Source organism: Phoenix dactylifera, chromosome 13, assembly GCF_009389715.1.
Source record: "Phoenix dactylifera cultivar Barhee BC4 chromosome 13, palm_55x_up_171113_PBpolish2nd_filt_p, whole genome shotgun sequence".
In the NCBI taxonomy this organism is placed as follows: Eukaryota; Viridiplantae; Streptophyta; class Magnoliopsida; order Arecales; family Arecaceae; genus Phoenix; species Phoenix dactylifera.
Window position 1 is genome coordinate 4,251,237 of NC_052404.1, and position 109,980 is coordinate 4,361,216.

Here is a 109,980-nt window from a genome sequence, read left to right on the forward strand (position 1 = left end):
CCATGACATGGTCATATTTTTGGCAAAGAAAGATAGGATCTTAAACCATGATCCCTAGGCCTGTATATAGAGAGAAAGATGGAGAATTGAGAAAATCTCAGCCTAGGTTCAATCGTTCTTGCATCTAAGGGCAAAGAGAAATCAATTTTTTTTAAAAAATTAATGAATAAATAAGGACAAATTAGGAAGAAAAGAAGAAAATGAGAAGAGGAAAAGAAGAGAGAGGCCAGTCTCAGTGGTAGAGTTGTGTGTGGCATGGGAGAGCCTTGTTCATGCTAGAGTGCATCTGGGTGCGCGACGAATCTCTTTTGAGGGCGATTCGGCGATAGTGATCGACTGGATCTAGAGCAGGTGAGCCAGGACAGATCTGCATCCTTTAGTCCGCGATATTTGTTGTCTTCTAGAGGAGTCTAATTCCTTCAGTATCAAGCATTTATTTTGAAAGGCAAATAGTGCGGCAGATTGGATCGCCTCCTTTGCAGCACATCACACTGGAGCAGTCACATGGGGGACATTGGAGCATGTGCCAGCGGCACTAGAGCGTATTTTGTACTATGATTATTACGGATATACTCACAACCGTATGTAGTGAGACGCCAGTGCACCAAAAAAGAAGAAGAAGAAGAAGAAGAGAGGAGGCCAGGGGCGGGTGCCGGGGAAGTGGCTGTCGATGCATGAGGTGGTGAGCAGCTCAAGGCCCTGGCAGAGACGTAATCTTTGAGGGGCTCTCAGTGGGTAATCCTTGCTTCGTGATCGATACTGAGAGGACACTCTCAAATCTGAATCCAAACAGCCTGATTTTGGATCCGTATTCGAGTTTTGTTTCAAGGTGTGCCAAAGATTGAAGACGAGATGCAGCTGCCTTGTATTGTAAAGGAATTCCGACCTTGAAGGAATTTTTGCAAGAAGGGAGTTCTCGGATGCAGGCACGAGTTGAAGTAGGAATCTGATAGAGGGTGGTGGGTGTGAGTCGTAGTTAAAAAGATCTACCATTATGCACAAAGTTAGCCTTGAACTTCTTTCTTCCACCTGTGAATTTGGATGTTAGAATTCCATAATTTTTCTTAGTTTTTATCTTTCCCATCTTTTTTTGAGGCATCTTTCAGAGGTTTACATGTCAAATAAAGGATACGTGAAATCTTTTCTGAAGATTGGCTACAGAATCTCAAAGCATTCACATTGAGATATTATTTAGCTATCTAAGCCAATGAACTCCATCTTCACTTTTTAGTTATAAATGTTGACTTAATTTGTCCAAACCTCACACACTGAAAAGATCAAGGACCGGAAATTTTTTCTTGAGGGCAAATTGCTTTACAGAGGAGTCCTGATTAGAATATAGTAGATAAGTAAGTCGGCAACCCCTGGTTCACTTCCTCGCATTAGCATGGGTAAATCTGATTCTTTTTTATGTCAGTATGTCTCTGTGAATGCTTGAGCAACTGAATGCTTTTTTTTTAATTTAAAGTAATGAACTGTTGACGATTTAAATGAACTCTTCTATATGGAGAACTCAATAGTTTCTAACTGTGAGAAGAACAATGAGATGGCAGTCAATGGAATGCCATTTGTTCAATTCATTATCATCTCATTAAATAAATATGACTAATAGACTGTGTTATGTTCTTAAAATTGATGCTCTACTTTCTTTGGAGTGCTTAGAGTTCACTTTGGTTTGACTCAATATAACAAGCACATAGCTCCAATTCAGAAAACAATCTGAGGTCCCTCTGTATATGGATTCATGTGAGAATATTTCTCAATTTTTCAATTCCTATAACGCCTCTAGCTAGATTTCTTTGTGAAAATATCATCCCCTTTCTTATACTCAAAATACTTTCTTATTCTTGGTCTGGAAGCACTATAGTTCTTTGCCAATCTGTTTAGCAATCCTAGTCACTCTCTTCCCTATCAAACTCTAATCCTAAATCCTCTTCTATTTTATGGTCTGACAACCTACGACCTTTAAAGAATCTTATCCTATAACATGAATAACATAGATTGAAACAATATAATTGAAAGGCACCAAAATAACTTCCCATCAAGATCGAAAAATGAGGGGACAACTATCCCCATTCCTGAAATCTTTTATGCATAAAATAAGTCAGATATTTGTCTGATGGGAACAGCTATTTTTCCCTCTAATGATTGCAAGATAAGTACCTGTAATGATTGCTTGAATAGTCCAGATATGAGAAAAATGTGAGGGTTACTTTTAGCCTCAAATAAGGGGATAAAACTATTTCATCCTCCCTCTGTAATAATATTTTTAACACCTCTGACAAGGGATAAAGGCCTTTGATCAGAACAGCAATAGTGTCCAAAAACTTATTCTATTTCGTAGGATAAACCTCAATAGCAGGACATTCGGACTTATCCCGCAAGTTGATGGAGATAGATATGCATTCACTTTATTGCCGTTGCTAGAGATAAGAGGACAATCACTTTGTTGCCAGACAAGTTATAGAAGTTCAGCAGTACCAAACACTGATCACCCTTATTTGATCCATTAAGGGTTATGTGTATTAATGAAATTAAGTTTCCATTATTAGCCCCCCTTCCACAAACCATTCTTTCCTTGAAAGAAGGAAAGAAATAAGTACAAATCTCGCTACTACCTTTACATGTATGGGGCCATTACAACTTGGATGGTATAACTCTTGCTTTCTATAAATGCAAACTCATTCTTTTGCATTAGATCTTTTTCATATAATTTCCGCAGAATGAGGTGGGAGAAGCGATTTCAAGTTACACACAGGGTGATTCTTGCTTAAGTTTAAGTAAAATTCTTCCAAATCACCAAACCTTGCTGGTGCCTCGAATCGACTAGAGCAGACAAAGCTATGAATCACGAGGGCCATCGAATGATTGACTCTTCCTCAAATTCCAATGAAGGCCTTCATGGATGCTGCGAAGGAAGTCGTTGGTGGAATCCACCTGACAAGCTGTAGGCACCGGCCAAGGTGCCATGCTACAGATGAGTGCATCACCAGCAGCTAACTGTTTCCTGTCCTTGCCATCAAAAGATGCCCACGCATGTCCTCTGCTGTTAAAAGGTACTTGCACCCGCAAAGTCACATACTCTGGTAATATCAGAGGCCTGAATGACAAAGAATGTGGGCAGATTGGTGTGAAGAGTATCCCAGGGACCTGCAATTCGAATATATCAGAAACAGCTTCCGTTGTCAAAACTATATTCTGACATTTCAGTATGAGTATGTTGTGTAAATACCAGTGGATATTACCTAGAATGTGAGTTTCCCTAGTGCTCTAATTTTTAATCAATGCGTTGGAGATTGGTGATATGATCACCAGTTGGTCATCCTTGCCGCCAATTGGTTGCAATTTTTTCTTTTTCTCAAAGCTTTTTAATTTAAGCAAGACACAATGAAGTGCATAAGTGAAAACTCAAAACCTGAAAGGGCGTCATTAAAGGGCTTGAAGCCTTCAGATCAATGGCTTTATCCATTTAAAACTAACGTTAGATCAAATTATGTGACAGAAATGGCCTCTCCTGTATGCCAGAATGACAGCATAAGAAATTTATTGCCATGTTCAGCAGGTACAAGTGTAAATGCTTCTTTCAAGGTGTTAAATCTTTTGTTCTTGACGGTAATTTATAGGAAGTATAATCGGCAAAAGAACTCCCAACTGATTCACAACAAAGTAAAAGCACATCATTTTAAGAGGAGGCAAAAATCAGGGATTCACACTCTCCTCCATGTCAAAAAATAAACTATGAGAAAGAAACAAGGTAATAAAGTCATAAACTTATCAAGATATACTTGTGAACAAATTAAAAGCTTCATTACCTTGGATAGGATATAATAAGATTTTTCTCAAAACAATAATGAATTCTGAATTTGATACAAGGATAAAATTCTGCTAGGAGTTCAATCATAATTCTCCTAAAACTGTTCTTAAAGAAAATGATTTTCTAAGGAATAATGGCCCAGCATTCTCAAGAATAATCTTAATTTACTTCAGTATTCAGACAACACATCTAGCAATGTGAATTTTTTTAGTTCATTTCAGAATAATTGTGACATCATTTCTGTGTTAAAAGAGGATTTTTATCTAATCTTACTGACAAGTAATTACATGATTACTTATTTTGCCTACGCTTAAGGTTTCAAATCCTGAAGGACGGGTGTCCTGGTTTCTTTCCTTCTTCTTTCCTTTCTTTTTCTTCTACCTTCCTTTCTTTCCTTTTCTATTTCTTGTTCTTATCCTTTCCTTTCTTTTTTCCTTTTTCCTCTTCTTTCTCTTTCCTTTCTTCCTTCTTTCCTTCCTTTTTTTTTCCCTTCTCCCTTCCTTTTTTTCATTTAACTTGTTCTTCTTTCCTTTCACTTTTTCCTTTTCTTCATCTTTCCTTCCTTTCTTTCCTACCTCTTTCTACTTTTCTCTTCGCATGGATGGATCTTGGAGCCCCGGTCCCATTTTCTCATAAGAACGGAATGTGATGGCCGGGATGCCCCCCGTCCCGCCAGAACATAAAACCTTGATATGCGTAGTTATGAACCCAAATCAAATGAGATTAGATTTTCTAACTTCGAACCTTCTAAAAGATATATTTATTTTAGAAGACAAGTGTTTGAAGCACAAGTTTAAAGGGTAAAGATGAAGGTCAAAATATACCTGTGGATGGACCATTGATCCTCCAGCTGCTAGAGAGTACGCTGTGCTTCCAGATGTTGTCGATAAAATTAATCCATCCCCTTGCACGAGTGTAACAAAGGAGCTGTCACAATAGCATTCTAGATAAGTAAGGTAGGATGATATCCCACGGTCAATTGTAACTTCATTTAGGACTAGGATGGGCTCCTCAGTCTCCAGTTCATCCTTGGCTGCTTCTCGGATAACCTGGCATTGTAATCGGTGGCGCAATGTGATGCTAATTGGTCCCTTCAAAATTGTATCCAAACAATCCCGATAATGTTCGCTTTCTTGGTTATGTTAAAGATCACCAGAAAACTGTAATATATATAAGATATAGACCTTTAAAAAATAAGTAGAATATCCTTTTAGAAAGAAATTAACATGCATATGCATAGTAATGTGGCTAAATTTCTAAGAGGATAAGGTATATCTTTCATCTTTTGTCATTTGGATTTAAGATCTAATAAACATAAACCTACAGAAAAAACAATTTGAACTTTCTGTAAGCATTATTTAAATACACCTTGTCTTCATATAATCATCATAATAAATATGCAATCTAATGAACATGAACCAAAGCATCTGTTGCAACAGGAAGGGAGATATTATGGATAGTGTAAAATAAGCATGGTAAACAAGATGGATCAATCATAAATCTGATCTGTTAATAAAGTTTACTACTTGTTTGCTAAGAACTTAGGATGGTAGAATTGTCCTTGAATCATGCTCTAGGTTTTATTACATCTTTGTCTAGACTCTCTTGTACTTTAGAGGAACCTTATAGGGTTTCCCATGATTGGATAAGCTTGAACTCTGTATCCTACTTGCCAACAAGTTCTAAGTTCTCTCCATAACTGAAAAAGCACCTCAAGTATATGCGGGAAATATTCAGTGTTCTTTTTAATATTTTTTTTGAAAAATAGGACACTAAGCATGGTATGCTGAACCGGCCCATACCGGCCGGTTCAGCACGTACCAAACTGGTCCGATTCAAGCGTGAAAAATGGTTTTGGCCCCTTTGGGCCGAAACCGACCGGTTTCCGTTACGAACCGGACCGGTTCGCATCGATACGCAAATTTCTCGTCACAATGCCGCATGCTGTGGCCTTTTTGACCACAGCGCGAGGCACTATGGCCCAAAGTGGCCGATAGGCCACAACGCTGTCCCATCAACGCGGCGACCGTTCAGCTTTCCTGTCCCATCAACACACGGTTATACAAGAGAAGGCGGAACGAAAGAAAAAAAATCCAGCAGAGGCCGCATGAAAAAAATTGAGGAGGTGAGAGAGCATTGTTCTCCTTCCAAAAAAAATTCAGCAAAGGCTAATTAAGGTGTGGTTTCTTTCTCCTATCTTTTTTCTTTAATTTTTTTTAAGGTGCTTAGAAAAAATAGCTCAAAAATTGCAAAAAAGAAGAAGATCATGCCCAATTTTTTGATCTAAGCTTAATTTTTTTATATGTTGTAGATCTATGAATGATGTGCATGGTGACATAAATATTTTTTTCGAAATATATATAATTTATATTAATTAAAAAAATATAAAAATGATTAAAAAATAATTTTTTATAAAAAGAAAAAATGAAAAAGTTTTGAAAAAAATAGTAGTATGTTCTACATAATTCAGAAATCATTTTGGAGGCAAAAATATTTTTTTTCTGAATTTACAATAATTAAAAATATAAAACATTAACAAATAAATTTAAAAATTAAAAAAAATTATTGTCCTCATGGGAATGGAGCCATCAAGAAAAACTAAATCCCCGCAGCGTGATATTGGCTAGAACTATGGATGAATGCTCGAGGGCCGACACCAATTTCAGTGCAAACATTGCCACAAATGCTTCAAGGGGGGAGGGGCAACTAGGTTGAAGCAGCACTTAGCCGGTAATTCCAGTGAGGTAGCTACGTGCCCCAAATGCCCACTGAAAATTCGTCTGCTGATGAGGAAGAGCCTCGCTGACGTCAAAGAAGCCAAGAAGAGGGCTGCCAAGAAGCGACAAAAGTGGAACGCCAAGTAGTTGACTTGATTTGCCTCCTGACTATACTTATGATCCGGATATCTACAAGCGCCATCGTCACTCATCCCGATATTAGATATTCGAGAGTGCTTTAAATGTATGTAATTGATTGTATCTTAATTTGAAGATATTTATGTTCTTCATTTAATGATTTGTATCATTTGAAAGTAATAAGATGCATCATCTAGCTTAAACCTTAAACTTAAACATAAAAACATCAAAAAACATGAAAAAAAAAACAAGAAAACAACAAATTTGACTTAATTTCATAGAAAGAGATCCAAAAGAGAGAGAACCGGTAAAAAAAACGACGTCGTAGCCGAAACCTGGCCGAACCAGCTGAACTGGTTCGGTACCGGTTCAAACCGGTATCGAACCGGTCTGGGTCGCCACCGGTATGCTAACTGGTACCGGTTCGACATATCTTGACACTAAGTATTAAGCACATATCCAAGAAGGATCCAAGGAGTATCAATATCCGATGCGCATCACATACGAAAACGGCATGTGATTTGAAGTATACGTGCTTCCTAGGCTTCAATAGTGATCAGAATATGAACTGTATGTTTTCAAACTTATCCGGATTGTCTTTGACAATTTAACATGCATAGAGGGTTCATACAAGTAAAATGAGGCATGCAAAAACTTGCATAGTGATGTTCACTTATCACTATCTTCTCCATGACATAGGATCATGTTTTCCAACAAAATATTTTGAGATGGGAGACATGGCAAGGATTAACGCATCATCTGTACCAAGTTACCAACACAGACTGCTTGGTACCTACCATATCTGTTGGGGACCAGCACACAACACCTTGGACGGATTTGCATATGAATTGACCACATCCTAACCCATATCACCATCTGTACCAGCACATACTGCTTGGTACCTTCCCCACATCGCCCCATCCCACTTAGTATGCCTTTTTCCCTGCATTTGATCGGACCACATACCAACCATACCAACCATGCCAAAACCCAAACAGCCCCATACTGTGATATGTACCATGCTAACTGGTGACTAGTATGGATCCATACATTGATTTTTATATCCTTTGACAAGAACAATATATGGGAAATGAATGCCCAATCATATCAAGAACGAGGGAAAAAACCTCCAGGGAAGTTGGGCATTTTAAACTATGGAGTATGGACATTGGTTTAAAGAGAACAAATATGTCAAGAGGATAGGTATGTATATGTGGGCAATCCCTAATCCTAGCTTCAAGAACAACCTTGAAAAAAAAGAGATTTTTATGCTTACCAAGATTGTGATAAGCTGAATCATGAATCGCTATACTACCCTGAACCATCCGGTACAAGGCATACCATACCGTACTAGGTTGGAATTGGTACAAAACTCATATTCGGGTCTGTGTAGCCCTCGCACCACCCATACCATTCCGTATCGAGGTGCATACCGACTTGGACCAAAGTGTATCGAGGTAAAAAGTAAGAAACATAGTTCGAGAGCCATTTCGATATGGGCACATACCATACCATATCGACCGACCCTTACCATACCAAATCGGTAACATATTGATACGGTATCCATACTGAGATTGTGGACATTAGTTTGAATGGTATTATGCTTCACTTAAATTCTTAAGCAGCAATATTCTTTACCCACCTCCAAGTCTATTGTTCTTCTTGATTTTCTTGCCATAACTAGTGTTGCAGGAACATGGATCCGAGAATCATATTTTGTGTCTGATGTAGCAAGAGAGAAAAAGGAGATATGGAGATACTTAGGATAAATAATAATTTAGCTAAATTGTGTATATATTTATATATTTAATATTCTTTGCTTAAACAATAAAAATAAATATTAAGAAGAATAGAAGATATTGTTAGTTAAGGCCTTTCAATTTACATATTTTCTCATTCAAACTTCTCAATTAACCTAAGAAATATAAGAAAAAATAATATTTTTCAAAGTTATTACAACACCAACATCCTTAGTCGACCACTAAAAACAAAGAATATTTACTTCTAAAATGAAAATGGAAGGTCAAACTCATTGTTGGAAAAGCTCAACTCCCCACCAATCCTTAAAAGTGGCAATTATAGAACTTCACAATATCCAAGTGTCTAATAGATAGCGACATGGATTTTTTGGAGTCATATATGAGTGTCTAGGTAATATAGGCCTCATCTACATCATAGAGCTGTTTACTACACTTAGCGCTAGAAAAATGCTCCCCCCTACAGTCCACCATAATCTATTTTCCTTTTGAATGTAATCTAGATATAGTTATAGAACTTGTCTCAAATAACTATTGATCACAATATTATCCTCAATATTTTAGTTTGGTTTTTTCTTACCTTCCCATGTTTTATTGCGCAGACTAAGCCTTTGACTCAAGGACTGCCGAATCGGGCCGAACCACCCAGTTCAGACAATACTGAGCCGAACCGGTGCGAAACGGGGTCGGTTCGCCATTTCAAATCGGTTCCGCCCCCTACGAACCGGAACCGGTCCTTTTCAGACCGGAATAGGCCGGTTTGATGCCGAATCGGTGCGAACCGGTCGGTTCGCACCGAGTCATCCCGATTTCGAACCGGGTTGACTATGGGCACAGTGGCATTATTGCGGCCACTGTGGCAGGCGTTAGGAATGCCTTCTCAGGCCTTCTCAACGGAATTTGATACAGGCTCCACCACTTCCTCTTTCCAAAAAATCCACAAACAACACCAATTTAGGCTATCAGAAGGAAAAGCCAAGGCTAAATAAGGTGTGCTTTCTCTTTCCTATCTCCTTTCTTTCTTCTTTTTTGGGGGAGGGGAGCTTAAAAAAATAGCTCAAAAATTATAAAATAAGAGAAGATCATGCCAAAATTTTCGATTTGGGCTCGATTTTTTTTATATATTATAGATCTATGGACGATGTACGTGTTAACATAAAAAAATTTTAATTTTTGGATTATATATAATCAAATGCATTTTTTGAGGTAAAAAGATTGTCGTAGTATTAATATTTTTTTTATTTTAAATAATTGATCAACTAGTGCACTTGATAAACCTGTAGGAATTGAGCTATCAAGGAAAAAAGACCCAAAAAGTGATATTGGCTAGGAGCAAGGGCAAATGCTCTCAGGTTGGCACCATTGGCAGTGCAACTAGTGCAACACAAAGTTCAAGGAAGAAGGGATAACCATGTTGAAGCAGCACTTAGTTGGGGGTTACTCCGACGTATCTATATGCCGGACATGCCCACAAAAGCTTCAACAGTTGATGAAGAAGGAGAGGGTTGCCAAGAAGGAAGAGGTGGACTGCCAAGCGGCAGAGACACCTTCCTATCACTCCAGGGAGTCAGAGGAGGCATCCACTCTAGATGACGAGGAGGCACAGATCCAGGCTGCCATGCGGCAAATCTGCATGATCAGTGGCAGTAAGATGAGGTGGATAGGCATAGAGTTCGATTTGGGCCCTCGTATTACGAGTTGGGTTCTGATTCTGTGAGCAAAAGGGCAGATCCAGAGTTCAAGAGAATTTTCTCAGTCAGGAAGGCTGTCAGCAGAGGCGATGGCCGGATTGTATCTATCTGAGAGCTTTTAGTAGCAAAAGAAGTCATCTAGAGAGATTCCACCAAGAGCAACAATCCATGATTTAGATCCACATGCTTGTTCCAGCGGAGATTTGAAGCAGCAGAGAGTTGACTCAATGCCAAAGAAGGATAAGAAGAAGGATATATGGCAAGCTATTGGATCCTGATTCTACTTTAGCTACATTCCAGCGAATATGGTAGATAATACATACTACAAGTCTGCCATTTCTGCCATATAGGTTGCTAGTCCTTTGTAGATCCTCCAAGCCCGAAGGACATCTATGATGAGTTTCTTGACAGTAATAAGGAGCTAGAAAAATGAATTGCCTCCTACAAGAGCAAGTGGCCCACCTATGGACTGAGTGTGATGTGTGATGGTTGGACCAGTCCTACCAGGCGGAGCATCATCAACTTTCTAACATACTGTGATACGAAAATTTTCTTCCACAAGTCGGTTGATGCTTCTGATCATGTGCACGACGTCGCGTACATCCTCAAACTTATGAAGGAGATGATTGATCAGGTAGCAGAGAAAAATATCGTATAGGTCATCATTGATAATGGACCACAATATAAGTCCGTCGGAGAGATCTTGATGGAGCGTCGGCCACATATTTTTTGGACCTCATGTGTTGCACATTGTATCGACCTTATGTTGATAGACATTGCGAAAATTCGTAGGGTGCAATAGATAGTGGAGACAATCCAAACCATCACCAGGTATATTTATAACTATACCCGGATCCTTTCACTAATGATGAGGTATGCATGAGAGATTTTGAGACCAGGAGTCATACGGTTTGTTACCAACTATGTTGCACTTAATAGTCTTCTTGAGAAGAAATCAGTCTTACGTCATATGTTTATCAGTCTCGAGTGGCAAAAAATAGATATGCCCAGCATGACACAGGGAGCAGTATCGAAAACTTGATGACGAGGCAGACATTCTGGTAGCGAGCCACTGCGATAGTGAAGGCTATCAAACCATTGTATGAAGTACTTCAGGCCGTGGATAACGAGAAGTATCCCCAGATGGGCTTTCTGTATCACATGATGGAGAGACCAAAGACTTAGATCATGAAGGCAGATCCAGCCCAGACACGAAAGTACATCGGCGTCATTGAGCGGCGGTGGGGCTACCAAATGGGTAGAAACTTACATCTAGCATGTAAGCAAGAATATTGAAAATTAGACTGTTGTATTTGTATAGTTTTACTAAAATGGTCTCCTCCATGTGCAGCATACTACATGGACCCTCGCTTCTAGTAACTGAAATTGGTATGGATGACGAACTTCTGGCCGCTCTGCGTAATATCATTTATAAGATGGAACCTGATCCAGAAGTCGCGGCCCTATATCTAGAAGAGATAACTTAAGTGACATGTGTAAGCAAACTTGTTATTGGTATCTTCTATTATTAACATAGTACATCACGGTTCTTTTTCACAGACTAAATTATTTAGAGAGGGCAGCGACAACTTTGGAGTCTCGACAGCTGTCGTAAATAAAAAAAGTATGAATGCAAGCATATTACACATCAGGAGGATATATACCTAGCGATAGATGGTTACTAATATGGTATTAGTTTATATTTATTTTTCTTCTATATTTTTGTGTTGAATGGTGGATGTATTTTGGACTGTCCGCGAAAAATTTTAAGCAACTAGTTATTCGGATCCTCTTCCAGAAAGTCTCCTCGAGTGTCTGTGAGCGCAACTGGTCCACCTTCACCCTCATCCACAGCAAACAGAGGAACCGTTTGACATAGAAGCGCCTCAACGACTTTATATATGTTCACTAAAACCTGAGGTTCGGACAAAGGTGCATTCATAAGGATGTGGAGGTCAAGTATACAGATCCGATCCATAGTGCTTTCGTTAATGATGAGGATGATCCTATGATCGGATGGCTTGTGGGCCAACAGTAGGAGCCGAAGTTTGACGAGCTAGGATCGCCTCCACGACTGACCAACTTCATAGCCAGCGAGACTAGGGTTACAAAAAAAGCAACACTTCTCAAAATCTTAAAAGGTGCTGAGTTGGAATCCCATTCTAAGGATTCTTATGGTTATAAAGAATCCAGCTACAAGAGAACCAGAATTGGAGAGCTCTCCCACTTTTTTCATCTGACTTTGGTTTTAAGGATGGTGGTTTTAAGAACAAGCGGTTACCCTTCTCCGACCCTTACTGCCCAACTGGAGAGCGGACGGCTAATCCGTTCCATTTATTGAACGGGGTCTATGGTCGATTAGTGACCCTTGGATATCAAAGGTATCCTTAGGGTGATCTCGTAGTTCCTACAGGATGGAGACAATGTGGTCGGTCCATGGATTTTCCTTTCTTTTGCCACATTTCGCTCAAAGGGTTGAAGAATGATAGTGCAGCAAGCTATTCGCAAGGGCCAACTTGAACCTCTTCCCCAGGGATCCTAGATGAGGGAACCTTAAGAGACACCGATTCCAACTATCGTCCATATACGATCCATACTAGATCTGACTAACTGCCCATCCTAACTCCTCTACATTCTTGATAGCCCATCTTTTCGTCTTAGTATAGTCTTTTAGTGGCATGTATTGAAGAAAGCTTTTCGAACAGTACCTACATTCAATAGGAGTGTGCATGTGCACGTGAGACATGCATGGACAAATGTCTGCACTATAGCAATTGGTCAGAAAATTAATAACCTCAAGAACTTTCGATGTTCCTATGAAGGCTGCTAATTGACAATTTATTAACATCATTGTGGCATGGAAAGCAATGATTGATCATGATATCTATATGTGCAAGAAGAGGGTAATGCACGGTGTGTAGGAGCCCTTTTTCCTCGTCATATGGATTTACAACTCCTCTTTGAGTAATGGTTGTGACATGTTTGATATATCATTTCAACTATAATTGACAAACACCTCAATTGAAAGCATAAGACCATAAATAACGATGCATGCAATATTTCGAGAAGAAACCTATCCATGACAAATTTTAGCAATAACTGTTGCAAAGTCAAACCAGAATAACTAACAAGACAAACTTGCTTTGGATATACAAACACACTTGGAAGAGACATACAGTTATAAGACAAATAGAATCAAAGAACCAGAATATTAGAACATAGAAACATGATAATAAATTAAATTGATGCATTTAGAAATGGAAAAATAGCAATCATTACTCAAATGGTACAGAAGATTAAATGATGAAATTCAGAGTCAAAATAACAGAAATAAGAAAGAATAATAAGCGGATACGGAAAGGGGTCATAAAGCCCAATGATCCTAGGGAAAATGGCACAACAGGAGGAACTGGTCCTTTAAACAATGATGCTGCCTGCATAAAGAAATTAAATTAAAACTCCAATCCAAAGATTCAATATCGAAGCAACTTCAAATGGTAATAGTTGGTTAATTAAGTCAAGTAGTCAACTGATGCAAATCTTTGTAATTAAAGATATTAACACTTCTAGAACTAATAGTCAATCTGCAAAAATAAAACTAGATTAGATAGAATGGGGAAAATATAGAATACTACTGGGTCTGGTTCTTTAAATGAAATACATAGATACTTCTTAGGGAAATGCAGGTAGTAGTGGTATAGCAACCTTATTTAACTTCTGAACCTTGATTGCAACAGACTGAAGACTCCGTACTTGGAAGTAATAAAGCTTATTTTTAATTAAGTGACTGACATGGGGTTAACAAACGTCATCAGTTGTGTCATGATATAAGTCCAAAGAAGGCAATCAGCTAAAACAATAAAAGCACTGTCAAGGAATGCAATTATCAAAGATAGATATCTAAATTTATTAAAATTAGTTGAGGGTGTCAACCGGTAAAGTCGGTGAAGTCTCTTGAGTTGATACAAGATATCTAGGCTCAATCCTGCCCTCCCAGATTTTGGCCATGCTTCCACCCTAGTTCCCAATACATACACATATATTTGCTTCACAAGTTAGCAAAACAAGGCTTTGCTACAAATATGTGAACCCTTTTGCAAATAACTACCAGCAAGAAATGGAGTATTAATTAGAACTTAGGAGTATATTATTAATGTAAACAGAGCTGCAAGCTACAGCAGAGACGACAATAAACACCAGACTACATACATGAAAAGTGAGCCTTGAGCAATAAGGAGCATTGTGATAAACAGATTTGATCTTTAATATGCAGCTATTCAGACTGCTTTAGAACATTATTTTGTACAAAATTATGTTCACCCTAGCTTGCAAGTCTGACACACCACCTCAGAGCTTTAATTCCTAAAACTAATCAGGAGGCACAAATGGCGTTGTCCACTCTTTTCTTTCCTAATACCCTTGACCATCTATTGCTTTAAATCCACCTCAAGAAGGAAGCAACCGCCCATTTTTTTAACCTAAGAGCACCTTACAAGCTTTACGTGCACAAACAGAAAGGCCAGGAAGCAGGAATATCCTGTCAACTTGACACATCCAGAGGTTGGAACAAACAGAGTCAACAGACAATCACCAAGATATGGGAATCGTTAAAAGTATTCCTAAAATAAAAGAACCAAAAAAAACTTTCAAGTTTCAGGCAGGGAATATATAGCAAAAAAGGGGTGACCAATTCATGACATAATTTGTGTTTGAAAATAAAACTGAGTATACAACTATCACCATTACCCATGACCTAAATATAACTACACCAGTTGATTATAACCACGGTAATCAAACTTTGTCCCTACTATTCGAGTGAGCTGTATTTATCATTTTTGCCAATCATAAGTTTAGGTCTTCCCCTCATATTTCCAGATCCTTCAACATAGACCCAAGCACTACCTTATGACAAGAATGTATTAAAATTATCATTTCACAAGCTCATCATTACCATCTTAATTGATTTTCCATTATGTTTTTATTGATTAGTGCAATTCCAACTGCTCCAATAATCTTGCTCCACTTTCTTTCCTTGTTTTACCAAGCACCTCTCTCAACATGCTCTTCTCTACCATGCACCTTTTGTTCATTTAGGCCTCTCTTGTTGGCCTACATTCTGCATCATTTAAAGTTGTATTTCTCATCATGTTTTACAGGAGTTTCCTTCAAGGAACCAGGGGCATGTGTTAACTACACTAACACAATAGAATCATCTCTTCAGTCTCCACTTTAGCGAGCTCTAATTCTACTATTGTCTTCATCTATGGCTGTGGCATTAGCCACAGATCGAACTGGACTCGGTGTTGATTTGCACCGAGTGCTGGCCAAATCGGACGAAACCAGCCCGGTTCCGTTCGGTTCAGTCTTGTACCGGCCGGTTCAGGCCCCTAGGGCCGGAACTGTTTTCTGTGGCCGAACCAATCTGCTCAGAGACCGGATCAGTTCGGTACGGGCTAAACTGGCCGGTACAGGCCGATTCAGCATTCTTTGCTTCATTATATTATGAAATAAATCATGCTATGTCATCTCTTGGCCATCAAATTCAATTGAGGTTTCATTTTCATTTTCATTTCACTGAAATTGCATTACATATAGGCTTTTTTTTGTTCTACTAGTTATTAGACACCTTTTCTCCAAGAAATTTATTAATTAACTTAGCATTTAACAGTTTAACTAAATCTAGTTGTCCTTGATCGAAACAAAATCACTGGTAAAAAAAGCACACCTTGGTAGGTATCAAAAGGAGATACTTGAGTAAACCAACAGGGATAGCAGCAAACTGCGAGTAATCTATCTTAATATTGTAGGGGGATGCGTAGACTATGTTATGTGAACAAATGTATGATTTTTAAATGTAGAGTGTGTACTAACAGATCCCAGCATATCAAATTTACATGTTCAAACCAAAATTCACACAAAACATTCCCCTTTTGGAATCATTGTGTTGAAGAGAAAAAAAAAATTGGAATACTTAGAAATCTCTACCCTAAAAATTAAAAAAAAATCTTGAAATGCAAATCATACAACAGGTATTGGAGGCATCAAACTTCAAACTACTTTATAAAGTTCACAAGCATTTAGTTTTTCTTTTCAAAAAAAAAAGCAGTTTGCTTCAGACAGTAATCTGTACATGTCCACAGTATCTAGGTTCTTAGGTTAGAGATATAGTTGTAAGGTTATGCATTGGCATATCATTTATGTACTAAATGGCACATGGTTCACACTTGGTACTTGTACCCGGTATAGGTGGCATACCAACATTTATTACGCCAAAAAGATTCTATAATACCGTACCGACACAATGCAAGTGTGGCAGCGGTACGGGGTCCGATACTGAGACGGCGAACCTTGAAATGGCAAACATTTTAAATTAGAGATCATAAACATAACTATCCTGCCCATTCTGTAAATGCCACACTGAATAATATTTACATACATCTATAAGACTATAACACACTTGAATATCATCTGACCAAGGGCAAATGGTTTCGTGCATTTTTACAGGGTGCGCTAAAATGCTCCTGCAAGCTAATGGTCTTGTTAGAGAAATATAAATATCCCAAAGCACAGTTGATAATGAATTGGAAGAAAGCATTGGAGGAAGATGTCAGCCAGATTCTCTGATTGTCACAGTGTACAGTTGCTGACTAAATGAGTGATTCCAAGCTTCAAAAGCATACAGCGAAGCCAATAGAGGTTCGCAGAAGTACCAGCATGGCATTAGTATTTACCTTTGGCACTAAACTGAGTAACCAAACCGGTCATGGCTAGCAGGACTCATATGATGGAAGATAACCTAGAACTAGGAAGATTCAAAAGCCAGTTAAATACTATCTAGGATCAGGATTGCCTGCTCGATCAGCACATCAGCAGGCAACTAGTTAAATATGGATGGGCCGATGAGGAAATGTTCAGAGGGATCTAGTCACATCTGCCATAGATACAACGAAGGATATATTTTGTTGCTTGCGGACAAGAGGTCTGACGTGCTCAAAGAAATGAGCTGTCTAGAGTAGCGGACAACCGTACGTAAGATAATGCAGTCCACTGAATATAATCTAATAGGACATAGGATCTAGGAGAGAATCTCATATAGAGTTATATTTCCAGATGAGAACAGTCAGTGTGGCTAGGTCTTCTATGGTTATGGAACATTTGATAGAAAGCATATTCTAAGACAAGATATTTCTGCTACATCACTTCCAATTATGACCATCAATAGAATAAAACAACAAAGATACGAATCTGAGAAGAATGGTGAAGACATAATAAGTTACTTGCATTTCTTGATCCCTATAGGCTATAAAGGTGTCATAGAATTTTAAAAACCAAGCTTAAGCTTCTTTAAGACCATAAAAATGGATCAAAACTGTTTTTGGAGGGCCAAAAAGCACTTTCTGGCACACCAAAAGTATTTCCAAACAGAGCCGTAAAGCTCTTTCCAACAGAGAAACATGAATCGACGTATTGTGTTGAGAGAAGCCAAGCATTTTTTAAGTAGACATGTTTGAGCTGACCATGGACAAAGGCATTCTTTGCATCCTATTGGGAGGAGGCAAATCTCAATAAATTATAACAATTATGGAGCTTCGTGACAAATTAACTGATGTCCCTAAATAATAATAATAACCAATCATTTTTCCAATTTTAGCTAATTTCTATTGTCAATTCAAGACTTGACTAAAACTGGTATGTGGAGCTGGTAGATTTTTTATTATAATATACTGTTAAAATTTGATTCTGTGGATGTTACATATGCATGATCAAGCTATTATAGGACTAAGTGAATATTTGAAAATAAGATTGGAAGAATCTTTATTTTCTTTAGTTCACTCGAATATGACATTTGACATGATAAAACTGTCGAATAACAATTGATTCTATAAATCTTTGTTCAAACATTATGGCTGAACAAAAGAATTGGGGTCTAGTGCGTTTCGGCCCGAAAACATTTAACCATTCGTCTAATTGATGTATTTTTTGCTTCAAACATACGATTTAACTCCCAATCTGCAAGGTCCGTGTAAGTTCAGAAGGTTGGTAAAAAATATGTTTAGGCATTTTTGATATGGTTATCTTACATTTGTATTCATACAATGAATTATGAGTAGCACTGAATAATCATGTTGGACATCCTAAAATACTAGTCAATACACTGCAATACAAGCCACAGATATTTGGTGCGGTAACATATTTAGCCCAATAGGTTGGCAGCTGTTCCTCACCAAGTGGTCATGAAAATAACTATTCTGCAAATCTAATACGCATGGGTCTCTCACCCTTTCTGTTTAGGGAGCTAGGCAATCTTATATGTTAGATGATTGTCCAACAGATTGAGATGAGGAAGCCTTCTTTTATTTATTTCTTTATCTTTTGGTTAGGAGTCAACTATGGATGAGAAGCCCCTCATATGGAAATGCACATGTTCTCTTCTCGTGTGATTTGCATTCATAGCCATTGCATGTTACCCTATGAGCAAGGTAGAAGTCCAGTTCAAAAGAAGTGGAGTCACTTGCAAGTGGAGACATCCACCCATAGTGTTGGGCACATGCAAATATGCAATTCACTTAAGCAGAACATGGGATGGCTGTCATTCCCAACTTGATTATGTATTTTCATTTATTTATATTAACTGATAAATACACTCCCACTTTTGGCTAATGCGCTTATTTTGTTCCTTTCTTCTAAGAAAAGAGGGATATATTATTAAAGATTGGGGTATATAAAGCCACCAGGTACATCAATTAATTAAAGATGGGACTCAAAGATTGCTCAGCTCATAAGGTCAGTCGAGTTGAAGACACCCCAAGAGTTTGCATTATCACAATAGATTGCAAAGTTGCACAATAATGAAATGTTTATAAAACCTTCTATGATCACAAATACATAGAAGGCACATCCCAACATGAGAATTAAATACAAACCACGTTTTAATAAATCTTCTCCCAAAAATATACTACCAAATGAAGCAGTTCAACTTACTTAGGCTAAGCACTATAACTATGTAATGGATCGATGAAGAAGCCTATCAATAATCACAATGTTATATCTAAGCAATTACTTCTAGAAGTTGTGGTCATAAGTTTGCACATAAAGAATTTGAGAATTTTTTTTCTAAAAGAACAGATGCCAGATCAGGATATCAAAGAACTGAAAATACATACCCAAAGAACTGTTCCATCGCCACCAAGAGTTACAACAAGATCGACCTTTGTGTGCAGGAACTTTATTTCCTCATCTATAACGTATTGTTGGTTAGTTGAAGATGAAGAAAGTATCAAGCTTTAATTCAAATATTGAAAAACCAATCAACACTTAAAGCTTCAAGCTATCAAGTTTTACAAGATGATAATCATTCATTAAAAATAAACAAAAAAATAACTATCCACTTACTCAAAAATTAGTATAATTTACAAATTGTAAACACAAGATATTGTCATGATCCATAACATGAACTGGGAACTTCATTAAAAAAGGTTATTATATTGCTCAAAGGACTTGAACCGCAGACTTCAGCTTTCTATAACAAAAAATAGCAGGTTAACTGAGATTCAAATTTTATTAAGAATCAAAACGGAAGTTGACGAATTATATCAAAATCAGCAACAAATATTTATTCTGCAAACATGAATTAAAAAAATTGCAGCAGTTACTCTTGCCAGATTTGATACATATAAAAAGGACAGGAGGCATATCTAAACCTGATGATTTACCTTGTCCTTCACCACCTTTATTTGTATAATACTATTGCAATACAGTTATTGTTGGCATCAATTTATACAATGAATTTGAAACCACTGTATGGTCAAGGTAGTAAACAAGTAATATTAGTTCATTCCATCTAACTAGAAGACTAACATAGTAGAACAAGTCCCAAGTATAAAGTCCCGAGTTTTATAAGGCACTTCACAAACAAGAAGTTGATAAAATAATATATTCCATGAGAAAAGGTAGCAAATCTTGTGCCTATATAGAACAGTTCTGAAGAGCCAACCAATGGAAATTTAAAAAATTTATACAAAAGGTACGGAACTGAAAAATTTGTGTGCATATAAGATTTATTTCACCTTAAGCCTTGTCTATATCTAATCACCATATCCATCCATCTATACACTTAATGGATGTATAAATCAGTTTCAAGTATTCAAATGCTTTCACATGGTTGACTCATTATCATCTCTTTTAACAAATTTCTGACACTTCCAGTTTTCTTATACAAGTCATGCTCCCAAGTTTTTAATTGTGATTGCCCTGTAATTACAGTATTCTCTCATGCACAGTCAATTTTATGCTTTGGAGTGCAAATGTTATCCTCTTCTGCTAGTGAACATGCTAAGCTATCCAATGTATCAAATTATCAATAAAGTATGCCTCTCCTCTAAATAAATGCCACTCAACATATCTTTTGCTATTGAAATTTCTCTTCTTGGAGTCTTAGTCAGTCTGTGCCCATCACCTGGAAGTGGTGTTGTATTATGCACTACCTTTACTTAGAACCTTGCATCATTCAGATCCACTCCCCATCTTGGCATCCACTTCTGTTGTGTCATACCCTCATGCTTCAGATTATATTCCAACTCCACAGAACATTTATACCTATCATCCTAAATAAGTGGCTAAATCATTCTCAACTCCGGAAGCCTTCTACTGATGCTCTTTGTGCATGTCCATGAAAGGTTCCGCTAATCCTTAACAATGGTCTTGCTCCCAAATGCACAGCCGGTCGCTACCAAGGAGTTGGGCACCTGGTGTACCACCCCTGCTGGCCAGTACACACCATACTAGACAGGGAACTGTATGGGAAGTTGGCAAGCCTTGGTTTTAGCAAACAAGGACCAAACTGCTCATATCGCACTGGATTAGGGCAGATTGAGCCTTGATTGTAAACTGCTTGATACAAGCAGGACCTTTTAAAGGCCTTTAAAAAAAATCCATGGTGTTTAAAAAGCCTTTAAAAATTCCACCTTTTCAAGGTGGGAGAGGGAGTGAGAGGCAGTTGGGAGCTTCCAGACTAGAACATTTGCACATTTGGAGCTTGAATCACTGGAAATTCAACAAGGAGATGCTAGAACATTGCTTCCAGCTAGGTACTGCCATCCCTAGTTTTTTCCCCTCCTCTTCTTGCAAGAATCAGACCCGAAATCAAGAGCTTAAAACCTTTAAATATATTTATTGGGGTATAAGATTCATGCCCTAGAGCATGAAAGCAGGATAAAAATTAGAAAAGTAAAAATCAATTTTTTTCGTCCTACAAGTTCTAAAAGAAACAAAAAAATAAAAAGAGACCAAAGAAATTGGAACTTTTGGTTAAACACCAAAACTTTCACCAAATATTTTTGTTCAATTGAATTTAAGATAGGTTATGTGAAATTAAGGATAACTGAATAAAACACAAATCAAATAACAACAGAAAAATTTCAAAGCACAGAGAATAGGATGCCTTGAGCATTTAAATTGGTAAACTCACCATATTTTTGTATATAGTCGGCATCAGAACAATAAAAAAGTTAAAAAGGAAAAGAAAGTTGGCGGCCAAAAAAGGCTGGTACCAAGGGTGGAACAGCTGGCGCAAGCCATGCCAGGTGGAACACAATGTCAATATGGTATGCTATATAATATGTACCCAAATAACCAGGCACTGGTGCAAACCTATACCTTGAGATTTGAAGCCTCAGTCACCACCCTAAGACTGAATTTTGTTACATGACTACAATGGCTTTTCGATTTAGCTAGCTAGTTACATAGAGCTGAGAACATTTCTTTATTCTTCCTTTTCATTTTTGGGAATTATTTTCAGGGCATTTTTCATTATGTATTTAGGGAGTCAATTTGGTTTCTTGAAGCTTAAGTTGAAAGCTTTTAGGTCTATCTATCTAGGGAAAATATCTGAGCTTGTGTTTTCTATTTCTTTGCCTCTATTACTATGGAATGATGAACCTAGTTCACTCTGGTTGCTTTTTTTCTTAAAAAAACATCAGCTAGATTGGGATTGTTGTCCTCATAAGCAAAGTATATATATCACCTATGTTAGCAAGGAACTTTTAATGGTCCACAATTTTCTTTAAAATTCAGCTAATGTATGGATCAAATTTCAACATTTTCTTAAAAAAATAAAATATGGTAGCTTCCTTGTATTTATCATCCCCTTGATCATGGACTCTTTCAGAACTTTTATTCCTTCGCTTTTTCCTCCTCTTTTTCAAATAGGATTTTAGTTCGGATAAAGTTGTAACGCAATTCAGGTCAACAGAATTGGTATCCAAGACCATTGATCCAGGGAAGCTAGTTTTGAAGCTATTGATAAAAATTTGCAAAAGCATGCAGCTTTTGATTTTCATACAATTCTACATGATAATAATTCTTCATTATCTATGAACAAGTACCCGAAGGTTAAATTTTGAGATGATCATTGCCATTGATTTTCACAAAACGTCAAGTAGTTAAAATGCCGCAGCATCATCTCTTAGAGGCCATGATAATAATTCTTCATTATCTATGAACAAGTACCCGAAGGTTAAATTTTGCACTTCATATAGTAAGCATGTAACTATTTTCTATAGCTAACTACTTATATGTCTTCTTCCCTTTATCTACAATTCTACATACCTTCGTCTTCGTGTTTACATGTGGAGGTGTCTGACTGTACATGTACTTTACATATGAACATGTGCTCTTAATTTCCTACCTATTTTGGAACAATAAAGGCATATGGAGCAAGTAAAAAGCCTTCTACTTTTGTCAAAGCTATCTTTCTTGGGGAGCTTTTATACGTTCTTTATCACTACCAAGGTTTTGAGTACTGGACAATACCAGTATGTACCAGGAAAAATACCATACCACTAAGGTATCAATAACCGGTACACCCCCTTACTTCGATACCAAAAACTGTACAATACCAACACAATACCAGTTGGCTACAAGTACAGGTACCAAAACTAGTACATAAAAACCTTGAGCACTACATTCCATTAACAGTCATCCAATGTGTCTTTGCGAAGAAATTCATATCTAGAACAAAAGAATAAAACAAATTATTTAAAAGAAAGACTTGGTTAAGGGCTTTGTGCAGACAAAAAATGCATTCTGAGAACAAAGGTCTAGAATTTACGTATAGGCCTCTACATATAGAAAATTCGTCAAAATACTTCAGAATATTTAACAGTGGCATGAATTGTGAAAGGCTGCATGAATTCATGCATGATTAACAGATTAAGTTTATGTAACTTACCATCTTCCCATGTCTGCACAAATCTAAAGTAAGGAGACTCTGTTAGAAGTTCAGTCATTACACGAGGCTCCACAAAAACATTTATATTTTTATGTTCTTTTAGCCATCTGCATAAATCAAATGAAGCAGGATAAAGCTCTTTATAAGATAAAACTAAATACTTAAGTTTTAGAGAAGTAATTTCTAAGAAATAACTGGTACTATTTGGTAGCCCATAATGAAAAGTTAAAACTTTGATCTAGTAAAATATAGCCTGAATCAGGACCAATATACTACAAGCATGTCTATCATCTCCATCTGAAACCTAAAATTTAAGTTCTCTTTTGGTTAAGGACTGAAAAATGTGCGGCATGTGCCATGCTCATGCCAATCATGGGCAAGCACAGTACTACCCCTTCATGCTGTGCCATGCCAGTCATGTGTCGATGATTCATGGTTAAAAGAATGGGTTAATGCCAGGCATGCACAACACAAGGGTATATGCCCCTATGCTCAGCACATACATCAACAGCGCAGTATGACACGACAGACACGGAATACTTTAGAGTTTAAACCATATTTATGGCAGAAAATAATGTATTTTCTAACATTATGTGAGTCAAAAATTTATCCAATAAGATCTAGAAAGTGTTTTAAATTTTGTCCAATAACATAAGATCTAGAAAGTGTTCTAAAACTAGACCAAGCTATAAACTTGCTTATATATCTTTAGTCAGAGCATGAATTATAATGTTAAAATTTTTTATCAAACCTCTGACATATCAGCCAAGAACTAACAAGATAAAATGGATGAAAAGATTAAAGGCTGCATCTTCTGTAGAAGAATAAAGGTTGCATCTTCTGTAGAAGATTAAAGGTTGCATCTTCTTATACATGACTTGAAAACACTAATGCAGTGTTTGATTGCAGAACAATTAGTCCATGTAGGGTGGAGTAGTTTATTCTAGCATAAGTGAAAAAAGTAGCTCTACTTACTTTTCAAAATACCCATTTTATCCTTGGGATGAATAGGCTGCTTTTCTAACATTTGGCAGGTTAAAGTGGAGTAAGTGAAGTAAAGGGACAGTTATCCTATTTTACCCACCTCCAACCTACAACCAAATGCAGCCTAACTAAAATAACCATGATTTTGACCGAACTGAATTTCCTCCTATGCATGTTTTCACCAAAAATGCAATCCTGAAAAAGTATTATCATCTTTCATGATCCTTTTCATCAGTTATAAGTAAGATATTGGTCTACACTGTAACAGGCACTTATAGTGACCTACACAAAATTAAGAGCATTTTATTCACTCAATTCTCATATACTTATTCAATTGAAATAGAGGGATACACAACCTGAAAATCCTTTAGTGTGCTCCACTTCCCCACCCTCAACCCCGAAAAAAAAAAACTACACCTTTACTCGTAAGTTATTCAAATTTCTCTCCATCTTGTCTTGTCTCATTATTTGTCCCTTTAGGGGACTGCAATCAGCTGCAGAACAAGAACTAAATGTTGGAGTGATCAAACTATTTTACTAATGGAGTTCATCTCTCTAACCATTATAAGAAACTTCGAGTCCTTACAAGTATATGACTGCACTAAATGCATACGATAAATATATGGTATGACATAGGAATCGGATAGTGTGCATTTTCATAAATGCACACTTCGTTTATTGTCCATACATATCTTTGACTTCTGTACATATTTTATATTTTAGCCTTCGTGATTAGGCTTTACATGTCCATAATATATTCTGGTAGATAATTATTTAAAACCACAAGAGATTTAATGAATGACAATTTCAATTTGCTGTGATAAAATTGCTAACAAGAATTTATGATGAATTTGATAATACTTCAAGAAAGTTTTGTTAATTCTAGGTATAAATATAACAATTACAAAAAATAAGTAAAAGTTATACATACATTCATACATACGTATGCGTATGCACATACACATATGCATATTTATGTGTACATGCCATATTTGTAGTTGTATGTATGAGTTGGACTGGACATATATATGTGTATGAACATTTAGAATATGTAGATATGTTGTTTAGTAGGTATTTATGTATGTATGTGAGCGTGTGTCTATATACACACACACATATACATATTATAAATATTATATATGCAGATTATGTAGACATGTTCTTTACAGTGTTTACACTTTCCACAACATCTAAACTGATGACTGTGACTTAAAGCTAATACACTAAGGGAGGTGCAAGCCAAAACACCAAGGGTGAAAATCATATATGTTTATACATATATAAATATTATGTATGTAGATTATGTAAATATTTTGTATAACTAGTGTTCACATCCAGATTGATGATTGTGATATAAAAGCGAATAAATCAAGGGAGGTGCAGACCGAAAAAATATGGCATAGACTGAGGAGAGCGAGAGATATCAACCTAAAATGAAGCCTTAATGGAGCATAGTCCAAGGATGGTGGTTGGTCAGCAGCCACCAGTACACATACATGGCGGAGTAGGGCAATTATTCCTATCTTATCACTCCCTAGAATATGGAGGAGTGGGGCAGTTAGACCTTTCTTACTTCTACCAATGCCACTACCAGAACATTAGAGGAGCGGTACAACTAGTCAGAATATAGGAGTAGCGGTTGGAGGATAACTATCACGCATGATAATAGTAGTTCATGTGGCGCAAGCAGCAAGGACAAGTGTCAAAAATTTATTAGTGACACTTATCCTAGTTGTTAATGGGAGCCACTTAATTGTAATCCCAATAGAGGGATCCTTTTGCCAATCAATGGAACATGTTTATCTTTATTTTAAGTTATCCTTGCTTTTATCTTTAAATTACTTGCTTTTAGTTTCTCATTAGGACTATAATTTACCAATAGGAGTAGAAGTAGAGTACTTTGATCATAGTCTCAGCTACACATTATCTTTCCTTCTCCAAAATAGGCAATATGATGGTAGTGATAAGTCCTTTAAGGGCACCTAGACCCATGCTACTCATCATGACCAGATATATTTATAACCACACATAGTCTTATCACTGATAAGGAGGTATGCAGGAAGAGAGATCTTGAGATCAAGTGTGACACAGTTTGCTACTAACTATGTTGCACATAATAGCCTTCTTGAGAAGAAAACAGGCCTACATCATAAGTTTGTCAGTACTCAGTACCAAGTGGCAGAAGAGCAGATTTAAGAGGACCAGCACTAAGGAGGGCATTGTGGAGGACTTGGTGACGAGGCAGATTCTGGCAGTGGGTCGAGAAGATAGTAAAGGCTATCAAGCCATTATACGAAGTGCTTCGGACCGTGGACAGCGAGAGGTATCCCTAGATGGGCATTTTATATCATATGATGGAGAGGGCAAAGAATCAAATAAGGGAGGCAGCTCCGAACATGCCTAAGACTACATCAATATCATTGAGCGATGGCAGGACCACCAGATGGATAGGAATTTGCATCTAGCAGGTAAGCAAGAATATTGAAAATTAGATTGCTCATGTACTTGTAAAATTTTATTAAAACAATTATGAACTCTATCTGCAGGTTAGTACCTGAACCCGAGGTTCTAGTACACCGTATCTGGGATCAATATGGATAACGAACTTCTAGCCGCTCTACGTAATATAATCTACAAGATGGAGCTTGATCTAGAAGTCGCAGCCCTATATCTAAAAGAGGTAAATTAACTTAAGCAGCGTGCGTAAGTTAACTTATGTCTTCAATGATTAACATATTATAACACGATTCCTTTTCACAAAAAAAATATATAGGAAGGGCACTGATAGCTTTAGAATCTTGGTAGCGGTCGTAAGTAAAAAAAATATGAATCCAGATATATTACATATCAATAATAATTATTACCTCATATTAGATAGTTACTAATATGATACTATCTTATATGTAATTTTCTTCAATATTTTCACAGTTAAATGATAAATTTCTTTTGGCTTGTCGATGTAAAATCTTAAGCGGTGTATGAGCTAGTAGAGCCCGCAAGGATACGATTGCATATAAGAGATAGATTTTTTAAGGTCGTTCAGGAGGACATAACGCAACTGCAGATGATCTCGCACGTGGATTAGGATTCATAGATATGTCAAATTTCGAGTCGTATACTAGTTCTTATTACCTGCAGCCACAGGCAGCCTATAACCCATACGAATACGGAAATAGATATGGTGTCTAACGTATCGTCTTCCGGCGGCTACTACACTACATAGCCAGAAGATCTTACAAGTTGGATTTTGCTACCGACATATTCAAATGGGCTCCTCCACAGCCATATTATCAGTCAGAGGATCCCTCTCAGAGCTAGACAGTGAGAGATAGGATGAGCGTATAGGAATACAATGTCGCTTAGTTAGAGGGATGGACTGATATACCTTCTGATTATGCTAATATCTTAAGACATCGCCACTCGAGAAGAAATATCGATATGTATGTTGTACTTTAAATATATGTAATTGATTGCATCATTTCATATTTTGTATCTTACTAATTGATTTTAGAATATTTCACGTTGCTTTTTCTAGCATATAAAATATTCTAGAAATAAAAATTGCACTTAAAATTATTTTATATTTTGCATCACTCTAAAACATCAATAGGCATCATTTAGAATATATCGGGATGACAGAAACATCAAAAAACATCAAGAAAAATCAAAGTATACTTATAATCATTGAAGAAATTGAAAAAAAAATGATTACCATTAATATATTTAAAAAAATGGTGTCGGTTCGGAACCAGCACGCTACCAGTACCGTGTCGGTACGATACCAAACTAGTACCATACCGAGTCGGTTACTGATCGGTACGGATTTCAGTACCGGTTCGGCGGACCTTGCATGGCATCTTTGATTCTGGTGCTAGAATAGGTCAAAAGACTTGTTTCAATTATCGAGAGCCAATATTATAAGCCACAATATGTTCCGACATATGCTATGGCGGAATTAGTCGATCTTGTCTTTATGGCGGATGAATTGGCCCATCAATCTTTGCATAAAAATGTCGGGGTCTTCGAGGAACCTAACTTTGGGATTTCGGCCTATCAGAAGGAGGTTAAAGGCTATTTTATGGAATCCTCAAGATTTATGGATCAAGGCAAAGTGGAAATCTTACTAGCAAGTAGGAGATTATACCGAACCGAACCAGGAGTTGATACTTCGATCAAAATTGGATTGATGTTCGAGCTTGAAACTCACCATTTTAATTTGCGAAAGGTTGTTGTTAACAAGGTCGATGAGACCACCAACCAAGGTTCGCCGTACCGGTACCGAACCCCGTACCGGTGCCGCACTAGCATAAGCGTATCGAATGTCGGTACGGTACGGTACGCGGTACGTCAGGCGTACCGACACTGGCGTACCGATACCGGTATCCATCGGTACGGGTACGGTACGCCCGGTACCGACTTGTACCGATCGGTACAGCATACCATGCCACCAACACAATTGTTTGATGGTGGACTTGGTCACTTAACGAATGGGGGACATGTTACGAGTTACAATACTAGTCATCCCCATTATGAAGGTTAAGGGGCAACCCTCTCGATTGATGCCAAAAGATTTTCTCTAGTTAGTACATGTCCTAAGTCCAAATGCCTGAGGCAAACTTGGCGACGGGTCTTACCTTCAACAGATCCTCCCTAGTTTCTACCTATTGCTCAAGTTTGGGTCTTACCTCTACCAAATACTCCATGGTTTCTACTTGCTACTCAAGTTTAAGTTTTGCCACCACTAGATCCTCGATAATCTTCAAATTGACTAAGTTGAATGTTATCCAAGTCCAAAATTTGATTGATGGATGTGGTATCAGATACATCCCATCACCCTCCTAACCATCGGCTCATGGGATACAGAGGGTATTGTTTACGCCACATCCAAACTGACAACTATGATCTAAAGGTCGATACACTACGAGAGTTATAGGCCAAAACACCGAGGATGCATGCCGAAAGAATGCGGTGTAGATTGATAGAGGTGAGAGCTATCAACCCAGAAAGAAATCTTCGTGGAGTGAAGTCAAGGATCGTGGAGAATTATCAGTTACAACTAATGTCGGCGAAACCGACCCGAACCGACCGGTTCGGCCGGTTCCGCCCGTTTCGAACCATACTGGTGGCTCATCGGTATGGTTCGAGGTCAAAAAACAGGACGTGTTCCCGAAGTTGGAGAAGGAGAAGAAAAGAGAGAGCGAGTGGGGCAGGAAGGGAGAGGACGCCGGAGGAGGGCCGGCGGAGCCTGAAATAGGGGGTCGGCCACTTAAGCGGCCTTCTTCTCCGGCATTAGCCCCCTCGCGGCCTTCGCCGAGCTCCGCCGGTGGAGTCCTTCCCTGCTCTCTCTCTTTTCCTCTCTCATTTTGCCTCTCCCCCGTCTATTCGCTGTGCTGGTATGGGCCATTGGGCCCGTACCGAGTCGTCTCGAAGAACCGGTATGGGGTCCGGTATCAGTTCCTCTGACCTTGGTTACAACTATCCATGCGTGGAAAGAGTGGGGGCATTATACCTATCTAACCACTATCCAAAACATAGAGAAGTGGGGTAGTCACACACTCACACCCAATGTATGCTGAACCGACCGTTTCAGCCCGTACCGGACCGGTGCCGACAGCATATGAAATCGGTTCCAACCCCGGTCTGGTGCCGACATCATATGAAATCGGTTCCGACCTCATCTAGGTCAGAACCGATCAGTTCCATACTCGCACTGGTGCGAACCGACTCGGTTTGCATCGGTACGTCGGTGGAATCGACTTTGCCGTGCGCTGTCTTCCTTTCGGCCATAGCGCCAAGTGTTGTGGCCGAAAGTGGCATAGGGCCACACATTTTTCCAACAACACGTGGCTGTCCATTCAAATTAAAATTTTTCGCCAAGTGCAGCATACTACCTGAATCCCCAATTTCAGTACAAGAGTTGAATTGGTATAGATAATGAACTTCTAGATGCTCTGCATAATGTTATTTATAAGATGGAGCCTGATCCAAAAGTTGCTGTATCATGTATAGAAAAGGTAACTTTGATTTAATAGCATGTGTAAGTATATCGGATCTTCTATTATTAACATAGTACAATATGCTTCTTTTTCACCGACCAAACTATTTAGAAAGGACAACTACAGCTTTGGAAAGCGACCAGCTGTCATGAGCAAGACAACTATGAATTCAGGTACAATACAAATCAGCAAGATATTTTTGCAGCTGAATTATCTTCAACTATGAGGCCATCATATATGTAATTATCTTCAATATTTTTGCAGCTGAATAACGGATTCATTTGGCGGATCTACGAAAAATCTTAAACGGATAGCTATCCGAATCCTCTCCCAAACAGTCTCCTCGAGTGGATGTGAGTGCAACTGATCCACCTTCGCCCTTATCCACAACAAACAGAGAAACTGTTTGACACAAAAGCACCTCAACGACCTCGTTTATGTGCACTACAATCTGCGGTTGAAGCTAAAATGCATTCAGAAGGAAGTGGAGCTCAAGTATGCAGATCTCATCTATAGAACTTTTACAGATGATGATGATCCTATGCTCGGCTAGCTTGTGGGCCAGCAGTAGAAGCCCAAGCTTGACGAGCCAGGATCGTCTCCATGACCAGCCGGCTTCATAGCCAGCAAGGCTAGGGTCGATCCACAGCAATGGGCTGAGCGCACCATTCTACGCACTCCCACAGCTAATTAGCCACAGCCAGAGAGGAGCAAGTCACCACATGACTGGTACAACACACTCTCTCAGAGAGGAGCAAGTCACCACATGACTGGTACAGCACACTCTCTCAGAGAGGATTGAGAGATGCTCAGACGAGGATGCTCTGGTACCCAGTCGACTCGATCAGGAGGGCGTCGATCCCAGCAAATGAGAAAAGAAAAAGAAAGAGCCTCAATGGAGAGTGTTGAGGAGAAGACCTAGACCAGCAGCAATGAAGATTCTACTGGTCATGGATCTGCTAGCTATGGAGGGAGTGGAGGACAATATGGTACTACTTATGAGACAGCTGGAGGCAGATCTTCAATACACCGGTGAATCCCAATTTACGCATGCTATACAAGATAGAAACCACGGTAGGCCATCTGACAGACCCCGGTCGGATACCATTGTATATCGAAGACGGGCCCTTCGAGGTCGTTCAGGACAGGATGCAATTGTAGATGACCTTGCATGTGGAGTAGGATCCATAGATGTATCAAGTTCCAAATCTTTCTCTTATCCGCAACCTCAGGCAGCCTATGGATATGGTGCATCGGAGTCATCTTTTGGTAGCTACTACCCTGCGCAGCCTAGAGAATCTTACGGGTCGGATTTTGCTACCGGTATATTCCGATCGGCTCCTCTACAGCCATATTATCAACAACAGAACACCTATCAGAGCCAGAGCTTCAGCAAGAGATCCGAGAGTTCTTATAATCCAATACGCATTCCTCGAAAATTGAGCATACAAGACTACAACGCCGCTTGGTTAGAGGGATAGGTTGATCTGCCTCTTTATTATGCTGATGATCTGAATATCGACGAGAAGCATCGCCACTCAACCCGATTTTAGATATCTAAGAGTGCTTTAAATATATGTAATTGATTGTATCTTAATTTGAAGATATTTTATATTCTTCATCTCATTATTCAAATCATTTGGAAGTAATAAGATACATCATCTAGTTTAAACCTTAAACCTAAATATAGAAACATCAAAAAAAGATTCAAAAGTGAGAACTTCAAAAAAAAATGACGCCTCGAACCAGCCAAACTGATACAGTACCGGTTCGATTCGGAACGGCACCGGTACCGGTGCCCACCAGTACATCGGTACGGTCGGTATAGCGAACCTTGCCTTGTCACACCTACCCATACCACTACCCAAAATATAGAAGTGGTACAACTACTCAGGATACAAAAGCGGTGAAAAGAAGATAACTACCATGCATGACAATAGTGGTCCATGTAGTGCAAATCAACAAGGACAAGTGTCAAAGTTTAAGCAGTGACACCTATCCAAGTAGTTAATGGAAGCCACTTATAAATATCAAATTCTAATCCTAAGAAAAGAATCCTTTTGCCAAACAATAAAATCAGTTTACTTTTATCTTTAAGTTATCCTTGCTTTTATTATTAAAATACTTGATTTTAGTTTTCCAATAGGACTCTAATTTAGCAGTAGCAGCAGTAGTACTTCGATCATAGCTCCGGCAACACCTTATCTTTCCTTCTTTTGAACAGATGGTGTGATGATAGCGAAAGTTCTTGAAGATCAAGGCATATGGGCCCACGCTACTCATCATCATTCTTTCATTATCCTCTTTCCAGCTAATCTAACATAGATGGCACACCCACACATCTATCCAACTTAGCCATGAGATTAGTCAGCAGTCACCCTTCTTGCTACCACCCAAACGAGAGAAAAAGGGTGCCAACAAGCTTTCTGGCACATTCGTCTCCCTCCCAATGGTCGAAAAGAGAAGAGGCAAGCACATAGAGATTTCTTAATGTATATATATAGGTATGTATGTCTATGTGTATATGAATATGTAAACATATACACACATATACAAATATACATACTCCTTTATATGTATATGCATTTTGTGTATGTAAACAAAAATATAGATTGCTCAATTCCTCAGATTTCAAGAATTCAAATATTAGTGCCTTATTAAAAATAATAATACATATTTTACCTACAGCTATCAATTATTTTATTGTTTTGTCCTCTAGACATGTTACATTTAGTAGTATAAGTATCAACATTAGATTAATTACGTATAGTAAAAATAGTTCTAAAATTTGAGAACCCACATAAGAGCTATGTAGTTGGGATTTAAGTTCTACAATTGCTATTCTAACTAAATGAACTTAAATCCTTTTAATGGTTGCAATACCAATCAGTACCCATACTGGAAATGTGCTGGTACAGTGTTTGGTCATCGTACCAACAATCAATACCACCACCACCCCCCCATACTGAGTATCGATTCACTATCGGTACATGCAGTACAATTTGATTAGCGAACTATGATCCTTTTCAAGTGTCATATCAAGATAAACTGGATGGTTGGCTCAGTAGGATTAGATCCCATCATAATCAAACATGGTTAAACATGACAACAAATATCCACATTGGGTTTCGAATTATGCATGATTCGGATATATTTATGCTTTATTCACTATTGAGTTACAATTTTCTCTAATGTATGGAGGCAATCGAGAGAAGGGAGCCTGAAGTAAATGGTATTTATGATAAGAGCAAGGCCATGTCCACATGTGCAGCCCTATATGAACCAACGTGGCTAGGCTAGGCATGCATCAGCTAATCACACCATGCTTAAAGGCATGCATGCATGGCAGTGTACATGACAAGAAGTTTTCCTTTGGGAGGGGTATTCAAGTTAATATGCTCAGTTAGATGCAAAAGCAAGGTGATTCAGTTACTTTACATCGACTTACCAAATTCATTTTTCTTCCCATATTACATGCCATGAAAGAGTGTCACTTTTCTACCTTCAAAATGGTCCTATTCACTTTCTACCTTCCATGCAATAAAGGGTTTTTTTCATGCAAGACAAACAATGTCCATACTCCATATCCTTTTTGACCACTAAAATTTGTTACATCTAACAATAGATCTTTCCAACCTCCTTTACTGCCCAGTTTTTGTTCTTTAGGACTCCTCAAAAGGAAACTAAATCAGCCCAGTACATACACATAATAAAGGACTTGCAAGCCACGATAACTCCCCATAATTCAAATCCAGTTAGGGTTTCTGAAGGAGATATAACAATTAAACATTCAGCAGCTAAAACCTCCAAATTGGCACCCAAAATTCCTGTTAAAACCCCTAAAGAAATCTGATGACTTAAATGAAAAATATCCTAATAGAACTAAGAGCACAAAATAAAGCAAGCACCGAAGGGCAGTTAGTCCTTTTCAAATATGGGCTTCTTTAGACCAGTTAGGGCTAGCCATAAGTCCCTCTTTGAAGCCCCTTGCTGCATTAGCATTGTGGCTTTAAAACTTTTAGTGCAAAAGCAAATTAAACTACAAGTACTAGTGTATATGAGATAGAAATAATTAAATCAAGTGTGCAAATGAAAAACTAGTTTTGTTTATGACTCAACATAAGTTATCACCAGATCAATAATTTCCATTTGGAAGGATCACCAAGTTGCTTACACACATGAATGCACGTTATTTTCTCAAATAGATAATTTAATAGACTTAATAGATAACTAATGTTGTACAGCACTAAAGAGGAACAAAAGAAAAAAGACACTTTAAACTCATTCTGCGACTATAAGAATATTAATTTGAGAATTCCTAAATCTTTAAAAGACTCACCAATAACAAACAAACATCATAAGGAAAATTGGAAAAAAAATCCAACACTGCAGAAAGCCAGAAATAATAATACAACTATCTCAGCAAGCACACCTGACCATTTCGGCACATAGCAAACGAACAGAGGTAGAATTTGGTTTGGTCAAAATAAGCACGGTTTGTGGCTGGGATTCCCATTTCAGTAAAATCTGGATAAACATAGCTTCCGGTTAGTCACAAAATAAGACATAAAAATATCAGCAGCCAAATGTAACAATTACAAACACAGTACACTTCAAACTGCATGACATATCAGATTAACTAATAAGTAATAACACAAACTACAAACAGGAAGCAGAAATTTCGAAGAACAGTAATTTTATCTAGCTCAGTATGTTATAGTCCAAGTGAAAAGCCATGGTGCAAAGTAAATATACCTGAGTGCTGCTGCGCTCTGCAGTCGTTATGTTTCCCTTTTCAAAGGAGACAATGTCATGCTTGTGCTGACCACTTTTGTCTCCATTGCATCCCCATGAAAGCCTAAATGATGCCTGGTTTGTGTAAAACAGTCACACCTTATGATCACTTATATTAATTTTAGGAAGGTTATGAGCACTTTCAAACATAACTTAAATTGACCAGGAAGTAGACTACATCTAAATTTTTGTGAGTGGTAAAGTAAGCATTTATCAAAAATAAATAACAAGAATGAAATCTGGATCCCATAAAAAAAATCAATATGTCATAACTTCATACTTGACTCAAAGAAAACTCATGGAATTAAGCTTAGAAGCTAACAATAGCCTAATTTAAGGAAGTAACAAATATAAACATTCCACAAGCATCAATCTGCATTTCCTAAAGTTGGGTTTGACTTTACATATTTTACTTCCAATCTAAATCAAGCCCTTTGAAATGGAAAGCATGGTATGCCGTACCGGCCAGTACGTACCGGTCTGGCCTAAGACCGGTACTGGATCAGCGTGGAATCCAGTACCGATAGTTTATTGTTGAAGGACCGGTACGGGACCGGTTCGGGGCCGGTACGGGACTGGTCCGGGTCGCTACCGATATACCGACCGGTACCGGTACCGCGGACCTTAATGGAAAGTATCGAATATATTAGAAATTAGTTACCTTATCACAAAGTCCGCAATCTCGATACTGAGTATCTCGATACATTACCAGTTTGGTACGGTACAAGTCGGTATAATACAATATGCACCCCATTACCAAAATAGCTATCGAACTATTTTTCTCACTTTTTATTTTGATACGGGTCCGTATGCCTCAGTACAACAAGGTACAAGACAGTATGGGAGCTATATCGACCCGAATATGAGTTTCGTACTGGTTCCAACCCGGTACTGTATGGTACCACCTATACCGCACGGTTTAGGGTGGTACGGCAATCCGTGCTTTATCATGTATTCAGTGTGTTACATTAGATATAATATTGCACTGATAGTGACAAGCTACAAAATACTTCAGTAAGCCAATGTTTCTCCAACGAAAACCTTGCCTTTCTAGTCCATAATAATAATTAAGCCATGTCCTGGCAATTTGTGGTTGGCTTTACCAATGATAATTCATAAAACATTCCTATCTACCTCTAATGTTGTTTGAAAATTCCATCCATGTTCCCTTTTCTTCCTGAATCCTTCAATAAATACCAAAGTATCTCTATTTGCTAAAGCCCCTTATGATCTACACTTTACATGCCCATACCATCTCAGTCTATGCTTTACCCTTCATAGGTGCACCTCCTACAACTCTAATATACTCTTTCCTCACTCTATCCTTTCTAGTTTTGCCCCACATCCATCTTTGCATTTTAATTTTTTTTTGGCTATGTTCAATATTTTCTTAGACACTTTCCTAGCCATGACATAGCAACCTATCATTTTATAAATTCTTGCCTCAAATCCTCAAGGCATGTGTTGATGACATACTACCCACAAAAAAACCTGTACATTCATTGAACCAAATCTAATGCTAAGTGTGCTTCACAAGAATGAGAAAGAAAACGAAGAATTGGAATTAAATGAAATAGGAATGGAAAATAGGGAATTGGACGATTAGATAACAAAACATTATAATGTTATAATGGTCATTGTTTTACATTTTCACTGATTCATCCTAATAAAATAATATCTTTAAATTCAATAGTAACCAAATTATTCATTTTTACTGTATAGCACAATTTCCATTAGCAGCTTCATACCAGGCATATAATTCCCATTTTATACCATAAATGCTGCTATTTAGTTCATTTCAGAAAAAAGCCTTTGCAAAAGAGGTGCTGCACGCAAGAGCTCAAGCATACCAAAAAGTGGAATTCTTTTAAGGAACTTCGACAAAGTGGCCCAAAAAACAGAGACAATAAGCAAAATTATTACTACAAATGGAAGAAAACCTACTATAGCGGGTCATGTTTCTTAATGCTGAAACAGTTGCAAGCATAAGACTTAGTAAATTTGAAATCCCTTTCACGATGAAACAGGAGTAAGCATACCGAACTTTTGTTGCAGCCATCCAGATAAAGAGATAGTCTGGTAAAGGCCTATAAGGAGGAAGCAAGTAGTACTGTAGTACTGCATCAAATTTGCTTCAACTACTGGTTGTAGATAACTCTGTTGAACCTAACTTTCATCTGCTGCTGGTGAAAACCCATTCATGAGCATTGGCAGCAGACTATTGCCTTTGGTTTCTATTGTATCGCTGTGCCAGATTGTCTACACCTTTCAGTATCTAATAGCGTGGTCTCTCATTAGATCTATCAATTGCATCAGCAGATTTATGTCCCCTTTCTGTGGATACTGTGTACCGGTCTTCTCTGCTTAAACCATCAAGATATCACTTATTCTTCTTCCAGTCAGTGCAATTGGGTATTTGTGATGGGACCCTTTGGCGAATGTGATGTTACCTAGACACATGACACAGGCGTCAAGCGTCCAGGTGTCCAAAAGTGTCGAACACAGGATCTTCAAACGGCTGGACATGTGGACACACTCATATCATATAGACAACACTCATATCATACAGACATGTCCTTAAATATGTATGAATTTGTATATAATGAACAATTTATTGGATAAAGCAATTTCATAGAATTCGTAAATTCTTTGACAAATATTATGGTAGCATTTGGCATCACTTCCAGGTTTCAATTTTCAATTTCTTAAAAACTAAAATTGATTTCTACTTTTCTCTAAAAATTGAAAATCCAAACCTTTTTTTGATAGTCACTTTGTGCGGCAATGATAATGCAAACAACGGTGATGGTGTCAGTGGCCAATGGTTGACGGTGGTGGTCAGTGATGATAGCCAGTGGTCGCGGCGGCCAGCAACCAATAATTGATGGTGTGGCCGGTGACCGGAGGTGACCAGCAAGTCGTGGCAAGGGGTAACAGAGGCGCTAGCGGTGATGGCGATAAAGGTGGAGGTGGTGATCATGAGTCATTTTGATCTTTCAAAAAATTTGAAACCAGATTTTTTACTCCACAATTTCTAAAAGCCAAGACAGATTTTTCAACAATTAAAGACAAAAACTAGGTTCCAGAACACAATTTTTGCCTCAGTTTATATGTTTTTGAAAAAAAAATGAAGTTTGTCAACTGAATGCGTTGCCAAACAAGGCCCATGTTATACTTGAAACTTCTTGATATAGGTGTCAAAAGTTGATATATAGCCATGATATCATCAAGGTTTACTGATTTGGAGTGTCAAGCAGTGTCATGAAGTGTCTAGGTGGATAGAGTGTCCAGACATAAAAAAAAAAAATCCAGATTTTTGAAGTGTCTCTATAACACTGGTTGAACAATAATATACATGTTGATACTAACCATTTCGCCTCTTAGAACATATTCTGCTACTTATGTTGTAGACCCTTGTCCAAGGTATGCTATGCCAATACATGAACTCATAGCAATTGTCTGGCGTGGGGTGTTGTGCTGTTCCGGGCCCGTACCCACACAACCAGTGTAGGCGAGGGAGGGGAAAAGGGAGAAGGAAAGCGAGGAACAGAGAGAGGGAGAAGGAGGGAGAGGAATGAAGGGAGAGAGGGAGGGAGGAAGGGTGGGAGAGAGAGGGAAAGGGAAGGGGGGGAGAGAGGCTGAGAGAGCAGAAGAGAGGGCTTTCAAGCCCCCATCCCCGTTCACACGAAAAAAGGGCGCAGTCATGCCGGTCCACAAGCGTTCAGGACAATTCTACCTTCCATGCCCTTGTCTTTACATGATGCGCACACATTGACGCAAGTGGGACTGATAGGATCAGGATCTAATTGTATGGGGTTACAGCGCATGTAGAAGCAAAACGATAACCTAATTTGCATTGTGAAAGCATTAGGTCAAGGATGCATGCGAATAGGAGAAAATAAGAGTGCTTAATACGGTTAGGAATCATGGTATGTTGTACCGGTCGGTACCGGACGTACCGTACCCGTACCGATGGGTACCGGTATCGGTACGCCAATGTCGGTACGCCTGGCGTACCGCGTACTGTGCCGTACCAACACTCGGTACGCCTATACTAGTACGGCACCGGTACGGGGTTCGGTACCGGTACGGCGAACCTTGGTTAGGATAAATCCTATAGAACCCTAAAAAGACCTCTCCTGCCAACAAGGGAATTGAGATTTTCCAGAATTGCCCAAAAAATAATTACAATAAATTTGGATGCAAGAAAAATCGAATAAAAATAGAAAATTAGTTCAACTAAAAGGCTTTAAATCTAAACTAGAACTAGAACCAAAAACAAGAACTAGAAAGTAAACTAATCTAGGATAACTAGATGAATTCTCACTAACCGAAACCCTGGATCTAACCAAAGTCAAACACATCTTTACTAGATTTCCCTCATCTCCATCAACATAGATTCGCATAGAGCATAGGACCTTCTAGAGTCACACTGGAAGATAAATAATGTAATCTCAGGACTCTATCTTGTACATAGTTTATATTTTTTGTTGTTTCTGTGTTTTCCATCCAAAGTCATGTTTAGGCTTGGATTTTCAATTGAGTCATGTACTAGGACTGCCAAGCAAAAAGGATCCACCTAGGTGTGATAGAAAGCCTAACCCAACCACAAATCACTACACTTAAAGGCTTGAGTCTTGGCCTTTCTTCAATGCCCACAGCCATCACTCATCTCTAGAAACAGAGGAGGATGGGTGAAAGTCTTGGAAATAGAATTGTGCATGTTGAATGTATGGAAAAAAAGGAAGAAGGAAGTTAGAAAAGAGAAAAAAATTTAAAAAAAGTTACTGTTCACGTGAACAATAACCCGACCGGAGTTACTGTTCACATAACAGTAATAGGCGGTTGGACGGAAGATAAGGGCTATTGAGGAACTTGTTGGATAAGGATTAATGGAGAAGTTATAGAAACCGTTTTGGAAAATTTTAGAAAGATTGTTCAGTTGTTTTGGCGCTTATAAAAAGAAAGAATAGCAGCCATTAAAAAAAAAAAAAAACCTAGAAAGATGAGTGCCACCGTGGGCAAAGCTCTGAGAAATCCTTTTCTTCTACTTTCATCCTGCTTCTTGACCTGCTTCTTCTTGGAGCCACCTTCTCAACCCCGTCATCCTTCGTCTCGATGCCTAGGTGAAGCGCGGCCTGAAGATTCTCATTGGATTGGAGGAACCAAACTCGCAGAGCTAATTATCCGACTAGATCTATCGCTATCTTCTACCCAACCCTCGTTTCTTTATCTATCAATCATTATCTCTACCAATCAGCATTACCATCGTTGCCATCTATCACATCCTTGGAATCCGAGTTTACTAGCAATATTTTTTATTATTCTATCGTAGTTATTTTTAGTTTGCTATACTAGTTATATTTTATTAATTAGGCTTCATTAATAAGATATCTATTATGTTCTGTTTTATGTTCCCATACCTCTATGATGATTTTTGGGTTGAAGAGAATGTGCTGAAGTGTCTAATCAATTGCACCGTAATTGACTATTATGAAATCAGTCTACACCTATAGTAGTCGATTATAGGTTGCGCCAATCAAGGTGCCTTTGAGTCACATGAAAATTGCAATGGAGTTGCACCATAGTAATTGGAGTCATAGTATTAATAACTCTCATAAAGATTACTCAAAAATTTCAATTCTATTCACCATGTTGCAAAGAGGGGGTTGTTTTGGGGGCATTTATAAGTATAAGTCACCATGTTGCTCCTTGGACACCTATAAATCAAGTGCCTCCACATATTCATGCACAACTAAGGTATGTCGTACTGGTCCGTACCGGCCTCCACAGATTCATGCACAACCAAGGTATGTCGTACCGGTCCATACCGGCCGGTACGAACCGATCCGGCCTGGGACCGATACCAGATCAGCATGAAATCCGGTACCGAAAACTTATCGTTGGCGAACCGGTACGTGGCCGGTACGAGACCGGTATGCGGAACCCCAAAATTCGGCCATTCAACGGGACCGGTACAGGCCGGTACAGGACCGGCACGGACCTGTACCGTACCGATCCAGGGCGCCACCGGTATCGGTACGGCAAACCTTGCGCACAACCATTAATTTTGGCTTCCCCAGTGTCGCACATGATGCTTTGGTGATACTCCTTTGGCCTTTGCACAAATCTTGAGGTAAGGATATTTATCAGCGTGCATAACTCATGCTTGCACACAACATACACAAACACAGGTCTGCAGCGACCCCTACACATGGATAGATATAGATTTATGTGTTTACATATAAGCATATCCATGTTGTCTTTTTATGATTATCTAATGATAGGTCGATACACATTAAGGTTTGTTGTACCCAAGGTCTGCTGAACCGACCTGTACCAATCGGTTCAGCCCGTACCGGACCGGTACATGCATCTAACCGGTGCGAACCGGCTCGGTTGGCACCGGTACATGTTCGAACCGGTGCGAACCGCTCGGTTCGCACCGGTATGAGCTGGAACTGGTGCGAACCGAGCCGGTTCGCACCGGTTCGGTGCTGGATTTTAGTGCCAGCGCTGTGGAACTTTGAAGTGCCACAGCGCTGGCCGGAGGCACTTTCAAAAGTGCCACACTGTGGCACTTTCAAAGTGCCGGTTTGTGCGGCACTTCAAATGAAAGTGCCACACTGCGGCACTTCGAAAGTGCCGGTGCGGCAGTTCGTGCGGCACTTCGAAAGTGCCGCACTGTGGCTCACAGTGGCACTTTTCAAAGTGCCACAGTGCCTCAAGCCCTCAACGGTTGGCTATAAAAGCCGACCGAATGCTAAAGCCAAATCCATCAGCTTAGGTGAAGGAAAGGCAGAGAGAAAGGAGGAGGAAAAGAAGAGAAAGGCAAAGACAAAGGCATGAAAAAAAATTAGAAGGGTCGGAGAGCGTCGTTTTTCTTGAAGAAAAATCCAGCAAAAACTAAATAAGGTAAAATTTCTTTCCCCTACATTGTTTTTTAATATTTCATTTAATTTGCTTAAAAAAATTAAGTCAAAAATTGCCAAAAAATAGGACATGATTCAATGATTCCATTTCGTCTTGAATTTTTTATATGTTGTCGATATATGGACGATGTTAATGGTGACATTAGCTTTGTTTTTACAGAATTTATATAATTTATAATTTAATTAAAAAATTAATTTTTAATTAAAAAATAAAAATTGAAAAAAAATAATGTGGTCGTAGGAATGGAGCCATCAAGGAGAGGGCAACCCCAAAAGCGTAATATTGGCTGGGAGCATGGAAAGATGCTCGGTGAACGGCACCAATTTCAGTGCAATTATTGCCACAAGTGCTTCAAAGGAGGAGGGGTAACCAGATTAAAGCAGCACTTAGCCAGTAATTCTCGTGAGATATCTGCATGCTCGGAGTGCCCACCGAGCACCCGTCAGCTGATGAGGAAAAATCTCGCTGAGATCAAAGCAGCCAAGGAGAGGGCTGCCAAGCAGAAAGCGGAGGTGGAACGCCAAGCTGCAGAAGCACCTTCCTATCACTTGATGGAGTCACAGAAGGTCGAGGGTCCAGATGAGGAGGAGGCATAGATCCAGGCTACCATGCGGGCGAGTCTGGATGATTGGTGGCAGCAGGAGGAGGTGGCGAGGCATCGGCTCGATTTGGGCCCTCGTTTTTCGAGTCGGGCGCCGGTTCTGGTGGAAGCAGACAAGATCCAAAGTTTCAAAGGACAACCTCAGTCAGGAAGGGCGAGGGCAGAGGACGTAGCCGAATTGCATCTATCCTGGGTGGTTTTGGTGGCCGAAAGAAGTCTTCCGGAGGGATCCACCAGGTGCGTCAATCCATGACGTAGATCCGCATGCCTTCCCCAAGAGAGATTCGAAGCAGCAAAGGGTAGACACAATGTGGAAGAAGGAGAAGAAGAAGGATATGTGGCGAGCTATTGGATCCTGGTTCCACTTCAGCTGCATTCCAGCGAATGCTGCAGACAATACAAACTACAAGTCTGCCATTTCTGCCATACAGTCTGCCGGTCCCGGTGTCGATCCTCCAGGCCCGAAGGACATCTACGATGAGCTTCTTGACAACAATAAGGAGGAGCTAGAGAATTGGATTGGCTCATATAAGAGCAAGTGGCCCACATATGGGCTCACTCTGATGTGTGATGGTTGGACCGGTCCGACAAAGCGGGCCATCATCAACTTTCTGACATACTGTGATACGAAGACCTTCTTCCACAAGTCAGTTGATGCTTCGGATAAGGTGCACAACGCCTCATACATCCTCAAACTTATGGAGGAGGTGATTGATCAGATTGGAGAGGAGAATATCGTGCAGATCGTCACTGATAACGGGCCGCAATATAAGTTGGTCGGGCAGGTCTTGATGGAGCGGCGACCACAAATTTTCTGGACCCCATATGCTGCACATTGCATCGACCTCATCTTGATGGACATTGAAAAGATCCGTAGGGTGCAACATATGGTGGAGATAGCCCAACGCATCACCAGGTATATTTATAGCCATACTTGGGTTCTTTCATTAATGAGAAAGTATGCAGGGGGAGAAATTCTTAGACCAGGAGTCACACGGTTTGCTATGAATTACATTGCACTTGATAGCCTTATCGAAAAGAAAGAAGCCCTACGTCAAATGTTTGTCAGTCCCGAGAGGCAGGAAAGTAGATATGCCCAGGCCGGCACTGAAGAAAGTAGAATGGAAGACTTGGTAAACAGGCAGTCATTCTGGCAGCGGGCCAATGCGATAGTCAAGGCTATCAAACCATTATATCAAGTGCTGCGGGCCATGGATAGCGAGAGGTACCCCCAGATGGGCTTTTTTATCACATGATGGAGAAGGCAAAGGCTCAGATCATGGAGGCAGATGTAGCCCATGCCCAGGAGTACATCGACATCATTGAGCAGCGGTGGGGAGCCCAAATGGATAGGGAATTGCATCTAGCAGGTAAGCGATAATATTGATAATTATACTGATTGATATATTTGTATAATTATACTAAGATGGTATCATCTATGTGCAGCATACTATCTGAATCCCCGATTTCAGTACGAGAGTGGAATTGGTATGGATGATGAACTTCTTCATGCTCTGCGTAATGTTATTTATAAGATGGAGCCTGATCTAGAAGTCGCCGCGTCATGTATAGAAGAGGTACCTGTGATTTAGTAACATATGTAATTATCTTCAATATTTTTGCAGCTGAATGGTGGATTCATTTTGGCGGATCCGCCAAAAATCTTAAGCGGATAGCTATCCGGATCCTCTCCCAAACGGTCTCCTCGAGTGGCTGTGAGCGCAATTGGTCCACCTTCGGCCTCATCCACAGCAAACAGAGGAACCGTTTGACACAAAAGCGCCTCAACAACCTAGTTTATGTGCACTACAATCTGCGGTTGAGGCTAAAATGCATTCAGGAGGAAGTGGAGCTCAAGTATGCAGATCCCATCTATAGGACTTTTACAGATGATAATGATAATCCTATGCTCGACTGGCTTGCGGCCCAGCAGCACGAGCCCGAGCTTGATGAGCCAGGATCGCCTCGACGACCAGCCAGCATCATAGCCACCAAGGCTATGGTCGATCCACAGCAATGGGCTGAGCGCAACATTCCACGCACTCCTACAGCTGATATGACGTGGCTAGAGGGGAGCCAGTCACCGCATGACTGGTACGATGCTTCAGTTCAGAGAGATGATCCTCTCATGCGAGGACGAGGACGCTCTAGTATCCAGTCGACTTGATCAGGAGGACGTCAATCCCAGCAAAGAAGAAAAGGAAAGGAAAGGGCCCCAATGGAGAGTGTCAAGGAGGAGACTTGGACCAACAGCGATGAAGGTTCTAGTGGTGATGAATCTACTAACCATGGAGAAAGTGGAGGACAGTATGGTACTACTTATGAGACACAGCCGGAGGAAGATTTTCGATACACCGGTGAGTCTCAGTTTACGCATGCTACACAAGATACGGATCACGGTAGGCCGTCTGATATAGGCCGGTCGGATACCATTGCATATCGAAGAAGAGCTCCTCGAGGTCGTTCAAGAGGCCAGGATGCAGCTGTAGATGACCTCCCATGTGGAGTCGGATCCATTGATGTATCAAGTTCCGAGTCTTCCTATTATCCGGGGCCTCAGCCAGCCTATGGATATGGTGCATCGGAGTCATCTTCCGGTGGCTACTACCCTGCGCAGCCTGAAGGGTCTTACGGGTCGGATTTTGGTGCTGGCATATTCCATATGGGCTCCTTATCAAGACACCTCTCAGAGCCAGAGCTTCAGCGAGAGATCCGAGAGTTCTTATGACCCGACGCGCATTCCTCGAGGATTGAGCATATAAGACTACAATGCCGCTTGGTTAGAGGGATGGGTTGATCTGCTTCCATATTATGCTGATGATCCAGATATTGACGAGAAGCATCGCCACTCGACCCGATTTTAGATATACGAGAGTGCTTTAATGTATGTAATTGATTGTATCTTAATTTGAAAATATTTTATGTTCTTCATCTCATTATTTGAACAATTTGGAAGTAATAAGTTACATCATCTAGTTTTAACCTTAAACCTAAATATAAAAACATCAAAAAAAATCCAAAAGTGAAAGAACTCTAAAAAAAACGACGATGGGGTCGAAACCAGGCCGAATGTGCCCTATCGGTACGGTATCGGTTCGGCACCAGTACCGTACCGTTATCGGAGCCGACCGGTACGTCGGTACCATCGGTACTGCGAACCTTGGTTGTACCAATACCTTATTGGTACAATATGGTTCAATACAGTACAACCCCATATCGACACATGGTACGCTATTGAAGAAGAGATAGCAATTGTGTGATACATTGGTACAATACTTTATCAAGGCCCATTATCACACAGGTACAATACGATATGCCTGGTACCAAGTAAGACAAAACAAGACATACTATCATATATGGAATCAAGGTTCGCCGTACCGGTACCGAACCCCGTACCGGTGCCGCATTAGTATAGGCGTACTGAGTGTCGGTACGGTACCATACGTTCGGTAATGACCGTACCGACATTGGTGTACCGATACCGGTGCCCATCGGTACAGGTACGGTACGCTCGGTACCGATCGGTACAGCGAACCTTGTATGGAATAGCCTTAAATAGTTCAAAATTAAGCATGCAATACAAATAGTAATTAAAAGAAACTCCCTTATTTTCTTATTTACCATCTCTTTAGCTGTTTAGCATACTATTTTGAACTTCGTAAGGAAAGACTCACCAGTCACCAGTCTTTACAATTCTAACAAAACATATAAGAAAATGGTGCTAGATATCTTTTCTCAAATGGCATAATAATGTAAATTATATTTGATTGAAATCATGACAAATTATTGATGTCTCGCAGAAATTTCTACATGAAAGTTGTCATGCAGCAAAATTTACCTATAATTGAAAAATAGTTGTAAAATAATAGCAGAGACTCATAACAAATAATTAGAATGACCATGGATAAGGAAATATTAAAGGTAGAAAGCTTAAAGAAGCTAAGCTAAGAGAAAAAGTGAAGAACCACAAAATATCCCAAACTTACCTTTCTCGCAACCCTTCTGCCAGCTAATTTGGAGTTTGCATTCATGTCTTCATCCCTAAGAATCTCGTGCGAACAAATGCCATGCTTTCCGCAACATTTTTCACTTTGTTCCATGGTGGGATTTTGTACCATTAATTGACTGGATGAATTGTCCAGCTTTAAATCTTTAGAAAGATTATGACAACCTTCCAATGATAGTGCTACAAGACAAGGAAGGAACCATTTACATGTTAATGGGTGCTCCTGATAACGGCAAAAAAACAGGACTATACTAAATGGAAACATTGTATCGCTCAAATAGCATATCAGAACTTAAATGTCGTTCTTGTCATGTGGACTGTTCTTCACAGTTTTTCGATATAGCAAAGACATAAATATCCCGACCTCCCTACAATAATGTGGTTGGAAAGAGATCATACCCATAAACTGTAACTACAAAGATATGATATTAAAGAAAGAAAAGGCAATAGTGAAATACATAGGATGCTCACTTCAACATGTTTGCCTATATCAGTTTGATCCAAACTTCATACATAAATAGATAGTTGTTTTGCCTTCACAATTAAAAAGATCAATGCATGATAAATGCATCTTGACTAATTCCTTAATAAGGTAATAATAACCCCAATAGCCTGAGGCAGTTATCTAGTCAGCCTTTGGGTGGAATGTAACCATACATTTTTTAATAAATCATGAAATGAGACAGTGGGATTAAACTCATACATCACAGGGGCAAAGAGATGGATCAATTGCTCCTCCTTGTCCATCACTTAAGGTTTGGCCACAGGAATGTCCTCCTGGGAACCTGCCACTCTCAATAGTCCATAAAGTGATAAAAAGTTTAAGGACGCATTTACATCTCTCCATACATAAAAAGGCCCATAGTCCCCTGGGATAAGATAGGTAGTATATCAAATTTATAACTGAATTAATGAACCACAACAGTACAAATCTGACCACATAAAACATTTAAAAAATAATTGCTACTATTTATACATGATAGAAAACAATTATTAGTACTTTTTAGTATCTACAGTATTGTATATTTGATCAACGCTCTAACCTTATGTGGACATTCGCAAGTGAAAGATCCCCTGATCTACATCTAATTTGCATCCAAAAACAACTCAGTCACCTCAATGTGTTCCAATTATAAATAGAAGCCACTTACAAAGCACAGCCCCAGAGACTACAGTGAACCTTCAATATAGTTGCTTGATTGCTTCTATTGTTAGTTTCATCTTGATTGATTCTCAAGTTTTCAGCATAAGATAGAACAATGCATCGTTCTAAAATTATGGTTCAAGAAATATGCAGTCTACCTCTTTTGACATTTTTACTACAACACTATATGCCTAGCCTTATCCACAACTATAAACATTTCAAGTATAAGGAATCAAAAGACTATCCCTCCATGTATACTATGCAAAATGGGACCTCGATGGCCTCTCATGTTAGTGCTCAAACGGACCCATAATCATGAATGCCTTTAATGACGTCTCCCAATGCTTCTGGTTTGAGATTAAGAACATTCTGGAATTGCCCAAAATTTTCAGATTTTGGGAAAATAAGAAACCTAAGAACAGCTCTATGGTTGAGCATTATTGCCATAACAGACAAGTGAACACCTAAGACTTTTATACTCTTGAAATATTTTAGAATCAAATGAATGACAGCCCATTTTTCATTTTCTCTAATTGGCACTCCTAAGATCTAGCAAAAAAAGGGTTATCTATCCACATATGCACTATTCAGTTGACATCTCTATCGCCCCTCTGTCATTAGATAATGGTGCAATTGCATGTGCAGGTATATTGCAAAGAGGCAAAATGATCAAGACCATCTGGTTCTCACTAACAAGGGAAGAGAACAACTTCAAAGTGGTGGGCTATCATATGAAACCACAAGCAGTATTTTGAAACCAGTGCCTCTTGTCGTGATAATTCAGGTACTTGAATTGGCAGTTGGCAAGCATATTAGATGATGTATAATGTGAACATTATAGTGTGCAGACATAGCCTCAAGCCCTTTGTATAAGTTGACATAGTTTCAACAACAAAGATGAGAAAGTGAGAAAGAGTGAAAGAGAGAGAGCACTAGTCTAGGCTACAGTTGAGTGGATCTCCACTCAAATCCGATCGGGTCTAAATTGAATGATGAGAGCCGGCATCGATAATCCAAACTGTTGGATGTGATCTACTACCTTTAAATTGCTTACATACCAAAAATGTGATTTGGAGACGACTAGCCTATGTATCAAGTGGTCCAAAAATAGACAGTCTAAATAACACTAAATTATAGATTTTTTTTTTTAATCACTTGATGCATAGGTTACGGGTCTCCAAATCACATGATTTTTTATATGTAAGTAGTTTAAATATAGTAGATCATATCCAACTACTTGGATCATTAATTTGGGATCTCCATTGTCCTATGTATATCTCACCAGATCTGAGTGGAGATCTACTCAAGTGTAGCCAAGTCCAACTATACACACACACACACACATATATATATAATTACAAAGCCGGTAGTTAGATACATCTAAAAAACACATGTTTCTTTGGTGTAGAAAGTATAAAAAGAAATGAATTGTAAAAAAAGTTCCCATAGAGATTACACATTTATCTTGACTATATATATATATATATATATATATATATATATATATATATATATATATATATATATATATATATATATAAGGAGTATTTCCTGGATCAATAAGTTACCTTTATTCCTAAGCTGCAGGTTGTGCGCTCTCTCCAATTCATATTTACGCTTCCATTCAGCTGCCTCTGCTTGAGCAGCAGCCTTTCCTTCTGCAACGCGTCTTAATGCCTTTGCAACAGCTAACCATTACAAAATTGCATAAGTCATAGAACAGATATATAGATAAATACAGGCAACCAAACACAGCCAGCACATTATAAATAAATAGATAGATAGATAGATAAAGGATCAAATGGGAAGGTAAATGTTGTATAAAATAATTCAAGAGATTCCATTTTCAAACTCGATATGAAAAGCAACAACAAGGATATACAAGATAAAGAAAATATTCAAGCTTCTCGGAATCGCAGAAATCTTCAAAAATAACAGACTTGGAAAAACAGTATGGCCTATTATCAAAGATAAGTACCAACAACATGAGACCTTTTAGATCCTCTTCAGCAAAGCAAAGATGTAATTTTTTTAAAGCCACGGACTGTATGCTTCTTTTGCATATCAATGATAAAACCAATCCTTTTATCTGAACTGGAAAAAAAGTTGTTAGATTAAACATATAAATTTATGATAATAATGGATTTCATCTAGATTAAAGTCTAGAGTAATTGGCTAATTATTTTTATTTTTTTATTTTCTGCTGTTATTAGTTATATCAGAGAAGCAAAAATGGTTTAGAATATAATATTTGCGATATATGTTTTGCTTTCCCTTCCAAAGCCAAACTTGATATAGACTTGTTTGCAAGGATCGCCGAACCGGTACCGGTAGGCCACTGGACCGGTTCGGTACCGGTTCAGACCCGTTCGGACCGGTACCGAACCGGTCGCCTTAACACAGCGCGCGCATCTAGTACCGGCCGATTCCGGCCAGTTCATGGGGCCGGAACCGTTTTTTAACGCTGAACCGACCGGTTCGGTACGGGCTGAATTGGTTGGTACATTCCTTGCTTGTTTGTCTTAGGAATTGATTTTCACACAAGTCAAAGGGTAAATGTTAGGAAAACATGAAATATCTACTAAATTTTCTGTTCTCGATCAAGCCAATCTAATGGAAGTAACATCAGAACATCTTGATCCCATTAATCCCTTGAAGTGCCAATAGACATGCATTACACAGCATGCTGCATACTGTGTCAGTGCCTTGCTAGCATATGACACTAGCATGGTACTGGACCTACTGGTCATGTGTTAGTTCTTGGCAAGCACTAATGCCAATATGCCTCAATCCATGCTTTTCCGATTCAGTTGGAATAACCAATGATATATAAAAAATTGATCTAGGACCAACACTCATAGCCAAGCACTATAAAGAAAACTCACACTTATGAATCATATTATGAACAAGAAAATCGTGTGTTTAATTAAAATAATATCCTACTCACTTTTAGTTCAGATCCGATAACAATTCAATTGCATGTGTGCACTAATAGCACAAACATGCTACAAATTTTTCTTCTGAAAATTATTTATGTATTATTTTTAATAACTAGTTTATTCTGAAAAATATAGTTTCATGAAAATATATATTAAAAAATATTGTTGCATGTTGATCCATAATCTTCAACATATCCAAATTTCATGCCAAATGAAACCCTGCTATCTAGGCTGGTACCAGGTGACCCGGCTAGCAAACCAGGCTGATCCCAACTAACTCCACCTGAGATAGATGAGACATCCCAAGTTATAAAAAAAATGGTGTCCTAAGGGTGTCCTGGTTTCCATTCTCTTAGTGGAACGGTATGATACCAGCAAGACAGACAGGTACCATTGAGATTGGAATCCTTGCATATCATGTTATTATACAGATTTGATCCTCCATATCAGATCTCATGAATAATATGGCAAGTATAGCCAACATTATTTTATTCAACTAAATACCTTCTTTTTACGTATTCACGAGACTTGCAATATAAATCATATTGCTGGTGCAAATGATTGAATTGCTAGACGGAGATCACTTTAAAGTGGTGATACCAAGTTAGTTAGATCATGGTAAATTATGATGGAGAAGAACTATATGCAGAAGGGAGGGATAAAGAAGTATTATTAGAAATATTTACATTTATAGTTTATGTATACACTTGCAACTAACAAATAGTAGAAACCACCTTATGTGTACTTCAGGATCTATGGTCTCACTATTTGCCTTTCTTATGTTTCTAGCCATCAAAGGAACTTGCAAACTTTGTCTCTACTAGCATGGTAACAACTGCAGATTATAAAGAAAATGGATGATAAAATTGGAGTAGGAAATAAAATGGAAACTATAGTTCCTCAATCTGGCAGTCTCAATGATATCTTCTACTATATATAATGGGAATTCCTCGCAATCCAGCACTTTCGAGACATTTTGCATTATACAAGTGGCTCCCATCACTTCCTCTAATACATGTCACTCTTCTTTTTCTCAAAGGTAATTGACAATTTTGTATGAAGATAATTGATTCCATTAAACCTGCACTAATCCCTATAAATCTTGGTGCTAATCTTCTTGCTTCCCATTTTTTCATTCAAACACAATCTTCCTATTTTTTAACCCTCTCTCTTTCTATCTCTAGTTCTCAGACATACTACAAAAAAAAAGAAGCTCTAATCCCCTTAACTCCAAGTATTAATCCCCCCCTTTTTTTCTTGTCCTTTTACAGCTACCTCACCTATGTCCCACTAACTCAACCTCCATAGAAAAGGAAGAAACAAGTTCACAACATCACTACTGAACCTTGTACCAATACCATCTTGGTAAAGTGGCAATATGCCCGGTACAGGGTCAATTCGGCATATCAATACTTGGTACACCCCCTATACCACCTATCGGTTCGGTAAGAAGTATGGTAATGTATGCCCAATATGCATTGGTATGGACCAGTACAGCAAACCATGGCAACAAGTGCATCATTAGAACACCAAGCCCAAGGTTGCATGGCCTCTATCACCACAAAAAAGTACCCAAAAACTGAGTATAATCCTATTAACTCCCAAAAGACTGCAAGCTGTGGATCTCTCTCTCCAATATACAGCACAAGCCTCTATTTTCATTAGTGGATGCACTAATATGCAGTCATACCATGCCACTGAAACTACCATTTATAAAGTTATGAAATCATGAAATCTGTGAACATTTATTACTTCACAGAAAACAAATGTGTTTATTTTATGGTTAACTATTCAACACCCATTGTGCTATTAAATAATTGCATCAGCCTATTCTGATAACATCAACAAATCACATTACATATAAAATTGAATATGGAACCGGCTTACTCCTCAAAGCCTCTGAGAACTCAACAAGATGGTCATCAGACGTCCTAAAGGGTGGTTGATGAAGATATTCATAGATGGCCTTTTCTGAATCAAAGGCAGGAGTCGGATCCGAAAAACCATTCTCCTCTGCATGTGAGCAGGCTACATCAAGGTTCACCTTATCAACTGATACCTGTTTCAAGGAGAATCTTTTTTAAGATTGGGGCTTGGCATGAAACATCATCACATCAAGAGGAACCAAATGCAGGTTCACTAAACTACAAAAAACTCCAACAAAAGATACTTGCCTGTAATATCTGTCAAAGCATAGAATGTAATAATACATCAAAATGTAAAAAAAAAAAAAAAAAATCATTCAGTATTACAATCAAAATAGTAGGGAAAAAAGAAGGAATTTTGCTATGTTCTCTACCATACAATAATACCATATGTGAAATAAATAGTGATAATCTAAATATTTTTGAAAGATAAAAGAATAGCTACTTTATCTAAAAGTGTACATATTCTCAAAGAGCACTTTCAACCTAAGATTTCTTTCTTATACAACCTAATTTAATAATAAAAGAGAAAATTCATTTAATTTTGTCTAATCTTTCTTTTGTTTATACAATCTAGATGCAAATTATCTCAAAATATAAATGGTAGAAAAGCATGATGCTCGACCCAAATATAAATAAAACATATATTCTAGACTGATATAAAACCAAAACCACGTCCAAAGAATTACTTAAAGAAGAAATACAAGAGACAGCCAGTCCTTAAAGAAGATTGAATATGCCCATAAGATTGACCAAAGTTTCAGGAATATATATGTTTGTATGTATGTATGTATGTATGTATCTATGTCTGTATGGAAACAAGCTCGGCAGTTCCATTAACAATAAAATATAAATCGTCTTGTAAATGCATATTGTATCATAAATGAATGGTGCACTACATGAATGAATAGTTGAAAGTTGAAACAATATAATTTGAGTCTGGTGTGTGTACAGAAAATCATTTCAAAATGCGTAGTGACGAGGAAGCAAAGAAATAGCATAAACATGCTGATGATGTCCGAGCAAGAGGAAAGGGAGGAGTCAGGGTCAAACTATAAAAGCCAGCAGAGTGGAATATGAAGTAAAAGATTGGTCACATTGATTAGGATGATGACAACTGTCCAAATAACAATGAAGAAAATAGATGATCGACAGCTGGAGATATTGGAGAAGGAGCTGGTGCCACTTTAGGATGACGAGGACCATCCAAAGGACGATTCCATGTCCAATAAGTGTTGGCTTCTGTGAATTTTAAACTTGATTTTATATCATCAATGCACTGCTTGTTGCAGTTGTCTATGTTTAATTGCAAGTGGAGGATGCCCAGAAACTAAATTGGCATTGTTAGACACTAGTAATCAGTGACAACAACGGGCTCAGGTCTTTGTGGTTTGAGTTTTGCCACATGCATAGATCTTTTGCTCATCTCAAGCATAAAAAGGCAATGCAACTATTTGTATTTGATTGTTGGAGGTAAGGATGCAAGCTCCCGGCAACTACTCTGTAATTATGGAAGTTAAACAGCTAAGCAGTGTCATACTCTCTTCCATCTTCAACATTCATACATTTTATGCATTTAGATGAACCATTAACATTTAAGATTAGAAAAATTATTTAAAATTAGAAAAATTAGAACCATTAACATTTAACTGGTCGCAAGCGCCTCGAGCGCTGGGGAGTCTTTCATTGTGCCCTTCCCCGGGACCGCTTGCTCCGATCGTTATCAAAATCGACCAGTTTGTATAAAATAATGATTACAAAGAATTAACTGTTGAAACAAAAGATTCGCTATTTGGAAGATATATTTTAATCAATATGGGACATGGAAAATATATTTTAGTAAATATGGCACAGTACGCCATCTCGGTAAAGAGCCCTATACCGGTGCTACTCTGTTATTGTGTCAGTATGTCCAGTATGGGACCAATTCGGTAGACCGACACTCGATATGTTCCACGGTACCGGTACTGAAACGATACAATACATACCATCCAGTTCGGTACAATACGTACCGTCCGATTTGGGAATGATACGTACCGTCCGATTCGGTATGCCATGGTGTACCTTGTAATATGGGACATAATGCAGTCATGAACTCTAGGAGTAAAGGATAGAAGACATATGTGGCATATTATCATATAGACAATGGATGAGAATTAGTGTTAATATCACGAGGAACTCTAGGAGTAAAAGGATAGAAAACATATGTCCGCTCACCCACCACACACAACACATATGCATGCACGTGCACATGCACATGGGCTCAAGCTCATACGTTAGTTTCTACTTTCTTTTTTGGAGGCTTTTTTCTCAGAATTGTGGCAAAATCCGCTTTGTTTCTTGAAAACTAATAAACAAGCCCTGAACTGCTCAAATCATGAGAAGCATAACAGTTTAGAATTAGACCATGCGAGTTGGTTGGATGACTCCTTTTGCCCAAACTTGTAATTTAAACAAACACATTTTGTCCTGAAAAAGCATTTCAAAGACCATCTTTTTTTTCCTAATTGCCGTACTCATTCTCTCGCATTCTCCATATCATCCATCTCCTGACCAAGAAACCTTGGCTTCTTAAACCTCGAACTAGTCTTCCATCAAAAGATTTCCGTAATTTTAACAGAATTCCAAAGCCTCAAAAAGCCACCATTAATCCAATTCAGTCCTTCCAGCAATCAAGAAACTATATTAAAAGTTCAAAACTAACGGAACAGAGAGCAAGAAAAGCCAAAGGAAACAGATTTCAATCAATCACCAATCCAAACAAGATTGGAATGCCAACCAACGATTACAAACCTTTGGATTTGAATTTTGATGAGACATGGCGGGAGGAGGATGCGGAAGTGCGGCACGGCGGATCGCCAAAACCTCCTCCCTCGGCCTCGGCTGGTGATTCTCTGGGGTGGTTCGGCGGACAGAGGAGGGCTTCAAAGAAGAATGGGGACGGGGAGGGGAGCTACCGGAAGAACCACGCCGATTCGGTCTATTAAGTAGTTGGATTTTCTCCTATTTTATTTCCTTTTTTTTTATTTTCAATACGAGGGGGTGAGGGGAGTCGGCTTGATGGGAGAGAAGGGGGCCCACTGGCGTAACTGCGGAGCACGAGCCTCTTGATGAGCGAGGGCCTCACGTCACGTGATCCGGCCCTTCCGGTCAACGCGGAGAAAGGGAAGGCCTTTTAGCCATTTATGACGAGCATTAATGATTAATCCCATTCCCTCCCCACTAATATTCCCGTGAAAAATTGTAAGAAATTGCTGAAAGCATTAATAAAAAGATTTCTATACCAAAAAAAAAAAAGTGCTATTGAAATTTCCTGTGAATTTATTTTTTTATGGATAAAATATATTGCATTACTCTATAAAAAATAGATACTTGCCTGCTAGAATTTGTTATTTTTTTTTGATAAATCAAATGATATAAATTATTCAAGTATAAATATATCTGTAGGAGTCAGAAAATAAAATATCAAAAAATTGGACAGTAGTTCATGAGACCTTTAAAACTTATTGGTTTCTTATTTCAAAGTATAGAACCTTGCAACTTGAAGGTTGTTCCATCTTTTTCATAGTAAATATATAAAATAATATTTATAGTTTCTTTTTATATTATCTATAACTTTTATTAAAAAAATTATGAAATTCCAGTTAATTATACTGTGCCCGTCGATGTTTTATTACTGTTGCCTTTTTTTTATTTATTGATGTTTTATATGCAAAAGAGGATGCTTATCACAAAAATATCACTTCGGAAATTCAATAACTTAGTGTGAAATTACCTTCTTGCTTCTCTATTCAAAGAACTATTAAAACAGAAGAATAAACCTGCACACTAAGTGCTATTTCATTTAATTATTATTCTTATCCAAATCCTTTTTTAAGGAAATTCTTGTCCAAATTTCATTTGAGAGGCTCGTATATTGGAGTTAAAGCAAAAGTTCTCCATTTATCTGGTGATATTCTAATTAAATACTATTTATATTACTATCTCTTTTTCCTTTGAAACATTCTTTCCGTATTAAGATTGAATTTTACTTCTTTGATCCAAGCAAAATATCTCCAAACATGTGCTCAAGTTTTAGACCATTCTAGGTTTTCTCCTACCATTTCCCGGCTCGGTCTGGTCCAACCGAAAGGCTGCCTCCGATTGACTTCAAACCGCGTACACCCATTGGACCGCAGGGACCACCAAACTCAGTCCACGGCGGGCCGCTGATGAGATGCCCAAGCCAATGGACGGTGAGATGACGATGCTGGGGTCCACCTAAACTGGTTGCACTCAACTTTGTTTACTATTACGTACGTTTGTGAGTTTGACTTTTAGTTAATGACTTCGTCAATTGTTGGTGGAAGAGAGAAAGAATGGGAAAAGAAGGGTAGGAGAAGAAAAGGGTGGTCCTGCCCTTAGCCTTGGTTGAGTGGGTGGTTGATAAATGGATGCGTCAACTTAGACGGTAGAGAAAAGGACATGGCAAAGAATTTATTCCATGCATGGATAAGTTCTAAGTGATGAAACGGTAGGTAGGTGGATGAGAATTGATCAATACTAGTAATAAAAAGCAGAAATCATCTACAGTACAAACTATAAAGTTTGGTGCAGTACTCGATGCTCGTCCTCAATAAATGGATGGCCATCAAATAATACCGAACACTACACCAGATTCAGCAGTGCAAACACCGCACGCAAAGGATCTTGGGTCTGTAGTGAAACATTCGGATCTCACGTCTTTATTTGGTAGTATATTTATTGGATTCAAGTTTAGTGCAAATTGATTGAAATTATTAGAGTAGTTGGAGCTAGTTTTAGAGATGAATTATTGAGTTAAGAATTATTTACAATTTGTATAAAAAAATCTTATCAAAATCAGATTTATGTATGCAATCTTAAGTGGTAACTAAGTAATTAGGAGGTCCAATTTGTAGGTTTAATTTTAATATTTTTGTGGGCGGATTAATTTATTAGGAGACAAATAATCTAACTGGTTGTGCAACTTGTGCCAACTATTGCAGCAGAAAAAATAAATAATTCGGATGGATGCATTGCATGGTGATCTTTTAATTATGGAATGTGGCCAATAATATTGCTTTGAATATTTGTAATATATCAAACAAAATTTATACTTTGGAAAAGATAAAAAATAAATATGGTAGAAGGGTGCCACTAATGTAGGTAGTACATCCTTTGCCATAAAACCTAAAGCCCTAGGATTTGGTAGAGATTTTTCCATATTGCATATTAATACATATTACTACTAACATAATATAGTACATATTGATATGATATATTACATAATATTACATAATAATACATATTAATATATTACATAATATTACATAATAGTACATATTGGTAGAAATTTATACTCTGGGTCACAGTTTTCTGGCCCGCGGGCCGAGCCCGGCACGGCCCATTAGGGCCTGGGCTGGCACGGCCCGCTTCTTGGCCCGCGGGCCAAGCACGGCACGGCCCGCGGGCCAGCCCGGCACGGCCCATAAGGGCCTGAACCGGGCCTGGGCCGTGCCAGGCACGGCCCGTCTCCATTAAAATACCCAAAATACCCCTCAATTTAGCCGTTTTTGGACTGTTGGGAGGGGCATTTTTGGAAAAATCCCAAAATAGCCGTTGGAAACGGCTATTTTCTCCCCCCCTCTCCGACGGGCCGTGCCAGGCACGGCCCGTCTCGTGCCGTGCCGGGCCCGGCCCGCCAATCGACGGGCCTGGGGCCGGGCCGGGCTTTGGTTTTCTGCTGAGCGGGCCGTGCCGGCACGGCCCGCTAACGAAGCGGGCCGGGCCAGGCACGGCCCGTTTAGACCCCTGGCCCGGTGGGCCTGGGCCGGGCCGGCCTAGGCACGGCCCGATGCCCAAGTCTAGGCAGAATGTCGTCCCCGCAACAGATGGCGCGCCAGGTAAGGGCGCCTCCTCTCTCCATTGACTACCCTCCAGGACTGTGGGGGCCTGTTGGGGTAAAACCTGGCCGGAACCTTCCCGCTGGGGGGCTATGTTGTGGAGGGGAGGGGGCCTTGAATTTAGTCCCACATCGGCTAGTAGCGGAAAGGTTTCGTGCCTTAAATGGGGGTTGGAAAACCTTTCCTCTCGAGGCGCCTTTTGAAGGGCAAAACCGTGAGGGCAGTGGTCTCCCCCCGTCTGCGCTGGACGCGCGGGCCGGAGCGCCCAAAGGGCAGTGGTCTCCCCCCGTCTGCGCTGGACGCGCGGGCCGGAGCGCCCAAAGCGGACAATACCTCGGGAGGAACGCAGTCCTCTTTCTCTGCTAGCTTAATGTGGGCTAGGCTGTTGTGTGAGGCTCCGGCAGAATGCCGTCCCCGCAACAGATGGCGCGCCAGGTAGGGGCGCCTCCTCTCTCTATTGACTACCCTCCAGGACTGTGGGGGCCCGTTGGGGTAAAACCTGGCCGGAACCTTCCCGCTGGGGGGGCTATGTTGTGGGGGGGGAGGGGGCCTTGAATTTAGTCCCACATCGGCTAGTAGCGGAAAGGTTCCGTGCCTTAAATGGGGGTTGGAAAACCTTTCCTCTCGAGGCGCCTTTTGAAGGGCAAAACCGTGAGGGCAGTGGTCTCCCCCCGTCTGCGCTGGACGCGCGGGCCGGAGCGCCCAAAGGGCAGTGGTCTCCCTCCGTCTGCGCTGGACGCGCGGACCGGAGCGCCCAAAGCGGACAATACCTCGGGAGGAATGCAGTCCTCTTTCTCTGCTAGCTTAATGTGGGCTAGGCTGTTGTGTGAGGGCAGAATGCCGTCCCTGCAACAAGACCAATGAACTAAACTGAACGAGGGACATGATCCTAATTTTAGTATCACTTCAAAAAGAAAAGGACTTCCAGATATTTATCTTGCGCGTACAAAAAAATAATTAAACCAAATAAATAATGATTTGGTAATTTCATAACAAATTGACTTACTATGATGATAAATTTTGCAACTTGCATCAATTCTTTTATATCACATAGCAAGAGAACCATTTGTGTATATAATGGGACCACCATAGCATTGCTCAAAAAAGAAAGCATACAAAGTAGTTCTAGAGAAATACTAGTTAGATGAAAAGGGTCCAACATCTGTAAAAACTAAACCCAAAATGCATAGGGGTGTGAGGAGTTTTGAGGAATAAATTTTGAAAAGGTTTTCCCTCATATTGATGAGGGAAGGCCTATATCATGGAGTAGACATACTTTGGTATTTAATTGAAGGAATAAGTACGGAGAATTAGTGAAGTTGATAAGGTGTATTTATTGCACATTGAAATTTAGCGATGGTTTGGATTTTATCCTAAAAATTGAATCACCCTCTCAATTTTTTGAGTATTTATAGAGTGGACAACGGCAAATGTAATTGAAGGAAAAAAGGGGACAACCTTATTCCAAGGTGTATAGTAGTGGGATAAATTTATATCGCGTGATTCTACTTATATTTTCATAGAGTATAAAACTCTATTCCATGATTCTTTTTGATATTTATCAAGGATATCTCCCATGCGAGGATATCTGCCACCAGACGGCCTCTGCGCGTAGGCCTACGTCATAGGCCACAACCAGCCTGGGCCGCTCAGGCCCAACTCCAAACTCCTAATACCAACTTTTAGCATTTGGCAACCTCGCAAGTCGCAGCCTAATCCGCGCAAACGATCAAAAGAATTCCCGAACCCCGCGGGGGCCGCGGCATCCATGGCCGGCAACGGAGAACTTCCCGAGGACCAAGGCAGCAACCGCGCTCCAACTCCGGTCTCGTCCGCTGCCCCTCTTCCGTCTCCGTCGATGGCCACCGCCCCCTTCCACGTCGACATCTCGATTTTCACCCGCACCCCTTTCTACTGGTTATCTTCTCTCTTATCATCCTTTGTTTTGCTCATTCCTTAGTGTAATTGGTGTACTCCACCTTCTGGCATGGCATTCATGTATTAGAAAAAGAGTAATTTTTTTTCTTTTTAATTGTAGTGATTTTTTTAACTGTAACTTTTCATGGCTGTGGAATGGGTTTATGCCACCATTTGGGGGTGAATGTTGGCTAATTAATTGGTGTTTTGCTCTTTTTATGGCACTATACAACACGCCGGCTTTTGTTTTAAAAAAATATCAAAATATATACATTGTTTTGGTTGGATTTCAATTTACAACTACCTCCCAACTGGTGCAGACCAGAGATGCTGGTGTAGCTGACCAATGGACAAGCCTTGTTATCGAGGATCAGAGTATGTCGACTGAAATTTGACAGGGTGTTGTAATTGGCTCCGAACAAGATGCCAATCCTCTGAGTTGCCGGGCATTTTTGGGGAAGAGAGGGGCCTGTCATGAAATCTGAAGGACTGGTTGGGTGGATAGGAAGACTTAACTTTTGACTTGACTTATCAGTCAGAATGTTGGATGCTTTAAGCTCATGTACTGGAGAGCAATTTTTTCGAGGTTCTGCTAGATTTGAAATGCATGATGACAGAATAAGATCATCTTTCATCTTTGAGGTGCAGGTTATTTGCAAATGATACAAATTGAACATGACACTAGTTATGAACAAAATCGAGGCCCAGCCAAGTCGATTTTTAAAGTTGTCAATTAGTAGAGAAATTCTGCTCGATCCTTTTGTGCAGTCTTCTTGATTAATAACCATGCCATTTTGATCGGATGAGGCCTGATTCTTGTCCTTGTAGGGCATAAATGCTAGTTTGAATTATCTTGTAAAATTGTACTGGGCATTCTCTACCTAGCACAACAGCGAAACTCCAAATTTCAGTATTTACAGGTGGATGAAACTAGACAAATTGTTTGCAGTTTTATATCATTTTGGAGAACCTTAATGCTCTTAAATCTGTAAGCATTCTTGACACAATTGCACTCTTTAGATGTTCCTACCCTCCACCCTCTCTCTCTTCTCTTCCTCTCTAAGGTATATGCTCTGTATTGAGTGTTATGACTCGGTGCAGCAAACCTTGGCTGGTACCAAATATAGAACCTTGAATTCATAAAAAAAGTAATATTTAGAAAAACTTGGTTGAATTATTATTATTATTATTCTTATTATTTTATTATTATTTGCTGAGGATGTTTGACCCATGATACTCAAAGGAACGAACTCCATGTCTTTCTGGAAAGTACAGTATTGATGGATTTAATCAATCTTGCAAAACTGATACTAAAAACAATCACTTTGTTAATTTGGAAAAAACCTGAAAGTATGAGGGTCATTTTTGAAAAATCTAAGGCTGAATAGTAAATAGATTAATGCAAAGCTGTACTAGTTTCTCAATCTTTTAAAGAGAAAGAAGGAATTTACAATTTCAATATTTATATTCCCTTGTGTAGTATGACAACAATTGTTGTCGCCATAGAACCCATGATTTTCTGTTAAACCAAATTTATGCAAGGACCACCTTCTGAAACAGGACTTTAGATAAAAAATATTACATCAGGTACTTGAAGGATTTGTAGTAAAAGGGAAAGAAGTTATTAATTCAACCAACTTTAGGCTCAGTTGTGCATGAAAAGTTTGATATAGTAGTCATATGAATTTCTGTGGAATTTATTGTCTGTTCTAGCAAAGCTTTCTTCTTTTTGTCCGTCGCATCCTTTGTTCACGCTTGCTTAAATACTCATGAGTCTGCTTATAATCTTTTTTCTGTCTTTCAAGGTCTGCTTAAATATAAAGTGTGCCTTAAAATTTCTCATCCCATTTATTTGGTAGGAATTACTTATAACTGCTAATGGTTCTTTTCTCCTTTTCTAATCATATGAAAGCTTGATGCTAGTTCATTGTTTCTTCACAACACCTGGTTCTTCATATCATCCTACAAATATTCCTTGTCAGTAGCATCACGAAGCCATTAAATTGTCACATTGCTTTCTGCCTCTGATATTGTGTCCTCAAGAGTTAAGCAACCAGAAATGATTGGTCATAGTCATCAAGCCTGTTGCTCCAATCAACTTAACCAAGTAAAAACATCATTACTAAACATAGACAAGCACCATCACATATTTTTTGGCTGATTTTAGTTGTATGCACTGTAATTGTTGATTACCTAACTCAGGCTTATTCTTCTTATTAAATTTTAGTACGTGACATGCTCACTATGTAAACAATCCCGATCATTATTCTCCTCCATAATTCCCTTTGTTAGTAGTAGCAGTGCATCTTTTAATATCACTTCAACTAATGTTTGCTTCCCTACTAGTGCTTTTCTGTGCTTGATAGTGCTCTTTTGTTCCATTTAGTGATTATTTTTCTCGTGCTATGTAATTTTTTATAAGGGCTAACTGCTAAGACTAAGATCACCAGAGTTGTATCCTCCTACATCATGGATTTTATTGAGTTCAAAAAGCAGGAAAATTGTATTAAATTGGTTAATGGGGTGAAATTTCTCTGTATGCTTGGGAAGCAGCCGAAGGATTTACACGTCGCAGTAAAGGCACATTTGAAGAAAGCCATGTTGTAGAATGGAAGAATAAAAGTCTACTCCAAATTGTTTTAGACTTTATGATGGGCTTGTGACATTCTCGCAGAGTCAAACAACCCCAGCACCAGCTCTCTCTCTCTCTCTCTCTCTCTCTCTCTCTCTCTCTCTTCTCCCCTCTTCCCCCCTCCTCTTCGGGCTTGGCATTGGAGATATATCAATTTTTTGATTTTCTGTTGAAAGTCTGTACTGTTGTTGATGATTTTATGTTGTTAAATTCTTTAGGTAATTTGGCTTCTGATTGTAACTAAGATTTATTTTCTCCTCTGCTATAAAGTTCAATCTAAACTGCAGAATGCAGCATCTTTGTTGTAAAGAAAAATACTATCACCAGATCGTTTTTACTACCATATTATCGAGGAAGGCTCCCTTCCTAAAAGGACATTGCCTTATGTTATTTTTCCCGTTAATTTATCTCTTCCCTATGGTAACTTTAAGTTTGATTAAGGCACAGAGGCTTCTCTTTTGAAAGCTTCTAGTAGACTAGTACCATATGGTAGTTGACTTAGTTCATCCAGTTTAATTCTTATTGAACTATGCATGTCTTATCTCTTGCTTTCTGTACTTTAAGCAGGTCCCATGCAGAAAATAGGATAGACTTTAGCTTGTTTTCTGTTGGCAGTGATGATTGCCACAAAAATCACACCTGTGGGATGGAAGAAACCATGTTTCATCTATTTGTACTAATCTTCTTGGCTTTGGTGGCTAAAATACCATTGTAAGAATTTAGCATGTCTAGAGATGCTATCTTTTATTAAACTTGAATGCCTCATGATTCAGATTTACACAAAGGAAAAGAGTCGTCTTTTTCTATGTTCCAAGTGGAATCATTTTTCATTAAGCCAAAGTGAAATTATTTATTTTCTATTCTCATTGAATAAAATACATGGGAATGGCTTGGGTAGTGCTACTTTCCTCTATTATTAGCATGCCATATACTTCTTCGATCATCTTCTTTCTTATTTTGCTAATTTTTCATCAATTTATACACAACTCACTGCTAGGATCTGAGTTTCTGACTTTTATTTACTATCCTTTAATAGTGAGGAGAATATCTATTTGCTTTGTAAGAAACTATGTACAATTGGGGTTGCTGATCCAACAGGGGATGATCTTTTTGTCGTGTTCATATCCAATGAAGAGAAAAAGGTATACCTCTTTCGTTTGTGTCTACCTTTCCCAAAAACTTTTGATAATTCAAGTCTTATTAAACCAACAGAGTTATTATTTTATTTTCTTGTTAGTAAGCAAGGAAATAGAATATTGACTTGTGATATGACTTGTAATGTTAGTATGCAAAGAAATAGAATATCATGACTTTTGTGATAGAGGAATAGCAATATTTTGTTTTCAACCCTTATGTTTTATGTGTTGGAGACTTGGAGTATAACCTTGCCCTGTATGACCATAGTTAAGTAAATGTAAAAACATAACTTACTAAAAATCTATGCTTTCTTAAAAAAATAACTCTAGACAAACCTAGAGTAGAAATAGAAGTGGTCTAAAGTAAATAGAAAAAACTGAGGGTGTATCCATGCATGCCAAATGTGTGTCATGCACCAAACTACATGCCATGAGTTTCAGTCCAAGGGTCAACATGGCATGGTACCTACAAATACTGTGCAGACCCATGACCAGCATGGGTACAAAAACAGTACCCAAATTCGTACCTGGGATAAGATGCTCTCTGGAGGATCACAATGCAGTAATGAAAAATTACTAAAGGGGTATTTCATTTTACAACATTTTCTTTTCAGAAAGCATAAAAGAAACTGCTTACCCAGGGTTTCTTACTTGGCTTCAAAAGATTTTTTTTCTGACTCCCTGTAAGAATTATCTTTGATAAAGCTTTTGTGTTGAATGACAAGATGACTAGTGGGTTCTCAGCATCCTTTTCGAACCAAAAATCCTAGTTCACCCTATATATCTTTAAAAAAGAAATTCCCTAAATGCCTTTATGTTATTTATCTTCTCTTCTTGGTTAACTCACGTCACTTATGCCTAATCCTGATATAATCGTAGTAATAACAAATGAGTAGATGACAGACCCATCATCTTAAGTTTCTCACAAAAAAAGAAAGATAAAGTTTTGGAAGCCGGTAAAATCATACATTGTAATGAGTCTATCCTCTCAAAAGAAAGAAAAAAAAATCCATAGACTCGCCGATTCTCATAGTATGGGCATACTTGCTTGATCAGTTTATCCTAACTCTTCAAGCTATCGAAGAAAGTTATATATTCTGGAAAATATTGTTCATGAAAATTTCCAACATTTCAAATCCTACTTTTCTTTTTACCTGGAGATTTCGCGAATCCTGATGCAAAGATTTTTGATACCCCTGTAGGTTCCACTATGGTATCAGAACGCTAGTAAAAGAATTGATGGACTGGTGTTGTGGGATTACCATGTGATCTGCATTCAGGTGAATGCCATATCTTTTCAGAATGCTGCAAGTAACTGGGCCTGACTAGTCAAACAATTTATTTTCTTAAGAATGTTACAGGATATTTACGTATACAGTATACTTCTTTCTAATTGCTGAATACTGATATAGTCATTGTCTCATGACTGCTCCTGATACACAGGGTAAGTCACAAAGAAACAGAGAAAGCAATGCTCATCCTCTGGTATGGGATTTGGATTCAAGTCTTCCTTTCCCTTATCCTCTTGACCAATATTTTGCTGAAGCTATTCGCCCACTTTTATATCTCAATTCCAGACATAGCAGGTATTCTTTCCCTTTAACATAAACAGTTGTGCACAATATTATAATGGCTTGCATTTAAATTTATCCATTCACACACATATGCTTATACTCAAATAGACACATAAACGCACCATGTATGTATATGCATATACACATACATATGTATACCTACATATGCATACATATTATTTAAAAAATAAGTTTATACATGTACCGATGCATTCATGTGTGTCCATACATTTATACATGTATCTATGATTATATATGTGCATGCATATAATTGCGTGATATAGTTCTCCAAAAACAATCAAGGAGCTTAATGTCAATATTTAAGTAATTGCTACATGAATTGCTTCATAGTACCTAGATTTTGCTGCTAGATTGTTGCATTTGTTGCATCAATTGCTCCTTCCCCAACACTTGCTTTTTGGATTATTCCAATTCCCTCACCCAAATTATGATCTCATCGTAGCAATGAAGTTGTGGCTATCTTAATGACATGAACAGAAACCTGTCAATCAACACCATGCTATTGGGCAAATTTTGCATCACAATAATGCTCAATTTAGACATCCAAATGACCTTAATTTTATAAACCAACTTGCATATGGAACGGAATAAAATTCCAGATTCAAACATTTTGAAGAAGAAATAATTTCTGAACAATAGACCTTTTCCTTTATGAAAGGCTGCTAAAATATTTTTGTGCCTGCTGGTAAGAATTAACAGCTTTAAAAGAACATATAAAGTTTTGAGAGTATGTATCACATGGAGCAATCGCTTTGGCAAGATTGTTCATCTTGAAAAGAAGCGATAAGGCCAAAAGTCGCAAATGGTAAATTAGTACATCAACACATCAAAGAGAGGCCAATAAAGACAGACCGGTCAATGGAAAGCATACGAGAAGATGAGGGATTGGCCTTGACTTGGAGCCATCATAAGTAATGATATGAGAGATGGGTGAGAGACGTGTGCATAATTGGAGTGGGTATTCCAACATTTAGACTCCTTACAGCCAATAAAATATCCTGGGATGTGATAATCTATTTTCTAAAATATCCACCCCCCCTCCTCTCCTTTTGCTTGATTTGCTTCCTAGAGTAGTGAATGGTAAATTCAAGGAGTTCTTTAGTTGGTCACAAGCTATTTATGCCTTTCCTTTCTTTTTATAGGTATTTGGTCATTGAGTGTCCACTCCTAGGCTTAAAAGCACTGAAAACTGCTTGTAGGGATCTTAACTTGAACTTGACAGCACAAACTTTTTTTTCTTAGGTGAATGTTCTAGTGCATTTTAGAATTCCTCGGACTTCTGCTTGTGCCCCTCTACTCTTGTTTTTCTCTTTTTTCAGTTCGTTACTTTCTTTTTATGTATAAAATATCAAAACATATTGGAGATGAAATCTCACTTAGACCATTATCCTATCACTGGCTTCTCATTTGTCCTTCCTCTAAACCATAACCCCTAGATTTAAAAATTTAAGCTCAAAATTTGCCCCTTCTAATCCTAATGAAAAAGAAATAAATTAAATTGAATGATTTACATGGTGTCTCATGGGTGATATAGCTTACATATTGATGCCTTAAATTTTCTAGAGAAAGATATTTGTGTCTTTCCAGTCTAAGAAGCACAACAGCATGATGAACTTTTAGCAGCATCAATTTACATGCCCTAACATGTTTCATTTCTAAAAATTTATTAAATCATTCCAAAGTAACTGAACAAACATATCCTGTACAGGCTTTTTCGGGTGGTTCATGCTCCTATATTTCTTCGTTTCTTTGCATCAGATAGAAGACACATGAAGGATTCCCAAGGGAATTGGATTTCATTGCCTCCTAAATATGGACCTATTATTGCTGAAGGTACATTCTTGTAGTTTACCAAAACCAAGCTTTAACATATGAACTGCTCCTGATTGTTTCTGATTCTTATTATAGTTATAAAATTGGCATTTGACTTTTTTTTATACATGGATCGCTTTGTAAGATGTTTGAAATCCTTGTTACAAAATTTAAAGGGTCCAGATTTATTTCAACTTTTTTTTTTCCATGCTTGTCAGGAATTTTTTTTTAATGATGAAGATCCAATTAAGTTGAAGGGACACTACTGATCTTTGATATATCCAGTGTTCTTTAGATAAATAATTTAGCTAGTATATTTGTTGCCCTAATATGTTTATAACTTACTGGGAATTTGCTGAGTTAACTCAGATCTCAGATTATCTGTTCTAGATTTGAAGTGGATACTGCATGCTGTATCACTGTCTAAATATTCAATGCTTTTTATTTCTATATGTTGTCCTTATCTGCATGAAACTTATCTGATGTTATTCGTTGTCAAGATATTGTATTCATACATTAAGCTTTTTAAGCATTCTGGAGACTCATCCCATTTCTCTTCCTCTTTTGTATTTGTGTAGATGGAACCATGAATAATCTTAATGAGTACATCGAAATGCATGCTACAGACATTGTGACAAACTTAGAGGACTTCATTGATGGTGTATACTCCAGCAAATATGGTGTGGTGGTAAGTGAAAGAATGCTGAAAGAGTTCTTTTCTCAAATCTATCGGTGATATTTTTTTGATTTTATTCCTATAATGAGAATTTATCGTATCCGAAGTGATCATTGTAAGAAGAAATTATATAACAAATTTTGATACCTAACGATTGGAAGCTTCAGATAATATATTGATCCAAATATATTTCTATGAGTTACTAACCTCATCATTTGTTCTGATAATGACTTTTTTCTATAATTCTCTTCCATAATAGAGGGCATTCTCGTTGAATTCCTCCTCATTTGCACATTATGTCATGCTTTTAGCTTCACCAGTCATTCGAAATATGAAATAGTTTGCTTCCAATTGATTGCTCATCAGATTGCTGATTAATTTAAAATACAGCAGTGAATTGCAAAATTCAACATCTATTTATAAATCTGTTTCATTGTTAAGAAAAAAAGTTCATTGTGCTTGGGACAGTCAGGTTCCTGGAAGTACTATTGATGGAGATAATCCATCTCTCTTGAATCAAATATAATGGGATCTTTCTTTTGTTTCCTTGCTGTTATTGCTTTTTTGATTAAAGATTTTTTCTGAAGTCGGATTTGAACCACAGCCTCCTAAGAGGACCAGAACTTGAGTCTGGCGCCTTAGACCACCCAGCCATCCTGACCTTTTTTCAGGATTATTATGCTTATGTTGTAAGCTATTCTTGCCTTCATTAAATTTTAGGAGACCCGTTATCGACTTTGGTGTTTGCCAAGTTCAGGGACCTAAAATAGATCATCCAAACAATATTGTCCTTCAACAGCACTTTAATGTTAAAGCATTATCTCGGGCAATTCCATTTCAATAAGACTATGGTTACGATCTTTCGTCTGCGCAAAACTAGCCGGAATTACTTTTGTGATGCAGGAATATATCTGCAGGAAGTTTCTGAGTGTTAAATGAGCAAAGCTATATGGGTGCATTTTTCGACCAAAAGGAAAAATATGAGTGCATATCTGTGTTACTCTTCTTCAAGTAGCGGCCATAAAGCCTTCATCTGTCATTTGCCAAGATAACAAAAGCTCAGCTATCATTGTGAATCCTGTTCCATTGCTTTCTGCCTAAAAATAAGAAAGGCATTACAGTTATAATTTCTTCATTTTTCAGTTCACTTTACGAGCAACTAAGCATCTTTCCAAATAAATGTGTCGTCATCATCATAGTATATATAACATAAAAGGTCTTGAGGAGGGCAGCAAACGAAGCAAACTGTTTATAATAGTGCGAACCAGGTTCAATAACAAGCATGTTTAAACTCATTCAAGTAAGAAGTTAGGCAAGCTTAAAAGCATTTTAAAGCTTGAGTCATAAACTAACTTGAACACTTTGGATTTGCAAAGTAAATAACCTGATATAAAGATTGTTCGGTTCAAATCAAAGCAATCTGAATTTAACAATATAATGTTGAGGTTGGGTCGAGCCTGGTCTGAGTAAAAAAAAGTACATTCAAATATTAATCCTATGGCATCCCTTTCTTTATCAGGCTTTCATCCTAAGTTCCACATATCACTACTGCTTTCCTTTCCCTCCCCCACCTCCCACCATGTCATGATAACGTACCATCTTCAACAATAAGCCCTTGTTTCTCAACTCAAACATAACCTCCTCGTTGAAATACTCATCCACTCAGGGGCTGAACTTTCATGTGGTGGTTGCTGGTGGCTGTTAAATCTTCGATACCTCGATCCTTGGAGCAGAGTTGCTGGTGGCTTGGGCAGACCTGTGTCATGCACGGTGAGTGCTTCAGGCTAGCTCATTCATACTGGAGGGCGACTTTGCTACTGTGATCAACTGGGTCCAAAGGAGCCCGCGCGGTGGTGGAGAGGAACATCTCCTGCTTCGAGACATTTGGGTGGTGGCTGTTAGATCTTCGATACCTCGATCCTTGAAGCAGAGTTGCGGGCGGCTTGGGCAGACCTGTGTCATGCACGGCAAGTGCTTCAGGCTAGCTCGTTCATACTGGAGGGCAACTTCGCTACCGTGATCAGCTGGGTCCAAAGGAGCCCGCGCGGTGGCGGAGAGGAACATCTCCTGCTTCGAAATATTTGGGCAATGGTTGGAGATGGAGTGGCCTTTCATGCTCGGCATGTGTACCGAGAGGTCAATAGAGCGACGGACTGGATGGCTGTATATGTGGCAAGCCACGTAGGAGGCATCCTGTGGGCTGGGAAGAGAGAGTTACGTAGGGCACTTCGAGACTTGTTATTTACTGGTTTTATTGGGTGTATTTATACTCATAATGTATGAAATATCCGTTTTAGGGCCCTAAAAAAACAAAGAAAAAAGAAAGAAAGAAAGAAAGAAGAAGAAGAAGAAGAAGAAGAAGAAGAAGAGCAGCTTCTCCGCCATGTTTGGAGGAAGATCCATGGCTCCGACGACTGGACTGGCCTCCTGGACCCCATGAACACCCTCCTCCGCAGCGAGATCGTCCGCTACGCAGATTTCACGCAGGCCTGCTACGACGCCTTCGATTTTGATCCCACTCCAAGTACTGCATTGGATGGGTTACATCGCCGTTGCCAAAGACCCCTTGGAGATTGCTCGGCTTGGCCGGCGTGACATCGTTATTGCATGGCGAGGCACCGTCACGTACCTTGAGTGGATCGACGATCCCTCCATTAAGGTCGAGTTCGGCTTCTTGGATTTGTAGAAAGATTGCATAAGGATTGCAACTACTGCTCCTTCCACTACAGGAATAGTAATTTTTGCCGGCATTTTTCATGACCTTTTCCGACACTTATTAGCGTCGGCCAAAACCACGCCGATGCAACAGTCGGCGATACCTGAGTGGAAAAGGTTTTGGCCGATGCAAGAGGAAAGCGTCGGTAAAACCAAGGATTTACTAATCATGCTAATCATTAGTAAAAGGATCTTTGCTAATCATGCCACTAAAAATAGTCGACAACTTTGACGAGATTATTAATAAACCTGACAGGACATATAGATTAAAAATGAAGTTCAACAACAAAACTCATCAGAGGAGGTCGGCGACATTGGATGGCAGCTCCTCAACCATGACATTGTAGAACCTCTGAATGTTAGACAGCATTCTTTCATCTTCCCGGGTGACAAAGTATAGGGTAATACCAAGAATGATGCATGAAAACTACCATTACAGAGATGGATGTTCTTACCAAGAACATAGAGAAAAGTATGCATCTAACCTTGCTTTGTTTCTAATCCCAACCTTTTGTGAGATTTGATTGTCTTTGCTATCATACTTCCATTAGCATTACTCAAATTCAAGAAATGCAGTAATACTCGGTAGAAACAAATAGAAACTATCGCCAAAACCATTAATTTCATAAGCACACTACAAATTCCTTCTAAAATAAGCATTCAGCATACGAATCATTAAGAAGTAAGGCTTCATTTTTGTAACCTTTCTTTGCCTCTAAAAATATTTTGAATTACCTCTTTTTTAGGTGGAGGGAGATGGGGTCGGCCGGTCGGCACCGCAGAGGAGGGAGGAGGAGAGGAGGATGCAGACGGTCGCTCGGCGCCGGAGAGGAGGGAGAAGGAGAGGAGCTTGCCGTCGGACGTCGCTCGGCGCCGGAGAGGACAAGGGCCGGTCGCTCGTCATCGGAGAGAAGGGAGGAGGAGAGGACCTAGCTAGGGCTTGATCGATCGGGATGCAAAATGAGGAGGAGGGGGCCGGCCGCTTGGTTTTGTTACTAATTTGACTTTTGACGACGTGTATACGCGTCGTGTTAGGATGCGACTACGACGACGCTAATAAGCGTCGTCTATTGTTACGCTCTTTAAAAAAGCGTCGGCTTTTTCTATAACATTACGACAACGCTCAGGCGCGTCGTCTATTCTCGAGAATTACCGACGCTTAGTTAAAGCGTCGGCAAATCTTGGCGGTATTCGATTTTTCCCGACGCTTCTCCCTAGCGTCGGAAAAAAAGCATCGGGAAAGGCCGATTTTCCTACAGTGTTCTCAGCCAGAGAACAAATGCTAGCTGATATCAAAAGATTAGTAGGAAGATTCAACGACGAAGAGCTTAGAATTACAGTCGCCGGTATCAACTCCCCATATTCTCTATTGTTTAGCCCCATTTGCAAATGTCGTAAGCACTGAGCAAAGCCATAGCCGCTCCGAGACTGTACGGGGAGAGAATACGGAGCCGAGAGTCGGGAATTTGAGGAGCTTGGGGTGAAGGTGCTGCGGGTGATCAACTTACATGGCCGGGTGCCGAGCGTGTCGGGGATAATTGCGAACGAGAAGTTCCAATACCAGAGCACGCGGTGCATGCATAATTTGGAGGCTTATCTGCACCTGGTGGATGGGCATCGTTGCTGCTGGAATCAGCCTGTCCTATGGTATTGAAGGGCTCGACGATTGGCCGCTTGGATCATACTAGATGGTGGCTAATTGCTGCGTATATTAGATTACAGCAGCCAACGCCTGGACCTGCTGCACGAGCAGTTGAAATTGCTTGAATGTATTGCCGTCTCTGGCTCCAATGAGGGTAGAGCCTTGCATGTTCTGACCTGAAACAGTACAGATGAGAAAGTCCTCTTGCCGAAATGCATTCGGCAGGAGATCCTCCGATGCCTAAGTCAGAACGATACTCAGAAAACAGAAAAAGGTTCTCAGTAGTATGTTAAGATACCCAAGCATTTACCTGAAAGGTCCTCCTAAGAGTTGGTTGTATAAGCGAAGGCAAAAGCTTACTGTCATGAAATTCGGGCAAGTGGATCGGCCAAGATTGAAAGGCTTTTGCACATTTTGGATATCGGGCGTGGGCGTTTAACATGCGGATCGCGCCCCACCTATTAGGCTAGCATAATTTCGAAGATTACTTGAAATTTTGGCTATGGTGTCACCAACTTTAAGGGGATTTTTGAAATTTGAACCTGGCTGCGCGCTTCCGGGTGTGCCAAGTGGCTGGCCCTAACTGGTGGTGCGTTGGCTATGTGGTGAGCTTTGGTTGGATGACCTCTTGTATGAGTTGTGGTCGGTTTTGATGCATATCAAGTATCAGGGCAAGGGAAGGAGGTTCGAGTCAACGGGCGGGTAGGCAGGACGTGGCGCTCGTAAACAAGAGCTACGACTTCTTGAGGGAGAGGCTAGGGTTGCAGATGAGGTGGGGGCAGGATGAGAACAAGGGGATGGTGAGTGGGTGAGGATGGTAGGTGGGTGGTGCCGGAGAGGCCTCGGATGGAGGCGCATCCGCCGGACAAGGCTAGCCACCCTGAGAAGGTGCTCAAGGGTGGGAGGCCGCGCGCGGAATCCCTATAGTCCTCATCTATCACCATACCTAGGTTTCATTGAATCATCTATTGATGGTATAATCTCACTAAAGTTCCACGCAGTGGTCCTCCTTTTCTTTAAAAAAAGAAGAAACAAATAGTTATTTTATTAACAATAGCTCAACTTGCATCTGTGCGACTATTTTAACCAAGTGATTGTCTATATGATTTGATTTTTTTATAGCAAAGATTATTAAAATTCTTTTAAAAAATAACTGCAACAAAAAATGTTATCGGCAATATTTAAAGTATAGCTATAAGTAAAAAATTATTGCAAATATATTTTTCTATATTTTTATGATATTTTCTTATATACCATGTCGGCAATAAATATTTTCAAAAAAAATTTCATTCTTTAGCGGCATATGTTATCGTCCTTAAAATTTCAATCTTAGCGTTTTATTCAAATATTTAGCTGCAATTATATATAACAGGTAATAAACCATGATATCTAGTAAAACATTCTCAAAAAAAAAAAAAGCACAACATAGAATTCGAACCAATGATCCTTCGTTTGAATGATAAGCCTTTAATCACCAAGGCATGTACTGTCATGATACAACAAGTTTATTGTGTTATTCACATAATTATCATTAAATAATTATTTGATGTACATTATAGTATTTCGTATTTCAATCATTACATTTACAAAAACTATTTTCTCTTTCAAGCATGGCAGATGCAAGAAAAAAAATTTATCCAAAAATGCCACAAACCTATTGTGAACCACATATCTCTGTGTTACATCCTAGCTTCTAAGAGAAATTGATTCAAGAATCGAGTGGCACTTCCTAGTGTTGGGAAATGGGGCCATACATTGCTTTATCAAGTTTACTTGCTAGATCTACTCAGCATATTGCAGTTACTATAACTTGGCTTTACCATGGTATGCTACTATGCTTTGCAAGATCTTCCAATTCTAACATTTCGGAGATCGATCGGGATAGGCAGAGAGCACAATACCAAATTTAAGTTGTTAAGTTTTGGATCCAGCCATTTATATTAATCCTTCGACCTCCTATTAATTATGTTATCTAGAAATATATTTGACATGTAATCCTAAACACTTAGTACTGTTTGTTGTAATACTAGGGAAAAATAATTTATCTATTACTATATAGACAATGAGCTCTTGAGCAAGGCGTCCATTGTCCTTGAAGTCCCATTCAATCACACATGACAATAGAAATTGGATGGATATGGGAAAATAAAAGGAAAGGCAAACACTGTGGCATGAGAAAGAAAAATGCTCAGATAGAAGAAAGCACAACCAGACTCCCAGAAAATCATCATCTCATAAAGACATGAAAAAGAAGGCAGGTGATCTTTGAAAAAACAGTAGTGTTCACTTGACTGGCTCTTTTCTTCATCTATGCCAAGACAAAAATATAGCTATCTTAATTTCTTTAATTAATTGAAAAAAATCACAATCATCCTTGTTTTCAGTCACATACCATACGGACTGTAATTGCAAAGGCATAGTTTAATATTTGTAGCAATATGTTTGCATTGTATTACACACCCCTGCCTTTGTTATCATTCCCCAAGGAGTAAAATGAAATGTAATTGTACCCAAAAAAAAGAGTGAAATGAAAATATGACAAATGAGGGGGAGAAAGGAGCAAAAAAAACATCGACAGGGGTGTATCTATCACATGAAAGAAGGATTCGATTTCCATTGCGAGTATCAACCGTTGGATCTCCCAACGCACAGATCTGAAAGCAATCCGAATACCCTCTTGCACACCTTTTAAAGCGATTAGTAGGTGATCCAACGGTGGATTCGCGCGAAGGAAGGTGAATCTTCTTTCGTGCGAACGATACAACCCCTATCTATTGACGATCTGATGATAATATTGGATGATCCCAGCGCTGCTCTCCGCCATGAAAGGATAAATATATATACATATCGACAGCCCGCACCAGCTCTTCTTCTCTACCCACGCTCTCGCCCTCTCGCCGCCGGCCGAATGGCGGTGTTTCGTGTCGGCATGGCGGCCGTCGTCTCGGCGGCGCCCTCCTCCGCCCTCCCCAACCGCCGCTCTCTCCTCCTCCGCCGGACCGCCGCCGCCGCTCCTCCTCACGGCGTCCCCCTCCGCCCTCCATCCTCCGGCGCCCCCCGCCGGGCTGCCCGCCCCGTCTTCGCTTCGCCGCCAGCCTCTTCCACGGAGGAGGTTCCCGTTTCCTCAGCTGCAGGTTATCCATTACCCCGGTCCCTCTCTTTATCTTTTACCACTTCTTGGATTTTCTTGAATTTTGGTAAGAATCATGGATTTTTTTTGTATCTCTAAATTGAGTTCATGTACTAATGTTTTGTGGTGGGGATCAGGTTGGGTATCTAGGTTGCTGCAAGTAGTGATGTTCTATGAAAAAATGATTCAAGAAACTGTTGCTTGGTGTTTTCATAAGGACTTTCTTGTGATTCTTTAATGCTTTGTTCGATGGTGGGTTGGTTGGATGTTCTGAATTTTGCATCTTGGTTCCCTCACTTTAGCGAAAAATCTAGTATTAGCAAGTGGAAGAAAAACTGGACTTTGAGTAAATAATATGCATGTACCAGGCAAGAGATTCCCATAGTTTGGTCAAGAGTAAACGAGAGTCAACCATGGTTGTGACATCCCCGTTTCTGACATCCCCGTGACCTTTTATTATATAAATTGTGCAGGTACTCTGTTTTGGAGCTAGAGTTAACAAAATTTCCATCATATCTGATTTTCTCTGTGCAATAACAATCCTTGCACTGATCATTGATGCATAGAACTTGAAATTGGAATAACTTTTAGTGAGTTTAGTCCAGTCCTTGTATTCTAGATCCAAGGCCACGGTATGAGTCTGAACTCATAGTTCATATCTGGAAGGCAGCAGCAGTCATTTAGTTTGGATGACAATCATGATGCCATCCATATATGTGCTCAAAGGCACCAGTTTTGGTACTATCTGTTTAAGAGGTGCTTTATAGTTTACAATACGTTGATTCATAACAAATATCGGTTCATGGCTGAATATGTCTTTTTTTTCATCAATTTCTCTGTTGCCTCTCACACTTCATCTTCGCTATTCAATCATAACAGGATGCTCCTTGTTGCATTCCAGTTGGAGAGTTTGTCGGTTAACCTGGCATGACAAGGCTTTTTTGCAACTCTTTTCTTGATGTCTGATGCAGTCTTCCTTTCATGCATTACATCTTTAATGTCAATTTCTAATGTAAAACTTCCATCTTGAATTCTCATGCTACTTTTTCTTTAGTATGAGGCCTTGTTCAAGTTATACACAAATCTCTGAACATGCCCTGATAACTTCATTCCCTAGCTCTTCGTCTAACCTCTCTAAATAATGTTATTGTCCTAAGATGTGTGGCTTACTGTACAGGATCTCTTACAAATTTTTGATCTTCAAGGTAGCTAGGGAAATGGACATGTCACATTGTTGTATGGGAGAACTGAAGTGCTTTCATATTTCAATTCCTCGAAAGAAATCAACATAAGTGCTTTGTCAAACATATGTCAAGTTAACCCCATTATGGAATAAAAAGCTTGTAGAGGATGGGACTTATGACCAGCAATTTCTAATGAGAACAGTTGTTGAATTGGTGTTTTGGTTGGAATCGTTTTAATCTGAGTCATTATTCTTTTCTAAGTATGTCATACTTGATCATAATTTCACTTTTCTCATAAGAACTTGGGACTGACATTGAACGTAGTCCTTAATTGAAATGAATGGTGACAGAGGGTTTAAAATGAAAGCATAGAAGATGTAAGTCACGATCGAGTTGACTGATATCTAAGATAGTGCTTGATTGGAATGACTGGTGAAAGAGGGTTTTAGGAAAAAAAAAAAAGCTAAGAATATCTATGTTATATGAAGTTATGGTTAATTTATATGTCATGGTCAAAGAAAAAGGATTCGGAACTAAGTTGGCAAGGAAAAAAGATTGTAAAAATTGGAAAAAAGGGAACTCGATATACCTAACAGTTACTAACATGAACACATGAATTAGTCAGACTATTCACCACAAGTTTCAAAAGAGCATCAATGGGATGATCTAGTATGTTGTTGATTCTACAAAATTTCAAAACTTGCTGGATTTCATGACTTTCCATTTTGCTATGCTTATTTTCATGAGCGCTTGAGTGCTTGTTATAGGCTGGATTTTGCTGATTTTTAAAAATATCTTTCATGTATGCTTCATAAATTTGTTCATTATAACACCACTTATCGTGCACATGCTTATGCAAGTGGATCCAAGAAATAATGATTTATAATCTAGGCTAGCTGCAAACTAGTAGACACAATCATAGAAAATCAAGCGTAGAACTTTAATAAGAAATAAATCTTATTTATGAAGAGAGTTCATTCAGAACTCCATCTCTTATGAGCAAGGAGAATAATTTAGGTGGGAGTCCACCTCTTGTGAGTTACTCAGGAACCGGCTCGAGATAGTTAGAAGGAATCCAATCTGTTGAGAGTAAAATGTTATAGGGGAAATTTTGGGAGGATGGTATTTTGAAAATAGGGATTGTGTGTTAATGTGCGAGGTGAAACTTCCCTATTTTCAAAATACCATCCTCCCAAAATTTCCCCTATAACAGATTGTAACATTATATGGATATTTTGGGAGGGACATATTTTGAGTAGGAGGTAATTTTGTTGAGAATAAAAGATTATAAGGATGTTTTGAGAGGGGGGTATTTTTGAGAACAGGAAAGTTCTTGCCATATTGACACACTTATATAGTTTTAGGAATGTGTGAATTAGCTCTTTTGAGCTTGTCAGTCCATTGCTCATGTAATTCCTTTTGGCAAGCTGAAAGCCATGCTATTATATTTAACTTAAGCATCATTGATTATTGTTTTACATTCGAAATTGCATTTGTAAGCACATATCCCAAATCTATTTTTATAAAATTGCTTTGTAAAGAAGTTCAAACTTCATAACAATTTCGTTCTGCTGATCAACTTATAGATCTACTGTTAGTGGCATGTTATTTGTTAAATTCTTGAAAGCTAGTGAAATAGTTCTTTATCTATATTCTTGCAGTTCCTTCTAGTGGAATCGAGAATTTGGTGATCATAGGGTCTGGTCCAGCTGGATACACTGCAGCAATTTACGCAGCTCGTGCAAATTTGAAGCCACTTGTGTTTGAAGGGTATCAAATGGGTGGTGTTCCAGGAGGGCAGTTGATGACTACCACCGACGTCGAAAACTTTCCTGGATTTCCAGATGGCATAAGTGGTCCTGATTTGATGGATAGGTAATAAAACACTTTTGCTATTCGTATGCTCAATTGTTTCTTCTCTTTCTCTTGTTTCTCATTGTACATGGAGTTGCACATTTGTGTATAGAGTTGCTTATCAACTGCATCCAACTAGCGGTTAAAGTTCTTTCCTTATTCAATATCTTGCAATTATATATTGACTAGGATGCGTCGTCAAGCTGAGCGTTGGGGTGCAGAACTTTTTCAGGAAGATGTTGAATTTGTTGACGTGAAGAGCAGTCCATTTACCATCCGGAGTAGTGAGCGTGAGGTGATATTTTGTAGTCATACTTATATATATCTGTGTGCGTGTGTGTGCTCACATGTGTCTGCTTGCATTTCTGAAGGGACAATTTAAAAAAAAAACTTCACCATATAATAACTGCTTTTAAAATCAGCTAAGATGGAGATCAGCCAAAATAAGCTATTTTGAGATATTAATGTCCCTATTTTTGTTTTATTTAATGATTCTCCTTAAGCAGCATGTAGTGTATTATGAAGCCATTCCATCTATACAAATAATACAACGAAAATTTGAATGTTAACCTTAACTGGACAACTATGTGCTTGATAAAGTCTAACACGATAATTTGAGACAAGTGGAATCTGATAACAAAAAATGCAAAATTTATTGCCTTTTTCATGAAATATGTCCATCATTGGAAGGCATTTTAGATGTTAGAAGAGGATGTGAATGCAAAACAAAAATCTGCTTTTGTTGTTAATACAATAAGCTCTTTTCAATTAAGTTTCTATTTTAATATGGCTAGTTGTTTCAATTTGTATATTTTAGGTAAAGTGCAACAGTCTTATTATAGCAACTGGAGCAACTGCTAAAAGGCTTAGGTTGCCTCGTGAAGATGAATTTTGGAGTAGAGGAATAAGTGCTTGTGCAATATGTGATGGAGCATCTCCACTATTTAAAGGGCAAGTTCTTGCAGTTGTTGGAGGAGGTGATACAGCGACTGAGGAAGCATTATATTTGACCAAATATGCTCGTCATGTACACTTGCTTGTTCGTAGAAACCAGCTACGAGCATCAAAAGCAATGCAAGACAGGTAAATTTTCTGTGCATTTTTTCTAACATTTGTTATTCTGATGTTTGTTATAACCTTTATCTTTGTTATTGACAACAAATATGGGCATTACTAATAAACTTCAACTATTGGGTAATTATATTAGAATAAGAATGTCTTTCTGGAGAAAATAGTATCTTTTGCATAGCATCACATCTGATACCTTGAGTTGCCACTTTAACAAGTTAATAAGCATAGAATTGTGCAGACCTACTATCTGAGATTCATCTGAGATCTCCATTTTCTCTGGTTACAGTTTTATCATGTATATAAATCCTCCACTTTTGTTTTCTCTGTTTATTGTCTATACTGTTAAAGAGCCAATTCCTTTTCAAGGTTTCATGAATGGAGTGCCACCTAAGAAATTAGATATCTAGTTCCCTAACTGTAACAAGTTGATGATCATGGTATCTTATAGTTTGTTCTATGGATCTTATCTTAGCCATTTCCGGCCATTAAGATCTTTTTGTAGGTGCCTCATAATGTATTATATACAATAAAACATGTAAAGGCATTAATTCTTATATATTAAATATTTATTAATGTGAAGAAGTTTTGGGTCTACATTTTGAGATCAGGAATTCCAACAGTGTTAAAGTTTTGAAAAGAAGATTGACTCAGGTCAATAGTTCGGTTGTGTGGAATTCGAGGTTAGGGATACAAAACATTGTGTTCTATCTAGATTAATTTAAAACAACTGTTCTAAAGGCACTTGTATATTATTGCAAATCAATTGTATAAGTATTGATGATGATACAAGTTCAACTCCTTGAATGTTTTTTTAACAGGTTGATTCTGGCGAATGTTTCAGAGTATTCAACAATCCAAATATTACAGTGCACTTCAATACAGAAGCTATGGATGCCGTCAGCAATAACAAAGGCCAGATGTCAGGCATTTTAGTAAAAAGAGTTGATACTGGAGAGGATTCAATCCTAGAGGTAAAAGGTCTCTTTTATGGAATAGGACATACACCAAACAGCTGGTTGTTAGAAGGTCAAGTTGAACTTGATAACTCGGGCTACATCTTAGTCAAAGAAGGGACAGCAAAAACTTCAGTTGAAGGTGTCTTTGCTGCTGGTGATGTACAGGTACTGCTCAGCAGATTGTCACTACATTCTTGTAATTATTAATTTTCTTAGTATTGATGTTTGTAGGTCCATTATTATTTTTGAAAGCAAGGTTTTCCATACATGTCGTTACTCTTGCGTACCGACTGTACCATACCGGTACCAAATTGGTATGCAATGTGGAAGACATATCGACACTCGGTATGCCAAATCAGCCCCCATACTAGGTGTACCAACACTATAATAGGATGGCACCGGTACGGGATTCGGTACCGAGACGATGAACCTTGCTTGACAGCATTTTCCACATAGATGTTAAGGTAGATCATGTGAGGGCAAGTTGCTTACCATCCTTGATTTTTGTTTCTGTGACTTCATGTACATTTGCATGTGGAGGCCTCTTTTCTTATGTATCTTTCAGAATATGTTGAAGTCCGATTTCATCATTTCTTTCCAATAAATTTTTTAAATTTTTTATTTGTTTTCTAGTTGTTCTCTGACTCTTTAGTTATCGTGATATTTTTTAAATTGAAATAACTAAAGTCAAATGAATATATATGAGTTCTAAATTTTCTGAAAGAAACTGTCATAATCATGATTGTCATCATCATCATCATTATTTTGATCCATTTCCTATCAAATTGGATTCAGCTATGGAGCAAATCTCTAAGTTGAGAAGTATCTAATTATGTTTATTAGAAAGAATTCTATCAAAAATGTTAAGTCTTTCCTTAATATCTAGATTGATCTTCTTTTTCATGGGGTATCTAAGACAGCTTATAAGTATTTAAATCTTCTACACATATTGTTATGCTTAAGTGGAAGTTTGCAAGCGGTTGTTTGCTTTAATACATGCCTCACTGCCAAAGGGAAGTTTATAATCCCTCCCTGAGTCAACATAAGTATGCAGATTGCCATTTGTGGATATGATTCTCAATAGTAGTACAAATATACGTGATAACTAGGATCATAGTAACTAAAATCTTTAATTTTACCAACAACATGAATACAATTTGGTTTTCCTTAAATTATGTAGAACAACATGGTTTTTAATCTTTAACCGCACATTTTTAACTAGACAAATAATCAATTCATTATAGGTGTCCTTTTTTCTTTCTTTATCTCTCTCTTTCTTTCTCTCTCTCTCTCTCTCTCTCTCTCTCTCTCGTTTTTGTGTGTGCATGGGCGTGTTTGTAGTTTGCTTTCCTAGCCAACTGCCCTCGCACGCATGCACTTTTTTTTTTAAATGATGGGCGGATGGGTGGGTTGGGTGTAATGACCTGGGACCTCATCTAGTGTATAGCTGATGTGGGACTAGACACACGCCTGCACAAGTTTTCACATGCTTCTCTTGTTTAAGCCTAGGCATCCTCGCCATGCTAAGAATCCAAATCTATATAAGTCCAATCATAAGTATCGTAAATTCGTTGTAAACACTACGATCAGCCTGTGGTCAGCCCAAATAGGCCCATATTGCAGTGTCCTCTAGTCCACATGGGACATGGGCTAGGTCCGCTCTGATATTATGCGTAATGATCTAGGACCGCACTCAAAAATACTAGCCAGAGGTTGTTATTTGAGTTTCTTGGTTCCATATAAGTATCCAAGATCTACCCCGTGCATAGCCGATTTGGGACCAAAGATATGTCTGCATAGGTCCTCACTTTGGGGGTGTGTACATAGTTGAGATCGTATTATTGCCAACTTACATGTTCAACACTTTGCTGCATGATTGCTTCATGCTGGAGCATTTTGATTTTTCTTTTACGTGCTTAGAACAACATTAGTAGAGAAAGAAATGCTACTTTAACAAGGGTCGAGGTCAATGGGATTTAACATGGAAAGGACATGCTCCTTTTCTTTGCTAGATTATTCTGCTTTTATGGACCTTGTTCAAACTTACATCTGATGTTGTACCTGCAGTTATCATATTTTGAATGAAAGTTGCAGTTTAACATATATATATATATATTGTGTCTATATATATATATATTGTGTGTATATATATATATATATTGTATATATATATATATATATTGAGAGGACCAAATAATGAGTGCAGGTGACTATGAATTGTGAAATGTGCGAGAAAAAAGAAGTTGCAAAGCTTGGTTCATGTATGATTTAACTTTCTATAGAAATAGATGATGCAAAAAAAAAAGTAGACAAAAGTGATGGATCGTACATGGGATAAGGCTAGTCCATGATTGTTCTTGCTAATAATTAGTGGGACAGATTGCACCATGAACCATGATGCTTGAGTAACTCTTGTTTTATGAATTAGATCCTTGCAAGGATCTGTACTGATTAGATATCTATATTTTACAGGCTGCAATCAGATCCACTTGACCTCAAACCATGGTATGCCGTATTGTACTATATCGGACAGTACCAAACGTACCGTATCTTACCGGTTCGGTATCGGTACCGGTACAGATGGCGTACTGACCCTCGGTATGCCAAAAAAAGTCCGTACCGTACCGTACCGATACTATGCTAGTGTGGCACCGGTACGGATACGGCGAACCTTGCCTCAAACCAAACCTTTATGGAAGCTATTGTCTATAAATTTGGCTTTGGATTTGGTTTATTTGTAACTTTCTGGAGATTTGGGCTAAAACTTGGAAATTTAAAGAAATAAAACAGGAAACCTAAACAAGTCATCAAGATTTTTTTTTTTTATAATCATTATGCATAGATATATTTTACGATGCAGGGAGTCTTTTAAATTAACAGTATTGCTTGTGTATGTTATGACAATTTGGTATACTACCAAGAGGAAGTTAGTTTATATTAGTGATGTTATGAATTTAGAGGTATGCATGATGAAAGATAAATGATGCAATTATATAATGAATCAAAATTTTGAATTAGGCCAAATTAGTTTCCTTTTCAGAAACACTGTTTGCTCTGGATAACTTTTAATCATGATGAGCGAAGACATGATATTGATATTTAGATATTTGTCATTTTGCAATAGCAGAAGTTAAGGTTATGGTACTCATCAGTGCAAAGATATTAATATATGGAATTGCATAAATATGTAAAATGCAAACTAAGACACACAAAACATACACTATGTAAAATGTGAATGAATATGCACGCAGAAATTTATATTTATGTTTGTATGATGTCGTTCTTTTTTTGGTTAATGTTCTTTCGTTTTTATCAAGAGAATTGTTCTTATTCGCATTCATTAGCATGTTTACGAGTCATGAAACATGATACTAAATATTTATCAATAAATCCTTAAGACTTGCATTCATGTTAAGTTCAATATGAGCTTGTAAATTTGCATAAACAAACTCTTAAGTTAGACTTTTTTCTTGGTACGATACTTTTAGATGTGTAACTTCAAAAAAAAAAAGCTCTTTGACAATTACATGATACGCATATCAATCCATGCACTACTGTTTGTCGAGGATCATTAATGACAGAGGAACACAGTAAAAAATAATTGTATCGTGTCTCTGGTGATGCCACTATCTGCTTTATGGACTTTGTTCATCTGTCAACCAATTCCTCTGCTTTGACAAACAATATCCGGCATCCTTACCTCCCTCGATATTATTAACTGGACTGACTTCATATTTGTTTTAACTCAGTTCTGGATGATTCATTTGGATCCATCTTTCTTCTGCAGTTAATCCACAACATATTCTCATCTCTTTTCCACAGCACATATAATCTTGATTGGAGTTGGAGTTCTGCTAGTTGCAATGGAAGTTCTTTCTATTTTGGGCCTTATGTGTCCATAACCATAGCCATAAACTTCAAAAGTTTTTCCACCTGTTTGGGGTTGGATATTGAGTTTGGATCCAATTCATAGTTTGTCATGCTTTTTACAATGGGCTGTCTACTAAGCATCAACTCTATCTTTTCATCCTGTCTTCAGACCTTCATTGGTGGCGTTTCCTTAAATGTCCGTGCTATTAGGATTTTAACAATAGAAACTAAGATTCGCCGTCTCGATACCGGATCCTGTACTGGTAGATTTTAACAATAGAAACTAAGATTCGCCGTCTCGATACTGGATCCCGTACTGGTACTATCTTATTGTAGTGTCGGTATGCGGTATGGTACAAGATGGCGAGGCGTACTAAGTGTTGGTATGGTTTGGGATTGCATACGGGTTCGATACCGGTACCGACCGGTATGGCAAACCTTGATGGAAACAAAATGGCATCCTTGATGGTATTTCAGGTTATTTATGTGTAGGTTGAAGGACCTTAACCACCCAATTATTAAAATTTTGTCCCGCATTGTGATTTTAAACTAAGGAAGAGGGTATGACTAATACTAACTGTCCATATCAATCCTTAGTTTTTTTGTTTCCAAAATATTTTATTCATGATTTCCATTGTCCAGAAGAACTACCTACATTTTGTTCTTAAATAATCAGTTTTCATGATCCTTACAATTAATGGATGATGCTGATAGGATCATGAATGGAGGCAAGCGATAACTGCTGCTGGAACTGGATGCACTGCTGCTTTATCAGTGGAGAGATACCTAGCTTCCAATAATCTCCTTATTGAATTTCACCAGGTAAATCTGTCACTTTCTGAGATTGATTTTGCACCATCATTTCATGTTTGTAATATTTAAGGTAGAACCGGTCAATCTATTTGGTTAAAGATGATTCATCCAAATTGGATACTGGGTTACTGGTAATTACTGCAACATTTGAAATTATTGGTGATTTCCCCGCCAGTTTTGCTTCTGGCTTTTAATAAACTTTTTGGTAATTGCTTTTGATGTCCCATAGGTTTTGTATCAAAAGAGATGTTTTTCTGGTATAAAGCGTATTGTTTTTCTTGTAACTTCTTTTTTCCTCCCAACAGCCTGTAGCTGAAGAGGTAAAGAAGGAAATTACAGACAGGGATGTAGAAATGGGTTTTGACATAGCGCGTACAAAGCACAAGGGCCAGGTATATATAAAGCAGGACTTCTGCATATCTGATTGGGTCTGAGGTTATCACTGGTGGCCAATCGGTGGCATTAACTTTGAGCTGTTTTTTTTTTTGTTGCAGTATGCACTTAGGAAATTGTACCATGAAAGCCCAAGGCTAATATGTGTTTTATACACTGCACCAACATGTGGTCCTTGTAGGACTTTAAAACCAATTTTAGGCAAGGTATTATTATATGATGTTCCATTAATATGATTCAAATAGTATGTTATCTGTGTATAATACTTTGCATTGATATCACGCCCTTACAGATGCACTTGTGCTTTACAGAATCTGATTTTCCATTTCATTTCTGTTGTCATATTCTCTATCATGTTGTCCATCTTCAAACTTCGTCTCCTAAATGGATGCTGTGTAAATAAAAAAACAAGTGCTAAAGCTCTCGACTCTCATGTTTTAATGACGAAGGACCTGATGTTGGTGAGCCAATTGCCAATCCAGATAGATATTGTAGGCTTCTATGCCTGCTTAGAGGAATCAGTGTTGCTTCTCCTTTCTATCAGTATATGCACTCTTTGTGATAAAAAGTGATATGTAAAATGGTTGTATATAGAAATTTTCAGCAAAAGAATGTTCTGTTGATAATCTGGTTTTGTAATCTTTTGAAATGCATTTTTGGTCATGCTTTTCAATGAGGTAGACCCTTCTTCTGCTATCTGTCAGCTGGCCCTAATCAGGGATTCTGCAACTCTAACTTATCAGAAATTCTGTTGTGTATTTCATGTAATTAAGAGCGACAACTCTATCAGTTTTAAGAAGATGGAATCGAATTTATTCATTTTTGTTCATGAACATGTAGTCATTTCTACAAACTCAGTGGCTTATATAATGCTGGTAGAATCACCATGTTTTTAAAGCTTATACAAGAACTCGACATTTATTAGTGCAAATTAAATAATGGTGAAAAAACTAAAGCAAACTTGGTGGGTACAGTATATTTTCTGCACATTAGCACAGTTGAGATTCCCCCATGTCATAATGACTTGGATCCTTAAATTGCATCAATCATGATAGTCTTATTCCAATGGCCTGTTTGTAAGAATGCAATTATTAATGAGTTCCCCCCGCCCCCTTTTTCTCTAAAATATATTGGATGATCCAAATTGAAAGTTGAACTTGCAAACTTGCTATACTTGGTATCGGTAGTTCCAACATGAGAGGGAGTTATATGGACTTATTCTATGTGGCATTTTGTTTCTTTTCTTTATTTTTGTTATCCAAAAGGGTTAAATTATGTTACCAGACCTACTGACATGTCCTTGAGCCATTGCATTTTATTGTTTATTGAGAAAAATAGCCATGTATTGTTGGACACTAATGTGCAGCCAAAAACTTACTCAAAATAGTATCCCTGGGACACCCTAATGGTTAGGATTGGGGAATTTGCTGTTGGATTTCTTGTCTGTTCTACCCCAGGTCTCTCCTCTCGCCTCTTTTTGTTATTTTTATCTTTTATCTTCCTTTTTCTCTCACTTACAATCAGCCACATATTTTATATATATCGAGGCATTAGTTTTATCTTCTTTTCTTTTTTCTGTCTATTAGTTGTTGCATGTATATCTTAATTTTGCTAGGGGACATGTTTTTTTTTCAAGTTTTGACTTTGCAATTAAGTCAATGATGAAATTCTCTTTTGAGCTATTGAGTCACCACAGGTTATCAAAGAGACCTTTGGTCATCCTTAAGTTGATTCCTTATCTTTCATTTTCTCATCCCTTCCTTTTTTGTTTTTGATCCGAATGGTGCCAGCTGATCTCAGCAGCCTTCAAAATTCAAATTTTCCTTTTCTTCTTGTCGGTGAGATCACCATGGTTTACATGGTAGATCCCTTGTGTTCGTGCTCTTCCCTGCACATTAATACACAATTGCCATGACGAGAAGACATTTCATGTTAATATATGAACTTTAATATGATTGTTTTTCAAAAATATGATGTGAAAAGTCCATGAATATGTTGATTCTTGTTGCCCTTTGCAAGTATGTGATTGTTCCTAAAGTATGTACTCACCTATGGAAGCAAAATCAGTCAGGTGCTTTCCGGAATTAAAGCTATTCTTTTAAGTTGGACAAATTATCTACAGTGATCAACTAGTTTTATGGTGTGTTGGAGAAAAACAGGGAGAAGTACATTGCATCTTTTCAGGGTATAGGTTATATTCCAAGATAGATGATTCATGATTGAGAACAAGACAGTGCCATAGTTATGGATCACTACTGCTGCAAGCCAAACCCCAATGTTGCATTCATAAAGCTCGATGGTGGATATAGGCAATGTGCTACAGCACATAGTTGTGTTGAATCATTGTGGTTGAAGTATGTTTTATTAGGAGATTCCAAATTAATATGCATTTAAGCTGTATGGGGACAATAGGTAGCATGCCATATTGCCAATATTCTGGATGCTAAGTTTTTGAATGAAATATGTTGAGGTTATTTTTATTTTGTCAGGAAATACGGATTAAAGTGCTTATGCCTTCATTTCATCAAGTTGATGGGAGATTGCTCCAACTTTTTTCTTTCTATATATTTATGTAAATTTCAGCTTACATGGTATGATATTTGTTTTGTTAGTATGACTAAACAGGAAGCTTTCTTTCCTGGCAGGTGATAGATGAATTTGATCAGAATGTACACTTTGTTGAAATTGACATTGAGGAAGATCCTGAAATTGCAGAAGCAGCAGGAATTATGGGAACACCTTGTGTGCAATTTTTCAAACATAAGGAAATGCTCAAGTGAGGCTGCTTCCTTTTAGGATTTTGTTAGCTCAACTACATATAAATTTATTTCATTTATTCATGCTTGTGTGCATCTGCTGTCTCGCTGCCACCTATGAAACATGTACAGTAGAGCTTCTTTATCTTCAGGAAGCTTTTGCTTCATTTACATAGGATCACAAGTGTTGTAATAGTTAAGTTGGTACAGCATCTGAATTTGATCAAGTAATTAAGGATTTACCGTCATGGAATGTCTTTGTAAAGAGCATGTGAAAGCTGACATCTCAATACCCAAAAGAGTTTCACTGGAAAGACTCATCCCTTTGTTTGCCCATAGGATGTATAGCATTGCATCACTCTACATCTGCTATATTCATGTTACAGATTTTAGGTGCCAAAATTTAGTGATATGAGAAAGATCTCAAAATGATAGCATATGTAAAATGTTGCCTTGAATGGAAATGGTGACAAGATATGACACATAAAGCTGAAGAATTGGATAGCTGCTTTCTGTTTTTTTTGATAGAAGAGACCTGTAGGCAACAAAGAGGGGTAGCTCTCCCCCAAATGACCCTAGCTCCCTAAACCTTGCAGAAGATTGGGTTTGATCCTAGATCATTTGGTACCACCATCAAAGACTTTACTAGCTTGGTAAGCTGGCACTTTCGTTGGTTATTTCTTGGTTGCTTTTGAAATTTACACATTCTTTTGGGACAATTTTGTTTATCTATGATCTTGTGGTTAGTTTACAACATTCTTGTATGAAGGTTTTAAATCCTATGGGACGGGGTTGTCCCGGTCAAGGAATGCTGAACTGGCCTGTACCGGCTGGTTCAGCCCGTACCGAACCGGTCCAGTTCTGCGTTAAAAAACGGTACGGGCCGGTTGTCCCGGTCAAGGAATGCTGAACTGGCCCGTACCAGCTGGTTCAGCCCGTACCAAACCGGTCCGGTTCTGCGTTAAAAAACGGTACGGGCCTGTATCGGCCCGTACCGGCTAGGCCAAATTTTTTTGGCTTTTGGAGACCGAACTAGTGATATCGGTTTGGTACTGGTTCGAATCGGTCCGGTGGCCGACTGGTATGCCTACTGATACCGGTTCGGCGATCCTTGGTTCTGGTTCTCTTATGGGGCACGCCGTTGTCTTACTTTATTCCAACACTTGGGACAAGGGATGTCCCAAGATATACCGATTAGAATGTTGGGATAATGGCAGGATGGTCGGACACTCAGGATAGTACCCCATCTCGATGTCTCGTGGGATGTCCAATCGGGACTTGAGTCCTTGGTTTGTATATATCATGGGCTGATATTTAAGGCTTTTAGCCTTAACTATTTTACATGAAATCTAAGATTCTTGATTTCAATTGTGCAAGAACCTTTTAGTTTAGATGGACATGTGATAACTAAACTTGTGCATCCATTGGTTTGAGCTAGGTTCATGCTGGGCCATTAATCCATATTGACGTCAAATCTTTAGGCCCGAGCCTAAGCTCGGTGGCAATAAGCCAGTAGTCGTGAGCTTGACCTGGTTGGGCTTGACCTCCATGACCCAAGTCTGCCATAACGGCAATTATCCTGGTGTAGTTGGAGAGAGAGTGTGGAAGGAAACAAGGGAAGAGGATGAGGGAGGTTGGGAGAGTGGGGGGGGAGGGGGAGAGGGTGTAGAGGAGTCGCCGGCTGTAGAGTTGGGGTGGAGAGAGAGAGAGGAGGAGGATAATGTTGATTGTGGGGAGAGGGAGAGAGAGCAGAGGGAGAGGGAGCAATAGTGGCAGCGAAGCATAGAGGTGCGGTAGTGCATGAGAGAGAGACAATGTCCACTGAGAAGGGGGGGAGCCAAGGAGGGTTATTAGATTTAGGATTTCTCTCTCTCCTTTCTTTTTCTTTTCTATTTTCACTTTGTAAATTTTATGTAGTATTATTTTATATATGAATTGATATATAAAAGATTCAGACTGGGCCAGGTTAAAAAATAGCAAGCCTGAGCATGACTCGATTTTATTCGGGCTTGGAGAATTGAGTCTTGGCACAAACCACTGGGCTGAAAACTTGAGCTTGAGCTCGGCAAAAATTGGGCCATGGCGAATCTACACAAGCCTAGCTTTAATCTGAAGAAGGCATGCTTTATAAGGAAAACACTGAAGAATCCAAGTCTAAAATAGCCTAATCCTTTTAAAAATGTGCAACCTTCTATCAAATTTCTTGCATGCTTGTGAGTTCAAATTTTCAAGCAAGTCTTATCAAGTATTTGATTTCTCACAGGTTAAGAATTTTGCTTTTGCTCCTTGAATATATGTAAGCTCTGATAATAAGTCCTTATCTAGGTGCATGAAATCTTGAATTAGGATGCTAAGTGGTGTGGGAACCTAGAATTATAAGAGTATTTTTTATAGATTGACCAAATCTCTCCATGTTCTTTTTGTTGGATGTCTGTAATAGGGCTGTGAATGGGCTGCAACCTGAATGGTCCGAAGCCCCGACCCTGCAAAAACTGGCCTTAGGCTCAGGTGTTAGGGCCATGAGTCAGGCTTGGGCCTGGATACAATTGTCAAAATAATTTTCGGCTCGGCCCAGGCTGCAAGTTTGCTAAGAAAATCGTAGAGCCCCAATTTGAGTCTGGCTTGGCCCAGAAAAAAAATCCGGAGTCTGGTCATGCTTGGGCCTGATAACTGAGCTGGACTCTGGCTGGAGATTTGAATATCGGGCTTGCTTCTGGCCTAGGTCTGACCTGGCTTGTGGACAAGCCTAATCCGTACATGCTTGCAAGTTCTTGGTCGCAACATAGTAGGTTAGAGAACCTAAAGAAAACCTATGGAAATGCAGTCAAAACATAATATCTTATTAGGAGGATTTGAGCTCGAACTCTATTAGTTGAAAAAACATGATGCATTCTTTAAACTGAAGAAGCATCATAGCTGGTTATGACCTATGACATTTTTAATGCCAATAGTGTTGGAGGTTGCTGACCATTCATTAGTGGTTGCAAAATGGTCAATTTAGTTCCTTCTGATGACGTTGGATTTAAATTTTTGTTTCTTTGATTGTTTCCCATCCCTGTAGCTGCAATATGCAAACAATGTAAATAAATCAAAGTGACCTTAGTTTCTGCCGAAGCAGCTGGCATGGCTAAAATTTTGAATAGAAATACAAATGCTTTTTTTAATAAAAGAGGCTTCTTATTATTTAGGAGAAAGTTAAGCTTATAATAATTCAGGTAGGCTCAAAGTCTTAGACATGGAGAGTTTTGACGTTTTGAGGGGAGGCTTTTTATTTTGATTTGAAGATTTTGTGAAGAATTGGAACTCTTGATTGAAGTTGTGAGAAAGATCTTACAGTCTTTGTTAGGACTTAGGACAATATGAAGATAAATGAATGGTGGGTTATGGCTATGCCAAAGGTACGGGACAAACCAGCTACTATCCTTTCCAATAAAAGGAAGGTGTTACCCAATGTTAATAATGCGTTTTTTAAAATGAGCAGCTCCAATTGGAGGGAACAACAAATCAGTTAATTTCTGGTACGATTCCATCCCATATGTAACTATGCCATATGTTTCCTAGCATTCACACAAAAGCGTATGGTTGTATACATCTTGCCTTTATGCACAAGAAACATTATATCATTCGAAGTTTCATTCTTCTTTGTGTTTCTTTTTAGCAATTTATACCTTGACAACTGATGTTCTGAAAATGCAGCATCAATATTATGCGTTCAATTCCTTATTTATGTCAAACTGATTCTCATAGTAAATAATATGAGCCTGGAGTTTTGAGAAACCTTATGTAACTTTTTTGTATGTTATGCTGCTCATCCTGTTAGTCCTTGGACATTGCAGGACTGTATCTGGTGTGAAAATGAAGAAAGAATACAGAGAATTTATTGAGGCAAACAAATGAACGGAGCTGTGTATCTGTGCTTAATAATTTTTACATCCATGTTTTGATCTTTCATGCTACCATTTGAAATGGCCAATTTTTACTATTTTTTCCAGATCTAAATATGTATATTTAATTATTTATAAAGAAGTATTAGATATATCAGCTTGAAAATTTCCTCATTTGCTAAGGAAATTCTGTTGCAAATCTGGTTCAGAAATCACGTGCATCGATCGTCTTACTGCCTGCAGGAATTGTTACCTGGTCTTTTCCTCTTCTTTAAGGTGCAAATAAAATTGCCATATCAATATTATATTTACCATGCAAATATCATATTGCTCCAATGAAAATTATGAACAATAATCAGATATTGCTTTCTTCTCAACTTTTATATGCTTATATGCTACGAGGGAATAATCAGCTGAGTTGATGCCTGCTTTCATATCTCCCATAATCTCTTAGTTTGTGGTCCATGGTTAGTTTCTCTTTTATTATTTTTTTCCTCGATGAACTTGTTGACATCAATTGCACAGGCAAATTATGGTTAAGATTGGATCTTCGGACTTCAGAGGTTCAAAAACTAGATTTTTTTCCCCCTTTTTCCTGAACAAGGTATGCCACCAATATGACTCTCTCTTTCTACATATATATATATATATATATATATATATATATATAGAGAGAGAGAGAGAGAGAGAGAGAGAGAGAGAGAGCATGCATGCAGGACTAAAGTTGAAGCTATTCTTGAGACTTAAACATTACACACACACCCCCCCACAAAAAAAAAGGGAAGCGTCCTCTTGTAGCTTCCGGAATTGTCATCCCAGGTCCTTGGCCTCCCTTTGGAGCACAGAGAAAACAGAATACTGCCTGCCATCATGTATTAACTGTAGGTAGCCGTTCTATTGTTTCATGCTGTTCGTTTTTCCAAAATCAGCCCAAGGATGTCTTGGAAGAAATGAATATTTGCCTTCTCTCAAAGACAACTTCTGTAGTTTGCCAAAGAGACCAAATTTTTGAAAATGCAAGTGGTGTAAGTGGTGAAGATTATGACATAATGGATTAGGGTGCTGTATTTTAGATATTAAATTGTATGACGGATATGAGGCCCCAGATTCCTCTTTTCAAAAATTTTCTCTCTTTTTTATTGAAAGGAAGAGGCCTCGATTGCACGCTGACGGTTTTCTATTCTGCTCGATGAAAAGGATCAGTATAGGGAAGCCAATGAAGCAGCTCATTGGCTCTTCAAAGAAAGTTTATATTCTCCTGCCATAGGTGGTGACTGTGCAGAAGCTCTGTCCAACTTTGTCCATAGTGATATTAGTGCTGTTGATTTTCCTGCATCACTAACGTAGTTGTTGGGTAAAGAAAATAGAGGGATGAAGAAATAAGCATTTATTTCTAGTTGCTACACCTCTCTCGTCCCCTGCCACAACTGAGGAAGGTAACAATTAGATCTGATCATGGGCTGGGCCTCGGGCCCGGACTCTATTCATTTTTAATCGAACTTCGGACCGGGCTATATAAAATTTGATTTTTTTTTTTTTTTGTGTGTTCAAGCCCGGCCCGAACACACTAAGTTGCAGAATACGATTCCAAGACTGTGACACCGACAATTACCTTCATAGCTGGAAATTTTGGGTTTCAAAAAGAAACTGGCTTCCACTGATTCTTGACACCATTTCCTCCTCATCTTTCTGATCACCCTCACTGGATTATGAAAAAAAAAAAAAAGACAGATGTTCAGATTGTTAACTCGCTCAGTTGGTAAAGTTGCTAAAGTAACGACAGCAGCCTGGGTTGGAATCCTGGCAATTATCTCCTAATTCAATCAAATCGATGGAAGCAATAAATTCTATGCGCGGATATTAATGAAAAAAAAAATGCCGATTTTTTTTATATTTATATGTTTATATTAATCATATATATTTTATATGTGACTGCATGCATGTGTTTATTGGTGTGGGCAAGTTCGTATTCAAAGTTCATGCATGGGAAGTGGGGATCAGTTGTCACGTTAAATCCAGCAATCATAATAGACCTGAAACACTGAAATGCCGTAACCTTCCATTTCCAACCCACCATTTTGTCCTCAAAATCCAACGGTTTACGGACGACCGTCGCACCTCAGCCTGATCGTCCTGGCGAGGCGACAATTCAACCCAACCCGCACCCAAAAAACCGGGACATACTATCCTCCCAAGTGTCTGTCTCCCTTATCCTCTCTCTCCTCACGCCCTCCCCCCAACACCCAGCACGAGGAAGCCCGCGGAGCTCCCAATCAAGCGGCGATGATGGCCTCCGCTACCGCTACCGCTACAGCCGCCGCCGCCGCCTCCCTCTCCCCACTTGCGGCCCTCACCTGCCCCAAGGCCGCCGCTGCTCCTCTCTCCCTCCGCCCATTCTCCTCCTCCTCCTCCTCCTCCTCCTACCCCTCCTTGGCTCTCCACACCCTCCATTCCTGCAGCCCATGCCTTCCTATCGCCTCCTGGAAACCCACCCGCGCCGAGGCCGCCACCGCCGCCGCAACCGAAACCGACGTAGTGGAGGATGATGAGGCCACGTCGGAGGCCGCCGCCGAAACCCCGTCGCCGCCCTCCAAGCCCAAGACCGGCAAGGCCGCTTTGCTCCTCAAGAGGGATAGAGTACTTCCTCTTCTGATCTTCTTCTTCTTTACTCTGTGTGCGTTTTTATCTGTCAAAATTTTGGAGGAACTAGTGAAAAGGACGCCGATAAAGGTGGTGTTTTGATGGCAGACGAGGTCGAAGAGGTTCTTGGAGATCCAGAAGCTGAGGGAGAACAAGAAGGAGTATGATGTGCCGACCGCAGTGGCGCTTCTCAAGCAGATGTCTAGCACTAGGTTTGTCGAGTCCGTGGAGGCCCATTTTCGGCTTAACATTGACCCCAAATACAATGACCAACAGCTGAGGGCCACGGTTTGGAATTTCAATAATTTCTTCGTTTTATTGCATTTTAAATTTGTTTGTTTGTTAGTGCTTCTGGGTTGATTGCTTATCTATTGTTCTGTCTTCTTGTAGGTGAATTTGCCCAAGGGGACAGGGCAGACCGTTAAAGTGGCCGTTCTAACGCAAGGCGGGTAGCTAAATACTTATGCTGTTAAAGTGACCTATCTCATACATCTAAACAGAAGTTTAAATACTTTTACATGATATCTTTTGCTTTCTCAGCAAGACTTATGGATTTTCTATTTTTCAGTATGATATTACAATGTGATTTAATAATCTGATTTTTCTCATTTTAAGTGTTATGTTTTTGACTATAATTTCTTAACAGCTAGTCAATCTCTCAGCAACTAATTGTTCTAGATTGGTACAAAGCTTTTGATAAAGCTAGTCTCTGATTATGTTGACATTAGAAGTATCTTGTTTGTGGAACATGCTTATGTCCTATCTTTTCATTTGTTTTGCATGAAAATCTTGGTTTCAAAGATGTACTGTTTCTTAGGAAGGTTCGGTATCTCATTCAATTCATGGAAACTGTACTGAACGGTGCATGCTTTTGTTATTGTCATCTGCTTGGAGGCCCATGATTGTACAGCTTCCCTTAAACTGAACTGGATAGTTATGATTCAATTCGTCCATTTTGTTAGTCTTAAATCAGATGGATTTAATGCCATCCATAAAAAATTGCTTCTGTTCAGTCTCTGAAGTCTGACTCCATGTTTGTCCAATGCTGTTATATCAATACATGACTACACACATCATGAGTCTCTTGTACATTTTTGAATGAGAAACATGAGAAGAATACGTTAATAAATTAGGTGGGTTATATAGCGATCTTGCCCTCAACCTGTTCATTATGCAATTCTGATGCTACAAGTGTTAAGTTTATCATGGTCCAAAACTTTGGTATGCATGAAAATCCAGCAAACTAAATTCTGTTGATTAATTTGCAGAACTCTATCAAATCCTAAACCAATCCATGGATCCTTCATTTTCAGTCATAGATTAGAATCTCATATAATGAATTTTGTTCGAATTCCCACTTTCTTGTTCCATTTGTATCTAATTTGAGGCATGATTATAAATTGCGGAAGGCTTATAAATTCATTTCTACTGAAAAACCTTGTTGAATTGCCTATTGATCCATAGTAGGTCCAACAGCTGATCAACTTATGGAATCACAAACTCTTAAGTATCTTTAACACTAACCATTGTTTCCTTCTAAATCACATGGTATCTTGTTCATCTTTTGTAACCCCACTGATCCATAGTCCTCCCCTCCAGAAAGCCAGAAAATTTGTTTATTCCTTGACAAAAAACATCAAAGCCAAACTAATCAATGGATCCTTTATCCCTAGACATAAGCTTACAATGCGATATTATATTTCAATGAAGTTAGCCCCTTTTTAATAGTTCAAACTAAGTCTAACTTAAATGATATTTGGAAATTCTAGAAGACATATAGTTTCAGTTCTCTATTAGCTACATTAGTCTATAGAGTATCTGTCGGCTGATCAATCCCTGAATGATAATTCAACTAAGGATTCAAGTCCCGGCGGGACATCCCATGGGACATTGGGATGGGGTACCATCCCATGTGTCAGGACAGGGATGTCCCGCCATCATCTCAATGTCCCAATCTACATGTCTTGGCGCATCTCCTATCCCAAGTGTTGGGATAGGGTGCAACGGGGGCATGTCCCGTTCTATTGGAAAACCGGAATAGTCATGTCTCACGGGATTTAAAACCTTGAATTCAACAAATTTTGAATTATCTTTCCTAATAAGATCTTGCATCATTTATAAAAACCAATGAAAGTCTTTTTCCTCAATTGGATGATGTCTTCTCAACCTTTTGAAACTCAAGAAGAACATTACCTTGGCCATTTCTTCAGCTTACAGCTGAAACCTAACAAATAATATAAAGGGATGCCTGAAGTAACTACCTTATTGGAGACGAATCTTTTTCTTAATATGGGGAAACATTTTTGCTTTTCTGACCTCTAGATTTCTCATTTGGTAAAAACGGCATTTCGCCAAGTTTCAAACTTTTGGGTATCAAAGGCAACTCTAGAATGGACTAAGTATAGTGTGATGGTGTCCCTATAATAGATAGGCTTTAGAGGGCAATCATAGTAAAGCAATGCTCATCATGATGCCCATGCAGCCATGCCTAAACTCAAGGTTTTAAATCCCATGGGTCAAGGCTGTCTCGGTTTTCCTAGGAAAACGGGATGCGTTGTTATCCCGCTCCATCTTGACACTTGGGACTGGAAATGTTCCAAGACATGCCGATCGAGACGTTGGGACGATGGCGGGACGCTCCTATCCTGACACAGTAGATGGTACCCCGTCCTAGTCTTCTGTAGGACGTCCTGCCGGAACTTGAATCCTTGCCTAAACTTTAGACCTTGGGGTGTTAAAATGTGCCTAGCAATTCAGAATCTCACGAACGTACTGCATGTTTCTACTTTTGTCACAAATCAAAGAAGCCTATTATCGTCAGCAGCGTAAGGAATTCTTGGACCATGTTGGGTTTCTTGCATGAATGGGTGGTGGTTTTGAATATATGGATGAATTTTCCTTGATGAGAACAACTTTTTAGAACAGACCCGAGATCGGGTCATATCATTATTGATGAAGGAGCTGCTCAGCAGGTCCAGGCGAGGATGAAAATTGACTAAACAACAGGGTCATAAAATTAATGAAAATCGTCCTATATCGCCTGAGTTGCCTAGACCGTCACTAAAGATTCATCTTAAAGTTGGAGCTCATCCAACATGGCTTTCAACTTATCTTAAAACAGTAGTTGTCTATTAAAGTTGAACAATTAATAGAAGTTTATCTTTGTAGGCATAATTGGAGATGTTTTTAACTATGCAATACATGATTCAATATAGATCCTTTTTGTTTTTTCTTTAGTATGATGATGGCGTTACATTAATTTTTACTCGGGCAAGCTTTTTAAAACTTTACTCTTTCTGAATCTGATATTTATAGGTTTAAATTTTATAGGTGAAAATATCGATGAAGCAAAAAATGCAGGAGCTGATATAATTGGTGGAGAAGATCTTATAGAACAAATAAAGGGAGGATTCATGGAGTTTGATAAGCTAATTGCTTCTCCAGATATGATGCCTAAGGCATGTTTCTTACATTCAAAAAGGATTTTTGCTCTTTTCCTTTCCGTTTAAATTTTCATGTTGGCACAGATAGAGGATGTAAGCAAACTAAATCATGGCAGTTTATATTTTTACTTTTTTAAAAAAAAAAGTGTTTCATCTGCCATTAAATATACAATGCTGCTTCAATGCTAATGAAGTGAAATTTTAAACAGCCATTTAAATTATTTGACTGCATAGTCAAAAAAAAAACATTTGTTAAAGAAACTAAAATTAATTGGTGCCTTCTTTTATTTTGTTAAGCTTTTAATCAGTAACTTCTAACTGCTTAGCCACATAATACCTGTTATAGTAGCTAACTTTATGTTGTTATAGGGAAATATTCTACAAAATTTCTTATGGCTATAATTTTAATAACAACACATATATTATTTATCTATCCTGGAAATGATATACAGACTACAGACATGATTATTACATGTATATATATATATATATATATATATATATTGCAATTGCGTACTTTCTTAGAAGTTATGGTTTGCTTTTCACTGTCATGGTTAATTTAGGCATGACCCAGTCACATGCAGAACTGCAAGCTTCATACTTCTTGTATTGAGTTGCTGCACAGTCTAAAATAGATAGTAGAAAAAAATTTCCTTCGTTGTACATCATCTAGCTCTTGAAAAGAGACACTCCAGCCCTATACGAGCTTTTGAAACTTGCCTTTTCATGATATTGACCAAGTTATTGCACTTAGAAAGAAAAGAAATTAAATGAAAACAACTGATTTACACTTTAGAATTCCTAATTTTAAAATTACTCTAAATGTATTTTTCGGCCATTCATTTGCTATATGATAACCCTTCTGTGAGGACTCTTATCAAAAAGAGAAAGAAAGCATTAGGGGCGGCAGGCTCTGTATTTCTAGGCACAGGTATAGTCCTTTTCTTTGAAGAATTCTTTGAGAAGAAATGAATCAAGATGAGCATTCAGCCTATCCACTCTCCTGTCAGTGGGACTCTTAAGATATGAAATGTCTTTAATCGTCTGTGATTGATACTTGTCTGGAATGCTGAAAAGTGCTCCTAGATAATTCAGGAGATTTGGAAGTGGCTGGCAGGAGAAATGACACACCCTCTCTGCTTCTCCCTTTTTCCTTTTATCTCTCACCAACCATCTTGGCTGCTCCTGCTGCATTAATAACCCATCTAAATTAATATCCTGCCACCTTGATAAATTATACTTGTTAAACATAATTTTTTCTGTGATATGTTTTTTTTAATCTACATACATTCCCTTTCACATCTTTGCCTCCTAATTAGTAAGCTTGTTGTAGAATGTCTAACTGGAGCAGAACTTTTAGAGACCATCAAAGTGCTTCAATAGCCTCTGGTGGAACATAAACTAAAGGTGCATTGTTTCCTTTGATTGTGCTAGTCAAAATCTATATTCCAAAAATTACTATCTTCCACAATTCCAATAGTAAACCTACTGCTCTTCTTTAATCACCGTCAATAATACTTTTGTTATGAACTTATAATTACTTTATAGGCTTGGTTATCTGGATTGCTAATTGTTAATTAGCATTCTAGTGGAAGCCTGGAGTTATATAAATTTTCAAAATTCATTGATAACCTCCTTTGATGGTTTCTTGTGCTCATATTGCATACTCAATCAGGGTTTACATCCTCTTGGAAGTGATGCAATATAAAATCAAAAAGCCCTGGTCCGACTTGTTGTATTATGCGGCTTGACTTACAATTAATATTGGTTTTGTTTGATCTGAATACTTTATGGCTGTTTGGGGAGCGGGGTGGATGAAACATATATCTGAACCATGGATGGCAGATTTCGAGGAGATCTTTTGTTGGACGTTGTTATCGTATAGTGAAGATGCCCATTTGATCTAGTTTTCAATTTAAATTAATTTGGTCATTTGTAATTTCACAACTTTGATGCTTTCTAGAGAAGAAAAATGAAAGTTAAATCTGAGACTTCATAGAGAATTAAAAATTGAAAAAAAAAAATTTACCAACTAGTATGATAGAATCATAGAATCAGCTAGAATATGAAATGGAACACTTTCACAAAACAACATCAGGAGATTGAGGTCTAAAATTTTAAACATCACACTTGGTTGTGAATTGGATTAAAAGTTATGTGATTTTAAGAGCTCAAATTGGTTATCTTCATCTCCTTTTGTGCTTGCAGTTTTTTTTGAATATAACTGCAAATAAAAAAGTTTTTGGTGATAATATTCAGTAAAAATGTCTCAAAATCTACAAAAACATGTTATTCGTGTCATTTTTAATTAAAGATGACTCAATAATTATTCGTTTATGCATTACTAAGAGAAGCTGCTAGCTTAAAATTAAGTTCTTAGTTGCATAGCACATCATGTAATTTTATTACTATCCACACTTCTAAGATGTGGTGTCTCCTAGCTCTGAACCATATTAGGAAGTCGCAATGGTGAATTGTCTCTACTACTAAAGGTTGGGGGGGAAGAGGGCAGGGAGAGAGTGTGAGAGAGAGAGAGAGATCTTGATGAACATGCACACAATTGTCCATGAGACTATGACCTTAGCATACTAGGGCTTCCCATAATGTGTAAGTCTATGATGCACAAACATGCATACTTACTGACTAGTTCTTTAAATACTTCAAATTTTAATATTCATTATTTCTTTTTTCTTACTTAAGCAATTCATGATTTTTTTAAAAAAAATGACTCATTCTGAATTGCTTTCTTAATTTTGTTGGATTCTTACTATTTATTTGCCCTATCAAAAACTATTTATTTTCTATTTTTCATTCCTTCAATTTTATTGATTTTTTTAAAACTTTTGTTGAAGTATGAACTTCTACCTATGAAATACACAAAGTTAAGTTTGATACCGATATGATGTTCATATGTAGTTCATATAGGAAAGCTGCTCTACAGGATCCATGTCTAATTTTGAATAAACACCATAGAATAGAATTGAGAGCAAGGTTCGCCATCTCGGTACTGGACCCCGTATCGGTGCCACATTAGCACTATATCGGTACAGTATGATATGGAATCTTTTCAGCATATTGACACTCAGTACACCGCCTATACCGGATACCAGTATGGTACGGTATCACTTGGTACCACCCGATTCAGGCCGATATGGTGAACCATGCTTTAGAGTTTGCTTAGTAAAATCATTTTTAACTCTTGGTTTAGTAATAAGCAAGTCTAGAACAAGAGTCATGGTGCAAGATTGGTAGTTGATCTTGGTGTGCTTTGTTCTCTTGTGAATACTGAAATTAGGGTTCTTTCAGATAGTAGTCTAGCTATCGCATTAGATATGGAAGTAGTGAACAAATGCATGAATAAGAGAAAGGGCATCAGAGACTGATTAAACATATGGGCCTTTTCATAGTTTTGGGCTTGGCACTTGAGCAACAAGTGTATATATATGTAAATTATATGTATTTGTCTATATATACATATATGTATGTATATGTACATAAACATGTACAAGTGTATTGCTTCATAATCTTTTTAAGAGTTGAAGGAATTATTCTGGTAGGATTAAAAAGCTAGTAGCAGAATGGCTATTAAAAATATCATCGACATCGAACATACTTGAGAGCATGTAGTTCCAGCAAGGAGGAAGAAAACAACAGTAAGAGATTTTTTCTTGGAGTTACTATGTGAACAATTCAACCACATGGTGGATGGAGGGGTGTCTACTAAGTATCCGCCAATGTGGCGTGTTTGTAGATTGGGTAGTTACTCATGATCCACTAGAGATTAAAGTAACAGTATTTTAAAAGGCAATTGCAATATGCAGGCAGCCAAGGGACCAGATATGCGGGAACATATATTGTTAGTAATTTTAATTAATATAAATAAATAAAATATATTAAGTATATTAAAAATAATAATGCTAATATATTGTTTTATATAAATAATATAAATATTAATAATAATGATGACTAACAATTAGCATTTATTATTTAATATTTAATATTCACAGCAATAATTATAACATAATTGAAACATATGTCCGACTTAACCATTAGTCAAAACATGCTCCATCCACCAAACCCTCATAGGAATGGACACATATATGGCTCCATGATGGTAAGCAAGCCACATGTGCAACCATATTGTGCTAGTTGAGCCACATATACAACTCTATACCACTAAATGGACTGACTTTTTGATCCATACGAAGTATAACTACATATAATAACTGTAGATAGGAAATAAGATGTGGTCAAAGGTCGCATCTATGCATGTGGCCTTATGCACCACATTCTAAAACATGGGATTGAAACGATCACATTCTAAAAGGATTTGAATTTGCACAGTAGGACATATGGACTTCTCTTAAATTTCAAATTAAGTCCCAAGCATGATTTGCTATACTAGACCATACTATCTAGTACAAGGTGTATCGTACTGTGCCAATAGTATACCAAGACTTAGTATGTCCACCATACCAAGGGTTGAGGTATATACCGTACTAACACTTATTATGTGTGTACTGGTTGGGTATCGGTACAGGGTATTGGTACAGGGTCCAGTACCAAGACTGCAAACCTTGCTCCTAAGAATTGAATTAACTTGCTTTACGAAGGTAAACCACTACCTTGGTATCTCTGCTTTGCACTTTGATGGACTAGAGAACCAGTACTTATGATTGCCAATGTCAACATCTATTGAGGAAAGCCAATTCTCCAATAGAACATCTAATCTTTGCCATGGGAGGCAAATGAAAATGTTCCTGAGACTTGGATGCTCCCCAATTTGGACTTGTCACTGATTTTTTTAAGAAGCTATGTATTTGCTTACCATACTGGTGTAGCTGTGTAAGCTTTCCTGGATGAATGAATATCCTGTGGATTCTCTAGCATCTAAAAGAAAAGCACTAGTCTGTGATTTAAATATATTGTATTGGCTTAGGAGGTATCTAGGTTTTGTAATCACCCGCCAACTATATCAGTGGTGGAAGCATGGATGACCAGGTTGAAGATGTATTTTGCTAAAGCAAGTACCTTTAGAGAGAAAGAAGCCTTCACTATCGATAATGGTCAAAGCATCTTCATTAATAATAATCATTTACCTGCATGGGGCCGGTAGATGACAACAATTCATGTGCACTACTGAGCAAAGAAGCATAATTTTGCTAGTTCTAGGTAACTAAAACCTAAAATACCTCTTGAAGGACAAGTTACAAGGGTCCTGATTGGTCTTTAAAATGGACAAATGAAGGCAAATACTTTGGGACGATGTGGTGGGTCAGGATAACCTCCTAAGAGAGCATCATGGAGAAGCAATTGTTTCTTTTCCATATGATCTGATAGAGAGGAGCATAACTATTAATTGCAACTATTATTACTAATGTCACATAGGATGGTCATACACCACCTAGGAAAGGCCTCATTATGTTCTTTTTCCTTTTTTTTCTGGAGAGAGTGGGAGGGAACATTTATCAGATGTGCCATATACCTAACAGAACATGAGAAAACTGTCGGTAGCTGCATTTCTGGTATAAAATGTAAAAATTCTTCAATCTTCATTATTATTGCGATCCTTAGAGACTCGTCTTTTCTTTTTGCAGTTTTGCTACATTCAACCTTGCTTGTAACTTTTGTCTTTTTTGTGATTTTGCATGCTTTTTGTGCTACATTAATCTTTATATATTCAGATATTTCTGCTGCCATAATGGAAAGGCTTCCTGCATTTTTTTTGAGCTTCATAATATATTCATGGCTAGCTAAACATAATGCCCAGCATGGAGACAGGTCTGAAGAATTGCTTTAATTGTAATTTGACGTTGACTTACTTTGCTCAATCTTAGAACAATCTACTGGTCGAGTTTCATCCTGGAATTCTTTGAACTTCCATCAGGTTGCCAGTTTGGGGAAGATTTTAGGACCACGAGGACTTATGCCAAATCCTAAAGCGGGTACGGTCACTACAGATATAAGTCAGGTATGGCTGGATAATTTGCTGATATAAACTGATCCGATTTTGCAGTTTTGCTATTTTCAATATTCGGTACCCAGAAGTTGATCCTAATATTGCTTTTTGTCTTGATTGGGTCAGTTCCTTCGTTGGACCTGACTACCTCAGATTTCATCTGATTTCAAAAATTATGGAAATTGTTATTGCTCAAGGAGGTTCAGTTTCTTGACAACACAATCCTAGGCAAGGTACGCGGTACCGACGTACCAGTGGGCATCGGTACCGGTACGGTACCGAACCAAACCGAGCCGAATCGGTACGTACCGATGGGGCTAAAAGCCAAAAAAAAAAATTGGAGCCGGTACGGACTGGTCGGTTCGGATCGGTACCGGTCGGTACGGGTCGGTACTCATCGGTACCGGTCGGTACCAAAATATGTAGCTGTACCGTACCGGTAGGATCCGGTATCAGTATGTACCGGCCGATACCGGCCCGTACCGACCGGTACGGCAGACCATGATCCTAAGTGTAACTACAAAGAATGTAAAATTATCTAACATTCTTCGATCCAGTTTTGCTAGACTGAGGTACCTTTAGTTTAGGTGGTAAGGTTTGATACTTCTGGTTTTGGAGCATGTTTTGGTTGAACTGAATAAGTATGCCTTGGCTAAGTACCTTCATTTCCGACTAGTTTCAAACATTGGCTTGAACCTTAAATGGAATGCTAGAATGAAGTATTAAGAAAAGCATAGACAGATTTCTGAAAACATATCATGATAGTATAACCATTGATGAATTAAGAGATTCATCAAAAACATTTTAGGCATATTTTCATTTTTTGATTAATTGATATACGACAAATTAGTGATGTTTGTGTATAATCCTCATAGAAAATACCTCCATATAGCAAATATCGATCATGACACAAGGGCATACATGCGTGTGTTGGGTGGGTTGGGGGGGGGGAGGGGGGTGGCATGTAAATGACTTGTCATGAAGAGGCTTCTGTTCCAAACTTCCAATAGTTTTTTTTTTCCTATGCCTTTGGCCTTTCCAGAATCCGTCATGCTAATTCTATTTTAACAGTTTTCCCTATTCTCTAAGTTGAGTAATTTTTCACTTCTTCTGGACCACTACAAAAGCGTGTACTTATGGTATAAACTTTCGTTCTTTTCAGCTTTTGAGAGTTCAAAGAAATAAATTGAAGGATCTAGAATTACAAGGCTATTGTTTCAGGAACTATTAGTATTCCCATCTTCTGAGAATTACTTGATGATTTCTTTTAGCAATAATCATGCCCCTTGGTCAAATATACCAGTTGGAGTTTGTAACATCAGTCACTAGTTTTAGAGTTCAAGTCACAATTATTATGTTCAGCTGCTTGATATCAGAGGGAAATTATTTTCTGAAACTTTTGCTAACATTGTATAATGGGCATTTCTTTATGTCATGCAATGGTCCAGGAAAGGAGTTCTCGGGCTATATGAATTCCCAGCTGTTTCTTTTTTCAGAAAAAAAGGGGGTTACCAAAGATCCATCCATCATTCTAAATATTATTTCTGTAGATCTTCCACTTCAAACATCTATTAATATCGAATCACGTTATGCTCTGCAAAAGCCCGTGTCATTGTTTTTATTGCTTCAACTACTTTAGCTTCTATACTTTGAAGTTTAATAATTATTTTGGTAATCTACTGGATAGAAAATTCTCTAATACAAGGGCAATTACAGGCCATTCAAGAGTTCAAGAAGGGCAAAGTTGAATATCGAGCAGATAAGACTGGGATTGTTCACCTGCCTTTTGGAAAGGCCAACTTTCCTGATGATGATCTCATCATAAATTTGATTGCTGCAGTTGTATGTTACTTACCTTCTTTCTAGAGCTCCAGTAATGCACCCAATGATGAGTTAGGTCAACATACAAAGGGATGCACTTATTTACATGGAACCTAACATTTTTTCCTACGAATGATATTGCAGAGATCGGTAGAAGCAAACAAACCTTCTGGTGCAAAAGGAATATACTGGAAAAGTGCGCATATTTGCTCATCAATGGGGCCTTCCATCAGGTTAAATATTAGAGAGATGCTTGACTACAAGCCTCCTATGGTGGTCTAAATACTCTAGAAACATCTGCAAAGTTATTCTTCTCTGGGGGAGCTTACCATCATGGTTACAAGATTGTCATTGCTCACACTGATGAAATGGGAAAAAGCAAAACGAGAGGTGGCAGTATTTTGGTCCAGGTTTTTGGTGTTATGGAGCACCAATATCGTGAGAGCTGATTATTAACCTTGGGATGAAGTGGTCCTGTCGGTTGTATGTATTGTCCTTTCAGTAATGTATTTATTTTATGTTCCAAGCTGGCAGCATTGCATTCTTTGGTTGAATTTTTGGTGACTCGTTGGAGCTGTCCTGAGATAGGCTCCTGTCCTGCATTCTGGTGGCTTCCTTCACTGAATAAATAGCACAGAAGCCTTCTTAGCAGGTTGATATCGGTGTCCGAACATCTTAGTTACTGTAATTGTTACTTCCAAATGAGTTAGGAGACATTCCATCTAGAAATATCTACATGGTCATAGTACTATTGGTCTTTGGAAATGCAAGTTTATTATCCACACAGGTTGCAAAGCGTAGCCGCATGGCGATTCACTGCAATTGTTCTTTGATGCTGAGAAGTCTTGCCTCATCAGTGAATTTCTGAGGTTGGGCGTGGTCCTGGCATCATCAGTGTTGGATTTTCACTAGTAAGTGGTTGTGAAAAATGCCAGCTGAGATTGAAGATTACTTTTTAGTTACCTGCAAACTGCAATTGGATTTTACTAAATCCATATTCATGGGATGTGAACGATGGTCGGGCATGACTTTCGCACATTTTAACATGTGTCATGCTCCTGAAGTTTTGAATCTAAGGTCATGTTTGGTTTCGCTAGAACAAGGTGGGAATGGATGTCAGTTTTTCCCATTCTAGTCTATTTTGCTTGGTTACTCATTTGAGCATGGAAATGATGATTTCAACGGATATTGGATTCTCATAAAATTTGATAAACTATTCTCAAGTTGGGTTGCGCATCATTTTCCCTTGGAATGGATATTTATCTAAATAATAATAAAAAGAAACTTCTCACAATATTTATTAATTTAAGTTGTTTGTTAAATATACTATAAAAAAGCTCATTGTGACTAGTTTCAAGCGTGAATGAGGAAGGTGAAGGATTGGCATCAAGTTGATAATTGGCCTAAAAGTATGCCAATAATTATAAAATTAATCCTAATTTGATCCATGTGAATGTTAGAGTCCTTTGTTCTATGCAATGCACCATAACATGACTTGATTGTGGTGAAAATGGACAAGTGTTTGTTAGGTTGTTTTCCATAAGTGACCTGCTGCATCATGATCTAGTTATAGTAACCTATGAGCAAGGATTGGTTAGAAAGTTGTCGGTAAGCGAGCCACTTCAATATGATACGGTTAGAGTGACAGGTGAAAAAAGTGAGTCTTTTATTAATAATTTAGTACATGGCGGCCAATTGTGGTCAGAGATGAGAAATTATATTACATAAAGAAGGTAACCATACGAAAAAGAAAATTAGATTTGCTATTTGAAATATTAGAACTTTAACTAGAAATTGTGGAGTACTAGTGGATACAACGATAAGTCAGAATGCAATATTGCTTGCCTACAAGAAATTAGAAGAAAAGATAGTAAATATCAGGATGTAGAGGATGGTTATAAACTCATATGGATATGCATAATACTAGAAATGCTGTAGAAATGGTAATGGACAAGGAAATAAAAGATAACATTGTAGACGTAAAAAAGACAAGTGATATATTAATAGCTATTAAATTAGTTTTAGTTGAGGAGATTATTTATGTCGTTAATATTTATATATTGGCAACCAGATTTAGAAGAAAGGTTTTAGTAACAATTTTGGAAAGAAATGAATGGATTGATATAAGATATTCTTGAAAGAGAGATGATAGTTATAATTGGTGACCTAAATGGGCATGTAGGGAAATGCAATATGGGATATGAGAGAGTGCTTGGAAGATTTTTTGGATTAGAATATTCAGCAATTGCAAAAGAAGAGACGAGCATGTAGTAATCTTTAAGAGTGGATGAGTGGATCAAATTTGTTGCAAATATATTAACTGATCGAGAAAAAAGAAAAACATGTAATAATTGTAAGGTGATACCAGAAAAGAATTTAACTATACAACAGTAGTTATTACTTACTAGACTTAGATCTATACTAAAGTGCAAGAAGAAAAACATTAATAGATATTCAAAGCTAATATAGTGGAATTTAAAATAAAAAATATTATATCTTTTAGGGATAAATTACTAAAAAGAGATATTGAAACTTAAAGACTGAATCGGTAGGACCTAATGGTCAATTGTATTAAGTGGATGGATAAAAATATTGTAGAAGAACCAAAATGGTATAATTAAAGAACTTATTAGAAGAATAATGGGCTAAGCAATTAGAACAAAATGGATTCGCTTTAAATAATGGCAAAAAATAAATAATGGCAATGATAATTTATATGATAGATTAGGTTGAAAAGAAGGTAAGAAGGGAATTTGTTAAATAACTAAAGCTAAGGAGAGGAAATACAAAAGCATCGATCAAGTTAGATGCATTAAATGTGAGGATAATAAGATATTAGTGGAAGGTTAGGAAATTAAAAAAGATAGAGATATTATTTTATTTGTATAATTCATAAAAGCGAAGTAGAGATAGTGCTCGAAGCAATGCAAAATGTTAAGGTATTAAGTCTAGATGAAATACCTATTTAAATTTGGAAAATCATTGGAGATATGGGTTAGCTTTACTTACTAACTTAATGAAATCTTAAAAACCAAAAAATCAGGTAATTGGAAGAAAACTACTGAAGCACCTATCTATAAAAATAAATAAAAGTGGTGTACAAAATTATTCTAATTATGGGGGAATTAAATTTTTGCATCACTCTATGACATCATGGCCTCATGGGGAAGGATAATTGAACAAGAATTAAAAAATAATAATTGTTGAGGTCGGGGTTCCTCCGATCTCAGACCTTAGCCCTCATCGAACTGGAATAGAAAAAGAAGACTGCATTCCCATAGAAGGTATTGTCCACTTTGGGGAAGTGTGTATGTATCGCGCGATGCGTGTCGTGGGCAGCTTACTCCCCTCACAGTTTTGCCCTTTAAAAGGCGCCTCCTGAGGGAAGGGTAATCGAGCCCTTCATTTAAAGTATAGACGTTTTCGCTATTCAGTCGATGTGGGACTGAGGCCGAGACTCTTTATTCCTACAACATCAGCCCTCCCAGTAGAAAGGTCTGTGCCGAGGTCA

At 38.4% G+C, this 109,980-nt stretch overlaps 4 protein-coding genes across 4 annotated transcripts; 3 read left to right on the top strand and 1 right to left on the bottom strand.

Moving 5' to 3' along the window:
• Positions 1 to 2,424: 2,424 nt before the first annotated feature.
• On the bottom strand, positions 2,425 to 55,639 carry LOC103701662 (probable NAD kinase 1). The gene is made up of 11 exons (XM_008783811.4): positions 55,461 to 55,639; positions 52,630 to 52,801; positions 49,372 to 49,491; positions 46,640 to 46,839; positions 35,081 to 35,194; positions 34,758 to 34,852; positions 23,346 to 23,452; positions 19,282 to 19,355; positions 13,473 to 13,551; positions 4,639 to 4,946; positions 2,425 to 3,150 (listed from the first exon to the last, which is right to left on the bottom strand). Exons 1-11 carry the CDS (start codon positions 55,485 to 55,487, stop codon positions 2,842 to 2,844), a joined length of 1,605 nt encoding a protein of 534 aa, XP_008782033.2. The 5' UTR covers positions 55,488 to 55,639; the 3' UTR covers positions 2,425 to 2,841.
• Positions 55,640 to 60,257: 4,618 nt separating this feature from the next.
• Positions 60,258 to 68,544, top strand: LOC103701663 (protein N-terminal glutamine amidohydrolase). The gene is made up of 6 exons (XM_008783812.4): positions 60,258 to 60,487; positions 64,156 to 64,261; positions 65,458 to 65,535; positions 65,699 to 65,841; positions 67,559 to 67,683; positions 68,241 to 68,544. The coding sequence occupies exons 1-6, from the start codon at positions 60,339 to 60,341 to the stop codon at positions 68,396 to 68,398; spliced, it is 759 nt and encodes a 252-aa protein (XP_008782034.2). The 5' UTR covers positions 60,258 to 60,338; the 3' UTR covers positions 68,399 to 68,544.
• Positions 68,545 to 75,526: 6,982 nt separating this feature from the next.
• LOC103701664 (thioredoxin reductase NTRC) lies at positions 75,527 to 92,805 on the top strand. Its single transcript, XM_008783815.4, has 10 exons — positions 75,527 to 75,829; positions 78,671 to 78,884; positions 79,053 to 79,158; positions 79,681 to 79,946; positions 80,776 to 81,055; positions 85,475 to 85,582; positions 85,879 to 85,965; positions 86,068 to 86,172; positions 88,612 to 88,742; positions 92,559 to 92,805. The coding sequence occupies exons 1-10, from the start codon at positions 75,604 to 75,606 to the stop codon at positions 92,617 to 92,619; spliced, it is 1,584 nt and encodes a 527-aa protein (XP_008782037.1). The 5' UTR covers positions 75,527 to 75,603; the 3' UTR covers positions 92,620 to 92,805.
• Positions 92,806 to 94,790: 1,985 nt separating this feature from the next.
• LOC103701665 (50S ribosomal protein L1, chloroplastic) lies at positions 94,791 to 107,194 on the top strand. Its single transcript, XM_008783816.4, has 7 exons — positions 94,791 to 95,243; positions 95,355 to 95,534; positions 95,637 to 95,691; positions 98,577 to 98,704; positions 104,577 to 104,660; positions 106,365 to 106,490; positions 106,614 to 107,194. The coding sequence occupies exons 1-7, from the start codon at positions 94,890 to 94,892 to the stop codon at positions 106,749 to 106,751; spliced, it is 1,065 nt and encodes a 354-aa protein (XP_008782038.2). The 5' UTR covers positions 94,791 to 94,889; the 3' UTR covers positions 106,752 to 107,194.
• Positions 107,195 to 109,980: the final 2,786 nt, after the last annotated feature.

Coding starts and splice junctions, on each gene's coding strand:
- LOC103701664 (XM_008783815.4), top strand. CDS start 75,604: ATGGCGGTGTTTCGTGTCGGCATGGCGGCCGTCGTCTCGGCGGCGCCC. Junction 85,583..85,878: donor TCCTTATTGAATTTCACCAG/GTAAATCTGTCA, acceptor TCCTCCCAACAG/CCTGTAGCTGAAGAGGTAAA. Junction 86,173..88,611: donor TAAAACCAATTTTAGGCAAG/GTATTATTATAT, acceptor CTTTCCTGGCAG/GTGATAGATGAATTTGATCA.
- LOC103701663 (XM_008783812.4), top strand. CDS start 60,339: ATGGCCGGCAACGGAGAACTTCCCGAGGACCAAGGCAGCAACCGCGCT. Junction 65,842..67,558: donor CTCAATTCCAGACATAGCAG/GTATTCTTTCCC, acceptor TATCCTGTACAG/GCTTTTTCGGGTGGTTCATG. Junction 67,684..68,240: donor TGGACCTATTATTGCTGAAG/GTACATTCTTGT, acceptor GTATTTGTGTAG/ATGGAACCATGAATAATCTT.
- LOC103701665 (XM_008783816.4), top strand. CDS start 94,890: ATGATGGCCTCCGCTACCGCTACCGCTACAGCCGCCGCCGCCGCCTCC. Junction 95,692..98,576: donor AGTGGCCGTTCTAACGCAAG/GCGGGTAGCTAA, acceptor TAAATTTTATAG/GTGAAAATATCGATGAAGCA. Junction 106,491..106,613: donor TAAATTTGATTGCTGCAGTT/GTATGTTACTTA, acceptor ATGATATTGCAG/AGATCGGTAGAAGCAAACAA.
- LOC103701662 (XM_008783811.4), bottom strand. CDS start 55,487: ATGTCTCATCAAAATTCAAATCCAAAG. Junction 46,840..49,371: donor CCTGCAGCTTAGGAATAAAG/GTAACTTATTGA, acceptor CTTGTCTTGTAG/CACTATCATTGGAAGGTTGT. Junction 4,947..13,472: donor GGGCTTTATGACCCCTTTCC/GTATCCGCTTAT, acceptor AACATAACCAAG/AAAGCGAACATTATCGGGAT.